The 144,179-nt window shown below is 40.2% G+C and overlaps 1 protein-coding gene across 1 annotated transcript; it reads right to left on the reverse strand.

Moving 5' to 3' along the window:
• Positions 1-14,860: 14,860 nt before the first annotated feature.
• On the reverse strand, positions 14,861-115,399 carry suclg2 (succinate-CoA ligase GDP-forming subunit beta). The gene is made up of 11 exons (XM_069147696.1): positions 115,296-115,399; positions 95,117-95,258; positions 71,802-71,901; positions 70,665-70,755; positions 68,869-69,021; positions 67,806-67,895; positions 66,622-66,718; positions 61,642-61,803; positions 60,174-60,316; positions 23,851-23,971; positions 14,861-16,682 (listed from the first exon to the last, which is right to left on the reverse strand). The coding sequence occupies exons 1-11, from the start codon at positions 115,377-115,379 to the stop codon at positions 16,570-16,572; spliced, it is 1,296 nt and encodes a 431-aa protein (XP_069003797.1). The 5' UTR covers positions 115,380-115,399; the 3' UTR covers positions 14,861-16,569.
• Between the last annotated feature and the right edge of the window lie 28,780 nt (positions 115,400-144,179).

The raw sequence follows: 144,179 nt of genomic DNA on the forward strand, positions 1-144,179 counted from the left end.
TTGTTTGTTTAACCAAACTGAGTTTTTCCAAGTCAGTATTAACTAACAGTCAAAAGCTAAACCTGCAGTGTTTACCCACAGAGGAATTTATGTATCCCTCAAGGAGAAATGGATGAAATTGTCCATGTTTTGAGGTTGTTTTTCCCTCTGAAACTGCTGCCTTCTTCATCCCACCTGTTATACAACCACAGGGATTATTTAAAGCCACATTCAAACATGACCCAGAACTCTTCAGTCGGGAAGTTTGTGGGAACTTACACTTCCTTGAGCGTATCAAAATTGTTCCATATGTTTTGGAAAACTATCTACAGTTATTTGTTCGTCCATTGATGTTGATGTTATTCATAAATGACTCGCGTGGAGTTTTGAGCGGTCTAGTCAGTCAGTGCCAAAGTATTACTGCAACAATGATCAAAACATGTTATCATCAGATGATGCCTTCAAATGGGGTCATGTTTTTTGTATTCATGTTGTGAATATAATATAAACTTGAATATAAACTTGATATGAATGTCTGCCTCTTGTGACATTCACAATTTCGGACCTCCGAATTTTCTGAAAGCTCAGAATTCACGAGCTGTGACATGTTTTCTGATGTTTACAGAAGTGGCGGAGGCAATGTACAACCTAAGTTACTTTGCATTCCCAGCATTACGGTGTCTGCCTGCCAGCAAGCTAAATTGTTTGCCTCTGTGGCTTTAAGGCATCGTCCATTTTGCTGTTGCCGAGCAACGGGTTCTCACAACTTGAACGCCAAACGCATCGTGCACACGACTTCCCATGTCAAAACCTTGAACTCACTTCACTCACTTGAAGGCAGCAATGGGCGTATTCATGCAGTTAAACAATGAGCCTCTTATGCTGCAGCTGTGCCATGCATTCATGAAGATACAGCTCGGGAGCTTTGGTTGATGTTTACATCAATCATAAGATCGTCGAAATAATGATGGGATCTCAGTGAGTTTGTCCGAGCCAGAATTGTTGATGTCAGATGGGATAATTTGAGTATTTTTGAAACTGCCAATCTCCTGAGATTTTCAACACAACAGTCTCTGAGGTGGTATGAAAAACAAAAAACACAAATTCAGATGCTTGTCGATGAGTAGATACACAGCTTTCCTTGAGTCAGGCTGGCCTTGGCGCCACCGGCGGTTGCCACGGATATCCAAGGGCGTAAAGATATGATCAACTGAGCCTCCAGACAGGAGGGAGTTGAATTGTCATAACATTATAACTGTTGTCAGGGAAAGGTGTAAACATGACTTCATGTTTCTAGTTTTTTTTTAAATTCCATCCTGCAAGTAGGGTAACTTTCAGGAGTGGGTGTGGCATTCAGTGGTTGGTGGTGTTGCAAATTCTCCATGATATCAAGTTTCAATAAATGCTTCTGCTTATAACATTGAGGTCCTCTTCAATCACATATTAAACAAGATTTCCATCACAGTCAGAGCTGACAGAAAGGCAACACTAACTAAAATAAACATTCTTTACAACTGTGCTGAGCAAAAGAACTGCTCTGAGAGCAAAACATGTCGAACCAAAGCAGAGGATCACTTTGACTTCTACTCATGACAGCCAAGAGCAGAATCTGAAGCTTCAGAGGGTCAAAAAATCAGGATAGCTGATGACTGCGACAATGCAACCTGTTCTCCTGAATCAGTTTTTGCTGAGGCGTGCAGGTGGCTGGTCCAGAATTTTGGTGTCAACAGCATGAATCCATGGACATAACCTGCCTTGTGTCAACAGTCCAGGCGGGTGGCGATGGTATAGCGTGCGTGTTCTTGAAAACCTTAACCAACACTACCAACCAGTCACTGTTTGAATGCCAAAGCCTGCCTGAGTATTGCTTGCTGACCACGTGTGTCCCTTTATGACCACAGTGTGCCATCTTCTAACAGCTACTTTCACAAGGATCCTGCACCATGTCACAAAAGCAAAAGCTGTCTCAAACTGGTGTGTCATGAACATAATGATGAGTTCAGTGGCCTCCACAGTCACCAAATCTGAATCCAACAGGACTTTGAGATGTGATAGAGGTGGAGACCAGCTGTATGAATGTGTAGCAGACAAATCTGCAGAAATGCTGTGAGGGCGTCATGTCAACATGGAGCAGAAAGGTTTCCATGAGAAATCCATGAAATGGAGAATTGAGGCTTTCCCAGAATTAGCACAGTGTTTTCTAATAAAGTGCTCTGTGGTTGTAAATGTGAAGAGACTTATAAAGTTCTTTAACTGGGACATTTTGCCTGGAGATATCTAAGGAGGCTTAGATAATGACTCTCTGCTGGAATGATATGTAAGTTGATTTTATCATTAAATAAATCTACATAAACCCTCTCTCTTCCAGAGAGATGCTCTCCCTTTTTCTGTTTGTCTTTCACACAAACTCCTACCTCTCCCTGAGCGACCGCCTGAGCAGCTGCTGCGGCGTGGGGCTCATCGGGATTGTTGCCTACATTATCGAACTCCACCTTGGAGTTTGTCAGGTGTCCTTGAAAATGTGCCTGAAGGGCGACGGATCCAGGTGGAGGAAGACGGGAGGGATCTCCCGGCTCGCTGCCACAGCTTTGTAGCTCCACCAAGACGGCAAATTGACAGCTGTTACACTGCTTGAGAGGGCCGATTTGAAATTCCTATTTTCCTACTTTCTCTGTTGCACCACAGTGAAGTGACTCAAGAAGAACAGTGGGTGATGCAGACATGTATATCTATTGCTGTGTGGTCTGGATGTCTCCTTTATCTACTGCCTTGGTATGAATGAACGTTCGGCGACTCTTGCCATAATGCTTCAGGTTTTGGTGGCTTGTAAAATGCCAAGTATCCTAATATTCAATATCTGGCTTTACTCTCAGAAGATAACATGACAATGACGATGGTAAGGGCTTGTTAAGATAAAAATAAAAATATTAGAATTTTACTTTCGCTCCAACATCAAAATCTACTGAGGACAAATAGTATGACTAGAACTTTGAAACCTAAATTCGTTTACTTCCTAACAAAACAAAGTCCATTATTTAAAAGAATTACGAAAAATTTCAAAGAATAAGTCAAGATGCTACCATCATCGCCGTGGCATCAGATGCTCTATATGCTCTATCTATGATCAAAAGACAAACCAACCAGTCTCTATCTCAAATGCTGATGTCGAATCAAAACCATCTATATGTATTTGATCAGTATTTGAACTATAACTGAATAACAAATCTCTGATGTGCAACTCATTACATGACAAATAAATTCAAATTCTTTTCTTTACATCTTAATTTACACCTTTCATACTCTCTCCATCTCTGCATCTTTAGTTTCTACCTCTTTTCTCTCACCTCTCTTTTCAATCAGTCTCTGGCAAGATAAGAAGCAATGACAGTGCACAGACATGTACTGTGCTAAATGTTTAAAAAAAAAAAATCATCCACATTGTCCCTTATCAACGTTAGGGATAGGCTGTAATTTTCTAATATTCAAATAGTCGTTGAATTATAAGAAAAGTAAAAGTTTATCGTCTTCCTTTGCTTTCACTGATGCCTGCTAGTAAGGCACTACTACAACCAGAAGGTGAACGTTATGCATCGAATTGCCTTTCGCCATTTATCACCAAAGTAAAAAGAAGGACACGTTACTACCAGGCTCCGGTAAAACGTGTGGTTCCGGGTAGATTAGATGCAATAGGACAAACAGGAGAAACATGCAAAGACAACGACAGCTGTCAAAATGATCTGTGTGGAACTCCTATAAATCAATTAAAATGAGGTGCTGTGAAAACTCAGGTAAACTCTGTCAGGTAAAAGTAGCACATCAGAAGTCTACCACAGCTGTGCACAGTCATTTGAGAGAATAGCACCGTGCAGATGGTCCATCCACAGATCAACCAACAATGGTTAACTTTGTCACCAGACAAAGTAAATATGACGTTAGACATGCAGAGCAAACAACAGTAGACCCAAATTTCCTGCATGAATATATGGGTCTGGTAACGCACCATAAGGAATCGTTTGAGTTGTTCCAGCCTACTGGACGTAGACCTCGGGTAATTTGAACCAATCAGCATGTGCTGAACTGGCCAACACTCACCGTGTCCACCAGACCATTTTTCCCTGAGTACAACATGTTTTTAAATGTTTTTTTTTTTTTTTAATTGGAACGCTGCATTTTTTTTTTCAAACGTCAGCAGCATGAGGAGGCGATGAGCGTTTATTCTGAGCTGAGCACTGAATGTTTGGCATTTTTTTGCGGTCTCCAAGAGTTGAACATTTTTCAACTTTGGGTAAAACGCTGTGCGATTCCCTATCATGTTTTACCCCACCGTTCAATCACAGTAAAGGAGGGTTCGGGACCAACACGCTTAACCAAGACAGCGGTCGCTGATTGGTCCGCCCTTCAGAGTGGCTGAGTGAATGCTAAAATGAACAGCGTATCCAGACTACACTCAGACTACACTCACTGAAGCTGTGAGTAATACCCTTGTGGAGCACGGCTAAAACAGCCCTCATCTCAATGATTACAGCTAAAGACATGCTTCCCATCAGATTGACAAGAGTGTTTATGGTGTGAATAGGTGATGGTGGTGGTGCTCTTTGAATAGTTGTCAAAAAGTTCCCAGCAAATGGTATTTTGCCTGAAAGAAGTTTTTTACAGACATTTCAGGTCCTTATTTTTAGCCTTATTGTTGTTGGAATGCCATGTTTTTCAATCTGAATGAGTAGAACATTATTATAACTATCAAATGACAGTCATCAATTCCACCGCTGTCACTGTTAATCTAATCTGGAAATAGCCTCATCAGGACATAATACCTGTATAAATACACTCATGCACATAATTCTCTCGAATATTAACTCCCATCAGAGATGTGTACTGGTCAATGTGCATGCTCAGGGTGTCATCTGATTCAGTGTGAAATACTAATCCCCAGCATCGATACAGGTGAGATCATTGATGGCAGCAGAGCAGATTAATATGTATACTTTTTTTTTTTATGAAGGCATACCCTGAGGCTGCAGTATGAGCCACCAACACAGAGCAGGTAACTGAAGCCTCGGCTAGAGGAAACTACAGTTAAGATAGAGAAATGTGTACGTGGGGATGGATGAGTTTCTGTTTTTACCGACCTTGGTAGCTTTGTGGCCTCATGTGCTTCCATACACACACACAAATACACATCTAAAGATGGAGAAATGATCCAGTGCAAACACAGAGAGTCTGCACACACAAAAACAAAATAATATTTCAGTGTGTCTGTGCCATATGACCTTGTCAGCTTACCAGAGCTCATTACAGAGGAAAGCAGCAGTGGAATCAGTGGCAATGAAAAGCAAATATGACCCTCACATTGCTGGAGCTAACATGAAAGAACGCAGCCATCAGGAAAAGAGAGGGGGAGAGAGGAAGGGGGTGGGAATGTAAGAATGAGCAAACGGAGCTGTCCACAAACTCGAATGGGAACTATACTGGTTTGCATAATATAAGGTTAATGAGGAAACAACAGCAGATGAAATCTCCCTCATTTTATCCCGCTTGGCTTTGCTCTGCCGGGGCGCTTTTCATTAAAAAGGCATCAGAAGCAGTGCTTTAATGATCTGTGAACTCATCAAAGTTTTACCTCATTTAATATTACATCACGTACATGAGTGTGAGAGTGTATTTCCTTTTTCAAAGAAACCTCAGTCTCATTTAGCTGTGGTACATCAGCGGAGCAAATATGCGGTAGCTTCTCCATCCTTTTCCACCCAGTACTCTAACGTTGCCGTCCACTAATGCTCACCTATGGCAAGCTATAGATTTCCACTAATTTATTGATGACAGTGGATAAATATTAAAGAGTGCTCTTAATTGTCTTTGCAAGAAATGCTAAACTTTAATAGGAGAACACCCGGTAGTCATTTTTACAGTTTAAATTCAACTTAACACATAAACTAATGATGCAAAATGTCCAGTACAGCATAAAATCACCATGCACATTAGTGGTAACTCACCAAATATCAAAAATGCGCTAAGTGTGTGTACATGCATGCATTTTGTGCCAAAATACACACAACCTTGGCACCTAATGAGCGTTTCGAAGGCAGAGGCAGCCTTTGGCCCTCTATCTCTCTGTTATCCTTACAGAGGTAATTGAACAGGGGGACACATCGTTCTCCTCTCCCACAGCCACGTCCAGCCCCCCTCATGTGCCTAATCACACCTCCATTTGCATGGAGAGCACTGAGAATCAGCCTCAATAACGGCGCACTGCCTTGAAAGATGAGTTTTTAATCTGGGAGAGGAGATGAGTTTCTGACCCGCACCTGTTTGTTTCCGTAGTTTCTCTTTCCTGTCGTACAAAAGTGACCTGCGGGTAAATTTGCAGAGGCAGGATAGCTGCTCGGCTCCCTAAGTACTGTCATTGTGCATTTATTAATATCCCAATATCTGACATGGCAGAGAAAATGGTTCTTGGCGATAAAGGGCACTTGTCGTGGTGGGTGAGACTGCCTAACAGGCAATCAGATAGGCTGACAGCGAGTGTCAGCCGGTGTGTGTGTGTGTGTGTGTTTGTGTGTGGCAATGAAGAGGGCTGCAGTCTTTGGGAGAGGGTGGGTATTTATTCTTCTCTCATTGCCCTCTATTGACCCATGTAATGGAGAATTTTACAAGGGGAAGTGTTTGAAAAATCCTTTGGATGTAGGTAATGTGTTCATTTGGAAAGCGGGCCCTGCTTTCTTGCTTTACTCTCTCTTTCTCTCACACACATTGTTGGGCACAGTTGTATGCGTATACGTATACCGCCAGCAATATCTTTGTCATTTTATTTGACATTTTGATTGGTTGACTGATGATTGTGTTCAAGTAGAAAGTTGTCAGGCATGGTCTTCATTTTTACAGTTTGTATGTAAATATAAATGACTACAATGTGCTCAGTTTTGATGCTGGTTGGGTTTAAAGAAAATATTATGTGAGGTGTCTGAATGCAACTACTAAGGCAATACAGGGACATTTAACTTGTAAATAAGATGTACTATATGTTCTAACTAGTTTGTGGAATGGGAAAATGTATGCATCATTTTTTATAATCTTTTTCAGCAGTTTTTGATTGCAAGGAATAAATCAGCAAAAAAAAAACAATCGAACTCTTCTAACACCGCACAATTTACATTAAAACTAAATTAACTAAAAGTGGTGTCATAAATAAACAAGTTAATATGAATATGGACTGAAACCTTAATTATATATACAGTAGTATTACACGGGGGTCAAAGGGATACAGCAGCATGTTAGAGATCATGTGAATTTCACAGATTCTGTATTATTCAACACTGCAGCAATAAATATGTTTTTGACATGAGCAACCAAACAAAGCTGTTAGGAAATGATCCCTCACCAGCTTCCCAACAGTAAACACGACTAACGCTGTATTCAGGCAGACAACAGCACTGAGTAAAAAAACAGATCCTTCTCATTCATTACAATGAGGCTGATAAACAGACCTCTAAAACAAGGCAGGGTCACGAAGCCAACTGCACGTAGTCCAACTTTTGCATGTGCAAATGCACAATCCTTGTTGATTGTTTCTGTAATATGAGAATGAGATTTTTACTATTTGATAATTGTCCAGAGTTGTAAAATCCACAGTCTCTATAAACCTACACGTTTGTTTTCTAATAAACCTGCAAACCTGTGGACTCAGAGGGAAAGCTGGCCTTTCTGTAAAGTATCATTGTCTGACTACGCAGCACCTGCACATCCCTAGTAAACACTGTCTTGACTGACTACTATTAATGTGCTCACAAGCAAGGCTTTTAACCCCAAACTGCTCCAGTGAGTCTGCCGGGAGAAAAAGAGGAAGGCTGCCATTTACAGTGAAAGCTCCCTCTAATGAATGTGTGCTGCAGTGTAAACACACCGAGCCTGTGTGTGTGCTCAGCAAAGCTACATAAGGTAAACAAAGGTAAGACAAAGTTTACAATTAGTCAACTGATTCAGCTCACGCAAATTGTTGCCATATGATTTGAATATTTCAGGCGAAGATGTGCTAAACTGGCATGAGTTTACCTTTATGAGAAAAGCAATTCACTTGCAACCTCGAACACAAACATACCTTCAAGCGTATTTCACTACACAAACAGCTCATCACATTTTCCTACAAAGAATAAATACAAAACACACACGGCCACAAATATGCATGTTTGATGTTCATATGGATTTTGACACACATTCACATCACACAAGTTAAACTAAACACGAACACGCCTGCTCTGATTACCCAGAGGTCCTGCATCTTCCACAAGGTATATCTTTACGTGCATGCTAAACTTCACCACCTTGTTTATTGTGTCTGTGTGAAAGTATTTCAGCGAGGCAGCAGCCTTCATTTTGCCGTTACTGCTCTGCTTTATATTGTTGCTGAAATCACAGGTGACAGGCCACTTATCCCTGGCGCTCGGCACAAACCCTGCTCTCAGCGCGCGCTGCAGCCAGAGCCATTTGATGGCGATAGTGTCCGACACACACAGGTTTCATATATTCAACCTGAGACGACAGAGGCAGAAAGGAAGGCAGTGGAAAGGTACCGTTATCGCTATTAACTGTCAAAGTCACCTTCACCCCGAGGCACAGCCCGGACGGCTCACACAAGACAAACACACACGTTCATGTTGCAACCAGCATGATCCGTGAAGCTGGTGGATCAAGTTGTCGGGAGTCAATGTATGCTGTTTTAAAAACACTCTGATGAAAACCAGACGAGCACACGTCGGCGTTCACTAGGGTAACACACCTTTAGCTGTTTGAGGAAAAGTAAGATGAAGTGTAAGAGAGGTAAAACGTGACACTGTCAGCCAATCAGAATTGCACAGCACCTTTATTTTTTACTCTGGAGACAGCCTCAGAGCACAGCATTTTGGGACAACAGAGTGTCTGAGTGTGTCAGCTGAACACCTGCTGAGTACTCCACCAGGATAACTTGGGAGCCTAATTATCAAGCAATTTGAAACAGCATTCTGTTGCCTCTGCCGCTATTTTAATTAGGGGCGTTGGTTTTCAGAGGTCACACCGAATGAGCTTTTAACTACTCTCGTTCCAGAAGTAGATTTCTTTTCCACAATGAAGGACGCCCTTCTGATGATGCTTTGTAAACAACAGGATTGTGGGCAGTTTGCCAGAAGTGACAATGCAGTAAGGAGTGAGTTTATCAGGCAGATGGGAACGAAGAAATATATTAAAAAAAAAAATTGTAGGGTGTATTTAGCCTCACTGGTTTGTGCTTTTTTAATTATCGAATAAAGGCAGGAAGGCCGCAAGAACAGAAGGAAGAACGACAAAGTCCTCCAAACAAAACAACCATATTTTAGTTTGCTATTTTAGTTGCTTCAAATACAACCCACAGGAGTGTTTTCAAAATTAGTGTCTGTGGTTAAGTTTAGGCTCAAAAAATGTTTAAATGATGACTTGAACTGTGTTGTGTGTTAACATTATTATTATTATTATTTTTTTTAGAGTGATAAAAGCTTTGTCTTCATGGTAACAGCAAACATGGTTCTAAAAAAATTGTCTAGATGTAGGTAGGTAGGTAGGTAGGTAGTTACTTTATTAATCCCCAAGGGGAATTTTTTTTTCGGTACAGCAGCATTTATAGATACAGGAAAGCAATAAAATAACAGTAACAAATATTAAATATAATAGTAATAAAAGATGTGGTTAATTTGGTACTAATTTTAACATTTCAGAAGCAAATTTTGTACTTTCTACATAACTGCATTTATTTTACATTTTTAGTTATCCTTACGATGAGGATTTGACACAACAGATTAGATGAATTAGATTTTTAAACTGAAAACAGATTTGAGTATCACAACTTAGTTTTTTCTTCTTTCCTCTCCCAGGAATCAACCCATGATCCCCTTTATATTTTTTGTCCCTGTATAAAAAAACTGCATGTACGGTAGTTCAAAGTAGCTCCACCTCCAGTGCAGCTTACACACTGATGCTTTAGTATTAATAATCTATCATATGTAATAATATTCAGTCAGAGGGACCAAACCAGGGCTGTTGCTTTAATACTTTAACTACATTTTACTGTTATTACTTATGACATTTTTCATGCAGGACATTTAGTGGTACTGGAGTACTTTTATATTGTAATATTAATAGTTTTACCTAAAGGTTTTTAAAAACGTCCACCATTGTGACTGCTAGAATGCATAAAACATAACTGTGGGTTGTAACAAGCTGCTTGCACAAAAGACCTATGGGATTGTTTTTGGACTAAACTATAACTAAAGTATGAAATTCATTATTATAAAAAGGGTAAAAAAAAAGAAGAGGTTAATTAAATGTGAAAAGGAGAAGAGTATGGAAAGATGGAAGTGAGAAAGAGAGGAAGAGGTGTGTAAAGAAGGATGACAGAGGGAGGGAAGGAGGGAAAGTAGTAAACACAAAAAGCAAGTAGTAAGAAATGTGGAGGAAAGGATGAAAGAAAGAATGACGCACGAGGAAAATAAGGAAGTATGACTGGAATGGGTGGTGTTAAGAGAAAGCAAAGCAACAACAACAAAAAAAGGATGATGGCAAGAATGGAAGGGGGGCAGGATAAAAGGATTCAATGATGGATGCTAGAATATAGGAAAAAGGAAGACAGTGACAACGTGAACAAATACAGAAAATGGAGAGGAAGAAAGTAGAAAAGGAAAGATGCTAGATACAAAACCAGAATTACTGACTCACTGTGGAATGCTTCCGCCAACCAGTCAAGTTTTAGGTTATGCACATATCTGTCCAGATTCATGTATGTAATGAAGGAAGGAACTCTGTGTTCATATGCTTGATCAACAAGACTGATTGACAGCGGAGTATGCTTCATATATAAATGTTGCAGAAAATAAAGCTGCACAGTCTAAAATGTCAATCCTAACACATATAAACCCGACAGCACAGAAGATCTATACAAACAGCAGTTTCAAGGTGGACACCTAAGATTAGTGTCACCAGTTCAGTATCTGACTTAATGTGAAATATGGTCACAATCGTTCTTTCTTTTTCTGAGTTATGGCATTGAATTACAGCAAGAAATATGTTTTTGGAGAACTTGTCACAGTGAAGTTGACCTTTGACCTTCATAACTTTCCCCATTTTATCCTATTAGACATTTGTGTGAAATTTTGTTATAATTGGCGTAATGCATTCTTGAGTTACGGCAATAAATGTGTTTTACGAGGTCACTGTAATCTTTGACCACTAAAATTGAATCAGTTCATCATTTGACGAAATTCCCTCAAGGCGTCCCTGAGATATTGAATTCATGAGCATGGGACAGATAGACAACCCAAAAACATAATTGCTCCGGCCACAGCTGTCTCCAGCAGAGAGGCCTAAAAAAAAAGGAAAAGGAAAAAGGGTGATGGTAATGCTCAACTCCAACTCTATTGGAAACATCCCGGAAAATGTCTCGGGCCAAACTCGTGCCGTGTGTTCAAACTTTGCACTGGAAACTAAAAGAGATGCTCAAATTTCATTGATTGTGGGAGTTGCTGGGAGACGGGCTGAAAACAAGAGATTGTCATGGAAAAAGGAAGATTCAGGAGTGTGTTGCTTATTGCAACTTTTTAAATCTGCCTCTTCTTCGCTCAATTTCTCCAGACAGCCAAGGTAATTTAAATCGATTCCAAGTCCTTCAATTACAGACACACTGACAACAGTTTGGAGAGAGGGAAATGGATTTTTCTGCTTATCTGCGAGCCAAGGCCAAAACTCAGAATCTCAACAGCAGTGCTGCTCCTTCACTTCTGATGTTTTTACTCGCCTCCTCACTGTGTTGCTTTTCCTCCATAAAACCTGTCAACAGCTATTTTTTATGATTTCAGGGTGGTGGTAAGACAATAATGGCCGTGAAGAGGTGAAGCCGGACCTTCTTTCTCACTTGATATTTCTGTGAATTAGAAAAAGAAAACAACGTTTCCGTGTTTGTATGATTCAATTTGTGTTTAGTTAGAATTTATACATCATACTGCTTATAAAGATGGATACATCCAACACACTGAGACACACACACACACACACACACACACACACACACACACAGGTCGACAGATGCACAAGCAGATAATTGTAAATATTGAGCAACCCATTATCCCTGAAAGATGAAGCACAATAGCTGGAGGCAATTCATACTGCTTTTTTTTATGAACTAATATGTTCATAGTTGTTGCTTCCAAATTACTCAATAAATATCCAATACTTCCTTAGAGACAGCCTTGACCCTGTTGTCTGACAGAACGCCGTTCACAAGCACCGGTTCTCCCAACAAGCTTAAACAGTGAGAGCAGCTTCATAAAGTGGCAATTACCGCTCTGACATCAATTCAGAGCCACATTAAAAAAAAACTGCCGCGTTTTGAGTAGAGCAAAATGAACAATTACAGAGACAAATAAAGTGAGCCACCAAGAGTGAAAAATAAAACTCCAGCAGCATAATAATTCAGCTTAATTAAAGGAGCAGCCCATCCAAAGGGTCATTGGAAACAACACCCCCATTCTCTCACCTCCGGAGGTATTAAGCCAAGTTAAAAGCAGCGGGCTACATGATAGAAGTCTTCAGGCTGACCTCCAAATCTTCTTCCCCTCTCATCTATATTTATATGAAGGAGCGGCACTAATTTTGCCCAGTAAATCAGTGTGCACATTTCGTTGTGACCTCCAGCTTGACACTGAATTAAACAATATCAGGGCCCGAGAAGCCCGCTTTAACAAGCCTTAAATTCCTCCGTCCAATCCATCAGCGGGGATATTTCTGACACACGGAGGGAAGAGCATGAAATAAGGCAATTATTGAACCCTACAGCCCATTTTTACGGCTTGGCTGGCTGGCACGGTGCAGCACAGAGCCACACACCTCCGAGTATGTGTCTTGAGATGACTGTTATTGATAGGGATGCTGAGAACTAATACACAGCAAGTACATTTTAGTAGTTAGCCAACTATTTCCCTTCATATCATAGTATTAATACACAGCATGTCTCTTCTACTTTATGAAAACCAAAGATGTGTAGCATCTGCGAAAATGACTAGTGGGCCCTTTTGGAGTACTCTTGACTTCGTCCGGTAAAAAATAACCAAGTGTTTGAGAGACGAACTCCAGTTTGAGTCAGCGAGAGTGTTCCTCTCTGGTGCACACAGGAGGGAAAAAAAGTGCTTTGTGTGTGCGCGTGTCTTTCACGGAGGTGGCAGTCGATCCTGTGAGTCTGGGCGTCCTCTCAGATTGCCTGACAGATAATCCATCACACAGTCGGTGTGTCTGACAGGAAGAGGTCTCAGTCAACTCTCTGCCTCTGTGTGCGGCTCACACAGGGCCTATGAAGGACAACCGCTCCTTTCAAGTCTCTCTTGGGACGACACACACTTGAGTTTCATTAGAAGACTGAAGGTGGGTGATTTGAGGGGTTTAGGTGTGTGTGTGTGTGTGTGCACTGATTTGCAGATGAAAAGCCAGTCAGAAAGCAGACTTGTAGAAAAAGGAAAATAGTTTTCAATATGTAATATGCGGTACATTTTGTGCTGTCTGGCATTGTTTGCATACTGCATACACGAGAGTAAAAACCCTGGCTCGTTGGCAAACTGTTTTAAACATTGCACAAAATTTCAATCCAAATCAATAAAATAAAAATTACATTAAATGTAAATAATGAGAAAGATTTATATCTGGAAGAATTTGGCGTCATTTTGTCCTTCGATTAAAAAGTTTTTAGGTCAGCAAAGACAATAAATGTTTTGTACAGGACAGTTCAACACAAAATCCTACAACTACAAATCCTTGTTTTTCATCTACAAGACCAAACACTAACTAATAAATAAATAAATAAATGTAAAATACCTTTTGCTCATTTCAATCGTGACACTTGAACAGTGTTTTTATAGTTCTCTGCAATAAGTAGAAATCTTGAGAGGATGATGTGTCGTATTGACTATCTCCTTTAAAATGTTTCAGAATTGGAGTTGCTCTTTATTCCACCATGTCACCAAAAAAAATAATTGACACAATTCTTTGAATTATTATTTAGCTACTATTGTAGCTGACTAACCCCCCCCCCCCCCCCCCCCAAAAAAAAAGACATTTTATAACATATTCTGTTCTGTGACGGATTTTCTCTAAGTTATGGTAATAAATCAATAAATAACTATCTATACATTGTATACTATTGTAAGCTGCAGCCCCTGAGATATCCAAGATAGGTGGAATATGGTGGTATATTGTATTACCAGAGCAATAGTTTTGACAGTGGAGGACCAATCAAAAACAAAAATGAACTTATATTAAATGTTCAAAATTTTGGGTCTGATATGGGTCCAAACTTAGTTTGAAATAGAGCTTTGAAATAGTCAATAAAAGAAACATTTTCTGCGACTACTTTGATATTTGATCAAAGGTTTTAGATTTTTTTTGGGGGGGCAAAAACGTCAAATATTTGTGAATTTCAGGGTTTTTTATTTAGCTTTATGATAGTAAACATAATATTTTGGGTTTTTGAATAAAACATTAGTTGATCTAAGGAAAAACCTGCTGATCTAAAACTAAACTTTCAGAATGCAAAGATGACTTGAATTGTTTGGAAAACGCACCTCGTGTATATGCAAAAGTTGTCTCAAGGTTGAACTGTGTTTGCTCTTGGCTCAAAGGTACACAGCTGTACAAACTGCTGAGGGTCTGCTTTCCCCACTGACGTCACATTTATTCAGCAAATATACTTTTCCACCTAAAAAGCCAGTAGAATCAGTATAATTTGAATTTCCATGTCCTTTCTCAGTTTCCATCTGCTGCCAGTTTTCCCCCAGGGTACTCCAATGTGAGGTGAAGAAATAAAAGTCATTTTGAAACATTTTTTTAATTTTTCAAATTATATAAACAGTTTTCACACCGTAATCTAGATATTCTGTCAAAATACATTCATGATTATTAAAAAAAAAAGACAAGTACAATTGTGTACATTTGATTTGTTTTGCCAACATTCTGTAAGAAACTATTGCTGGAAATTAAAGAGTTGCCGAGATTGTTTACAAAACCCTTTAGTCTTCAGGCAGATAATAGACTGTCTATCATAGTAGCGCTTCATAAATAAGACAGGATGTACAAATTCACAGGGAGGGTATTTCACCTACCTCATCTGGGACACATAAGGTTTTGTAACTAACTTGAACAATGACGTAAACAGACTGATTGATTCGTTGTTCCATTCGTTTTAGTTACAAAAAGTCCCGCTGAATGATTTCACAGCTTATGAATGGCTGCCTTGCAGTCATACTGTGCCTTGAATGTATCGTGCACCAAGGCTGGATGTGAAAATGTCTTTCCTAGTTATTTTTATACTTAAATGCCACAATACGCAGAGAGAAAGCTGTGTTTTGCCTTGAAAAATGGAATGCAAAGTGTTGAGTCTCCATCCAATCGCTGACAGAGAGCCTTTTGATGTTCTATGAAGGGATTATGCTGACTCTCATAAAGTGAAATTATAACAAGCCTGAAAGTATGAGTGATTTTTCCCAATCAATTTACATTCCATGGAAAACAGATAAAAAAATTAAAAGCACATAATTTGCACAGCACAGATAAAAAAATAGTAAAAGTTGTATTCTGGAAGGTGTTGCGGTTTTTCAGCACTTCAGAAACTCTGATATGCTCAGTTGGCAATGAAAGTAAGACATTTCTGTAAGTAGGCCAATGAGAGCAAAGGTTGGAGGTTCTGGAGGTCTGCATGTGTGTGTTTATATGTACCCAAGTATCCCAGTTATGAAGCTTATCTCCGTTTTGATCATATTCGGGATATCTTATGGAGCAAAGAGTTGGTTATTCATATTCTCGTGTATATGATAAATAGCGGTATCCTAGTTACTGATTACTGTATGCCATTTGTGCAGTTGCATATGTTGTTTACAACAAAAAGCAGCGATTTTGACACTTTAAATCGTATTTGACTCTGGCTATTGAAAATGAGGCTACAGAAGCTAAGCACTAATGCAAACATTGCGTTGTGAATTTGGCTTAGCCACGTTATTTTTTCCAATATGAGAAAAGAACAACAGGAAAATATTAAAAGACGTCTTCCAATTTGACTGGTGTCACCACCACCGCGCAGGACAGGGGAGCAGTGGATGGTGTCCTTATTGTAGCCTGTGTAATACAGACTTGAATAGGTTAGCATTTCAAAACTTCTCCCATCTAAACTTCCAAGTACATTTATTTCATTCAATACCAAAAGAAAAAACTGCAAATCTACATCGCTTAAGAAGTGTGTGTTTGTGTTCTGTCACTCGACTGAAGTTTCTCCAGCGCAGGTAGTCACAAACCATCATAAGATGTATACATACAACTTCTTCCTGGTTTCATGCGGACTACTGCGGCTAGCATAATCGTGTTTCGCAAAACCATGATAATGGCTTACTGAGGTTTCTGAAATCAGTATATGATGTTTACATATGCAAACAGAAAACTGGATACTTGAAACTCCCTATCATAACCGGGATACTCAAGAAAAGGCTGATGTGATCTGAGGCTGTGATGAATGTTGGTGATTGGTGGACAGATTGTCCCGAGGTCACACCGAGTTTTCTATTTCCTGATGGCGGCCACCGCTTTCTTTGCAGCGTCATCCAGGTTTTCTGCTGCTGTGATGGGCAGGCCGCTGTCAGTCAGAATCCTCTTAGCCTCGTGGACGTTGGTCCCTGACAAAAGGAAAACACAACAGGCAGTGACAAAAATGACAAAAATGGCTTAACAAGGTTGAACCTGATCTGCCATCTGCACCGATGTTAAAAACTGCGCTGTGTGAAAGACGAAGAGCTCCTCTGGAGGAATCAATCCACATAGACAGATGGATGGAGTTATGGGTGAACGGTGGCACATTCAACTGCTGATCCGGAAGCAGCTTTGACTGTGAACAACGGGAAAAAGGGCAATTTGTGTAGGAGCATGCTCCCCTGGCTGCAGCGAGGTCAGGGGTAGCAGGTGCTGGATGATATGGTGGCGCTCATGGCCCTGGTAGACCGACAACTGAGCAGAGACAGAGACAGAGAGAGAGAGAGAGACAGGGAGAGAGAGAGAGAGAGAGAGAGACAGACAGAGAGAGAGAGAGAGAGAGACAGAGAGACACCCGAAAGACATTCTGCACAGCCCCGAGGCTCAACACACTGAACTGGTCGCATCCTGGTGCAGCACGCTGTTCAGCCAAATACAGGTCTGACAAGCCTGTCACAACACAGGGCAGGGGCCGCCGCAGTGGGCGGAAGGAGGACGAGGGGGGAGAGGAAGAGTGTGGAGGGAGGGAGTGCATGAGAGGGAGCGAGAGGGCAACAGAGCAAAAGGTCAAATGAAGCACAATCACCCCCTCACTGCTAAAACAACAAAAGCCAGCTGTTTCTTAGGCATTTACTGATTTCACACATGAATATGAAGAAAAAAAAAAGAAAAAAAAAGAAAGGGTATTTTTGGTATTTGTCTGATCAAGAATCAACAATTCTCTACTCTGTTTGATATGGAAATACTACCTATATTTTTAATTACCTCCCTTTATTTACTCAAACATTTTAATCTAAATTCTTATTTTTTTTTAATTCACATTCTTTTTAACATCTTATGTGAAATATATGGAACAACTCTCCCCTCCGCATCAGATCGTCACCAGTGTTCAAATCTCAACTGAAAACACATCCAGTCTATTCATCTATAGATTAGACCCATTTAGTTATATATCCTGTTGTTTTGCCTTAATATTGTTTGAACTTTCATGAATTTAATTTATGTTGCTTAATTTGTTTTAATGCCGTAATTGCTTCAAGTCTATCTGAATTGTTTTAACTGTTTGATATTGTGCAGCACTTTGGTTTAAGTTATGTTGCAATAAAAATGCTTAATATACAGACTTATTTATTTCTTCTTTTTCAGTATTCATCATCACTTGCTTCTCCGTCGTCATTCTGCTGCAACACCTGCATTTCCCCCCGCGAGGAACAATAGAGGCTTATCTTATCTTTTTTCAAATAGTTACAGTCATATACCACTGAAAAACTCAAAACAAAGTGTGTCATCTGATCTGGTCAGACATTTACAAAAGTCACCAAGGGCTCTGAAAAGGTGCGATGAGCTTTTCTTTACTGTTTCTTGACACTTTATAGAGTCATTTTATAAAAACATTATGATTTACTGTGCACTTTACTGTATGTGTACAGAAGGTGTGATGATTGAAACCTCTCTGCATTCACTCTGACCAAATCTGTAATGTGATACGAGTGGAGGTGCACGAGTGGTGTTTGTGCATGCTCAGATGCTTACAGGTTGACCTCAGCTCTTGTGGCTGGCGTGTTATTAAGACTGCATGATATGTGAATTCCCCGGAGGCCAGGCCGCCCTAATCAATAGACCTTTCATGAGGAATTTTATTACCAGCGCCACTTAACGCCTAATATTTCATCTCTTTTGTCCAGCCATATAATAAGTCATTCCAAACACATTTCTGCGGGATCACACTCCAAACAATCAATTCTGCGATGTAATTAATTAGAATAAGAGCAGGAAGAGACCTTGTCCTGGCACATAAACAGGGGATTGGGTGTCTCGAGTCATTTTCTGATCAAATAGCATATATTATGTGTGTGTGTCTGTGTGTCTCATTTTGATAATAATGGTGCAGCCTTGTATATTCACATTCAACAAGCTGACCCATTAACTTCACTGGGATTGGTGGATCCATACTATAACACTTCCAGATGATTAAAATAAAGCTGCAGCACGACAAACTTGAAACAGCAATAGATAAAACTCACAGAAGGGGAATCAGCCATATGGCCCCACAGCAAATACATAATGCAAGACCTGTTCTAAGGAGACAAATATGCCTATGGAAAGTGTATACAGGACCAAAATAAAGTAAACAACACATGCGGGGGTTTTTTCTGCAATTTTCTTTTTTTGTTACATAAATATTGATGAGCAACATGTGCAGCATTGTTTAGACGATGCTGCATCTGTGTTAGCTGTGACTCATGTGTGAGGGGGAGAATCACACATCTGTGGGAGTGAGAAAGAAGAAGTGACATGCGTTTATGCAGGTCTCCTTTTGCATACGTGAGAGCGTGAGACACAACTGCAGTTCCATTGTGAGCAGTAGGGAGCACTGATAGCTCGCAGCTGCAGCAAGGACTGAGCCCAGCTGGATACAGCAGCACGAGATGTGTGTGTGTGTGTGTGTGTGTGTGTGTGTGTGGGTGTGTGTGTGTGTGTGTGTGTGTGGGCGGGCGTGTGTGTGTGCGCGTGTGTGTGTGTGTGTGTATAAAGTATGCTAACCAGAGTGTGTGGGTTCACCTGCAGCCACTAGGTGCTGCCAGAGACCTACTCACAGTCTGGATAGAACAGGATGCATGCACACATATAGGGCTCATGTTTTAAAAATAAATTTTATGTAATTACCTGTAAAATAATGTACACTATTTCAAGGGTTTAATCATTGGCCCCACTGACATTTTATTTACTGGAACATGTGAAATGTCTGTATTTTTAAACCAGCTGGTCTGAACTTCTATAACAAGCATCTGTTGGACTTTCAATCCAACAGATATACACCATCATTGGTCAATACTTTAAATCCCATCCAAACTGCTGAACGATGGATCAACTGAGAAGCCTCAGACGACAGCCCAGCTGAAAACCAACAAAGCAACAAAAGACCAAGCAGCACAAACCATTTTGCTATGTGATATATTACCACCTCCCAACACATTTCCGTTGGATCTCCGCTCCAATTAGCCAGCTACTTGAGACAATTATTAGAATATTATTTTCTGTAAGACAATTACAGATCACTATATTTCAACAGGATAATACGGTTTGGGTCTGCGCCAAAGACTCGTGCTGGAGGAGCTCTGTCAATGCTGCAGATCCTAACATTGTGAGTAATTCTCTCCTCTAACAAGCTGTTTAGTGAAGCTATCATTTGAGGAAAAAAAAGGCAACATTCTGCTGTAGTGTCAGACATACAAAGAAAATGCATAAATGTAACATATTTATGTCAAGGACTTGACAAAGAATGACGTGTGAGGTAAAGAAAAGATCTGTTCTGTTCGGTTGTTGGCAGCACAGAAACCTGCACCTCGTACACGTCAGTGGGCCACCTTACCATTTCAATTCATCTATTCTCAACCCAGCTGACTAAATCAACAAGTATTGATTGACCTGCCACGTAAACAGGGGATAGATTGCATACTACGTAATACGTAATGTAAAATAATGGCTCCGTCTAAGATGAAAATAAACTCATCAAAAGACAACAGTAAACTAAGTATGCCTTAACAGTTGTGTGTAATGCGTGTTCTAGTGTACAATCTTAAAATATACACTATTGTACAATACAATATAATGTTCAATAACAGACAACTTTGGTGTTATTATGGAAAATCACCATTTAGTGTAAATGTCTGCAAATGAGCTCACTGTACACTCGAATTGATGTCTTTGGTGAAAGAAAAAAAAATCCTATTATCTTGTAAACTGGCTGATATTCAGTTCGATAGATATGAGATATCTGGCCACAAGTAAAACATTACCCTTTTTAAAAAATGCAGTATTGTGTACTTTCTAACGAGCTCTTTGTATGACGACAAACATTTAACTTACTATCAGTACAGTGTTGCATCTTGTGTAGTTAGTTAGTAAAGCCAGTTTAAAACGGATGAAGGACAACCTTCAGGTATCTGAAATGTTTGCTGAGGCTTTGTGGCCATTGTTCATTAATTCAGGTTTACACACCATACAAACATGATACAACTTACATTGTACAATATTTTACAGGCAGCTGAAATATGAAAAGACAGTTGAGGAGACAGACTGTACCATTTAACAGAAGCAATACAGCAGTTCAGTCTTGCTACCTCAATGACCTCAAATTAGTGATATAAAAACATGTTCCTTCATCACTGCATACTTGTTCTGACTCTGATCGTTAATCCTTATAATAATCAGCACTATGCAGAGGGTTGTTTTCCTTTCCAGCCAAAAATGGATGAGCCCTACTCCTGTGTGTCAAACATCAAATGCTTCTCATTTGAACGCAGAGCGGGATACTCCTCGACGGTGCAGATGATTTTTCCTTTGATGTGCTAGCCAGTCATTAATCAAAGTTTTCACGTTTCTCGTTTGTCTAGACTGTTGTTTAAGAAACACATAAGTATATCATATTTAAAACACGAGACTGCTAGAGTAGACATGGATGAAAACTTAATCGATGAGATTAAACTGTCAAAGTATTTTATGAACAAACAACATAACTGTATTCAGTATTTGTGTATATGTGGCATTTGTACAGCATTCATTTGTAAAGAGTTAAGTGAAAAAAAATTCAGAGTAAGACTAAGATTCATTATATATGAAAGTAAGTTGATAGCTAATTTATCAGGTAAAAAAATAATAAAACAAAAACTGTTATTGAATTATATTTACCATGCAGTAAATATTTGATTTAAAGGAATGCAATATCAGTGTAAAAGCCAGCTGGTGTGTGTGTCTATTTATACATCTGCCCATATGTGCATAAACATGCATATCACTTTCAGTTAATGGCTGCAGCACATGGCTATTTAAGCTATAATCATGCTGTCAGGACTGAGGGAGCCATCTTAACCTTACTATAGGACCTTGCATCTTTCTTTTTTTTTTTTTTTTTACTAAATGGGAGGACAAATTTAAGGAGAAAGCAGCCTCTACTCTTTGACAGGCAGTTGGAGAATGGCTCGGCAAATCAATAGGCTGGGGAACAGAGTTAATCGAATGCAGTCACCTTTTTCCTTGGACCCTGAAGACTATTTAAGGTGAAGTTTTCCATAGTGGCAGACAGCATCTTCACAATGCAATACAATCCGTTTGCGTTCACACTGTAGCCAAAGAGGGCAGTACAGCACTTCCTCAGGTATCTCCTCCTATCTATACCCTAAATATCTGTGTGCATAAGTGTGTCTTTATGTCTGAATGGTTGAGCATAAGCGGTAACGAAGAGTCTGTGTTTTAGTCAGACTCTCTGTCAGCCCACATTAAAACACTTCGTACATCCCCTATCAACTAAGATAACCCTATCAGCATCTAGACCACATGGCCCCTCTCCTCCACATTTGGGAATACATAACTCTCCGCCAATGCAATCAACTCCGGCCTTTTAAAAGAGCCTTTCCAATTAAAAGTGTGCTTGTTAATCCATTCTGATCCTGTTGAAGAGCGCTGGGCCGTTCTCACTGGCCTGCAGTCAGCCTCGCAAGCTGAGCTGATTGATTCTGAACCAATCCTCTCCACAAGACTGCAGCCTAGGATGTAATGGCCCACAACTAAAGCTTGGATTAGGCCCAGGCCAGGGAAACATGGTTGGACCAGCCACCAGTAGTGACCTTCTGGACTGTTTGTGAGTCAGGCTGAATGAAAAATGTGTGGTGACTAATAAAGGATCTATTGTGATTGCCAATCTAGTTGCTTCTGTGGCAACAAATCTCATATCCAAATACTCTCTTTTCAGCCACATGACAATTTTATTATATAAACTGTACGGTTAGGTGTATGCTAAGTCATTACCATAAAAAAAAAACACTTTCACCTTTAATACTCAAACTGGCACCAATGCTTCTTTTTCTTCTTTTTTTAAACTTTGTGTGCAGTGGTCATTTGTAGAATTTAAATTTAAGCCACACATCTGTCATTAGTCTTCCCTCTCTTGGTTCAAATTCACTATCAATTGGAGGGAATATTACACTCCTGCAAGACATCTTTCTTTTTCTTTAAGGGGGAAGTTGTGAAATCGAAATGTTTCCCACTCTATTGTGCTCTGTTAAGGCAGGTCCAAACTCTGTTGCAGTATCTCTACACACAGTTCGCTTCAAGAAACTGCTTACATGCCCTGACCTACAAACCATATTAGCAGAGTTTGTGCAGACATACAGCACAAAGTGTTAAGGGCTAACACACACACACACACACACACACACACACACACACACACACACACACACACACAGTATGCTCCCCCTGCCTGCTCTCTGCTCTGGACACACCACTCAGCAAGATCTTGACAATTACGCTAACCACCAACTGGCCCCATGCCTCGGTGAGTCACCGCTACCATCCCACACACATGCACGAGAACAGGTTTTATTAGCATATACAGGTGAAAGGTGAGCCAATCAGTGGCAATTCTACTGTTAGTCTGGCTGCCGCTAATGACAGGTGTGGCAAAGTGTGACATGTATGAGAAATGCACTGCTGTTCTTACTAGGACACTGGGCCACAATGAAGATGGATGGGCTTCTGAGAGTACAGTGGCCATAAAACAATGGCTCCCAAGTTTCGAACAAGGTGGGGAAAGAGCTTATTTGTACCTTTCAAACTGTAAATCAATATAGTCATAAAATAACACAGCGAGCTGTTTATCAGTCATTATCAGCCTGTGCTCGTATGCTGGATAAGCACCATTTGTGGTACATAGAGCTAGTAGCCATCAGGGTGGTGGCTATGGAGCTAGAAGGTCTAGAAAAAGCATTAAAATGCATATTAAAAAAACAGTTTGTTATGTATGCCATTTCCAGGCAAACATGAGTGACAAGTGACAGAGGTGTGAACGTGGTTGCATATTGTAGCTTTAAGGCCAGTATCATTATCCAATATGATGAAATGCTTGTTAAGGTCAAGTGCTTTCATTCCAGGCTAGATGGAGATCGATGGTCTGGTTTCTGATGAGGGGGTGATGCACAGTGTGTATTGTGCTGATGGGAATATCCGCGGGGATCGGCTGACGAAGAGGGTTGGAGAGGTAAAACAGATTTATTTGTGTGTGTCTGTGTGTGCGCGTATGAAGTGCCGTTTTACCTTCAAGCCTCACCACCAGCGGAACCTTCAGCTCCAGCTCTCGACAGGCTTTGGTGATGCCGTTGGCAATGATGGCACAATTAACGATGCCCCCAAAAATGTTGACCAGGATGGCTTCAACCTGTGAGAGAGGAGGTTGGGAAATTATTAAACCAAGTGGTGGAGACACGCTTGTGAATATCAAGCAAACAAAACAACAATGACATGATTATAGTCCATATAAGGATGCCACGGTATCAGATTTTCTCTCGATAATTATTGTGGCCAAAATAATTCATGATAATGATGCTATAGTGGTTTCTATTAAAAACGTAAATAAAATAATAGCAATGCTATCAGGACAGTTGTCACATTATAGCTGCATTAATTATAGGTGACAGTATTGCTCCTTCATACTGATTACAGCTCACTTGTACATAAGAGCACATGGTGGGAAGGTGGTATATCTACTTATGTAGATTAAATTATTTTAAATGTTTAAGTGGACAAATCAACCAGAAAAATTTAAAACGCAGCTAAATTGTTTATTTTCTCTAAAAAAAAAAAACTAACATCACTGGACCATTGATTATATTAAACCCTATTCTGCTAAGTCTATCTCATTGGTAGCTACATGTATATGGGGAGTGACAATCAGCCCAAAGGAGCAATCCTGCCACCTTCTGTGTCGGAGTGTAAACCAGCTAGATACTGGTGCTGGACTGTCCACGATATTATTACATGTGCTTATTTAACATGATATCAATACTTCATTTTTTTTTTTTTAAATATCACAGTTATTGTCAATACTGGTAATAGCAGGTAGTAGCAATACAAAGTGAGAGAATCAAATTATAATTGAGCCCTGAAATTTGTGTAGATGGTGATGTAAAGTCCAACATGTAATCTGATTACAATCATTGACTGATCCTTTGCAACACTTACACGTCCCATACTGCTGTAAACACGCTCAGTAAAAAAATGTACTGTTGCCAGTTTAAAATATTTTTACTAAGAAAAAAGTACAGAAGTCTCTGCCAACTTGGTGTACAGTAGGTCATACAGAGGTTATGCAGTAGAGCTTGACCGATATATTGGTCTGTCAATATTATTGGCCGATGTCACACAAATCAGAATTTTTTTTTTCTATAGTGTTTTTTGTTATCTATAAGTATTAAATTCCAAGTGAAGTTTACCGTTTTAGTGCACTGATATCAGTGTGGGCAATAAACTGTAATATATCCTGCCGCCATTACATGTTTGTCAGAAAGTGTTTAAAGTGGTTAAATAACCACATATCAGGGATATATAAACATTCACATTTGTTTTACTCCCTGATATAGGTATCGGCCCCCAAAATCCAGCATTAGTGAGGCTCTACAATGCACCCGAGGAGACACAACTGTATCACTATGGAGGCAGAATTAAGTGAGATGGTATAATGTTAAAAGTTAAAAGGGCAGAAGCAGGCGAGTGATGAAACAAGTAGGCCAAATTCCAAAGCAATATTTCAATGGGAACTGTTAACATTACAAACAACAGAAGGTGACTGGTTTTCCTTTCACCTTTAAAACTCATAAGTTATACATACCTCGCACATGTAATTCAAAGAAAATAATAAAATACACTCGAGCACACACAGTGGTCAGCAAATCAACAGGTTAAATTCCACCATGCTAGTGACTTTTAGTTCAATTGTATTATACATATATAATGTTGAGATGTCCCTTGTTCTGCAAATTCCGTATCTACAGAACAACTATCCAGGACAAACTGAGTTGTGAACATTGAGTTCTGCCAACCCATCTCATCATTTGCACTGTTTACTTTAGCTGTCTCCCAGTTTCTTCGAGGATATCTTCAACTTTCTTACAAAATGAGCACGAAACTGATATCACTAAGTAGAGAAGCAAAGCAGCTAGTGTGTGTGTGTGTGTGTGTGTGTGTGTGTGTGCGATTACACTAACAATCTAGCACTTGGTAATTACCCTGGCTAGCTCAGTGGAAAAGTAGACTGAGAGCACACAGGATTAATCCTCCATGTTTGTTTATAATCACTGCTAATCTGTTAGCGCCGATTTGGATGAGCAGCTTGTGGGAGTGTGGTGCGGATGTATGTGTGTGTGTGTGTGTGTGTGTGTGCCTGTTGTGCATGTGTATGTTGTCAGTGCGTGGTAATGATGTTTACAGTGAGAGCAGATCAAGGACTTGGATAGCTACCAGAGCAACAGCCGAAGCATTGCGAACAGCAGAGAATGACACAAGACCAGAAGAGGTGTCAGACAAAACACAGATGTAGGCAGTGCCATAAAGACTGTTGCAATGCAACAAAACTGAGCAAACAGTTAGGTCCACAAAGAGAACGGTTTCATGCTAATTAAATATCTTGCGAAGGGATGTGACCAGGAATGCATAAAAAAAAACAAGGTGAAAAGGAAAACAGCAGCATGAAACTAATACGGAATCAAATTAAACTGACCTCCAGTTTACATAAGTAATAATACATAATGAGGTTTTTCTAGTATGTCAAATTAATGGATGAGTTGGAGGCAAAGAAATTAAAAACTAAAAATGTACTCTCCTTTTCCTGGTAAATGCACACAGCTTTCAAACTCCAACGGCCAACGTTTGAAATAAATGTTTTCTTTTCTGGTCAAAACCTTGATCAAGGTTATTTGTTTAGACCTCAGATCCACATATTGACGAGATGTTGTTTTCACAGACGGGAGTACCACTCCTCAACACATTTAAATGATCTTTGTGTGTAAAATGAACACAGTTTATATTTAATGTGCTTTACTGAATACTTTACTATACAGTGATGTATGTGACCCGTGTATGTGTTAAACAACAGTCTTCTGGTACATAGCCAAATACTCAATGTACAAACTAACTGTGCAGCTTTCGAATGAATGAATGAGTAGTTCAAAATTCCCACACTTTTTATGATGACTATCAGCGTATATTTGCGATATAGTCTACTCAATAACCAGCATTAGTGTGTAAAGAGTAACAGACAGTGAAAAGTCGGCATGAGAGAGAAACACTAACACATTGGTTGTCAAGGCTCAGATGTTTTTCCGACAGCCGGATAGGTGCGATCTGTAGTTTCTCAAAGTGTATATGTGTCTATATCCGATGACTTAGCCTGCTATACATGTCATATCCTGCGCCTTAAGGTACATGTGTGAGCATGTGTTATGCACTTTGGACCCACAGCTGGGGCAACACCATAATTTGTAGGCAGCCAGAATTAGAAAAATGAAGCAGCGATGCATTTTAGAGGCTGAATATAATTCAACCTCTAAAATGCAACTTTTAAGAACAACTTTTAGCCTGACCACCAGTGATCATTAGGATTGCTTTCACACCTACCTTTTACTGTCCAGACCCAAAAAGCAGGCGTGAAAGGTGTCTTGGACCACGGACCGGGCGAAAGGGCCAAAATTTTATCTGACCAAATGGTCTCGGTCTGAATCAAACTGAACCATGGTTCGGTTGGTTTGCAGTGTGAAAATTATTTTTGAATGGTTCACACTGTCAGAGCAATTAGGGGAAGTTGAGTCAAACTATCTTCACCCATTAAAGAATAGAAGAAGAAAAAGAAGCAGGGGAGATGTAAAAATGAGCTGCTTTAGCACATGGGGAGAGGAGACAATGTTTTGAAGTTTTGAGCTGGAAAAGAAATTCATAAAAACTGAAACTGAAGCTTACAAATTATTTTCTGACATGAAAATAAATGCTCATAATAATGCCATGAGAAGGATAGTATAGTGGCAACAAAAACAATCTATCTCATGCAAAGTTCTTTAGTGCGCTCGCAACATTGCATTGTGAAACCAAAACTAACTGGATCAAGAATACAATGCAACAAACGCATGAACTTTGGTTGGTACCTTAGTCTAGATTTTCAGGTGTGAAAACACCCTTAAACTGCTTCAATCTGCCGAACATCCACCGTTTTATACTATTTTATAAGATCCTTTGTGGTAAACACACTTTAATGAAACTGCCGGAGGTATAGAGGGATTATGGCATTAACAAGGATCAAACTAAGTCCTTTTTTTTTTTATTTTTTTTATTGCAAACATCAGTTGTCAAGTCAAACTCATGGAAACTGCAATGCATTAACAATGAAATGTTTCTAATATGACTGTGATGTCAGAGTTCTGCTCATGACACAGCAAACACAAAGTAACAGGAATATGGGACACCACTCTGTGATATGCGTGCATTTACAAAAAGAAGACTATGTAACATTGGGTTTTGGGTGGGTCAAACATCACATTGTGTCACAGTTGTTTGATGTCAGACGCACATATGTACGCACACGCACAGCATTATCTGGTGGCCCACTGGGGGGCAGCAGAGATTTAGACGCCTTTTGCAGCCTCACTGGAGAAGGCTCTATTCTTACCCTATCTACAGCCCATTTTTCAACTCTGTCTCCATTGGGAAGGACCATATTTCTTCCATTCATGCGTCTCCTATTGACATCCATGTATATTAATGATACACAAGACATGATTTATATGGCTTGGCAGAGGTAAATGCAGTTTATAGAAATATGGATGTGGCGAGAACAGAGTTGCACTTTGGTGCAAGTTTGTTTTATTTTTCTTCTCTGGTTTTGGTTTACAAGACAGTCAGTCAACAACCTAGAGAACATTATTCTTGCTGTACAAAGAAGACAACGAAAAATAAGCAGACATTTGGTTTAATGTTCTCCATTTTTGCCCATTTAAAGCAGAGATCACAGATCTGGAGCTTTAACAACTGACACAAACCTTACTATCATTTTAAAAGAGATACAGTGATATTAAATGCAGAACCATGTGCCCAGAGGGAACACAGCCTTAAACTAATAAACATTCAGAAAAATAGAGTTAGAAGATCAAAGCAGGGCAAAATGTGAGCATCTTGTTCATTTTTCTAATCCTGTTGTCTCCTCGAACAGCTCATTCAGTTCCAAAATGCAAGATATAATGTGGTCAAGCATTTTGTCCCCATGTGGTACACTGCACAATGAACAGTATATATAAAGTACATTACTTTAAAAAAAAAAATATTTATAGCAGGGTAGTGGTCTGCATGGGGTTAAAATGACAAAATAATGAACTGGCAGAAAGAACGGGTGCCAAATTTAGGGTCAATTCTCTTGGTTTGATGGCCTCTCCAATCAAAAGTCTGACTCTTCTCTGCTCCATTCAGGCTCTTGGCATCTCGGAAATCTAGCTTCAAGGTATGAAATAGCAGTGCACAATTCAATCCACCTAAAATTTTTAACATCACACTCTGTAGCATTTTACCTCCTGTTACAGATGAACAGTCTCTTTCCTTAAAGGCATTCATTTCAGGTGAGCTAAGTTGGCAGCGGGATGGATTTCTTTCATCAGAGCTCAGCATAAAGGCATCAAGTATAATGTGCCAGCTCGCTCTTTTTAGGGGATCTTTCTGTGTTCTTTCAAGCAGAGTTACAGCATGAGCAGGTGCCTTCTACCTGGGTGCCGGTGAAATGATTCAGATTTTGGAAAATAGGATCATTGCTGCCGGCATTCCGATACCCTGCCAAGGCTTTCTTTTGAGTCAAAGTCAAAACAGGGCCTTCACAGGAGAAACAGGCTTTTCTGCCTGCTATTATACGCCCCACTAACTGCATTTAGGACAAGAAAGAAATATAACCCAGACAATTTGACATACCCACGTGGGCCTTTATAGTACTTCTCCTAGCGAAGTTTTCCTAAACCCTGCCTTGGATACACATTTGACAAAATATGTGAGTATTATTATTATTACGGACACAGGCTTGTCTTATAATACTATCATATTATACATATTTGGCCATCTGTATTCACTGAAATATGAGGACAACATTTGAAAGCAACATCACATGTTTAGAAAGTCTTCATTCTCACTTCCTCAGACTTATAAGTAGCAAACAAACAAGATGTACTTTTCTCCTCCAAATTTCAACCCAGGGGGGGAATAAAGGCATTGTATTCCTTCTCATTCTGCAAGGCTCCTTGTAACGCGTCGTGCGTGCGTTGCTGAATTATCACTCAAATACACATTTTCATGCCCATACCCCAGTAAAGCGCCACTAATCTCTCTGCAGGAAAGAAAAGGGAAAGAATCTTGTTTCCTTTGTTACCAGCAAGCAGATAGGAGTAGAAAAAGGCAGGGCTGGAGATGGGTGTGTGTCTCTCTGTGGCCTATTAAGGGCTATTGTTCTGTCTTATCTACTGGAGACAGCCTGTACTGTCACCGCCTGCTCTGGCAGGCCTTGTTTATTTGTTTTCGATCTGCTGGGGGCCCAGTGCTCGGCCCTGGGGCCACAGGTTAACATGCACAGCTTCCAAATCAAGGCAGTCCTGCTGGCTCTAATGACACATCTTGGAATGATGAAACTGCAGTTAGGAAAGAAGGATTTTTCAGTTTTGTGTCCATGTTTGAAGTAAGACAGGAGTAACTTGCCTTAGGTGATCAATGTTGTTTAGGATTTCTCAACATAATCTCAGATTCTACATGTCAAGTTGCATCCAAACCAGAAAATACTGAGTTTAGTTACCCACAGGAGGTCTTTTTTTTTGTTTTTTAACCAGTGACCATCAAACTGTGTAACTCCTTCTTCCATAAGAAGGATGGCTGAACCATTGGATACTGAGAGCAATAGTGTTAATATCATGTGCAATGGTACTTTTCAACATTAAATGCAACATAACATGTGGAGCAACTAATGGGAATTGTAAGGTGCCTTAACTAAATTCTCATATTGGACAAACATCTCTCTTTCCAGGGGATCAACATGTAGAACTCCTTACCTACAGAAATCAAACTGGATCCAAGGTTAGTTAATTTTAAAATCAAACCGAAACAGCTTTGAAGAGGGATCAGTTATGTACTCATGAATGATCTGGTGCTCCTGTTTTATGCTGCGTCCTACATTGTATATATGTGTATTTCTTTTGTTGAGTTTTGAATGTATATACTTAGTGATTAAGTTTATGATCTGTACCGTATTCTGTTGTGATGTGAGTTGTCGAGTTTTAGGCATCTTAAAGGCCCATCATGGGATGGGAATTGCAAATTAGCTCAAGCTATAAATGCCGTGGTGTTTTGTATTGGTTTATGCTACATACTTGTCCCTATGTAAATAAACATTAAATAAATAAATGTTACTTTTCAACATCATTTACAATATTACTTTTCTATTTTAGTATACTTATTTGACCAAATCTATCTTAATTTAATGGTGTTTTATTCTGATGTTGTACCTTTTTGAGCAATCTCTGGAGCAAGACTTTCCTTTAGGATTAAAAAAAATAACTATATTTTATATTATGTTGCCCAACATCCAAAAGGGAGGTGAGAACTAGAACCATCAGGGCCTGTGACAAACTGATGGCATTGCTGAATAGAGAACATTTTCCCCCAAAGAAAGCAACAGTTGTGGTGGTGTCAAATTTTCAATGCAGGACACACATACATGTTTGAATATAAATGACAAAAATGAAAAATAAAACCTTGTTTGTCTACCCAAACAAGCAATTGCCTTGTTGCAAAAGATAAAGGCAAACACACTTCAGTAACAACACTGCTTTCTAACTTTAGACAGAGCCAACCGTTTCCCAGAATCATTTTATTCCTTGAAATTGCTCCAACTGTGGACTAGTGCTTCATGTCAGCAGCAAGATAAGGCTGTGTGGAAGAGCAAGATGTGTTGTTTTTTGTCATATGTGTAGGATAAGCAACGTAAATCATCGTCATATGGTAATCTTTTATGGAATGTGTACTACTTTGAGCATCAGTTCTGTCAAACCGAGGATCTATTTCGCCTGTGCAAATCTATTCTTAGAGAGGTTACAGAACAAGCAAGAGAGAATGACATAAAGACACACTGAGGGAAAAGAAGGTCTTGAAGTCAGAGAGTGAGGTGAAGTGAAACAGATGGAAGAAGAGAGATGGAGAAGAAAAAGAGACAAAGAGAAGTGATGGGAAGTGGTGCGGGCCCTAGCTTCTATTGAAGGCTAGGATTGGCCCTGGCAAGGAGGGATAAGAGAGAAATAATTATCCGGCCTGCTGAAGCATGACAGCCCCTTCTTGGGACTGCAAAGTGACAGACTGAGCATTATGTCAAAGATTGGCCATGTCACTGGCAGAGACATCTTTTGACAGACAGTGGTGTCTGAAGTTTTGCTTGACGGTAAAAATCCTACTGCAACAGGCAGCTGGATACCCGTCTGATCAATGGACAGTGTGCACCAGGTTTCATCTGGAGGATGTACAGACTCACCACACTCAGTCTACGTTCTACATATAATTATGTCAGTCCCTGTTTTTTGTGCCAGTGGAATTTTAAAGCCTTTGCAGCCTAATTTAATGTTTTAAAAGGGACTAAAATATGTTATCCAACTCTTTTAAATTCTTATGGTTTTCGGCATGCTTTCCAAATTCTGTTTTCAGACACCAAACTAGGCAGATCATAACACCAGCCTGAACCATACTCTGTGTCAATATATCTTCCTCGCATTCATCCACATCCCTAAGTCTCCTCACATCTGCCCTGGTCAAGAGTGCTTTATGAGCACCGAGCCACCTTCAACCTTCAGCACCCTGGGATTCCATTTTTCTCTGCAGGCAAAAGAATAGAAACCAATCAAGAAAAGGCAAGAATGGCTTTTCTTTCCAGTCAAAGGAGGTTTGTAGGAAGGTATGGGTGGGTAGGAACAAGGCAAGGAAAATGAGAAAAGGTGAGGTCTGGCAAAAATCCATGTGACCAGAGAACAGATCCTGTAGATGGCCTTTGCTTTGCCATGTCTTGTGAGTGAGCAGCGGGGTCATGGGCTGTGACAGTTTCCTCAGGGCTGAGTGTAACCAACCATTCTGACCTTATCCTCCGTCACAGAAATAAGGCAGTATTTTTGCACTGCTTTTCAATCACTCATTGCACACTGGGATTCTGCAGAAGTCAAGTGAAGCTTATTTATGTTGGCTGCGTTACAATGGCTGAATGGGCTTTACAGGCTTACAAAGGCAGGGGATCATCACATTCACAGACATGTACAAGATGACAGGTGGGTGGGTGGAGAAGGGTGGAGAAAACTAAATCTCTGGCTGCAGACAAATACAACAAAAAAATTAGGGGGTGAATACACAATACAATTTCTGGGCCACTAATAGTTATGATATGGGAATAGTGATGGAACAAGTGGGATCAAGTCTGTTCCGGTCTGGGCCAGTTGGTGTTGACAGTCGGGAGATAAAATCATACAGCATGTGGCATTTAATGATTGTAATCATTTACCTTCTGAACCACTCACTGCCAGGCATTCCCATTAAGATTATTCTAAACATGTTTGACAGGTGTGAGAGGCACAAATAATACTAAATCAACAAAAACAGTCTAATATGGCCAGCAAACACAAAACAGTGCAATGTGTCGTGACTGGGTGATTAATTTATAGTTCATCCCTTCCTCTTTTTGTCCCTTCAAAGAATTGTCTATGATTTCTCTCTGAAAACGCAGGCTAAATGAGTAAAGGAAACTGATGGATCTCATTTTCTGTTTTATGCTGCTGCCTTGCAACAGTTTCTATTCTAGTGAGAATTGGGGGGGTGGGGGTGCCCAATGACACGCGTCTGTTTATCCCTCCGTTCACTGTCATTCAATATGTGATTTTTTTTTGTGACTGTTGAGACTAAAATCAATCTGAGAAAGTTGCTGGAAATACGTTATCATGTGTAAGGTGACATTACAAAAACTTGAATACTGCTGCTAGTTGTATGTGGACCAATGTGAATTACATGGAAATAGTCTGACTGAAGACAGATGATTGCAGGTGTCTTTCTCCATTTGTCCGTGAGAGAAAGCTTACTGTTGTTTATGTTTTACACAATTGCAGATTGAGATATTTTTGGCAGAAAACTCACATAGCAAACATCCTTTTGCATCCAATTACAAAATCGCTCTCCTAAATTGCTATTTGGGGGCTGCAAAACCTAAAATAAAGCCTATTTCCACAGGCCTAGAATACCATCCTTCAGTCATGCCATAGCCAGGCTATGATGATATCCATAGAGAGACTACAGTGACTACACAGGGACAAGGTGTGATGTACCGGAATATTGTGTCTAGCTGGCATCAGGGCCAAACGGTGACAGCCCCCCGCCCTAAGCGGTTCGGCTTAATATGTGTGACGGGTTAGAGGGAACCATTGCTATGTTTAAGATTGGAGTACTTTTGCATCTCCAGTGTAATTCATAATCTCTGTGCTTTGGAGTTTTGTTCCACCTCTATGTTCCTGTGCTTATTATCATCAAACAAATAGCCTCTCACTGTTAGTTAACAGAACCAAAGGCCAAAGCAAGGCTTTTATTGTGAAGCAGCTACAGAAAAGTATAATGGTATTTACCACTTTAGTAAAATCAAACAACAACTGAACTAGTTAGATGAACGAGGTTTCTGTATATTCTGGAGGTTGATGATGATGATGTACCAACTCAATTTTAAGCTAAGTGTGTTCAAGTGAAATGGCACCAATTAAACATTACTCATTCCACAACAGTAAAACCACTCTGAAACCAAGCCTGATGCTGTTCAACGTGCCATGAGCAGGACCCAAGGTTAGCTCTGTTCGCATTTCCATCCTTATTTTGTGCTCATGAAGCTTTGTCCTTATCCATAGCAATTAGAAATCAATGTTCAATTTCCATAAGGACATTTGTGTGGTGTTTTTGGTGATCTTCACATTGTGCCAAATTTCACATTCAAGCGAGACTCAACTAATCAATAGCAACTAATCAGACACGACATGGCTAGGAGTTCAAAAAAAGTGTAAACACTGTGACTCATACTGGGAAGAAACACTCATCATTTACATTATTATGATTCACACAAAAAACAACCTTTCATCTTGACAGTTTGAATTGAAGACAAATCTTTTGGTGCCTCAGGCTAAACAGAATATGTTTGCGAAGAAGTGCTTGATAAAGTAGTTAATCTTACCCATACTGCTGTCTTACGGTCTCAATTGTAGCATTTTGTTATAATATTTGAGTAAAACAAAGCGTTGAAAGTTAAGAGCAATTCTGACCAAAACTGCAATAGCTTTATTAATAGTAATAATGTACATATTTCAAACATAACATCAATTTTTCTCGGTGTATGTGTGTATATGTGTGGGCTATATATGTTTGCACTTGTTGTTCCTGAAAGCCTGGAAGGTGCCTCTGAAGGTTAGCATTACAACATATACTTTGCTACGCTGCACATTTCCCTCTGTCATTGAGATGTCAGGGTGTGCATGGTGTTAGCTTTGATGCACAGTAGACGGATCGCTTTGTTGTTGAAGGGTACATACTTGCAAAGCATTGGCTAGTTAAAATGAAGCAAATACTGAGTATGCTTTGAGTGTGCTACTTACTGCTTGTGTCCAAAAAATGTTATGGTACCAACAAATCCCTTAAAAAAATCAGAGTGGTGTGTAAAACTTTAAAGCAGTATCATAACGCGAAATCTTAATAATACATCAATCTAAGGGTGTAGGTTTGATTTAAGAACTGAGAGGGCACAGTGAGGTCTGAGATCTTTAAATAATACACCATGATGAAATTGACTAGTTGCCTCTGATAAGAAAGAGGCACAATGGTGAAATTTCACAATTGTAAAAAGGTAAAAAAAAAAAGCGCATAAACAGAGAACACAGGCGGCAGCCAACCACACTCCAGGTTCTTTATGACATCTATAAGGTTGAACTTCTCATCTGAAATGAAATAGGAAGTAAAAAGGACAAGGCATTACCTTTTCTCTGAGATTATTAATAAAAACAATAATAATGAACAGACCATATTATTGTTGTTGACACACTGACCAACACATGATCAGCATCAGTTCCTTCTGAATTGTTATCCCAGTTATGCAGTGACTTTAAATCTTTTTTCTGAGAATAAAGCAAAACTCAGGCATTGATCATGCCGCCTGCGCCTCTGCGTATGACTACTCTAGTTAATTTGGCACTTTTTCATCCCCTAGATTATGCCACCTTGACATAAATAGTTCACTACCTCAGGCCAACTACCTGCTGCCTTGACACTCTGCTTACAAGCTTCTTAAAATATGTTTTTAATGGCATAGCATCAAATGAACTACAGATAGACGGTAGTTCTCTTCGTCATGCATTTTTCCAAAGGGCCCTGAAGAAGACAGTTATTAAACCTCATTTGACAAACCCTCATCTACATGGCTCTAATAAATAACTATAGCCCCATATTAAACCTACATTTTTAAGGAAATATCATTGAAAAGGCTGTTTTACAGCACCTTAATGCTTTCTTGGTGTAAAACAATTTCTTAATCTTTTTCAGTCTGTATTTTGACCCCACCACAAGCACTAAGACTACACTTGTTCAAGTAAAAGTTAAAGTTTTGTTTTTGGTGTTACTGGATTTACGTGGTTATTTGGACAGCGATAATATAATGCTTGACAGACTGGAAAAGTATTTGGGAATTTCCCTTGGTATCAAAGGGTAGTGTTTACAATCAAATTACTTATCTCTTAAGCACTAAATGCTCAAAATGTCCATTATGAAGAATCCTGACACCTCAGGTCATCTAAGACTGGTTTACTCAGTGTTCCCAGGTCAAAAACCAAGCAAGGTAGTGTTTATGCTCCCCACCTGTGCAGTATATACTTGAATACTTGGGGTTCTGCTAAAGCTGTCAGCTAATTAAAAATCAGAGCTTAAAGCTATACAAAAAACTTTGAATTACAATTTTAACTTCTTCTGAATATATAATTTTCTATGTATTTCTATGCCTGAGTAAAGACATTTCTATACAAATTACTCACCATACCTACAGTAGTTCCATTGGTATAAACTGCCTGTAGGTAAGAAGAGTTCTGTCTTTTACTGCCATTTTTAATTGGTGGTAAATTGTAATGCCGTTTTAGGATAAATATAAATCCAGATTTAGATTCCTCTTGTTAAGCCTCAACAACCTCCAACAAGCAGAGGTTAGAGCAGCCTAAAAGGTGACCCCAAAGAGAACTAACGTCTACAGTGCATTCACTGCTGGTCCTAAAGCTTATTACTGTGACCACATGGTCAGTCAAGTGAAGGCAATCAGGATGAGTATATCATTTTGAACAATTCTGAGGCTGGCTCATCTGGGTTATGGCTCTAACACTTGTTAGAGATATTTTAGTACGTCAAACTTAAACGGTAAAAGTAAAGGGGACAAAATAACCATTTGAAAACTGTTGGAGACGTGAGGTTGCCATTTGATAAAAGTAGTAAAAAAAAAAAAAAAAAGGGGTTGGAAAGAATTAGCTAACCATGTAGATTAATTAAGCAATTGCTACAATGACTGAATAAATCCTTGCGCACTGTTCTGCTGTTTTAATCCATTTCTATTTTAAGGTTCTATTGAAATTATTTTCCATGATGAATGCAGATACCATAGAAAATGCAGACACAATAATTCTAGGCTTTGGATTTCAGGACATCTGTCCTGACTTTCATCTTGCATGACAACTTTTAATTCTAGTTTTGGCTTATGGTGCTTAAAAAAAACATTTTCATGTGTGCATATTGAAGGTTACATACAAAAGGAAAGTGTAGAGGTACAAGGCAACAGAGAGATGCCACGCTTGACGCAGAGTGAGGAGGAGAGAGACCAACCTCTGTGGCGAGAGGGAGGTTTGTCAGATGTCAGTGAGGGATGTAGAACTTGTCTCCCGCTGCTCACCTCAGGATATCAGAATGCCCCTGAACCCACACACACTTACTGTGTACACACACACATACACACACACAGACAGACACACAGTAAATGTAACATATCAGCAAGAACACACACCAACATGCACACACAAACCATTTTGCTGTGAATTGGACTCAACAATTGGAGCCAGTGTAGGGCAGGGATATTATTCATCCCCGGAGGGAGTCGTGTCACAGCTGACAGGCAGACATAAATATTCCTCCACCCCTTCACCAAGGGTTAATGGCTGTCCATCAGGCAGCAATGACACATACAGGGCTGCATGGACCGGGTGTAGACACACAGAGTATGGGCACTTTCATTGGAATAGCAAGGTCACTTATGGAGATTGAAAAAACCTGGAAAGACAAGTAACCACATACCCCATACCACTCTGCATCAGAATGATTGCATGAGCAAAAACACATGGATTAATATATACACCACCCACCTATACATCTAAAACAAACATACAAATATGCATTTTAATGCCCCCACACAGATTTGTGTGGATGCTTTTGTGCCGAGTCAGACTGATGCTTTACTTAAAAAGTTGAGAAAGGTTCTGTGTCTAGCTGTGTTGTGCTCAATGCTCCACTCTGCTCAGAGCAAGAATTATTTTATTAAGCTGAAGAAATGCATAATAGTTGGGGAATGGCATACATAATCACCTCAGAGACTGGGTACAACAAACCAGCAGCTGAATATAAAAGAGCCAACATTTCCCACTTTGTTCCTAATGCAGCAAGGCCAATCAAAATTAATTTATTCTAATCTATGCACACAGAAGGTCAATTATCCAAATGATTCCAGTTCAGATTGCACCTGATCTTGGGAGCCAATGAGCCATCGAAAGGGCAGATGGGTGTGCTTTGCAAGGCAAATCATCGCCCCAACCCTCTTTTTTTTGTCACCTCCCCAACATTTACATGTCTAAATGTGCAGGCCATCCGCTCACCTTTAGTGAAGTGCATTCTACTAATGGATAAACAACTTAACATTTAACTTGTGCAGAAGGAGTTGGGCCACAGAGCAGGATCGTATATATGCAAACAGTGGTGTGAAACAGTGGCTATCTGAAGCTTGTTTGACCAAAACGGTTCAAAGGTTACCTTGTAATTCTATTTAAATGAGCACAAAGTCATTGTTTAAAAGTTGGAAGAAGCAAGTCAAGTACAGAGCCATGATGATAAGAATTATATTGATTAAAAGTTATTTTTAATTCAGGTTGAATCTGGTAGAATGTCAGTTTAATATTCAAGAATATGCTCAGCATATACACAGTTTAGACATGAGGATACTATCCTTGTACAAGCGCACTAATTGCTTTTTGGCAAGGTGAAAGAAATGAATCAGACTGTTTACAGAATTTCTTTAGTATTAGGTCTGAACCTATTCCCCCTCTCCCTCACAATAAGTGGAACTAACGTTGCAATTTTCACCATAGTGCCTTCCGTGAGAACATGTCACAGCATCCAAGTAAGAAAGGCGCATATGACTATAGTGCAAGGTGAGATTTCCCCTCATGGAATCAACTACATATAGGATTGGCATACAGTACATACCTTAAGGCCAGTAACACAGAAAATAACATACACACTTTAAAGGATATAAATTGTATATGCACTGAAATCAAAGGTAGACCACTAGTTGCCAGAATAAATACCAAAAACAAAGGGAGAGAGCGAGAGAGGGTAATGAAAGACAAGCCTCTAAAAACCTCTCCTTTCTACAAACTCACTGATTCCTTTTCCATTCTGGTCAATGACTAAATCATGTTCTTTTATTGAATGCCATTGATCGTTTCTTGACGCCACACAATGAGTAATTTAGAAACAGATAGAATAGACACAATTCACTCTCTATTCCAGCTTTTTCTCCCTTGTGTTCACCCCCTGTGGGTCCAATGAAGTCTGGGTAAGCGGGTGCTAAATTGCCAGAAACACCTAAACCTGGTCAAAACAGATGGGCACAATCAGGGATTAATTTTCCAAAAACCAGACACGGATACGTACACTGATTGGGTATGTTAGTACCCCCACCCCATACTTCCTTGCCGCAGTGAGAGATGTAAAATGAAAATTTCCTATGTCCTCAAGTCTCATCAAAAAAAGGAGTGGTCTGCTCTCACATGCAAATGAAAGAGATTTTTAGTTGTCTAAGAGGGGAGGGGGCAACCAATGCAACCAATGGCTGACATTTTGCCCTGCAGACTTTTGATGGAGCTCAGGAGAACAGAGCAGCATATCAATTAGCCATTAAGGGTTTGCTCAGGTATTACAGGGATCAGAGAAACCAATAAAACCCTCAGGAGAAAAAGAAGAGGCTGAGTGGATTCTAGATCGATGGAGATCTCGTCTAAGGGCTTGCTCCATGTCAGGAGGGCTGTATAAGAGGGACAAATAATGTCACCTTTGAACTTCAAGTGCGAGCAGATGCCATTATCCTAATGAAGACCTCAGATCTTCAGTAATTTAACCTTTCCCTTTTTTCCAGATGTCTGGTAACAGTAGATTTCACATAACCTGATACACAGCAGGTTAGTCCCAGAGAAATAAATTATCTATCTTTCCGTTTTTGAGTGGCTTATCCTCGATAAAGGTTGGATAAGACAACACGGTAAAATCATTTTCTTAACATAGCAAAACTATTCACTGTTTGGAACGGAAAGTAAAGTTGACTTTTCACATACCATTTTCTAGTGGTGATTGCTAACTGAAATAATATCCTATTACAGCTTGACCTGTTGACAACACTGAAGGATGGAGCAAACAGATATTATAATGGTATATGGTAACATACAGTGCATCCGGAAAGTATTCACAGCGCTTCACTTTTTCCACATTTTATTGTTACAGCCTTATTCCAAAATTGATTAAATTCATTTTTTCCTCAAAATTCTACACGCAATATCCCATAATGACAAAGTGAAAATAGTTTGTTTAAAATTTTTGCAAATCTATTAAAAATAAAGAACGAAAATAGAACGCGTACATAAGTATTCACAGTCTTTGCTCAATACTTTGTTGAAGCACCTTTGGCAGAAATTACAGCTTCAAGTCTTTTTGAGTATGATGCTATAAGCTTGGCACACCTATTCTTGGGCAGTTTCTCCCGTTCTTCTTTGCAGGACCTCTCAAGCTCCATCAGGTTGGATGGGGAGCATCGGTGCACAGCCATTTTCAGATCTCTCCAGACATGTTCAAATCGGGTTCAAGTCTGGGCTCTGGCTGGGCCTCTCAAAGACATTCACAGAGTTGTCCCGAAGCCACTCCTTTGTTATCTTGGCTGTGTGCTTCGGGTCGTTGTCCTGTTGGAAGATGAACCTTCGCCCCAGTCTGGGGTCCAGAGCGCTCTGGAGAAGGTTTTCATCAAGGATGTCTCTGTACATTGCTGCATTCATCTTTCCCTCCATCCTGACTAGTCTCCCAGTTCCTGCCGCTGAAAAACATCCCCACAGCATGATGCTGCCATCACCATGCTTCACTGTAGAGATGGTATTGGCCAGGTGATGAGCGGTGCCTGGTTTTCTCCAAACATGACGCTTGGCATTCAGGCCAAAGAGTTCAATCTTTGTTTCATCAGACCAGAGAATTTAGTTTCTCATGGTCTGACAGTCCTTCAGGTGCCTTTTGGTAAACTCCAGGTGGGCTGTCATGTGCCTTTTACTGAGGAGTGGCTTCCGTCTGGCCATTCTACCATACAGGCCTGCTTGGTGGAGTGCTGCAGAGATGGTTGTCCTTCTGGAAGGTTCTCCTCTCTTCACAGAGCAACGTTGGAGCTCTGTCAGTGACCATCGGGTTCTTGGTCACCTCCCTGACTAAGGCCCTTCTCCCCCGATCGCTCATTTTGGCCGGGCGGCCAACTCTAGGAAGAGTCCTGGTGGTTCCAAACTTCTTCCATTTACGGATGATGGAGGCCACTGTGCTCATTGGGACCTTCAATGCTGCAGACATTTTTCTGTACCCTTCCCCAGATCTGTGCCTCGATACAATCCTGTTTCGGAGGTCTACAGACAATTCTTTGGACTTCATGTCTTGGTTTGTGCTCTGACATGCACTGTCAACTGTGGGACCTTATATAGACGGTGTGTGTCTTTCCAAATCATGTCCAATCAACTGAATTTACCACAGGTGGATTCCAATCAAGTTGTAGAAACATCTCAAGGATGATCAGTGGAAACAGGATGCACCTGAGCTCAATTTTGAGTGTAATGGCAAAGGCTGTGAATACTTATGTACATGTGATTTTTTTTTTTTTTTTTTTTTTTGATTTTTAATAGATTTGCAAAAATTTCAAAAAAAAAGTATTTCACGTCATTATGGGGTATTGTGTGTAGAATTTTGAGGGAAAACATGAATTTAATCCATTTTGGAATAAGGTTGTAACATAAAATGTGGAAAAAATGAAGCGCAGTGAATACTTTCCATATGCACTGTATATGATTCTGTGAAGCTAGATTTTAAAATATTTAGACTGTTTTGTGATTATACCACTGGAAATTCATGTTGCAGACATTTTACCATGATTTGATTATTTACATGAATTGTAAATAAGCCAAATATAAGAAGCACTGATACACATCACAAATATTACCATAATCATTCATATTACAAGTATTACCGTACTGCCCAAAATACATTATAAAAAAAAAATGTCTGGTTCACTGAATGCAATTATTCTCTCTTACATTTGTATGTCTAAAAAAACAGAGGAGCGGTGAAGTCTGCACAATAATGTAAGAATAAACTGCTGATATACTGTACAAACATAAGACTGAACACAGTGAATACATTTCTTTGAGGAAACACAGTCATCAACTTATCTTAGTTGTCAGTTTTTATTCACAACTACAAAGAAAAGCTGAGAAAAAGTACGAAAATCTGCAAAAATAGTTGTAAAAGCTACGCATTTTCACTGCAGTTGTGTCTGTCTAACTGAATTGCAAAAAGTATGTGGTGGATATTAGGGGTTAGTCACTGCTCACTGGCCGCAAGTATCCCACATGGTCCATTTTAAACGTGAATTAGACTGGCAGTCCAAGCAATCGTGTCAATTCACTCCAACTGCACACACGAGCACTGAAAGAGTCAAAGTAAGGTTGGTAATGGGGGTTGCGGTCTTCAGTCCCAGATCTCATTCGTTCTACCACCCACTGTAGTAAAACTCCATTTAATTCATTTTTTTCCACTCCATAAATCCTACTCCCGGCACCTTTAAAATCACCAGAGTGTTCGCTGTACTCCTGCCTTCAGTTAACCAGTGAGTGAGGTGCCCCGCTCGCCTCCTGCCCCCACCTATGCAGATAAAGTCTTTCAGTTTCTTAAGAATAAACAGGAGCACTCCCATCTTACCACTCTATCAACCCACTGTCCCATACACCAGTCAAGCACGGACGGCTCCTACTGGCTTGTTTGTGTGTGCGTGTGTTTGTGTGCATGTGTGGCAAAAAGGCGAATGGAAGTCGTCTTCAGCAAGATGAGCTCCAGTGATTACAGGCTGAGACAGTTTTCTAATTATTCTGTCAAACATCAATCCCATGGGCTGATGCAGGCCGTCCTGTGGTCTGATGGACAATGTAATCACTGCTAGAGCACCCCTCCCACCCCCACCCATTTTACCGCTCTCCACACCCATTCCCTCTCTCTCCCCTCACCCTCTGCACTCTCATTTTCCTTTCTTTATTGCTCTTTACCACACAACTCTCACTTACTCTTCCTCTGCCAGCACTCCTTTACTCATCTTCCCTCTCCACACGCTGTTTCACCCAACCAACCCAATGCTTGCTAGTGGTTAAGATATTGTATGGGAAGGAGAAAAAAGAAAAATGATGAGTGTCATGGGGCTCTTAAAAATGATACGGTACTAAAGTATGGTGAAAAAAAATCAGGCAGGAAAGAGAGTGAAGGAACAATTTTCTTTTCATAAGATCATACGAGTCTTAAACCATTTTTAAGCATTCATGATAACTACCTTAATAGTCTATCAGCTTAATTCTGCAACCTGTTAAAAATAGTTAAATATACAGTGAAGGAGCAGAGTAGAGTCTTCTAAAGAGTTTGGGTAAAGGATAAATGCATGATTTTTTTTTATTTTTTATAATCAAATCAAAGACTGTATTTGTATCTGGGCAGAATTTATAATTAAAAAAAGCTGTCATTTTAATTGACTCAAGTAAATCCGGGCTGCTGGTTAAAATGCGCTCTGCATGCCAGTTTCTCTACTATTTACAATTGGTCAAAGGTGGTATTGTTGAAGAAAAACAGAAAGGAGTGGACTTATCTTCTTCCTGTTCATAAAATCATAAAACCATCTAGATAATAGCTTGAAGTCATTTTACAGACAGCTAGTGAACAGCTGATAGAATCAGTGAAAACGTATAAGCAAATTGTATAATTGTATTTAACTTATCGATTAAAAAGCTCTGTGTCAGTACAATACAGGTCAAAATATAATGATCATCTAAAGATAAAGTAAATTACCTTCATATTTTTCTTGCATGTCAAGGTCTGGGATATACAGTATTAGACAGTAAGGAAATATCTGGTTCTCCTTGTCAGCGCGTTGGATGTGAGGAAATTGGGCAGCTGTAAAGACTTTTTGGCCAGATGACCGGTTGAGAACATTTTGTGCAACAGTTTTTCTAGTGAGATGCGCCCAATCAGCAGGGGTGAGCTGACCGGTTGCATCCCACTAGGGGCCAAAAGGAGGAAGGAACCATGAACTGGTGACAGGGTGATGTCCTGGAACAAGTCTGATCCCTGGTGGCTCCAACTTGCAATTTAGAGGAAGGATCTGTTACTAATGTCTTGGTACCACAAACCCCAGGGTACCTTTAAGAATCCTGAAGACTCCTAACCTTATTGAGTTGGAGCTGTTTTGGTGGTACGCAAAGGATCAACAGCATTTTAGGCAGGAGTGGTGGCCATGCTTTAGCTCATATGTGTGTCGTTAAATGTAATGAAGATAATGATGATACAATTTGCAAATGCATGATTATTAAGCAATAGTGGAATTAGATTTTTATTTTTTTCAACATTTCAAATTATCCTGTGTTTAGCTGTTAAAGAAAATTCAAATGAGTTTTCATGAGATTTGAATAACTGAGAATGAGAACCATCATACAGCTTGTAAACAATTTCTGATGACATTTGTAGATTTAAATATTTTATTTAGTTTGAAATCTATCACTACACACCATTTTAGTACTATTTATAGACGTAACATTATCAATCGGTGGACTGTGCTCTGAAAACAGCCATCCTTGAACGACTGCATAATGTCAGAGAATGTCAATATCAAGGTTTTAGTGATAATACCAACTTAACGTGTGCTATAAAATTAACATACTAACATGCTGTAGTATTGATACTTTGCAATTATTTGACATCTCTTGTATCAACACTATTTCTTCCATATCCATAACTATAAGGACTAATTCGTGCAGTCAGGCTGTGTGGATAATTCTTTCAAACACAATAGCTTGCCTGTATACATCTTTGAAATTAATTTATAAAACACCCGTGTTAGCGTAGCCAGAGAACCAATGTTACAAGATAACCAGATGTTTTCATATTAAAGCTGCTGTGTCTTCAACAAAAAGTGTACTGCGGAATTTTAATTAAATCAAACAGTATCAAAGGGAACAGAGAGCAGTAGATGTTACAAAATAAGAATGGAGTGGGAACCAAGATGAGGACTTGGACTTCTTTATCTAAAGTATTTTTCAGCATCCATTAAGAATCCATTCAGGTGAGAGAACATTTTTACAGTTGGTGCACTTGTCAACATTTTGATTTTCATAATTCTCAGGCTGCTATTTACCTTTGTTAAGTACTTTCTGATAATTCAGAGTACTGATATTCTGTGTTATAGTGATTAAAATAAATCTGAAAGAAAACAGCCCCAGACATTGTTGTCTTGGGAACCAAGCCTCTATGAAGCAAGTATTATAGCATAAAAAGGACATCATTTTGACAGGTATATGAGGGAAATGTAGAGCAATAATTAATTATTAATGCTGTGTTGTTTATATTACACATCACAAAGAGAAAGAAAGGTTCATCAATATCTTTCTCTTAAGAATTCTAAGGCAACAATATAATTTCCTATTGACTGAAACTAGACAGTTTTTATTGTGCGGGTAAATTAGGATTTCGCAAATGTGACAACTACCTCTGCTACATATCAGTCTTTTCCCACCTACTCAGTTTTCCCAGAGCAAATTTCTTGTCCATCTGTATCTTCCTCTGGCAGTAGCAGATAGTGACTGAGATAATAGTGCAGGAGAGCCATGTTCTACATTGCTTCTGCTGTTGGTGAACAAGGCAGACTGCTGCTGCAGCAGCAGACAGTCATGTCAGCTTGGACAGAGTACTGGGGATTGAACTGGATCATACAATCTGATAGCAAATTCTTCCCACCAGCTGTCACTTATCAGGAATGCAGTGGACAATAATATTTGGATGAGGGAAATGTTATTTAATGGCTAAACAGAGGTAATGCAAAATATGAACTCCTGGTAAATGAATAGATGAATGTTTAAATGCATAGACTGTTAGATATAGAGTGTTAATAGAAAGTCTATAGTGTTTGTTTTTTCCTTGTGTCTTCTGTGAGTGTTGTGCCTTTACACAGATAAACTTCCATCAAATCCTGACCCGGAGCAGGGAAACAAAACGCAAGAGGCGATTTCTCTGGAGATATGATGAGGCGAATGTTTTATGTGAGCCTCATCGTCTTTCCATTACATTCAATAATAAAGAAGTGTGTGGATCAGACAAGAGGCTCGTATCAAATCAGGCCTGGAAAAGCCAATTACAGTGACAATAATCTCTCGCTGTACTGCTGCCGGCATGTCTCACCATACAAAGCAACAAATACCTGAGACATGACGAGTGAGGAGGAGGGGCACTGAAGAGGCATTTAAACAAATTGTGTATTCAGAAATGGTTGCTCGTGAGGCTTCACAGTTGGTAGAAAGATTACATCTTTTAAGAGCAATTACCTTTGGGATTTTAGGAATTTTGGTATTTGCTGGCTCCATATTATGCATGACGTGTGAAATAAAGTGAAAAATACATTTTAATAAGACATGGCATGGAGCTACAGCTGCCCTTCTAAGTGCCACACACCGAGGGTGTTACAGAGTTGCATTGAACAAAGGAACTGGTGGAGAGGAGCCGGTGTCTCAACCAATGACCCTGCCCAAAACCCAGGGGGCTTCAACAAGAGAGAGGGCAAGAGGGCTGCTGGATTTGAGAGCTGAGTCTGACTAAAATCAGAAGGTTAATGTGAGTTGTTAAAAGCCTAAGGCCTTTTTAGGAAAACACAAGCTTCATAAGGCAACACATAATAATATAATCTACAGGAAGGACAAAGCAAACAACTGGGTGGATACTCAGATACTGTACAAAGTGGTGCAGATTAAATGTGCTCACATACACAACAACAACAAAAAGATCCCGCCTATTATAAAAAGACAATATATATCCATAGGGCTGTTTGGAAAATAACATCAATGCTCTTTTTGACCGAGTAATCTCAAAGATTTTCAATTAAATAAATGTCACTATCTATTGCCAAATGGGTTAACACAATGGTGATTGAGCCTGTGGCGCACTGATGAAAGCCCTTGCATTTGAAGTATCACAAACTAAATTAGCTGGGTGTCTGTGGCAACTTTCCCAGGAAAAATCACAAGCAGTGTACAGTTAGCGACACGTTTTCTATCACCCAGCAGTGGTTGTTCCACCAGAGAAGATAGGCAGAGATAGGACAACAGGCTCGCTATTCAACTGCCAACCGACTGACATCACACAGGTGACACCGTTTGGATGGCTGGGTGGTACAAAAGCTGCAATTACCACTTATCACCATTGGTGCCACCATAGAGAGTGAACGAGATTGTGGCTGTAATATCAATATTAGACTGAGCTTTGACATTTTTGTCAATCTCAGTCAGATTTCCAAGTTTGAGTATAATAAAGCTAGACCTCTGCAGTCCTATGAAAGTGAGAAAACTCTGAGCTGTCTTATTTATCAATCTTTTTAAATTTTTTTATTTATCCTTCCCATCTTCTGTGCAAAAAACAACAACTTTAGGAGCTTTCTAAAACCACAGAAAGATTTGCATTATTGGAAGTGTAGAATCAAGTACTTTTGTTTGACCTAGCTTGATCGGTACTGGACAATAAAGGTCAGGATTTATTTGTTCCTAATGTGTTTATTTTTATAATTATACATTTAAGATGCAGAAAACTTGAATTATTGGAAAACATGTTTACAATGCCGTTTACAGTGGTGTCAATCTGTATTTCAATCGTTAACAGCGAATATGATGTAGAGGTACATCTGAGCTACAGTGTGAACCATATACAGAATCGTATAATGTGTGAGCTTGACACCTGAGCTGCTAATTACAGAGTCAATTTAACTAAGAATCTGCTAACATATGGTGGGACTACGGCTAGTACTATTCTATATGTATCTCCTGTGAATGTGCCTTACTACACGCTGCAGTTAATATGAGGTGGACTTTGATCACCTTCGGCTTGTTAGTTCATCTGCTATCATTTTTTTTACTCTATAACATTCAACAGCTGTCACTGCAATTAACCTTTGTCTCAATGAAGAACAAGTAACTCTAAAAATATCACCCATATTATTAGCCTCAGAGTTCATGAAAGGGGGCAGTGTTTGTGGTGTCAGTACATGGCTCAGAGAGCATGAATGATCTCATCAATTGGGCATTTGAGTGGCCTCACACAATTCCCCAGTGTGCACCCATGAGTGCCAGGGGAGCATGAAGTGAGGGAGTGTTGAACAGCCACACTTCTGCTGTAATGTCTCTCAACCCTGTATAGGGCTATCTATAATGGTCATACTTCCTCAAGTCTTGGAACATGGACAGATGGAGGGATGGGAAACTGGAATGGTGGCAAAGGGTGGAGCAACGGCAGCAGATGGTTTGGATGGAAGTAATCTCCATTTATAATACTGAGAGAAGGAGAAAAAGCAGTTTGTCAGGAAAACTGGCTAGCAACGGCATGCCACATTTAATATAAGGCATTATCGTGGGTGACTGATTCATGACGATATTGAAACCATGTGTGAAGTGTAAACACAGCAGAACTGCTGATCTCATGGCATGATTTTTATAGCCAGATACATTTGTCGGTTAGTTAAATTGCCAAGACTACAGTTTAAGTTTATTTTAATTTATTCTCTGGATGTCTCGTGGTTGATAGTGGGATGTAAAATACATGCAAATAGATGCAATGACCATTATGCAGCTCTACCAGGGAATAGCAACTCAAAAAGTTTGAAGAGTATCATGAAACCAAAAGTGATACTCACTGCTGTAATAATTCTGCTTTCTAAAACTGTGCAGTAGATCAGGTAAAGAGGAGGAAACATCAAACAGCTCCTATAGAAGCACACGAGAATAAATGAAGCTCTTCCCAGCAATGCCCTTCCTCTAAGAGCTTGACTTCACAAGGTTGCTCAATCACATGCAGCTCCCCTCCCTGTGGCATCCAAAGGCCCTATCTGATCGCTGGCTGGCTCCCCCTGGCCCCATGGTGTGAACCAGGTGCTGTGATGACAAAATGCTCCTGGCAGCAATAAGAGAACAGAGAGCAGAGCTCAATTAGCCTGAGCTCCAATCCTAGATCCTCTATTGATTTCTCATGGATGAGGAATGGCAGACAGGAGAAAGCTCAATCAGACATACCCATGGGACCTGTCTCTTTCTGTGTGTGTGTGTGTGTGTGTGTGTGTGTGTGTGTGTGTGTGTGTGTGTGTGTGTGTGTGTGTCTGCGCGCATGTGTGCGTGAATCAACAGGGAAGGAATTGGTGCCATGGCAAGGTGCTGAGAGGAGGTGAATACATTAACAATCCATGATCTTTATGCATACATGATGGTTAAGTAATAGTATTGTCTATTGATGGCGTAGCGGAAAAATGACACGGGTCTTTAAAAGCATGCTGCGCTGTTCTAACCCAGATCAAATGGAGAAGACGACAGACGAGGCATTAGTTCTGTGAAGGGCAAATCAATCTGACAAGTCATCAGGTCCATGGTACATCTCTGGACAATTCCTTCACTTCCTCAAATTAACCTTCAGCAATGAGAGCGAGAATGTCTGACAGCCCTGTTTGTCCTTCACTTATTGAGTACGCCTTCCTCTGCAGGTGAAAAACATATATTCTTGCCTAAATTCTTTATATGTGCATGAGTTTATATGTACCACAAATTTAAGCAGCATGCAAGGTATTTATACTTGTCAGTTGGATCCTCAAAATGTAATTACTGTCAGACCCATGTTTAATGCGGATCTGCATCACTAAGGGTTGTACCCGTGTCCAACCTGTATTGGACTCATTCATGAAATCGCTGTTACTACTTCTCACTGATAGCCATAGACTTTAAATAGTGAAAAGTGAAGCCGATGCAGAAGTGCAGTTTAACTGCAATTCCACTGAGGGCACTAGGGGCTGGGTCCTAAAAACCTCTGGCTCCAATAGACTCCCCTTCAAAGAGCATCAACTCCTCTCATGATATGCAAAGTCTAGACATTTTTCCACAAGTCATTATAGTGTCATCGGCTAAATTCACTCCTTCTGATCAGTGTTCCGGTGGTCCTTCTGAAAAGAATTTCATAATTAATTATATATTAGGCCTCAAAGAGAGATATGTTTGGGTGCCTGCCTGGTTTGATTGACATGCCTGGCTTGCAGTCAGATTTCCGCTATAGGTGAGCGGGCATAGTGTCCTGGGATATCATGTCACATTCACTGCTGGTTGATTTTGCCTCCAAAAAACAAGATGATGATGTCCAAATGCCAATACTGAGCGCTGAGGTGCCGCCTCCACCAACGTCGGGAGAAAGAAAACATACTACTTTAACATGTAAAACATAGATTAATTGTATAATAATACTTTACTGGTAAAATGCACCTGGTAGTCTGTCAGCGCCTGGGAGCATTCAATAAAAAACTGTTTACAAATTGTATTTAGTTCATTTCTGTGTATATGCATCTACTTCCTGGTGCAGTAAATGCAAGTCCTTCGACTTTTGGCAACCACGGGACCTTCGGCGGCTCTTCAATTGGTTGTTTCAGATTTTCCAGATCCACCCTCTTTAACTGGCAGCGAATTGGTATTGTTTTGTGTGTTTCTATCTAATGTGATCGGACAACACTCTACGCCGTCTTTGAGGTTTACCTCACATCTGCCATTACCTAACTACACGGCTAATCCTGCTTCATTGCTCTGAGACCGGCAGGGGAACGGCAACTTAAAGTGGAACTGCGGAAAATTGAAAATAACAGGAATGAGACGAGTACTTGGCTGAAACGAGTATCTGGTACGGATAATGTACTTTTGAGGAGCATGAGTATCATCCAAGTAAATGTGACAATATCTGTGTTGATGAAGGCTTCGAATAGACACTAGGCGTGTGCACACATCGGGCAGCTTCACGAAGAGCCCCGTCTCCTCATTTGACACAGCATACAGTCTATACTTAAGGCACACTGGCCATGCTGTCAATGTTAAAGATGCTGTAAAGCAAATTCCATAATTTGCTTCTCAGTGCATTATACACGTGTGAAATGAGTTGCTGAAAGCATGTGCAAAGCTAGAAAACTTTGTCGCACTGAAATGTGGAGTTAGACAGTTAAACAGTTTCTCACCCGTTTTCAGCTCAGGTTTTTTTTAGGCGGGGCTAAAACCTAACCTATCTACCTCACAACAACCTATCTACGTCAGATCACAGACGGTTTATATAACCTTCTGCATGGCTCCTCCTCTCACACGGTGAAATGCTATAAAAGCCTGGAGCTCATTTGCATAAGAGGTCATCCCACTCGACTTCAGTTCTACTCCTGCCGTAGTCAGATTGTTATTGTACATCAGCTGGCTGCTACAGGATGTCTCCCTCCACTCGCAAGTGCATCTTTCCTGGATGCAAGAACCTCACAACTAACGCTGCATCGCTATTTAAATTTCCTACTGAGGAAGAAAGGAAAAAGAGGTGGATTGATTTTGTCAAAAGCCACACTGATGGAGAGCTTCGCATCAACAACAACAGCCGCCTGTGCAGTGACCATTTCACGGCGGATTGTTTCACCAACTTCCACCGGAGACGGACAGAGTTCACGGACACACCGCTCCTCCTGCAGCGTGGAGCCGAGCCGAGCTTCACCAGTGAAAGAGAAAGACTGTCGGCTCGACCTGAGCAGGTTCAAAGTTTGAATTGACGTGATGTAATGAATTGACATGTGACGTAATGAATTGACATGTGATGTAATGAATTGACGTGATGTAATTAATTGACATGTGATGTAATGCAGCGTTGTGCAAGTTGCAGAACTAAGGCAACTCCTCTGCTCTTATTATCTCCACTATTGTAATGCAGGTGTGTTAGAAGTAGTTGGAAAGCTCGCTGTCTGCTGTCTCTGGTGTCCAGTTTTACTCCTGTGTTACTGCTCAGGGGGACAAGCTTCATTTATGTGCATCTGTATGTTTCACTCATCGGACAAATAAATTCTGATTCTGTTGTGTTTTCACAAAGCAGGCTTCTCCATCCACCAGAGAGACAGAGTGCCAGTGTGACATCATCCATAAAGTCACCGAGAGGTTGGATGTCAGACGGATCGCTTAGTGGGGAAAAGAACTGCAGCCACAGGACTGTCATACAGAGCACTGAACACCTTCCAGCGAGGGGGTGGAGCTTCAGAGGCTTCAGGCGACACGCCCCCCCAGTCTCAGAGCAGAGAAGACTGAGGATTTTCTCACTATTTCAAAGCCTAATTTAACATACTTGTCTGTGTTTTTTTTCCCATTCAAATTTGGATGTATGAACAACCCATACTTCTGTGGTGTGATGAACTTAAAACTAATTTTCATTTCTACTTTACGGCATCTTTAACCATAGAGTCATTTGTCAGATTTGCAGGCCAGCAGGAGAGGAGGGCAAAATGTATGTTCAAGTAGTGCTACTGGCTAATGTTTAGGCAACATTAGGGTGTTGTGTTGTTTTTGGACACACTGCGCCGCCCCAAAAAATATTTATCACCAGCCGCCACTGGTTCACACCCCAATGAGGGACGTCAAGGTAGACCGCCACTTGCTGATAACAGAGACAATAGACTGTACTGCTATACACTTTAGTGACAATCAAAGAATTATACTGAGTTACTTCAAATAATTGCCTGATAGACGTCTAAGTTTCACTTCGCTCTCAGCACAATGCTCCCTTTCCTTTGCAGAAACTCAGCTGGGCTTTTCCTGGTGGCATGGCATGGTTATGAGGTATATATCAATAGATTTGTGTCACCACTGTGATTCTGGTTAAAATCAGGAACTCTATTGCAACCTGAATCAAAAAAGTTGTGTGTGGTGGCGAGTGCTTCACAAGCTAAATGTGGATATCATTAGTATGTCGAGAAAGTAAGACATGCAGATCTGTATCAGTTAAGCAAAAGTGTGTTGATAAACAACAATGAAGAATGCAAAAGGATTAGAGAACAGAGCAATTAAGTTAAATCAAGCAGTGAGAAAGCATCTTTATATCCCCTGCATCCTCTCTATACCGAGAACAGATATTAGATATCATCTGCGATTCCGTCATGATACATTAACAGTGCAGAAGCATATGATATATGTTAAGCTAAATGGCAAATCCATACATACTTGCTGTAACATGAAACAGAAGTCTGCCAACACTGATGGTACATTTTGTGTACCATAATTGTGCTTCTACAATACATGACAAAAAAAAAGAGAAATGTGGTTAACACATCCACTGTAAATCTAAAACCTTTGTTCCCTGTCAACTGACGTCGCATTGAAACTTTATAACGCTGGTCAGAGGTCAACTCAACAGTGTACGTTGCTTAGAAATGGTTTATCTGATGTAATCTGACTGTATGTATGAGATACAGGTGTTTCGCAGTTCACAGAGCAAAGGGGATATCTCATCAAGTGAGTTCACCCATGCTGCATCAGTTTGTAAATGTGTGTTTCACTGAGACTGCACAATTGGATTTTGAACTTTTGCCCTATAGCATGGTAGCTTAGAATGGAAAACCTTGAAAAATACACACACACACACACACACACACACACACACACACACAGAGAGACAGAAAGAGAAAACGGAACACATTTCAAGGACTAATACAGGGTCGGTGCACTCTGGCTTTAGCCTAGAACATAAGCTTCCCACATTACTGCAGTAGATTTAAATGTACTTGAGGTCCCATGACACACAAAAACCCAACCCTATATGTGCCACTTTAGGACTTTAATGCATTGCAAGCAAATCTGCTGGACAAAAAAAACACATTACATGACACAGAACCTTTCTCAAATAATGGCAAACCAAAACACTGACCTACACAGCCCCTAACAACAACAAAAAAAAAATACATCAACCAGAGAGCAACTGCTCCCTCAGAGGGCACAAACTGTCTGCCTGTCACAAGCAATGTTTACTCTTCCTGTGGCCTGGCCTCAATACGGCAGCTCCAGTGTGCCGGCTGGACTAAGTATGTGTCCCTCCATGGCTGGCCACCCTATTTAGTACTTGTGTAATACTTTGCGCCCTGGGAATGAACTCCATTACTGGGGTAGCTTGCTTTCTTCTTTCTCTCCTTTTCTCACCGGCTTGCATTGCTTGTGTTTATAACACAGGGGACCAGCATCTCCCGCAGGCCTTCGGCTACAGGCGGGGAGGTGATTTCTTTACCTCTGAAATAACACAGCGTGGGTCCGCTCACATCACAGGTCACTCTTGTGATTAAAAGTTGCTGGGGTCCTTGGAGGGCTGCGTGTGCGTGCAGATGTGTGTATGATACGGGTGCCACAATACAAGCATGTATTTGCACCTATTTGCATTTCTTTACAGAGAAAGAAAGAGCTGTGTGATTTCCATCCCAATCATGTGTTGTAACACCCGAAAGAAAAAGCCCTCTAACAGAGCTCCATTCCTTCTTTCCTCTGAGGACGCGATGACGTCGTTATCATAACGCATTTCTCTGGCTCACCTGGCTTGGACCGGAACCACAGCCTTTATGTGACTCTATACATGTTGAAGCACATCAGACATGGGTTCAGATATCTCCATATAAGAATGAGAAAGGCAGTGCCTGGGCTCCGGCAGGATTTAACTAGCAGGCATGACACCGAGAGGAGCTCCTCACATTGACTTCAACAGGATTTAGCGAGATGAAAGGCTACAGGGAAGAAAAGAGAGGCGCATGGAAGGAGGAAGATTCAGAGAAAGAACAAGGAGGAATAGAAGCAAAGGAAGCAACACAAGAGGACATTGTGAGAGGACAGACTGGTGGAAAGACACAAAGGGGTGTCACTAGAAATGCCCAGGTATGTCTTACTAAAATGTAATGGTGAATAATATCGATAGAGGACTCTCAGAAAAACAAAAGACAGTGTTTAAAAATGTAGAAATAGTGGTGTGTTCCCTGTAGAGGAAGAGATGGGACTTTAAACTGGCAGTGCTCAGGAGTGTCACTGCAACAAGGAGGAAAGTGGTTAAAGAGAGACCACAGGTGAGCTAAAGCAGAGTCACTGAGCTGGAAAGAAGTAAAATTGTATGTAGTTTGCTTTGAGGGCAATGGGGGCTGGAGCCCTAGCACGCACGCACACAAACAGAGGGAGAGGATGACATGCGCGCACACACGCACACGCACACACACACACACACAGGTGAGCCTTCCAAACTCAGATCAGACACACATGGCAGTGGGAGCTAAAAGATGTTTCATGATGAGCAGCAGCAAATTATGCAACAACATTAACAAAAGCACATGAACACACCTCCGTACTTGCCTGGGAGGTGTGCTAGGTAGCTGAACTAATGCTAATGTGCCAATAGTGCCTTTTTCACCTCAGAGCAAAGCCTCCTCACTTTGCATGACTAACTTCACCTTTAACAACGGAATATGCAACAAGCCTGCAGGTAACGACCCAGCAATCAAACGCATAGCCGTACTTAGAAGCTAAATAACATAAAACTACATACTATGAGGGTGAGCACTGATTATTTATGCCACAATAAAAAACATTGTTTTATCATATCTGAAAAGTAAGTATTGTGTTACTTTCTGGCTCTGATGATATGAGGAAAAGGTAAATGGACACAGAGTTGTCACTTTCCTTAAACGTGCTTTCTTTTTATTTGCCTTTTTTTTTTTATACTCCAAAGTTTTGTTTTAATTATTATTATTATTTTGTTCGTTCCTCTCCTCATTTTTTTTTTTTTTTGCAAACACAGAAGAACTGAGTGGGAGGCAGAACATTCACAACTCAACAACAGAAATGTGACTGGCTCTCCTGCCAACATCAGTAGAACAAAATGTTATTCTGAAAGGGAAAGACTTTATCCACCCTCAAAAACACTGCAAACTTGAGTTACCATACTTTGGATTTAGCAAAAGGAATGGAGTTGATTTCTTGGACTGATGGCCAAAAAAAACAGAACTAACATCATAATTCATCTCGGTTACCACCCTGCAACTCTGCAACACACACAAGTTTGTATTGCGTTTAGATGATCCAGATATAAGACTATTTTGTTAACACCCAAGTTCCTTTTCACAATTCGCATTAACATGCGACTCCACAGGTGTCTGGAGTGTGAACTCGTGATCGGATCTCACTTCCTTGGTTTATATGCAAATAAACACCTACATCACAAAAATAACCAAGTAAATAAACAATCACAGACATGTGAGGAAAGAGGATTCAAAGCAAAGTGTTTTTAGCTGCTTTACAGCCACAAGTTCAGTTTACAAGTAAATCTCTCCTACAATCTCTACAATTCAGTTGAACTCTGAAGAAATCAGCTGTTTATTATATCTATTAGATATTTTTCCGAAGTCAGCTGAGCAGGGAGTCCTTCAGTGGGGCCAAGGACGCAATCATATACACACTGCCAAATGAATGAGGCTAAAGATGTCCAAGACCTCCAAATAAATTCTTAACATTCAGATCAGAATGAAGATGAAGTTAGCATGGATGACCACACATGCATTACCCTCAACTATGAAGTCTATTTACCAGCAGACTGCACGAATGTAGATATTTTCTAAGATTTAAAATCGATGTGAAGACATTGCAAATGTTGGTAAAAAAAAAAATCGTTTCTTGAAAAAAATAAATACGTATGCATTTGAAGCAAAGAGTATTAATGCAGCAATGAAAGGTTAAAGCATAATAAAAGATGGGTTGAACAGAATATTAATTATGTAATAGTGATATCGGCTCATCATGACATAATAAATTACAAAATAAATTGACATGACAATTAGTAGTTGTATATAGTGGTGGTCTTAATAGAGAAATACAGCAACAACATGAGTGTGCTTTAGAGAAATGTCATCATTTACTCTGGCCCATAAAAATTACAGAAAACAGCCTTAAGCCCTCAGAGCAAAATAGATGTGGAGTTGGACAAAACATCCATCTGTCACTTTCTTTACGGCGCAGGCACAAGGCAATAACGAGGTTATTTGGCTGTTGGTATTTGCTGCCTTCTCCTGCTTTGTGCCTACAGGTGATGTGAGGGAAACCTCAATAAATTCAGCCATTCTGTCAACAAACTGTTCTTTACGTGGATATGAAGAAAGTGGAGCTATTTATTTTAGCATGGAAAATAAATATGTCCCCCGCTTAAAAAGCCGGGGGCCTAAATTCAAACAAAGCTGAATGGTGTAGTAGACCCAGCTGAGCTACATAACATCTCACATATTCAACACACTGGGATACACACTGCCTTCTGATACTTTTCTTTTATCCTATTCATTTATATATATATATATTTTTTTTTTCTCTTTTTTTTCTCGGATTTGTTCCCACTTCACACACAGTATCCCAATTTCATCTGTATTATCTTCAGAAAATAATGTTTAAGGTAATGAATGCTTTAAGGGTAGATACTGGAGAAGTGAGCAAACAAGAAAAAAGGAGGCTTTGTCATCCCCCGCTGCATCTCTGCCATATAGTGCCTGCAGTACACTCGCATCACTTCCACTTCTCTCCGCACAATGAGCCCGAGACATCAAAGCGGAGACTGAAAAGGAGGGAGCAAGAGAGACGAGGGAGGGAGACAAAAAGCATAAAAGCGACTGAGGAAGAAAGACTGAGAGAAAAGACAGACACCAAAATACCTGTTTTTTAGTGGAAATGAATGGTGTCATTAGAGAGAGATATTTTCTGCCGCACTGCCAGCCTGACTTCTATCTTTTCAGTTGGACATAAACCATTTAAATCTTAGCACTCAAAAGTAACAGTGGTCTCTAATAAAAAGCACATATTCAAGCATACAGCAGAACATTCATGGCCTTCCCTACAGTGGCTATATAACTAATTTCATTCAGTACCAGTGGAAATATGCATCCTCATATGGCACACAATCAGCAATATCAGCCAAAAGAAGAAATGCTGTCGTTTAAAAAGCAGTAGAACAATAATGATGTAAAATGCAAGTAAACTAGCCCATCTAAAACTTTAAACAGTAAATAAATAGTCAACAAATGGTTGCAACTCTGGTGAACAGAAGGAGAACAGAACTTATTGCCACTTTGCCTTCACAGGCACCTAACTGGTGTTATTTTAATATTATTTTCTGCTCATATTTTTTAGCTTGGCTGAGGTAATTTGTGGGAAATAAAAAAGAAAAGAAAAAACATGAAATGCAAATGAGCAGCTCATTCTTATTGTAAAATGATTAACATTCCCTCCACAGATCAGAGCAGGTTTCTCAGCTCCCCTGGTTGAAATGCTAATGGTGCTTCCAACACAGTTTAATGTCAATCCTATTCTACTTTTTTCACTGTTAGGGAGGAGCTCCCTGTCTCTATTTCCATACAGAGCAGCAGGAGGGACAGGCAGCAGGCTTACTCCCCCATCTGGATTTGGGGAATCAGCCCAGGACAAAAAGAGGATGAGAAATAGGAGGAGGTCCTCTTGTCCATGTGGGAGTGTTTTTGTTTTGTTTGTTATTGTTGTTGTTATTTTTTTGTTGTGGGTGTGGGGTGTGGTAATGAATGCAGACTTTAAAACTTGATTTTGCCTCTGCAGATATCCAACTTGTTTTAAAAGGGCATAAAAATAAAGATGGCTCCATACCAGCAGAGAGTGACGAAGCTCCCCTGTTGATTGCATTTATTTTTTATCCGTCACATTATTTTTATTTCCCTCCACACTCTGCTGGGTTGAATTCACGAGACCACATCGATCACACAGTGGATATTTGAGCAAGGCAATGTATCACCTGCTGGGGTTTTAAGGTTAGTAGGTTTTTAGCATTCATCTACAAAGGTGTGCAACACTGGTCTCTTCATTGCACTGTTTAAAAATGCCACCATGAAAAATTCTGCATTACAGTTTGAGGTATTAGGCTTAAATTGAGTTTTCTGGTTGTGAAATATTGACAAAATATATATTTTAAGAATTGACTGTGTATCACGTTCCATACGGGGTGTATATATGTGTGTGTGTGTGTATGAGAATAAAGAAAGAATATATATATTCACAGCATTTAAATTGTATCTGGATGCTTTCTTTATTATCGTTAGAGAAGCAGGCGTGTAAAACTAAAGCAAAGTCATGATCAACCAATTAATAACTCCAGTCAATCAGTAACCAGTGCTGGAAGACTATTATTAAAAAACAGATCCAAGTATGTAGTTATGTTTTTTTTTTAAATAAGTGTGAAATACATTCTTGAAAGCATTTACTGTTAAGACAAATCAGCACATGTTAAAAGAAGTTTTAAAAGTTGGGTTGGGGGGAATTTCTTTTTAATTGACTCTGTATCACATGCAGAGTGAGCAATTAATTGTTGCTCGAGATGCTAACACAGAGGCATCAAGAGATCAGTCCAGGGATGTAGAAGTGACAGCAGTGGGGGAATTAGCGTTGTGATGACTGTCAACACACAATCAGCACTGTGGTATCGTTACAAGGCTCACGTTGTTTAGTTTGGAGTTATTAGCTTTCTGAACATTGAGCAGAGTCGCTTGTAAAACACCCCAAGCTGCCATTCACTCGAAACTGCAAGACTTTCAGAGGCATGCTTTTGATTTAAAATTTTATATGTGCGTTCTTTCTGAGGTACACATGAGCCTGTGTTGTGTGTTAATATGAGTGTGTGGCAGCACATCATAACAAGTCTTTAAAAGCCCAGTTTTATTGCAGAGTACAGAGCACCGATTTATCATGCGACAGCAACTGAAATGATGGCATATAATCACACACCCTCAGTGAAACATGGACATATATGCCAAGGTCCCTGATCTAATGAGCGCTGTTGTCTCAGTGACAAAGCGCTAACCAGACAGACAGAGCTTTATGAGTCTGCTGTGAGAAGATACATGACTGCAATATCAAAGACAATTCAACAGGTGCTGAAACTGCTTTGTTTTCATCTGACTTTTTCTTTGAAGCTGTGCTTTAAAATATGGAACCAATTTGGCTTGCGTGCTCAATTGTTAAAGTCAAGCTGTGCAAGACAAAGGCAGACAATCCCTTTTTTTAACAGTTTGTTCCTACCTTCGGGTCAGCGGTGAGCAGCTTAAACGCCTCATACACCTGCCTCTCTTTGACTCCGCCCCCCAAGTCCAGGAAGTTAGCTGGCTTTCCTCCATGCAAGTCAATGATGTCACATGTGGCCATGGCCAAACCGGCTCCATTCACTGTATAAAAAAAAAAAAAAAAAAAAAAAAAAAATCATGTCAGTTGACTAAAAACAGTTTTATATTTGAAAATTAAGGACAAATAAACAGCAAATAACTTGAGCCATATATGGAGTTGCTAAACAAGAAGACTTGTGATATCAGTAATAATCATTTATATACACTTTCAGAAGTACTGTAATGGTACAGAACTACAGCCTAATATTGACCTAAAGTATGATGCATTTAAATAGTATAATGGGGCTAAATTTGCCAATTAAGTACAGGCTAAAGTCCAGAAATTGAAATGAAAGGCCCTGAGAGTAAAGTCTGAAGCCAGCAGACACGAGTTAATTAAAATAACATTACCGGTACTGAAGAAAAGATGGCATGTACTGTAAGAACACCCACAAAGGAATCAAGCACTAAATTATTCACTAAATAAGAGCAAATAGCCGAAAAAATGTCATACTTAAAAAGTGAATCGGTTGGAAATCTTCTAATCAGGAACATTCAAATCAAGCAACACAGAGAAAATTTGATTACAACTCAGCTCCTGACTTCAGAGAAAAGAGAGTTGATTAAAAGAGGTTCTGCTACGCTTTTTTGTGGACTGTGTCATCATTTAGCCGACTGCCAGCACTGCTACCCTGCTGGGTTGTGCGGGAGCCAAGTGCACAAAAATGTCTTACCTCATTTGGTTTAGCCAAGCTGAACTTGTGTCCTGGCAAGCTCCCCGACCGAGGTCTCAATAAAAGGGAAATTCGCTTTAACAGCTGTCACTTTGGTGGCTTACAGAGCTCTCAAGGAAGCTGCAGGGCCTTAAAAGCTGTTGTTGCTTTAAGAGAGTCTGGGAACTGGGGATGCTGAGTGTGTGAGTGTGCGAGTGTGAGTGCGTGTGTGTGTGTGAGAACGGGGAGAAAGCGCTAACAGACATCTAATGTGTTTATGAGGCTATGGGGTAAGAAGCGAGAGCACCTGTTAGTGCTGCTGTACACTGTAAAAGCTTTGATTTATTACAAGAGAGGGGGCCTTTAATGAGAATGCTAACAATCTGGCTCACTGGAGACTTTCTGGGTGGATTATAGCTAATTAGAACGCATTGGTTACGGCAGCGTTCCTTCTGGAGTCCTCAGAAAGCTGCTTGTAATGTGGACTGGAGGAGAGCCCAGGCTGCCTTTAGTTTGACTAAGTTTTAACTGTGGCCGAGCTTTTCACTTATGTGACTTTAGAGACACATTAAAGCCACATCCCAGAAAGGGGTTCACTTATGGGAGAATTCATTTATTGGTTGGTGTATGTGTGTGCAGGTGCATAGTTTCCATTACAGGATTTTGTATCCATACCAAAGCAGGCAATGCTTCCGTCCAGTCCAATATATTTGAGGTCCCACTTGGCTGCCTCCATCTCTGTGGGGTCGCTCTCAGTCATGTCGTCCATCGCAAACACAGCTTTCTGACGGAACTCAGCGTTGTCGTCAAAGTTGATCTTAGCATCAAAGCAGACCACTGGGATAAAGACGTAGACGAATGGGGAGATGACAAAGACAGAGTTAGGAATGACGACAGCAACAAGAAAAAGGACAAGAGTGACAAAAATGAAGATGGCAGACAAGGGAAAAGGAAAGAGAAGGAGGAATTCAGATATAAAAAGCTAGCTAATTACAATATCTAAAACCTGACAATGAGCTGAAGAGTGTCCCCTCGGCCTACTGGTCTTAATTATTTCAGAGGTTGGCTCACTAAGGTATGTGCTTTTGACACTGCCTCTAAGGGAAAGCCTATTATAATGAATGGACATTTTCTTTACACTTCAAAGAGAGTGAATTTCAAAGACACCACACTCAAGGCGCTAGCTGGAAAAATAGCAGACAAAAAAATGTAACAAATTAGTCAAACAGCTTACACTTAAACAATGACTGTAACTTAAAGGAATACGAGAAATGCACTTATTTGTTTTAATGGTGAGACTTGAATGAGACAAGTGGGACTACGGTCATGTCTATATTGTAAATATGTAGCAAGAGCCAGCAGGAAACAGTGAGCCTGTGTGGCTTGGCAAACCAAGGTAACAAAATCAGCCTGCCAGTATAAAACAACACATCACATCATATCTACTGTAATTTGTACACTTTAGCATAACTCACTGTAGTTTTACAGGGGTTAAAATGCAACATGGTTTAAGATAGTCCGGCACATAACCCCACATAAAACTGAAACTTTATTCCCGCAGCTGCTTGCCCTAGCTACATATTTACCTTTTAAATGGTAAATATCAATATAAATATCAATATATAAACAAGTACATTTTCCAAAATGTAGAACTATTTCTCTAAAGCAGTAATTCCAGAACTGTGGTACGTGTACCACCTGCTGAAAGGCCAAACGATTGTTATCTAATTCCCCAAAAATTGTCATTTGATTTAATTGTATTACAAACAACCATTATTACACAAACACATTCGTTAACAGTTATGTAAAAATTCGATGTTGATCATTTTAAAATTTCAAAAATAAAATTTGCCTGTGCCAAGCCACTTGCTTCATATCATATCACATCTGACGACGAACTACATTCGTTTACGCAGTCAGAATTGCATTCCCTCTGCTGTTGATTTTAGAAAACGGAATGAGTGGAATTTTTTTTTACCTATATGAGGTCCAAAAAAAGCGGAAGGACTGGCTGGTCAGATGAACCTCGATTATTAGGAGTTATTTAGCCAAACTTAGTTGCCTTTCTGAGGCTATTGCAGCGAAAATCAGTGCATTTTATTTCATGAAAATAAATGTTGGTATCTGCAGTGGGATGTGGGACTTGGTGAATTTGGTTTGGTACATAGTGGTAGATGACCTGAAAAATTTGAGAACCCAGACTGTAAACTTTGAACTATTAAAAATACAGCTAGTATGGTTTTAGGATAAACTATGTTTATGTCTATTAAACCTTTACAATTATAAAACGACATAGAACACATACACAGGTAGGAAAAGTATCATAATATGTTAATAAGTTTTGAAAGTGAAATATAGACAAAAACAAAAGTTAAAACAACACACATCGACACAGTACATGCAGCACACACTCTCCTGGGACGGGGGAGAAGACATACTGTGCCCTCCAGGTAAAGTAGCTCCCCCATGACACAATTTCTTTTATTTTGTTTTGACAAATCTATTATTGCAGTCTATTTACAAAATGTATTCAGCCATTACCAAACGAGACAAAAAAAAAAAAAAAAAATGTTCACCCCTGAGAAATTTTCCTTTCTGATACACGTCTGTTGAATGCCTGCCGGAAAATAGCTACGCTCCCTTGCGACATGTCAACAAATCGAACGAAAGAATGAGGTGATGTTAATGTGAAGCCTGCTTCGATCACAGCCACTGCGTCTTTCTGCTCGTAGTAAAGGAAACTCGTACCTCTCGGTATAAATTTTGTCAGTGTTTGGTAAAGCATACTTTGAACAAGAAGCTGCTTTTGAGGAGACTAAATAACATCAAAGACGTGATGCATCTTCAGCATGTTGTAAGACGTCTCAGTAGAAAACATCAGCCAATCTGTGTTAAGCAGCGCAGACAAGACAATCACTGTTATTTCTTTAGGGGGGGAAAACGCAAGTTCAGCAGAAGTTCAATGAAATCAGCATCACAAGAGCTCGAATAATGCTTTGTGACTATGCATTGTGTCTCTCTCCTCTGAATGATGAGCCCTTGAAATGTTAACCTGCAAACCTCGGCTTGACAGCAGGGAGACTGAAATCCACATATCTCTGTTTTTCTTTTTGAATTCAACTGTTTTCTCTCATGAGGGAGCACTTAATAAAGCAGAAACACAAACACTACAGAAATTGGACGTAAGCAGGCTTTGAGCCAATGAAATTGAACCTGGGCCCAGAGCTTTGGTAAATAGTGAACTATTTCACCATGTAAACCGGGGTCTCCAACCTTTTCCCTCCGAGAACTACTTTGACAAAATGAAAGTGTCGGAGACCTACTCATGTCTTATAATATTTATTTATATAGCTGAGCTCCACCCTAACCAGCTGAATATGCTTATTTTATGTGAATGATAACAAATTGATACTCAACACATTTTGTATCACAACAGCTTAAATTCAACAACATGTGCGCGCTTTTTTCTGAATGCATTTCTTCACTATTTTAATGGGAGGCGTTGGGAGCGGGGTATTTTCTGTATCTACAATTAGAGATGTTCCCTAAATGCCTACTGAAGTGCACGCAAAACTTGTGTGGCCAAGCAGTTTTGAAAAGTGTCAAATAAAGCATTCTAATATAAGATTTAACAAGTAAAATCCAGTTTCCTCTTTAATTAGGAGCCCCTTCCCGTCCTGATAGAAACGCAAGTCAAAACCTGGTATACGGCTGGACCCTGTGTAAAACTGGAGAGCTTTTAATTTGATAAGTCACGGCGTTCACCTTACCTGCGGTGTAACTTTGATCTCTCACTCACTCAGTGACAGACATTCGCTTGTTGGAGTTCAGCCAAAAATATTGTATTTTAGTTATTCACCTGATTCATGAGGACCAGTTTCTTTCCAGCTTAGTGTGAGAGTCTCTGTTACATTTTGCAGTGGTTACAGTCCCGTGTGCCTCACTCAGTCCAACGTTTGTTGAACTGATATGGTGCGGCGCAAAGAGGTGAAGCAATGGGAGATTTTTAATTGATTCATAATCGAATGCATTGATAGTGTCGCTCTCTCGGACAAGTTCAAAAATAAATAGATTAAAACCGCTAAAATGGATCGCCAAATATACTTGGGCAGCTGTCAATATACCCGGGTGACCCACCCAAATAGGTCTATTTATGGAGAACACGCATATCTTTTAAACCTTCAGCGAGTTACTCAAGAGCAGGTTATGAACTACTGATAGCTGACCGGTTGGAGACCCCTGATGTAAACAATTACTGGACACAAAAGTGGTACAAATTGCAGACTACTTTTTTAAGAGAATACATGCAATAAAAGGTCACACTGCTCTTGGGCAATTTCAATTGCAGTTAGAAATGACAGTTGCACTAAAACTATTTTACTTCTGGAGATATGAATGTCAATTATTCCTTTAAAATACATTTTAAGATCAAATCTAACAAATCCACAAACAGCTCATTTGTGAGTTTCCAATGAAAGTCGATAGGAGAAGAAGCATTAGGAGTTTGATTTTTTTTTTTTTATATGGAAGAAGTGAGAGAGACTGCCACTTGTTGAGAAAGGCCAACTGCTAATTTACAGCTCCATTAATCTAACATTAGTGCTGCTTTTTCACACAGCCTTAACAGCATAACAGTGATGAGCCAAAGGTCTGAGTGTAGACTTGTCTTACAATTTATACTTAAAGTACAAAGACTTGACTGACAATAGAGACAGTATTTATTGCTCTACTGCACAACACATTTATCCTGACTCTAATTACTGAAAGTTAATTTAATAGGCAAGGCTGTAAAGACAGTGAATTGAGGATGATAATCTCTAAACCTTTTAATTTGTTAACGTCTCCCTTTCATCCACTGAAAGACACTTACACAAGTATTCAAGGTTGGCGTAGCTTAATGCTTTTGGTTTAGCACATTCTTATGTATTAGGATAAAGGGAGATTTACAGCTCGAATATTTCTAGAAATTAATTTGTTTGGGACATAGTGAAGTAAATAAATACTATGATCAATTTTAAATCAACAGGTCATTAGGGTCAAGTACTAAGACGTTTTGATTCTTAGATGTGCAGTCATCAAACTAGTTCTGATTTTTATGAGATTTTGGCTCTTGAAGATATCAAATAACTCCAAAAAGGAAACAAAAAAAAAAATCATACATATAAATTATAGAAAACAAAAAACAAATTTAAAACATTTTAATGACTTTTAAGGTCTGATGGTAAAGGAAATAAGAGATGTCTGTAAGCTGCTGCTGTAATTTGTAGCTCCTCATTACTTGTTGATGACACGCTATATGGCTTCAGTTAATCATCAACAACTAGGAAACATCAACAAACATCAACATGCTGTGAATATGGAAAGCTATGCTCCCTGAAGCCATTTGGATTTTGATACAGACAAAGTCATGCTGACAAGAAGCTGATGTCAATGTGTTGCAATGACAGTACACTTCTCGTTCTTAAAAGTAATGGATGGTTGTATCCTCATGCTGAAATTTTGAGTTCTGTATTTAAAATTTCGAAATTTTTCACACAATTTATGGACAGTTAATAAGAGGAAAACACACATGGAGAGATAAAACCCACAAAATGAAATCTGGTCAACACACACAGACACACACGAAGACAAGCATTTTTCTATGATACAAGGTACCTTGTCCTTCGGGAGTCTCTCCGAGAGGATTGACTTCGACTTGAGTGGCGTCGACTTTCAGGAACAGATCATAGAGCCTCTTAATCTGATCTGCTGCCTGCGAAGTCCACAGAGGACAGTAATTACCTGATGGTTTCGGCTGTGAGCATTCAGCCCCGCCAAGGCCACTCAGCCTCCCGCACAAGTCACATAAAACATGGCAAATCACCTTCAACACCGGGCTGTCTGAGTTGGTTTTTGCATGAATGCATATGTCTGTGTATAAAAGTGAAAATTGTATTTACTGTTTTCAAAAGATGCGGCAACTAGCAAACAGGAAAGCACTGGAACGTATGTCAGAGAACTTCAATTCAACTCTACAGCAACGTTGAAATGCCAGAACACTTACATCTTCATCAAAATGGTATTTTTTAAAAGGGATCTCAAATTATATCTTTATTGCTTCAACTTTTTTTTTAGGCAGTGAAGACAGCATGACATTACTTTGCTATGTCCAAACACATTTTTCACATATCTCACTTACTTTTTTCTGTCACAAACAAAAACAAGCACAGGCATGCGAATACACCATCTGCATAAAGCTCCTATCATTTCACAGCTTATTCAAGACAGTAAAGGTATTTCAAAAGAGCTGCAATTATCTCTGAATTAAACCATCTATTAGCTGACTCACAACTACAAAAAAGCAAAAACAACAATGCTGACACTTAACCAGCTATTTTCTACTTCTCCTGTTGCCCGTTTAAAATCAATGCTCTTTCAGTAGCCTGTTAAAAAAAAAAAAAAAAAAAAAAAAAAAAAAAAAAAGTTTGTTTTACTGTTCTAAGGATCATAGCTTGCCCACTGAGATGGGTTGTATTGCTTACTGCATGACTCCCTCAAAAAAAAAAAAAAAAAAAAAAAAAAAAAAAAATCAATGTGCAGCATGTTCTATCAAATAATGGTATTATTAGTGATGTCAGCTCCCCCAGCATGGCGCTGTGTTTCACTGCCAGAATAGACCACCTGGTAGGCCAAGTGTAGCCTAGTGTGATAACACTTCACAACTCTCCTCTGGAAAAGTAATAATAGCTAAATTTGCTCTGTTTGTGAGTGGACATGCATCTTACATCTAAATGAGAATCATGGATCCTTCTGCCTCTTCTTTGCATTGTGACTTTAAAGCCTTCAGTGTGCCCAATTACCTGTCTCTGCAGAGGTCCTTTGAAACCCAAATTAGCTGCCATGCGGAGTGCCTGGTCGTCTTGCACACCTTCAAAGATATCTATGACTTCCTGTGAGGGAAAGAGAGACAAACAAATGAGGACAAGGAGTGAGGAAAGGAGAAAGCCAATGTAAATAAAAAACTGCATCATAATTAAGTATAGGCAACCTGCCTAGGAAAAAAGGAGATAGGACTGAAATGTTGGATTTATGACTGTCAAACTCTTGTAATGTTACTTTTCAGATAGGATGAAGTTCGCTCATACATTTTTTTTTGTAGGATTTTAGGTCCCACTGTGGTGGTATAAATCTGCTACTGTCGTTTCCTAGTATGGACCGAGTCTGTATCAACCACATCCAAAATATCTCAATAATTCGAGTGTGAGTATGGTTACAGTGTTAGTCCCAGTGTGAGTGTTAGTATGGGTCATAATCCCTGCCCCATCCTTGTAAGAGGATGGAATGTGAGCAAGTGGCAAACCACCGTGACATCACCCATTGGAGTGTGAGCTGACACTTTGAAGGCTCGAGTCTGACCTTTATTTTTTTGAGCCAGACGTGACCATATTTGGACGAGAGGGTTGACACTGAGGAGGAGCGATGGAAGGCTCTGACCCAGAGGCAGGCTGTCTCAAAATCGTGCACTGAAGTACTTACACATGCTATTTTAAGTGCATACTCACTGTAAAATATGGAAACATCTAATTCATACCAATATAAAACAGAGAGCTTCTTTATGCGTGTCTGTTTGATATGTTTATGTTAAGCTCCGATGTGTTTCTGTATGTGAGCTGTGCATTAATCCAATACAATACATTTAATTATTAGCAGAAACACAAACAGATCATCTATTCACAAAAAAATAAGTTATAAAGATATTTAGGTATAGATGGTGAAGTGTTTGAACTTTATATAGAATTCAATTGTGCTACATGAGACAAATAAACTTTACGATAAAACATGTTTGAAGTAATTACAATTTGAGACTTATCAAGACTGTTATCAAGCTCTTCTTATTGCTTTTATTAGTAGTTTTATTAGCACCTTAAAGATGAGTTCTGGGGTGCTGGCAGCCACCTCCTCGATATCCATTCCTCCCTGTGGGCTTCCAACCATAACAGGACCATTACAGGAGCGGTCCATAAGGATGGCAAAATAGGTCTCCCTGGTAATGTCCAGGGCCTCAGCAACCATCACCTGGACATGACACAGTGGAAGAAAGAGGGGCTTGATGGCGGAGGGAGGCAATGATACAAGCTCGACTTCTTGCTCAAAGATACGGTACTTGCTGTTTCCTTAGCAAAAACAAATTCATTTGATTTACCTTGATTTTCCTCTTGTGTTAACAAACCTTTGCAATTTTTTTTTTTTTTTTTTTTTTTTTTTTTAAGTTACCAAACATGTATGGCCAGATTGAATACACTAATAAAAAACAGGGTCCATAGATTGACAGAATCTATGAGGAACAGCTCTGTGGAATATTTGTATGCTGTGAATAAAGCAAAGGAAGGCAAATACAGAGGAACTGTATGCTTAGCCAGACAGAGAGCAGAAAGAGGAAGCAAGCAAGAGGCTCATTTGGAATAGAAAATAAAAACAACTTTACAGGAAGCGATCAGTTCTGTGGTGGTTAATGGGCTGCAGGTTTTCTAGATGGGGTGTTTGTTTTTAACATGCACTGCTCTTGTGTTCTGTTTCCAACCTATCACTCAGTGAATGAGGATGGATTGCCTTCTCTATGCTCTATGTTAACAGACAGCTCTCCTATCTTCTTGTCCAAATGTTGTTTACCCCAGTCACTCAAACATTATCTTAAGTTGCCTGTTGTTTGACTTGTAACCTGTTTCCCAAACTAAACATGTTCTATTCCCACAGTCTTGTTCTTTTCTTTTTATCAATCAAACCATTTTTTGTCTCCTACAGCCGTCTTCCTTGACCATCGTCTACACCCTGTCTCATCTTTCCCCATCTTCTGTCCTCATCCCTCTATCAGTGGCATGGCAGCAGAATCATGTTGATACAGAAGTGCTGCCCCTTTTCTGTGTTGTTCCCTGCTCTGTGGTGCTCTATGAGTTTCGGCTTGACGTGGGCTCCATTGGCAACTTGACAGCTAAGCTCTGGCTGTCATTTGAAACACTGGGTTCTGACTTCACTGTTACTGTACTCGGTCCTTCAGGTCATTCAACGGCTGCTCTTGCCAAGTCTGATTTCTGCGCCATAGGCGATGTTCTTGGTAGGACAATTACTGTAGATATCCTATTGACGGTCATGTCAATCAATCCCTCATATCTAATTTAGGTTTTGACCAATTTGACACTTGATTGATTCCACCAAAACTCTGCAGTAGAATCAGGTGCAGGGGTTGGATGGAAGTTAAGGGGTGCAGCAGGGGTAGACAGAGATAAGGAGAGACAAAGAATTACAGCAGAAGTAAGACCCACAACACATGCCACAGACTGAGAAGGCTTCATCACCTGGAAATGTCTGCTTTGAGGACGTACTGCATGCAGCATGCGAGAAGAGAAAATGATATTCCTGCTTGTTAGTGGCAGATAGAAACAGTTGTTTACCAAACACTGTAAATTCACAGAGGGCCTGCTTCAATTTATGCAATGAGCCATAACACCAGCCAGCGCATACCAGCAGTAAACAACAGTGGACAGCTACTATTTAAAAAAGAAAAGAAAAAGAAAAACAGCCACAGAATTCCTTCTCAGACATTAATTTTACAGAACTGAATTACTGGACTCAAAATACCTTGAAATGAGGTCATAAAAAAGAAGAAAAAAAAACATCAAGAAAGAGGAAATGTTTCTCCCTCAGTCCGTGCAGTGGCTCACCGTTTTCACTTTAACTCCATCTTTAGGTGTCTGCTTTGTCGTCAGGTTGAAACCAAGCATCTTATTGGCCAGCTCACCAACCACTGCAGGACTGAAGGGCAGATGTCAAAGGTAAAAGAATTAATAAAAATGTCTAAACAAATCTTAAAAAAACAACAATGGAAAAACTAAGTAAAGCAGGTAGGTCTACAGGTTTTTCTTCCCCTCTCAATAGATTTGTTTATCTGAAATATGGCTCAGCACTTTCTGGGAATTAATGTAACAGATTCTGACAAAGCAGAGCTTTTGCAGGCACTTTGGTATATCTGCACATCACTGTAAATGAACCTCGACTTATTCTCTCTATTTAGAAGCAGCCCACATGCTGGGGCTGCTTCTGTAAGCCTGCTCTGGTTTTGTAAGTGAATACAAATGAAGCTAGGGGTTGTACTCATCCTTTGATAGATGAGAGGAAGGTGAACTGTGCACTCATGTCACTGTCTGGGGACGATGAACTTCAGTGTATCTCACTTTGAAAAAGTTTCCGGCCGTTCCAAACCCTGAAGTAGGGTGATGGTGATACATGTCTGGGACAATTGTCATAAATCACCTTTTTGCCTTTAAGGCGGCAGCAAGTGGTAGGTACACCTTTACTAAAAAGACAGCACTATTTTAGACAAGGGAAGTTGGTGGAGGGAAACACAGTGCCTGAGCAAAGAAAAGCTCTTTCAAGTTGTTGTTTAGCCTTCTGAAAAATGCAGAAGATTTCAGAGTGAGTCCTCATTGGAGGAATACATCCATCACACTTTGTAACTTTGAGCTAGAACAAAATAAACCTCAGCAGTGGCACCAAACCCAATCAACCTGAGAAAGAAAAACTGTGTGGAGTGCAGAACGCTTCAGACGACCTTAAAATCCCTTTTTCAACATTTAATTGAGAGTAGTTGTTCGAAAACAAGAAACTGGAAGACAGAAAAAAACAAAAAAAACGTTTATTTGCAGCACAAGTAATCCCGACTGTGTCTTCTATCCTAGAGGGAGCATCTTCAGAGAGCTCTTTGAGCCCCCTCACCGTAAACGTCGCTGTCGTTGGAGAAAATAACATGAATTTATCTCCTATAGTAACTCACAATGTGAAATACACAGCGGCATACTTACTCCTTCGTTAAGTGCACTCCACCTTTAAGGCCACTGTCGAACACACCTTTGCCTCTGCCACCCGCCAGAATCTGAGCTTTTAGCACGATCTCCTTTGCATCTGAAAGAGAGAGACACAAAAGGAGGGAAAGAGACAGAAACATTTAGACAGAGACTCTGCACCTTGAATTTCCCTTTGCATCTGCCACTTATTTGTCCATCTGACTAAAGGAAGGACGGAAGAGGAAATCAGAGGGGTGAGTGTGATATGTGGAAAGAACAGCGATTACGACAGAAAAAAAGAGTACAACTGTGACTGGAGCAAAATGTTAAAAGTGCATAATGACATGCTCACACGGACAACACTAACATTCTGAGTTTTAGCAGATGTAGTGTTTACCATGCTCACTATCTTAGTTTAGTATGTCAGCATGCTAATGTTAACTAAATAGCAGTAAAATCTAAATACAACTCATGTTTTGCATGTTTTGTCCCAAAAACAAGAAGCAAAATTTAAAAATCTGGCCTGATGATGGCGCAAGATCAAAGGTCAGAGAATTACCAAATGTATCAATATCAACCTGAGGGTGACATGTTCAAAGTTTAATGGCAATCCATTCAACAGTTGTTGCGATATCTAACACAAAATCATAAATGTCTGAAACCATTATTTCCTTTGCTGAACTTTGTAACTTTGTGCCTGTACATTTAGTAGATATAGAGATATGTTTCCAAATTAGTGATGACTTTGCTGGGATGTGCTGGTGGATAAGTGGGGGATATTTAAGGAAGTAGTAACTTTCACATAAACAATGGTTCAGGTCATCTTTCCTAAACCCAAGAACAATATCTGTCAAGAAGCAACTGCTCCACTCTTGGAAACTTTCACATGACCTTGCCCCAATTATATAACCACCATGCATCCCCTTTGCTGTCACTGCCATCTTGGAAGAACACACACATCAGGAGGAGGGCCCTCAGCGGTCTATTCAGTATCCTGTCCACAATCTCCCTCTATTCAAATGGAGTGAGGACACTTGATGAAAGATGGTCTCTGGCTAGGTTATTATTATCTAGGTGGGGGAGTACAACCGTTGACAGGTGGCTGCCATCAGGTTGGGAAGTGGGTGGTTGGGAGAGTGGAAGGGGATGATTCGTGAGGGCTAAAAAAGACACATTGACCTTGGGGCTGGGGACAAGCTCCTCCTTTGAAAATGTGAAAAAACAACAAAAAAAACAACAACTGTATGGGCAGGCTGGTGATCGTGTATGAGCTGGCAAGCTGAGAGAGCCTAAAAATGCTGTTTCTCTGCTGCTATACTAAGAAAAGGGCAGACAGACAATAGCCGCTGACAAGGGTGGCAGGGATTAAACTAACACTGCATTAGTGAGGTCTGTTCTATGTGGAGAGTTAAGGGCTGAGAGGGGTGAATGGGAGAGAGAATAAGAGAATAAAGGTGTGCTCATATGCAAAGGGCTTTGAGAGAAGTTATAAATGAATAAATATGTTAATAAAAAACTGCTACTGCGCAAAATTAAAAAGAGTTCAAAGCAAGATGAGAAAGAGTGTCCTGCGGGCATGTGCAGCAGAGGGGGACAGCACAGAGGAAATGGCTTTTGCTTTAAAAGGAGAAAAAAAAAAAAAGAAACAAGTGGGAGAACAAAGATGGGGCCCAACAGGGGATTGCATTGTTGAGGTGCGAATAAAGGCAGGAGAATTGACTAACTGATAAAGACCTTAAAAAAAGCCAGATAAGTTTTTAAAGCAAAGACGTATTAAATATATTAAAAGGCATGTAATGTGTTAAGGCAGTTAATGGGGTGAGAACAAGGCAGGTGTTCATTCCTGCTGCACTAGTAACTGATAGAAAACCTGCTTATTATGTGGACCACAATATATTGTGAGCAATATCAGCAATTATAAATGGGTGCTGAACTAGCAATGTGCTGATAATGTAAGAAAACTTTATTAAAGAAAAAAACAAAACAAGAAGAGCAGCATAAATAATAAGGTGATAAAATGTGGGTATTGCAAATAAAACATGATGAAAAAAGTACACATTTCTCAAACACACACAATTTCAGTAGAATCCAAACAACTTCTCTGGTTAACATTAAAACAGCACTCTCAGTAGAAATACATGGAGAAGATAATGATGTCCTCAAAGATCACACTGAACATGGTGCACGGTAAAGAGCAGGGCGACCATTACCGCGTGGTATGACAGACATGAGATGGCCTCTAACACACAGACGAAAGGTTGGTCCATAATGAGTGTGGAGCAGAGTGAGGATAGGATGGAGAAGTAGGAGTGGTATGTAAAAATCAGAGGCAAGTCATGCTTTTATGTTCGACCCAGACATTGCGATGAACAAGGGAAAAGAAGGGCACATGCCTGAAGTTAATCAGAAAAAACACCAGCGAGCATCGTTGGAGAGTCGGAGCTGAAGGTGTTCATACAGTGGAAAAATGCAATATTAAATCTGTAAACTGAGGGGTCATGCTAATGAAGGGTGACATATGTGTGCTCAATAAATTGCATATTCTGTCCGAAATACTTCCTTGAATGTATGTTTTCATTACCGAGTGTGCAATACACAGAGCATTTATTGATGGAAGAGATTAATTAATCATTTCTTTACTTGCTGCAGCCACAATAATTTGAAATACGTCCTACAGAAATTGGTTTGGTTATTAGTTTCAACGAGAATGGGGGGAGGAACGTCGTTGCATAATCAGATCTCCACTTCCATTTGTATCACACTGTGAAGATGTGGAGCAAGATTTTCATCTCCATTTATTTCTTATATCTCGGGGACACAGGGGAGGAGATTAACATTGCACAACATCTCCAATCACATCACATGCTATCTGAGTAATGCGGTCATCATCCTCAGGCCTTACTCATTTCCCAGTAATGAGTGCAAATCTACTCCCAGTATGCTTGCCAGTGACAGCAGCTGGCAAAGAGGATGCTACTTCTATAATCAGTGTCTCTTTCACCCCTTTCCTTTTTGCGCACCTTTGAAAGGCCTACCCCCACCAACCCCCCACCCCCACCACTCCCTCCACCCATTCCTTTTCCATGTGGCCCATGAGCGGCCAGCAGCACAGTTAGCTTTGGTCTGATATTTAATTAAACCTTCGAGGCTGTGCCATGAGGGGGATTCCTGGCTGGTAAGGGACATATGCAGACTGTGTGCCAATCCAAAAAGAGTAAGATAAGGCTACCATCTGCAAGGAGAGAGAGAAAAAGATCAGGGTGGCCCTCCCCAGCATCCATGTGTGCTGTAATGAACGTAATGTGGCGGCTAAATGGGGAAAACTAATCAAACTCTTGGGAGAGAAGAGAAAACAAAAACGACCGCATACAGCCACAATCAAACACAGAGTGAGTCTGAGCCTTCCTATGGATAAATGCCGTTAACTCCATGGGGGGGGAGGAAGAAAAAGGAATAAAAAAACATCTTTCAACCTTCAGCATCTGCTAATCATGATAGTACACCTCCTACTTATGATGCAGGAGAGTGTTGATTGATGTTAAACAAGCAGTAATTAGTCTTTAGAAAAAAAGACAGGGTGGAAATGTCCCCTACAAGACAAATAAAACTAGTTATAATTTCTCTGTACGTTTTTGGATTCAGGGGTATGACAGTACAACTATAAGAAGAAAAACAACAATCTGTGCTTCCATTTGTTTCCATCTAGTGGCACATGGCATGTCTTTAAATAACGTTGTTGTCAACTCTATACTAAAGCTACAGAAAACTGTTGGAGCAATTCTAACTTCTGACTCACTTTGCCATCGGGCTTTTTGCTGTGTCACATGCATTGCTCACTGATATTGGGAAAAGGGAAAAGAGTTACTGTCCAACAAGCTTTACTAAGTGCACAAGAAGAAAACTGAATATGTGCACCCTGTATTCTATTTCATGTGTATTAAAAGGTGAAATTAGGCCAACACACAATGTACAGCGTTCAGTGTAATACTCTTGCCAACACAATCATGCTTTAATAACACTTAAGCACTGTCAGAGTCAGTACACTGAACAGGTCATGTTTAACGTGTGATGATTGCATTTAACCACAGCAGTGAAGCCGATATCATCTTGGACAACTTCAGCTTTTCATTTACTTTTACCATTTCCAATTCTACCAGACTGTGAAAAGGTCACACAGAAAATGGTTCCCTATTCATGCAGTGATGGCAGGAGAATAAAAAGGAAAGACAGGAAAAGAAATGTTTTGCATCTCCCTTGACATATAGTGGCCTTGAAATTCTTAAAGCCAAATATGTTGCCTGTTCAGTTAAGGTTGAAAAGTTAACTAAGATTGTTAAATCCTAACCGCACTATGCATAGCCCTCTCCCACTACTGGCATGTCAGTCAGACTGAATGTATCTTGCTATATATAATGCAAGAAATCTGTCTGTATGCAAGTTTTTTTTGTTTTTGTTTTGTCCTCCCATATTTCAACAACTGTTTGTTCCATCTGCTGAGGATGTGCACTACTGAATTTGGTGTGATTTGGACAAGCAGCACCTTTAACATGAATAAACTTTGATAATAAGGCGACCGTCACTCCGTTCAACATCAGGGGCAGAGTCTCGTCGCACAGCCACAGTTCCAGAAAGTATTGTAGCGGACAGAGTCAGGCATGTCTTCACTTACTTCTGCAGTGAGATTTTCTCAAGAAAGATGGTTTTCCCTACGACTAGAACACAGGCCCAGCGCCTAAGTGCTTTGTCACAGCCCCTAAGATGAACGAAGACTAAAATCTGCATGCATGGCAAGTGAGAGAATGAGAGGATCAACCCCTCTTTTATAGAGTCTATGGCAAGTGAGGGAGCCTCAGGGGAGAGACCATAGACCAGGGGTCGCCAACCTTTTTTCCTCTGAGCTACTTTGAAAAAATGAAAGTGAAAGCTACTCATGTTTAGTAAGATGTATTCACATAGCTGACCTCCACCCAAACCAGCTAAATAATAGCATTTTATGCGAACGATAACAAATTGAAATTCCACACACATTTTGTATCATAACAGCTTAAATTCAGCATGTGCACGCTTTTATCTGAATGCATTTCTTTACGTTTTCGGTGTGGGTGTGGGAGGGGGGTATTTTCTGTATGTACAATTATACAGATGGTGTTTAAATGCCTACTGAAGTGCACGGCACACTTGTGTGGCCAAATATGTTTGAAAAGTGTCAAATAAAGATAATATAAGAGTTTACCCATCATTTCGGACCCCTGTCTTTCCAGAAAGAAAAACATGTCTAAATCAAAACCTAGTTTATGACTGGACCTTGTGTGAAACTGGAGGGCTTTTAATCTGAAAAGTCACAGCATTCAGATTACCTGTGGTGTAACTTTGGGCTCTGACCCACTCAGTGACAGACACTGGCTTCATAGATCTGGCCCCACTGTGGCGGTCCATTACATTATTACATTACATTTCATTTAGCTGATGCTTTTATCCAAAGTGACTTACAATAAGTGCATTTCAACCATGAGGGTACAAAACCCAGAACAACAGGAATCAAGAAAATACAATTTCTTCAAGAAAGCCAAACTACAAAGTGCTATCAGTAAGTGTCATTTTAAGTGCTACTAAAGTTCTGCTGTTCAAGGTAAAGTCAGAAGAGGTGTGTTTTTAGTTTGCGGCAGAAGATGTACAGAGTTTCCGCTGTCCTGATGTCGTTGGGGAGCTCATTCCACCATTTAGGAGCCAAGACAGAAAACAGTCGTGATTTTGTAGAGTGTTTAGCTCGCAGTGAGGGAGCAACAAGCCGATTGGTCGAAGCAGAGCGGAGGGAGCGGGCTGGGATGTAGGGTTGGACCATGTCCTGGATGTACACTGGACCCGATCTGTTCGCAGCACGGTACACAAGTACCAATGTTTTGAAACGGATGCAGCTAAGGTCCAGCCAAAAACATTGTATTTATGTTATTTACCTAATTTATTAGGAATTGACGTTTGCTTCTGTCCTCTGATCTCTGTGTTTCACAAAGGGCGTTCAACACACCTGACTTGGTGCAGAGCAGACATAGGGAAAGGACAGCGAGGGGGTATTGTCAACTCCTTAATCGACTGCATTTATAGCATTGTTCTCTTGGACAGGTTAAAAAAAACAAATAAATGCAAAAAGCTGAAATTGATCGCCAAATATACTTTGGTCATCATCAATATACCTGGGCAGCCAGCTCAAGAAATAGTATTTATGGAAAACACTGCACATTGTTCAAACCTTCTGTGAGCTACTCAGAAACAGGAAACGAGCTACTGCTAGCTCACGAGCAACAGGTTGGAGACCCCTGCCATAGACTGTACAGTGACTGATAATGATGACTAATGTGTGTTCTCCATTCTGTCCAAACTTCACTCTGTATTTTGATGTCAGAAATATTAGTGAAATATTATTGGAGTTTATAGTGACTTTTCTGTTGGATACATTTCTGTTGCTGCTGTAAAAACAATATTTTGTCACATTTATTATGTACATACAGTATTCTAAGAAGAACCAATATAAGTGAATAAGATAAAATTAAAAAAAAATACCCATCCTTACTGCTGCCTGCTCCAAAGTCCAATGGAAATTCATAGTTTTTCTTTAAATCCAGGAAACTATGGAGAAGTCTGTACACACCAAGACCACAAGCAAAAAATTAATCCTGCCAAAGAGGCTTTTCTGAACAGGCACTGCACTAGTGGGTATAACAAGAGACTAACACATTTTTGAAACACAAAAATAAGACAACAACAAATACACCTCTTTGTTCGCCACAACTAAATATATCATTACCATCAAACTGACTTGTCTAGTTAGGCCCACTGTCCCTGTGTCTGTTTCTGCATCTAATGATGGCATCTCAGTGCAACTCAATGGAGGAGACTATCAGTGTCCCAGACTGACAGTGGCTCTGTGTGACATCTCCTCCAGTCATTGGGTGCATGACAGCTGAATCCTCATTAGAAGACAAGTCCACCTGGCTTTCAGACAAAGACAGCACCTCTAACGACAACCTGAGATGGCCTTGGTCTCCTTTCTGTGACGGAGGGGTGCAGTTCAAACCCTTGGCTGAGAGTTTTTCAATGCCATGCAACCAGAGAGGTGACAGTAATGATAATGGTGCTGTGGAACGATGGGTGCTAAATGACCACGGGTGTATCCGTAGGAAGAATCATTTGTCCCCAAACAAAGACACTTACCTTCTATCATGCCGCATCATGAGACAGTCAAAAACACCATCTCTGGTTGTACACAAGAGATCTCTTAAAAAATGTCCACAACAATGTTTTCAGTAAGTGACCAAGAGTCTGCACAAAATTAGCTGCTCAGTTCTCATTATTGGCTGAACAGTTTCCAACAGTTCAGCATAAACAATAGCAGAAAAAACAATATCCTAAAAGCTACCAACATCTGCTGCTAATGCATTAGTGGGCAGGAGGACTACTCACAATGCCATTTCCATTGCTAAAGCAATGAAATGTGCCTAATGATTGTAGCTCCCTACAACAAAGCACAGTGGCATTTGTAAATTTCACTTTCTATGTCTAACCAAACTTTACTCATAACTCCACGTCAAACCCACCATGACTGGGGCGTACCCAGTATTAATGCACTGTAGCCTGACAACAAAACAATAGGCAACATGTTCACTTCTACTGGTGCATTAGTATCATCACTAATACTATAGAGGGGATGTGTGAGAAATAATTCCATGTCTCACCCACAATATGAATAGGTGAGGGTGCGTAATGAGGAGGTGGAAACAGTAAGCTGCTTACAGAAATCAGCTCTTTGAGAGACAGGCTGCTTTACCCTGCAAAGCCTATTTACAGCTGTTAAGACAATTTCAGATGCTTTGCTTTTTCTTACCAACGAAAGACCTAAGAGCTAATGTAAGGGGATAACAACAGGTCCTGGGAGAGACCGGTGTGATTTGTGTCTGCACAGGCATGCTTGACAACGTGTACTCTCTCATATTGTATTTGTAAATAATATTTATTTACAGATATACTTTTTTGTGTGTATGCAGGTATTACATAGCCTATGAGGCATTTCAGCTTTGGCTATGTGTGGGTGGGTCGCAGTGCCTGAGTTGATAACCTTTGATTTCACACCAGCCCCTCCCCTCTTCTCTCCTCATTGCGTGCCATGCGTGTTATCTTGCGAGGTGGTGGAGACGGAAAAACTGCAGGCTAACATCTGTCTTCCTGTGTGACAGGCCAGCCCTGTGACGGGACATGGCCTGTTCCGTCCATCAGCTGGAGAGCCCTGCAGGGTATGGGGTGTTGGAGAAGAGATACCTGCAGCTCATACAAGCTACCACCAAGCACTTGTGTGTATACCCCCTATAGAGCGATCAAAGTGGCAAATGAGTACTACGTTGGTTTTACAGGAGGGATGAAACTAAGTTTAGGGGCAATACAGACACAGGGGGATCTACAAAGTGGATTAATAGGAGAAAGCAACAATAGACTCATGTAAAGCAAGAGTGAAAGAGAGAGCGGAAGATTGAACTAATAGCAGTCAGCAAGACATGAGGGGACAAGAAAGAGTGGGACTAAAGCCAAAGAGTAAGGAAAGATCATAATGTGTGGGTAAAATGCATAAGAAAGAGCAATGTTGTTTTGACCTGACATTACCAGTTAATAGCTATGTAAATAAACCTCAACCCATTTAAGTGGAAGTTATTAAAATAATACGTGCCCAAAACTCTGGCCATGTAAACAGCAGCAACATAGTTAATGGTTGTACATTTGTCAAGAGAATTTATATTATTGTTGTGCCCATACTAGATCAGTCTTTTATGTATATGTAAGCCCCAAAAACTGCAGTCAGATATTCCATACAAACAAACAAGGTGCAGCAAACTCAGTTCAAACAATCATTTATTCTACAATTATGGAAATTTGGAAAACTGCACCTTTACAGTGTGCAGACAACACAATATCAGAGTAGGGAGTATGTGCTGAATATGAAGAAGTCAAACACAAAATGGCCAAAAGTTAGTGATGTAAATGATCATGTCATCTCAGTGTGAGTGGAAGCCAAAGGTTCAAGACATGAACCAGTCATATCTGAAAGCTTGTGTGCCGAGTCAATGTTTTTAAAACCTGTAGTTTTTATATCTCTGAACTGGCGACAGCTTTGGCCGGAGGCATCGTGTACACACACATACATCCCTCCTAGGCTTGTGGTTGTGATATCTCAAAAACATCTTGAGGGAATTTCTTCAGATTTGGTACAGAAGCTAACTCGGTCCCAAAGATGAACTGATTAGACTGAGGGGGTCAATCGTTCAGGTCACAGTGACCTGACATCATCCCATTTTGTGAACACAATATCTCGGGGTCCCCTGGAGAGAACTTCTTCAAATTTGGCACAGGCCTTTGTTTGGACTCAAGGATGGACTAATACAGTGGTGGCAGTCAAATGTCAAGGTCACCAAACTCAAATTTGAAACAGACCTTTTCCCATCACTGATGCCAATACAGCCAAGCAGCAACAGGGTTTACACTGGAAACAGTAAAGGTAGCGAGAGTAACCTACTGCTAATGGATATGGTAGCAACAAGAGCAGAAAGATGGCAGCAATGGAAGAGCAATATCCCATAAGACTAAGGCTGCATATTCCTTTGAAGTTCAAGAACCCTTTGTAAGATCAGATGCCTGGATAGATGAGCAGCTGCTTCAGTGTCCTCTGTCCAACAGTCCAACGAGAAGAGAACACGACATGGCTCCAGCTGGTGTACATATGCACACAAACAAACTTCTGAGAGGGTCGTCTTATCTCTCACCATTTCAGACAAAGGGAGAAGTGAAAGGACTCTACTAACTGCTACTGTCAGCGCTTTTCACAAGAGACTCTGCCTCATTTTCTGAAGGGGGAAGATGAAAGTGGTCTTAAAAGGCGCATGAAATGTTGAAGAGCATGAGGCAGCTCCAGTGGTGTACAGTGCGAATGAGAAGGGAGGGGATGCACAGCGAGGAGAGGCCTGGCCCTGTTCCATGTTTTAACCATGTTTGACAGCAAGATATAATGTTCTGTCCCTTGCTGAAAAAGAAGTGGGCCCCATGTGCACATAATTTGTACTATTGTACTGCTGTGAATTTTTGTTTTCTTTCAATACACCATTGCAGTGCTAGATCTGTCTAAAACGTTGTTATTGGTGAGACGGGATAGGTATAGCAAACACAAAGCTGAGTATAGTAGAATTTGATGCCAGATGGACCAAGGTCTTACGCAACACTGTTATCCATATCCAGGTAGATACAATTTGGAACAGAACTAGAGTGAATACAGAGAAAAGACAAAGAGGCAAAATAATGGGGAGAAAATACCACTGCACTGCTTCTTACAAATTCACTACTCAATGAAGCATGGTATCGCCTTAATAAAACATGCAATTTAGGGCCAGTATTATCCAGATAATGGCTCTATCATTGGGCAAGTGTTGGGACACAATGACATAAGAGCTGAAGAGAACTGAAGGATGAGCAATGCTAATGTGCATAGTAGCATAGCAATACTCAACGCACATGACAAGGCTTCAAAATCTTTTTTGATTTGTGAAATCCTATTACACTGCACATCTTATACCCAAGGACATCAACAACCATTTTGAATAGCACCATTTTATTCAATTTGTTTTTTTTGTTTTTTTTATCAACCGGTTATTGTCTCATGCATGTTAGGTTTAGTAGCTTCTGCAAAAGCTTCCTTGAAGTCAATGAGTATGAACGCAATCACTGGAGAAATAAATGAAATACAAGTTTGATTGACACTCGTATCCTTCCGCACAATGTATCATGAAATGAATTAAAACTCATTTGAATGCAGTCTATGTAGCCTAAATGATGTACACTTATGTCGCGCTTTATCACCCTTGCAGTCTCAAAGTACTTTACAGTTTGCCTCCTATTCACACATACATCCTGCCATCAGGAGCAACTTGGGGTTCAGTGTCTTGCGCAAGGACACTTTAGACAGGAGGACTTGGGGATCGAAAAATCGACCTCGTGATTAGCTACAGCCGCTAGTATGTTGAGGGTTAAGCTATGTAGAGTTGATCCTGCTCTGTTCCCTCTGTGATCTCCACTAATCCAATTCAGTGACGAGCAAACATGATGTTAGATTCCTAGTTCTGGTAATATAACTGCAAGACAGTTGTGTGTTTTATTCACAACATTTCCATATGAAATGATTCAAAAATTTTCCCACGCAACTTTATGGAATGATTATCAGTTCAGGCCTGGTCTTCTCTCATCTGACTTCATTTGCATTCAGAGTTTTCTGATCTTTAGAGGAATCTAGTCATCCCTCTGCCTGTGCAGTGTTTCCTGTGCCACTGGTTGCTACGCAAACATCCAAAGCAGAGCATTTCTACTCCCATGTATAATAGTTGGTCGTCTTTTGCTCAAAAGCTGCTCAGTTTTCTATCCCTCCAAACAATTGTTCCTGAAGACCTCAGTTTTAACTTCATCCGTCTGCAGTTCTTGTTTACAAATGTTGTTTTGCATACTTCCTATGTTGACTTCTGAGGTCACTGGTAGGGTTTCTTTCTGATGACTCTACCTGTTGCACTATCACTGCTGTGTCAGCTAAATCGTCCTGCAGCTGCTTTGTATGTATACAGGGGTTTTGCTTTGTACTCTTCTTCACAGCACAAATTTAGTTTTCATCTAAAACTTTTCTTGGTCTTCCAGATCTTGTCTTGACTTCCACAATTCTCCTAAACTGCCAATTCTTAATGACACATTTCAGACAGTGGAAATTGCAAGCTTCAAGCACTTTGACATCTTTTGACAGCCTTCCTCAACTTTCTGGGGATCCATTAGCCTCAATTTTAGATTTACAGTCAGTTCTCCACATCTGTTGAGGTTTGAAAAGCCAGACAATTTACCAGCTCTGAAAGTTTCATCAGCTGGCAATTTCCGATGAAAATTCTTGACCTGGCTTACAAGTCCTAACGAGTCAGTTAATAATGAGTTAATGAAGTTCAGAGACTAAAAGTATGAAGGTGGATAAAAAAATTCAAAGACTGCTACTTTTGCACGTGAATGGTGTGCAGCATCGTAACTTGCAAGTTGCATGAAGCTAGAACCACTGAGTAAGTGTTCCAAAATTTGTGTGAATATTTTGGGGAACTGACAAGAGTGGCAGAGAGTCAAATCCTTTCAGTCAGGGTGGTGGGGAGTGACAAATGTGTTTTTGCATGTGACACATCTGCCTGTTTTCAAGCGCTGTGAGCGTGCTCACTGTCAAGTTGGAGAACGAAAGCATCATTGCGCCACAGTTCAGGTCATTTCCATCTAATGTTTTCCTTCAGATGCCTCAGCACATCACAGTAGAACTCAGTGATGACAGTTCGACCCTGGGTAATTAATTTATGGTGCACAACCCCCCGAATGTCAAAGAAAGCCAACCCACTGGCGCTTCTGACCTGATGCGGCATTCTAGGGCATTCTAACAGCTATAATTATTTATTTTTTTTAAACTTTTTTTAAAGAGCAAATTAAAACAAAAGGCAATGCAACAAATAAACTGAGAAAGCACAGTATCTGCCCTGGTACATAGGCCAGTCAGGGGGAGAGGGGAGAATGAGGAGTCTAGTGAGATGCTTCACGGATGGATAAGGAAGTCCACAAAACGGCTTGTGGTGATGCCCATGGTGGGGAAGTGCATTTTTGTGACAGATGGTACAGGCCAGGCAGAGTGCTGGGTTGGTGGAAAAGCATATGGTACTCTCTCGATGATCTCATACAGCAGCGCCAGGCTCAGTCGGCGGTGTAAATGCTTCTTTGCACCCTGCCAGAGAAAGCGGAACCGTTGATATCACCAGCAAAAATGTGGAGGCACACTAAGTGTGCATGTGTGTTATGCCATATCTTATGTGACGTTAGCATTTTATTCCAGACCACTACTAATTAGCCATTCTGCTGTATCAGCACCATAGAGAACATCACCTTTTTTTTTTTATAAATCGACTACCTTTGTGGATATAGTTCTTTAATTGTTTCTTACAGACATATACTAAATTAAAAACTCAATGGTAACACTTTCCTCTACACAGTCACACTCATTCACCTTGACATGTGCTTTTCATGCATGTAATTTAATACATCTACTCTTTTTTCACATACATCTTCATAACTGCACTGGCATTTAATGCAATGAACACGATAAATTTGATCATCAGTTTGGTCAGTGGATTATCTCTATGCAGTTGGATGCAAAAGTTTGGGCAAATTTCCACATTTTGTTGATTTTTGAAGTGGACATGAATATAAAGGTGAATATAAAATAACCACTACAGCAAGCAGACATTCAAAATGTACCTTTCTTTAAATGTTAATACAATGTTTCTTTAACATTATTTTTTAGAAAGAACAACAACCAAAAAAAATCTAATTGTGTAATCTGCAAAAGTTTGGCCACTTGTAATCTCAGAACATCAATTCTCACTTAATTAACTCCTCTGGACATAGGCACATCAATAATTGTTGTTAGGAATTTGCTGAGTCTTCAAATCTTGTGGTAACACTCAACAGCTACTGGCTTTTTTTAGTCAATTGACTGAGATTTTCAAATTTAAGCTTAGTGATGCCTCTTAAAGCAGATGAAGGCTGTCAAAAGAGACTTAAGGACTTCCAGCTTGTAATTTCAACTGTTCGAAATACCGTTAAAAGATGTGAGTTCAGACAAGTTCTGTAAAACAAGATAAAACTGAATGTCGGTTCTGCAGGAAGGCAAGGAAAAGATTGCACATGACTGCAATGAAGCTGCAGAATGGTTTTACATATAGCTTTATCAGTGATTAAAATAAAACAAGAAATGCAGTACCTACCAAAATACATGCTCTAGCTGTAGTAAAGAAGGAATTAGAAAAATAAAAACCACACACTCAAAAAAAGTGAAAATGCAATGATTTACAGCCTGGGAACTTATTGTTCATCTTATCACTGTAACAGCTGCTTTGGTAAGCGACAGCACACCACTGTGTCCTTCTAACATACCCTTGGCTGGTATACCCCACACTCTTAGTCATTGGGAAAAGCAGTGGATGTGTCTGGGAGTCCATCCAGAAAAGGCTGCTGAGCAGGGAATCACCTCAATGGGAAACCCAAGTCATGACTTGAAATGATAAAAAGAGAGCCCACCAATCCTTGATTTGCTGCAGCATTTCCTTTCCTCCTCACATGTTTTGCTGCAGGTTGAATGGTGCATCACATCTTGATAATTCAATTTATGTGAAACAAACAATGATATTCTTTAATGCACTATATCTGATACTCACCTGTAACGCTAAAGGTTCCCTGTGAAGACTGGCCAAAACACTGAAACAAACAGGACCCAAAACACTTTAAGGCAGTTTTGTGATTCTACCTCCTGGTTTACAAAGAGATCTCTCCAAATTTGCAGTTTACAGGCCAGAACAATAGAGGGTGTCTGAGCTGCCACAGATAGCTCAATGTCTGTGAAGAGTCTCAATCATCCAGGTCATGATTTTCTCAAGCAAATACAGTTGTGTTCAGATAATACTTAGATCAGACAACTACATGAGCAGATTGAAAATGATCACTTGAAGATTGGCTAATAATAGTGTTCTTGGTTTTGAGTCACTATTATTTACACATCAGCTGAAGCACATGAGCCCTTATTGACTTAACTATAAGGGCTCTTGAAGATTCACAGTAACCAAACAACGAGCCTCTTTCCTTATGTATAAATAAAACAAACCACTATATGTAGAAAAGCCAATAAAATGTTTCATGTTTTCGAGGCAGGAACTGATGTTTACATCAACCGACAATATATGGGTGCTTTCAAGCATGCCAACTTAAGACAGCAATGCGTGGTAGATTGAAACTGATGGGAGACAAGTTTGTGAGGTGAGCAGATCCTATAGATCTCTCTCTCTTTCCCTCTCTATCACACATCAGAAAAATCTCCAGCATTACCAAATCTGCATACCTGCACACACAAACACACACCTGCCTCATCAAAGAGTTGGCTAATGTCAAGGTAGCTTGCTATTATTCAGTAAGCCAACATATCATATTAACTATCCCTCTAATAAGCACACACGAGATTTGACAGTCATGCAAAAAACTGTTTACACTGAATATTCATAGCAGAATGAAATAAATTAAAATGTTTCCGTCCTCTGTTAATTCTCATTCTGCCAGCGAGGCTGTGCTCAGCACAAAGAGGCGAAAGGGAGCAGCAGAAGCAGAATGAGGTGAACGAGGACTGAGAAAAATTAAGGTAATCTTAAAAAGTGAAAACAAGATAGGACAAAAATAAATAAATACAGAAAATGTGATCGCAGCACAATTTGTCAAAGAAAAGTAAGGGAGATGACAAAAGAACAACATTTTCTCCATCTCATCTGATATGAGGTGTACATATACACAAGTATGTGTTGTTCCCATTCATCACAAAGGCTCAGTATGCGGTTAAGATAAGAATCCAAAGCGATGTTTTCTTCCATCACCTCTTTGTCAATGAATGAATTTGGTGGGAGGCAGGAGATATGGCAGACATAAGGGGCTGTCGTAGCAAGGAAAGGGAGGGAAAATGTGGTTTTGATTTAGAATTCAGACTGAAAATCCATCAAGATTTGCTCAACAGATGCATCTGTCAAGCGGGTGGCGACACACAAAGTGGACTGCATAATCATATTCTCTTTGGCTGTAGCAGGGCACAGGTATGTGTGCATGGCTGTGCAAATGTGCTTCGAAGGCAAGCACAACATTTATATTCATTACTGTATTGCTCTGATATCTCAAAACTGCTAGACAGCAACAAGGCCTTTGTGAAAAACCCATATATGTGAAAATGTTAGGCACTGTAAGAGAAGAATGGATGATTTCAAAAATAGTATTACGATTTACTTTTTATTTATTTAATTAACCTTAAAAAAAAAAAAAAAAAAAAAAAAAAAAGACCGCCTCCGAATTCTTGACAGTTCTTTGTTGTTCTTGTCGACTGTATTAGTGTGTAAATTTATTGAAAGAAACAAAAACAGAGTCACGTGTTTGTATGTGTTCACATGCTTGGCCAGTAAAGCTGATTGACAGTAGCTGCTTCAAATATGGATGTGGCTGCAAAGAAGCTACAAATTATAAAACAGGGATGCTTCACACATATCGTCAACTCGACAGTACAGAAGATCTATACAATTAGCACAGTTTGAAGGAGGACACCCAAGGGTAGTGGCACCAATTCAGTATCTGACCAAATGTGAGATATGGTCACAATCTCCTCAGTTATGGCATTGAATAATGGTAACAATTTTTGCACAACATTTTGATGTCACATTGGTGTTGACCTTTGACCTTATGGATATCAAATTTTATCACTTAATTTTATCCTTTTAGAAATTTGTGTGAAAGTTATGGACACAAACATGTTTGGTAAGGTCAGAGGCCTTGTTCAGAGCGCCAGCCCAAAAGTTTTTTTGTCATATCCAGATTGTATCTTAATAGATTTTGTACGTCTGGACAGCAAAAAAAAACAAAACAAAAAAAAAAAACGTGAAATGCGATTTTTGCAAATGAAATCAAAACCCCTATTGGAAGTTGTATGAAATGCGATTTCAATCAGATTTCTGCAGCTACGTCTCAGTATGGACGCTCTGGATTTTGGATCAGGTTTCTTGCACCACCCAAAACATGACACACAATGCAGAATGACAGAGTAAGCAGAATCTATGCTACCACTAGCAAAGCACTATCAGAGTTTAGATTTTGGCGATATGGAGGACGAAAACAGCAGTCCGTGGATAGACACCAAAATAAACTCAGCTGGCACTTTGCTTCACGTTGATATGTCGTGTCACCAATGTAGCTTGGCGTACGTCATCACCACAGCAACCAATGCAGATAAGTTGATGGACACAGCAAGTCACATCCGCTCACTTGCAAATAACAGTGTGGACAGTCTGTCCTAGAGATCTGATTTGAGAAAGAAATTGGATTTGCCTGCAGTCTTGGCAAAACAACAGTTACCTGGGACATTGACCACAAACATCTCATCAGTTCATCCTTGAGTCTCTGTGGACGTTGGTGCCAGATGTAATGACTTCAGGCATTCCTGATATACAGCTCTGGAAAAAATTAAGAGACCACTCCAAATGTGTCTTAAATCAGCATCTCTACATGTACAGCAGCCATTCCATTGCAGTGTCTGTTGAATTCCAATACAGGCACACCTGATTCTACTTAATGAGGTACTGATTAGGTGATCACCTGAACCAAATATTATTTAATGAAGAAAAGTATAAAAAAAAAAAAAAAAAAAAAACAGTGCTGTGGTCATCACTATCCTCTTGCAATAGGACCAGCTGGATGGCAGAAACAGTGCTCGTAGTACCTCAAAAGTAATTGGAATACAAAAAGTGACTATTGACCATGCCGAAAGAGTTAAAAAGAAAAGTTTTGAGTAAGGAAAAGAAGGGTTCAATTCTGGTTTTACTGGCAGAGGGATACAGTGTGCATCAGGTTGCTTCCATCCTTAAAATCTCAAAGACAGCAGTTCATAAGAACAAGGTCAAGCAGCAGACATTAGGGACAACAAAGCTACAGACCGGCAGAGGATCAAAACGACTCTCCACTCACTGGGATGACTGCCAACTTATTTGAATGTCACTTAACAGCTGTAGGATGACATCAAGTGACCTCCAAACAGAATGGCAAATGGCAGCTGGGGTGAAGTGCACGGCGAGAATGGTTAGAAACAGGCTCCTAGGGGCAGGGCTGAAGCCCTTCATCAACGAGAAGCGAAGAAGAGCCAGGCTGAGGTTTGCAAAAGACCATAAGGATTGGACCATAGAGGACTGGAGTCCAATTTTCAGCTTGGCCCAACACCTGGTCGTCTAATGGTTAGACGGAGACCCGGAGAGCCCAACAAGCCACAGTGTCTCGCACCTACTGTGAAATTTGGTAGAGGATCGGTGATGATCTGGGGGTGCTTCAGCAAGACTGGAATCAGTCAGATTTGTCTCTGTGAAGGACGCATGAATTTACAGACTCTCGGATGGAAATGCAAAAAAAGTGATACCTCCATCATCTACAGCTGTCGCCGATACGAAGGCATATAGAAACCAATCAATATTCGGTCTAAACACACTTTGCTTTTCAGCCAATACCCATTTTTCAAAATGTATTTGCGCAGTTTTTCAAGGTACTTGGCAGATGGGTTGTTCCAGACATCTTGCACAATTTGCCACAATTTATGCGTGAATTTAGGTTGTCTCAATTGCTTCTGTCTCCTCATGTAGTCCCAGACTACAGACTCCATAATGTTGAGGTCAAGCCTTTGTGGGGCCATACCACCTGTTACAAGACTCTCTGCTGTTTAACATACATGATTTGGGCTATCTAGCTAAGGATGTGCCAAAGAAGACACTTGCTTCCAAATCTGATGTATGACCCACAAGTATTTCTGAGATGGGGTTATGGAATAGTGTTACTAAGTACTAATGGTGTACTGGAAAAAGTTTCCCTGTCAGAATTTCTCAAAAGGTTTGAAATGACAATGCATCTTTATGTAAACTAAACGTTCTTATGGACCTAGTTGTCCATCCGAGGACATTTTCTTCTGAATATAAATATGAGCACTATTATTAAAAAGTGTCCTTGTTTAGTTCATCAGCCTGTTGAAGCACAGATGGCATCACACTAACATAGCATTCTTGATCGTACACATATTAATCAAGTGTTGGGATACTACCACAGAAATGGGATGTTTAATTTGTCTGACTTTAAGGTCACAATTTAGAAAGTATAGAAATAGTCCGCTGAAACAGTGATGCTGAAATTTGAGTCCTGCATCACATTGCACACATTGATTATTAATTTTGCTGTATTTTCCCCATTTACTGTTACAGAGTATAGCACATTTAGCAAAATGAATGAGTCCTATCAAAAATGTGTAACCAAAGGAGCAAAAGGACAGTAAATATTCACAAATTGGACAATCTGACAAAAAAAAAAAGAATTTTTAACATTCTCCATCAAAACATTTGATATTGAAATAATCACACCTCTGAGGTCATATTTCAGAAGACTACAGCTTGGTGCACACACACACACACACACACACACCACCAAAACTAAAAGCTTGGGTATGAGAGTGGTGGCTGGGGGTCATTGGTTTTGGACAGACAGCTGCAGTTAGTGTGTGACTCTCTCAGTGTCCCAGTGGAGCACATATTACAAAAGCTTTGGACTTTCTGATAACTCCCTGCTGGACTCGCCCAGTATGGTGCCGCAGAAATCAAACCCTACTTTCCATGGGCCATTTGGCTGGTTATGAATCATCCATCTGCCACGATGTAAATTCCCCCCTAAGAGTTGTCAGAAAGTTAAAGGGAATCAATGGTCCATGTTGGATATGTATTTTATGTTTTGATAGAAAAGTAGAAAGATTATAAGCCTCAGTCCTCAGCGGTAATAGAACAAATCAATCCGTGTCCACTTTAGGAGAGTTGGACCACTCCACACTACATGAGAAGTGAGAAGAGTTTCTTTATTCTATAGCTTTGATTGAACTGTCAACTGAAACACTTCACGGTTAAGTGAGAGTAACAAAGAGGAAAATAGTGGTTGAAGTGCATGTGTTTTTTTCTGTGCTTATATGGGCACGCTTACCCTACGAATGTTATTTGTCTGTGCTTCAGTGCTTAACTAGTCCATTTTAGGATATCAACACCACACAGAAATCAATTTAAGTTGCTCACAGTCAACTTAGATGCCCCAACCAGCCACATCCCCATTACAAGACCCTACCGTGTGTCCTCTACAGTGGAAACCATGAAACAGAGATTTATCCGGTGCTGGCTCTGTACCCAGCCTTCCCCTCGACCCCATGGGAGTCAGAGCTTGGCAGTCTCAGTTTAGATATCAGCGCGACAGATCTTAAAGAAAGAGGTTATTAATCTCCCTCTTTCTTTCGCACTCCATCATGTATGTATGAGTTAACATGGCCCAAGAGAAAGCCATTTACAGACACGGTGTGTATCTGAAGAAATGAAGCGTCTGTGTATGCTCACTTGCATGCTTTATTAGTCAGTAGTAGTCACAGGACACAAGTGTGAGACAGACACACACACACACACACACACACACACACACACACACACACACACACAGAGAGAGAGAGAGAGAGAGAGAGAGAGAGAGAGAGAGAGAGAGAGAGAGAGAGAGAGAGAGAGAGAGAGAGAGAGAGAGAGAGAGAGAGAGAGAGAGAGAGAGAGAGAGAGAGAGAGAGAGAGAGAAATACACAGATACAAAGCAGCTCTGAAGTATGCCGTAAAAACCGAGGGGTTGATTTACTAAGCTGACCGCAAATTACAGCAAAAATTTACGTTGGCACATGTTTTCGATTTGGCTGGGGATTTACTAACACTCATGACATGTCACAGCCATAGCAGCATTCATTTGAATGCACTGCTGCTAATTAAGAGCTGATGTTGAGCTATATAACGCGTTTCGTCTATTTCTGGAGAGTAATGGTGCACGTAGGAAAGTGTAAGTTCTCTGCTACTAAGCTTGAAATATTGGTTAAAGAAACGAATAAAAATGTTTCTGAACTGCAGTCATGCATTTGCCTCGACTGCGGTCCATAGACTGCAATGATAAATTACTTTTAGCCACCGTTTGTAAAAAGCAGATTTTATAGAAAACCAGACATGCAATTTTTAGTCGTGCCACTTCAATACAGCCCCATAACTATGGACAACTATCTGACTTGCTAGCATCTAATAAAGCATGGGAAATCCTATATTATAACTACATCACCCCTCGAGTCTGGCCTAGCTTCTATTAAGCTGTCTGTTCCCTCTCGACTCCTCTGCTCCACGCTTTCTGTCTCCCCAATTCATCCTCTACCAAGCAATATAGGTACTGTCATGAGAATATATACCCTCTTCCCGCTATTCAGTTTATCTTTGTCTGCATCGTAACCAGGGCCACTGAAAGCAGTGCCCCAGTCACTCGAGCCCGAAGACGGCGTTAAGAGTGGCACCTCGCTGGCTGACAACCAACCTGGATGTGCTATCAGACTGCCGCTGCTGTAGTTAGAGAGGACACTGAATAAAATATAAATCTGAGGCTGGAAACATACACTGTATGTGTAGGGCAGTTTGATGTCAGTGTGTGTGTGTGTGTGTGTGTGTGTGTGTGTGTGTGTGGAATGAAAGTAGAGCAGGGAGGCATGGGCAGTGAAGACAGCTGTGTGGGTGCATACAAATATCAGATAAACCATCTTTGTTCTTACATATGCAATGTAATATTTGTACTACAATGTAAAATTAGAGTTTCAGTGACTTCCTTACAAGGCTTTGTGCGTGTGTATGTGGGGTAAGGGTGGGAGGCAATGGACTAGATTATGGCCAAGCATTGAAAATAAATGAATTAAAACAAAACAAGAAAAGAACTGACCAAAAAACAAAAACAAATGGAAAGTGTGAGAAATTCAGTACGAGAGGTTGTGAAACAAATTAGCGCGGATGAGTGCCGTGATGAAAAACAGAGCAGGCACAACCACTAAGCTCAACGAACACAGGCTCCCACACATAAGCAAACAGCATAAAGACGCGATTAAACTTGATAAAACCTCAACCCTTATTAACCACAGCCATTTGCACAATCTGTAGCAGGGCCAGAGAGCCACGCAACACAAATAGGACTCTTAAGGTTTAATTGTGTACATACAATTACTCTACATCCAGCATGAAACTAACTCATTATCAAGGCTAAAGTAATAAGGAGACTTTGAGTCTCACTACAGCTGTCGCGCAAATGCAATACACTGAAGTGCAGGTACTAAATCTATACAACGTGACCATACTGTAGTTCTGCAGTGAAGATTGATGTCTCTACATGTCAGTGTACTTTGAGATAATAATAATGCTCACGGGCCCAAAACAAACCACTAAAACACAGACTCACCACTATTTGTCACACAACAAATCTTAAATCCACTTGGCTGGAACACAGCTCAAAAAATAGAAGCACCCAAAATTAATATGGAATGTTTTGTCAGCTCTTGTTTACTTAATTCTTTGATCAGACATTTCTTCCTCGAAGTTATAACTATGCCACCTGCACAGTATCGGATTTTAGTCAAATCCTCGTAGGCAGCTGTTTGGTTCATTGTGTACACCAATCAATCCAAAAAGTTTTTTTTCCTCCTCTCAGGCCTTCACTCTCCTCAGCAATACTACCGAGCTCCCTACCTCAACCCACGTCCGCCCACCACGCAACGCACACAGATGTGTTTTCATAGACACACTGTATGAGATACTTTGGACCCAACTGTTCGACAAGACTGTTCAACATGTAGTACAATACAGCATTTATTATTACTTAACTCGTATATTTTAATACGATAACTTGTATGCATATTTCTATTTTATTGTAAATAAAAATGTCTTCCTCTTCTCTCACTTTTACTTAACCTTAGTGTGCTCTTGTGTGTTTTTATAGTCTTTTGTTGCACTGTGTTGTATCACCAAGCCAAATTCATGTGTACTTGTACATTTGGCGACTAAAGTGATTCTGAAAATTTTTTAAATATACATTTTCCTCAAAATATTCCATGAAAGGTGTGATTTCAGCGTCAGTACTAGGGATCGACCGATTGTTGGCCTGGCCGATATTTAGCATTTTTACGATTATTGGTATCTGTATTTTTTTTTTTTTAATTCAATCGCCGATAACATGAATTAATTAAAAATGCGCTGCTTTGGCTCTGATGTAGCGCCTCTCTCAGCCTGCAGTCACCACTTTGTGGTGTTGAGCAAAGTCCCGCCCACAGCTTTATCTGACTGGTTACATCTCATGAGTAATGGCCAATTAACGCAGAGAGCTTCTCTGCCACAGAAGAATGAACAAACCCCAAACACATTTTAAAATCATGTATCAAACTTTCTGCTGGTGCTTCAATAAAGGATTTCTTTGTTTTTTACAATAAATACCCCACATTGCAGTGTACCTTCCTAATACAATTACATAGTGGCAGCATTTGTCCATTTAGAGTCATTTGAATTAAGTTTTGCGTTCAAATTTGTTATTCCAAATTTTCACACAAAGATTATTATTTTTACTGCAACTGTATATCAGTTCCAAATATCGGTTTATAGGTCTCCTTGATTACCAATAATCGGTATGGGCCCTAAAAAGCAATATCGGTCGATCCCTTATCAGTACCTTATCTAAGATATCTGAAGACCAGCACTGAGCAATCATCAAGGAATGCTGCTCCGGACATACAGCAGGTGAACCGCGTGTCTCTTTGTGAATTTGTATCTTCTACTCACCAAGTCTCTTTGCAGCCTCCAGGGCCTCAGAAGCTGTATCAGCTACGTAGAAGCGTTGAACAGCCACACCGCTCTCTTGCATCAGCTTCTTGCTCTGGTACTCTTGTAGGTTCAGCCATCTCTTGGGACTCGACCAGGTGCACTGGAGAAAAGGAGCAGGGTAAAAGAAATGAGAGTGTAAGTGAAATACAGTTAACACGATGCGATAAGGTATCCATTTTAAGACTTCTATTGTGGCTCATGATAACAATTCAGCTCAACAAGCCTGTGCACTCTCTGCTGAGGTGTTTTACATTATACAGCACGAAAACATGTCGAACACTTGCCTTGGAGTGTACAGGCTACATTCTCTACACCTCTTCTCTCCCTTCCTACCATTTTCCTTTTTCTTTTTCCTGTAATGAGGCAGGCAGCCAGGCCTAAGCTGCAGGACAGCTCAGGAGCTGTTTGCTCCATCAGCAAACACTGGCCCTGTCAGCTCCAGCTGTTGTTGCTATTAAAAAGAAATTGGCTTTTTAATGTGACGGAGAGACACAGGCTGTGTTCGAGTTGGAATCCCTCCCCACAAGCACACACTCCTGTGTGAATAGGTGTGTGAATAGGTGTGTGGGTAAGTGCACGGGTGGGCATGCGTGCATGCGTGTGTGCAAATGTTTTCACAGAAAATGTCTTCAGGGAGTCATTGAGAAGAGAAAAGACATTAAAGTAAAGAGAAAACAAGGATTGTGAGGTCAATTATGGTTCAGCATGGAAATAATGCTTCAGTGTGTGCATTTCGTTACCCAGTAAAGATTAAACTCGCATGATAATAACGACAGCATTGCACCACAATACATTACACTGCCAAAAGTCAAGTTTAAATTGACCTACGCTGCTATTCACTTGCATCTGTTCAGGCTACACAACCCAACACACCTGCAGGAACATAAGGGGCACAAACACACACAATGATGCAGAAGATGATGACACCTTCTGACACTGCAATGATGTTAATGGATAGTATTTTGCACATACCACTAATATTGTGTACAAGCAGAATATTGTTTATAATAAACTGTCAAAACCTCAATACAGCAACTAGTGATGGGTTATTAATATTCAAAAAGTCATTGAAATATATAAACAAATCAGATCCCAAAAAAAGCCTTTTTGCCTGGTTGTAATGCTTTACTTCCGTCAGAAGATGGCGGTAATGGACATGAAAGCTGTTTGTCCATTACCGCCATCTTAGCCAGCTTTGCCAGGTAAAACTGTGGGGTGCTGCGAGATTAGATGCAATGCAGCAAACAGAAGAAACATGCAACGACAACTACAGCTGACAAAACGTTCGGTGTAGAACTCCTTTGAGGAGAAAAAAAAAAAAAAAAAAAAAGATGCGCTGCAGTGCAAAATTGACAGGAAGAGCTAGCATTTAAATCTGCCACAGCATGCAGTCATTAGAGTGAAGCTCTGGACAAACAGTCCATCAACAGATCAATAAGTCAAATAATAGTCTATGAATTCTGTAGGGTTATCGATTAGTATTTTTGCTTGAAAAGGCCCATCCCTAACAGCGACTTGAAATACTACATTGCACCAACTGTCCTTAACTCAGCCTTGTCAACATTCAGCTCTTAACAACACCAGCTGGTTTTATAAGTAACCAGTTGCTCCAGGTTAGTTCTGTGCTTGACATTTCTTTAAAGGCCTACCTAAACCTAAAGGGTTACAAACGCATCAAGCCGTGCATTATACCTTCAAACTCAATCTGCATCCTTCCACACCGACGTACAAAAACAGAACCACGCTGAGTGATGCTCTTTTTAGATGTAGTTTAAGTTTTAGTGTCACAAAGCCTTTTTACAGCACAAACAGGATAAAACTGAATTTTTACTTCGAAAACAAAAGGCTGAGAACAAGAAACTGGCCACAAAATGTAATTTTCTTACCAAGCCAGCAGGCAAGAAACCATGGTTTCAATTTTAGAGCTCATAGCGTATGTTACTAAATCTGCTTTTCATCATCACTTACAAAAAATACCTTAGGTGACATTTTCTGTAATTCTCTTTAAGAGAAGGACTAATGGTAAGAATACATTATAATATAATGTTGTTGTTTTTTAAAGATTGAAGTACTAAGGCTTAATTGAAGTGTTTGCTCCAACAAATATGTATACAACACACCAAAACCTTTTGTTGGGTCCCTTAAAAAAGTGACAAAGCTGTGCAGCAAAATAAATTCATATAAAAATATTCAGACACCTCCAGATTATGCCAGTGTGAATACAAAAAATATAAACACGCTTGCATGTGTGCAATCATGCCACAGTTTGAAACCACAGCGCAATAAATGAGTAATGAAGGATAAATTCAAGAGCAACAAATATAGATGAGCAGATCTCATCATAGAGTCGGAACCAAAAGAGAGACTGTCACAACCAACGCTGTTTTTGTGCACATTGATGCATGCACACACACTATGATTTTAGGTTGCAATTTGATTCAGTGGTGCATGGGGTGTGACAAGGCCACTCAGTGCCTTTCAAAGTCGTCAGTCTCTCCATCATTTACAAAGGGGAAAGAATAGGAACACAAGAGTGAGGGTATTGGAATGAAGAGTATGCATTCAGCATCTCTAAACCATTAAGTGATGAAGGGAGTGAAATGTAACCCCGACTAACCCCAAATGGTTATTAGTGATTAAAGGATAATGAGCTTGACATGGTCCCTTAAATTGGCAGCAGCCCACTCAAACCTTTTTAATTCCAGAACTAATCACGATCACCAATGGGCCTCGACTGAAAGCAAACCCACATGACCAGTAAGCGACAGTTCATGCCAAAACCAACCCTCCCTGTGCCACAGCACACTTTATTAGCATGCTCTCTTCATCCCAACTCTCGGGAGAGCCTGTCAGGAGACTTCATTAGAGACAAAATGGGTTGTTTTCTAGAGGAAAAGTACACCGATATATAGTGGCATCTTCTTTTGAATAACTGAATACAATAATGAGGGCATCTGCAAGTCATTTCTGCAGTCTTGACTGCAATACAATACTATTCATATGTTTCAGTTATTGCATCTTGCATGTGTTTATGTAGACCTCTGCAAGTCTACCTCCCATAGCACTCTAACAGCGCATACTGATGATGTGACTCTTGTGCAGCAGTGTGGACGGGGAGGAGCTGAAAACAGAGCAAGACATGAACTGCAGAATCACATAGAGAGGTGTGTACTAATATTAACAACAAAATAAATGTGGAAAACAGCAACACATTTTGTGAACAATTTGAAATAAATTTGGCTAAAAGGGATCTGTCTGTATGTGGCTGGTGTATGACTTTAAGGATTCACTCGCATTTCTGCCTGTCACTCATGTCCACCTTAGCAGAACATATTCACACAGCCTTAACCAGATGAGCTGAAAAACAGGTTTTCTCTGTTTTGTGCACTAATTTGACTGCTGCCAGGTATCTGCAGGGCCTCCTCTCTTTAAACATCCACTTCCCTTGCCATCCAACTGTTTGCCCTAGGAGGATCACCTCTGCTGCCTGGATGCATGTCTCCATCTGTCAGTCTCTCGGTTTATATTAGGCTTAAAAGGAAACGGCAAATGAGAGCCTGTCGTAGCACCGGGTTAAGCGTCTTTTTAACAGGACGTATCATCAGATCACACCGAGACATGCAGTATTAATCACTCCGATTAAATTTTTGATCCTTGTGACACATCACAGTATGGTTAAACTCTCTGCGATCGGATGTTGGCAAAGTTTGCAGACTTGTGATCCTTATGATACACTGATGGTTAAACAGCAGCGTCACTCTGCACAGTCAAGCTGAACTCCACTGGCACAAGTTTGTGCCTGTAAAACTAAGAGAACAATTTAGGTTATTTGTTATTTTCACTAATGGCTTTCCCATCACAGACACAAAAAAAGGTCCCAAATAACATTAGCAGCATCAAACCTCCTGTTGGCTGCAGCTCCAGTAATTCATGTAGGGCTGCAACTAACAATTATTTTGATTATCAATTAACATGACGATCTTTTTCTTCTTCAAATTTGTATTATTCATTTTGTCTGTAAAATGAGAGTAAATAGGGAATTCTCATTATAAATTTGCACAGAACAAAACTACATGTTCAAATGCCTCTGTGATTTGTTTGACCAGCAGTCTCAAATCTAAAGATAATCAGTTAATCATGTGTAATAAAGAAAAGTCTTCAGCTCTGAGCAGCTAGACGAAGCAAATATGACCCAATAATTGTTCGATTATTGCGATGGTAGCAAATTGATTTTCTGTTAGATAATCTATTAAAGGACTATTTCTAGATATCAATATCTATTATATAATTCCAGCTCTTACTGTAGGCATTGCTAACTTTATCCAGCAATTAATTAAAATACTGTTTGGGAAAAATAATGTGATCTAAACATGGAGTTGAAATAAAACTCTAAATGGTCTAAAGGTCTGGATCATGTGATCATAATATCCACTCCAGAGAGAAGTAAAACAGATGATAATACTGTGACCTCAAAGCAGCTGCCATAACCTGAAAAGGAAACAAAAGTCTTTAACCTCAATTTCTGTCAAAATTAGGACACACCACTGTAGAGAAAGCGTCAGCTACCAAGTACATCTGCTATTAGCCTTCACCTGACAACTAACTAGGAATATCAAACCAGTATATCCACCAAGATGGCCTCTCTGTGAAATAAAGAAAGTTAAAATGAAAAAGTGATGTAGATTTCCCAAAATGACAATGGCTGCTTACTGGAGAGGCCCGGTGAGGCTGGAGGTGGCCCTCTGAGCAGTGACAGTTACCTTGGGGAAAACACCAGAGAATGAAAAGGAACCTTGGGCTCTTTTTACTGGGTACCAGACCCATAGAGACAGCTTGGTTAAAAGACAGGCTCTTACCAACTCTAATAACAATAAACCTTCACATGTGGCCTGCCTGGAACTCATCCAGTAATGTAGATTTATTTCACAACTGTCAGAACTTCCCTTATTTTCTCTACAACGTTGCCCATTAGTGTTTGTAATTATTGGTACAATATAATAATAAACTTTATCTGAATAGCACTTTTCTAAATAGTTATAAAATGGTTTTCAGTAAAAACAAACAGAAATTATGTTTCTTGTCTTCATCTCCAACAAATTAGAACATTAGTACATGTTTGATTGACAGGCCTGCGGTGCAGTCAGGTTTCTGCTATAGGTGGATAAGCAGGAGAGATTGCCCACTGATCGCAGCTGAAGTCATCTCGGACAGATAAATTAAAAATTCTAAAACGGGACGCCATATATTTGAGAGCGACCTGCCCTAATACATTTGTGACAAATGCTGAGTGAAGCTTCACACACCTCATGTATAATAAGACATTATCCCTGTCTTACACGTATTAACATTTCCATGTTTTCATTTTATACATAACTAGGCTCCCAAACTAACTAAAACAGGCTATACTGCCTGGCAGGGATACAGGTTGGAAAGGGAATGTGCTGGTCTCCAGCAGGAGAAAAACTACTCAGTAATTGCAATTTTTTACTTGATGATTTTAATAAGCCGAGATGAATCTGAAATCAATATTTTCATTTAGCATATTCGAGGCATGTAATTATTTTATTTTTTCTATGTTTAAACCATAAAATACCACTTACTAAAATGACAGACTGACTTCCTTTGTTTGTAAGCATGCAGATCATATTACCAGATCAACAGCAAAGAAAGTGGATGGTAATAATAATGCAAGAGGGATAGTCAGAAATGATGAATTATGAAGTTAATATGAAGTTACTAAACTGTCTTTATTCTGTCACTGTTGACTGACAGAGATTTAAAAGGATTATGCTGTGTGTGGGTTAATATATAGTGGTGAAATCTGCCATTTAAGTAATGCTGTAATACACCAAAACTAGCAAGCACATCTGACTCAACCTTCAATTCACCAACTTCCGTTCGTGTACTTTCATGTTCGTACATTTACTGGTGTCGTACTTGAACAGTGTTGAATCAAAATTGCACAGTCGTTCTGCAGTTACCAGATGTAATTGTAGCATCAGAATGAATCACCTGCAAAAATATCCTTCGGCATCTTTTGATTATTTTACGTAAAAATTAACATGTTTTCATGCTCTTTGTTTCACATACACAATAAACATACTGATAGCTTATATCCAACAACACTATGGTAGTATTTAGTAAAAAATAAACACTTTTGTGTCGACATATAGAACTTATAGTTCAGCTGCAGCTTCCTCGGCCGCCACAGTTTGAAAATAGGTCATTGGTCCCTTTCTGCTGTGTTGCTGTAACGGCGACTGTTCAGGGTGACAAGTGTCCAGTGTTTCATGCTGAGTTTGTGGACCAGTATGAGTACACTGTCCGTGTACTTCACTGTGAGTACACATGTACGTAAATTGAGACGCAGCTCTGGAAGTATCAGAAGCAAAGTTGAAATAAAATAAAATTGCTGAAACGTGAACCTTTAGTAGAGCTGCAACAATTATTTTCATTGTCAAACAATCCAACTTACTTTCCTCATTAAACAAATCGTTATTTGGTCTCTAAAACATGATAAAATAGAGCAAATTATAATTTAAACTTCCCAGTGTCCAAATAGTCAACCAGTTAAAAAAAGATTTGTTGTTTGACCAGCAGTCCAAATGCTAGTATTAAGATACAAAGTAAATATGCTTGAAAAGTGAATTATTGAATATATACAAATACGTGTCTATTGTCTGTCAATTAATCAAATTTTATTTGCAGCTCGGTGATGGACACATGTATTTCAGAGATGAGGAACTCTGTACTTACAGAATTGTCATGCAGATATACTTGCCACCAAAATAATAGATGCATCATAGAAAAAGTAGAACAATCTACTTTAAAGTCCAATTCAGACTAATCATCACCACAGTTATGCTTTAGGTTACTTCTAACACTTGGATAGGAAAATCATGATGCTGCTGAGGTCTCGACAGGAGAGGAATAATCTGAGTGCTACATGTCTGCCCTGGAAGAAAACAGTAAGTGGTGGACGACAGTATGTCAGCAAGGCAGGGAGGCGAGCAGGCAGCTGGACTTCAGTCCCCTGAGATCCTCTCTCTACAGTAATTATCATCAGCAGCCCACTAGAGACAGTCCTACCCAGTCCTTCTACCTCACTATTGCTCTACTTACTCCTAATACACACACACAAAGAAGACCAGAGCAGATGCACACAAGATGTGTTGTGCACACCGGTGAAGAGACCCTCACACAAACAGAGTTGTATACTATGGGTCCAAGATGGGATAAAGTATCAACAGCAAAGTCTTCTACACACAAAAGCACTCAAGAACCTTTTCATGAATGCATCCAAGAGAAGAAAAGTGGGACACAGAGGTGGGTCAACGGTGAAGCACAGGGCATGCTAATCAATCGCACTCTATATTAACAAGTTATCAAAAAGGAGCCAAAAAACACATTTAAGGAACATGTCTTGTTCATTTTGTCAACAAAAGTAGACAGGATTTTGCAGTCGCACTTATACACTTATACAGTGCACACACACAAAGGAACAAAAGAATGAAAATGCAAGAGTTCATTAGAGACCATGCTTTCTAAATTACTAAGCAAAGCTGCCTCCTTTCTCCTTGCAGCCATCCTGTCAGAAGAACCTGGCTCCCTGACAAAACATCGAGGCAGATTCCAAAAAGCCTCCCACCCCCTCTACAGGAATACACACATTTCCTGGAGGTTAGAATACACCACAACCAACCACTAAGTCATGAAGTACTCTAATAACAACCTGTTGTTGACTTCCTTTACACCTTGCATTTGGCTTTTGATGCAAAAGTGCAGAAAAAATAAAACGTCACCACAAAATTCAAATTAGGCTGAGGAAAAAGAACCTCAAGTCATCTTGAGGAGGCACTTATTCCAAGAAAGAATTCTGCTTTCAGCAGGCTTGCAGCAAGACTCTTGACATTCAGCGAGTGATCACAAAATGTCACGGCAATACACTGTAGCAGGGGTAGATACTAACATTTATTTTTTTCTCTTATCAAATGTCTTTTTATTTGAAGCTGAAAACAAATGTCCTTTCAGTAATATAGCAATGGAGCATTTGATCAAAGTTTTGATCAAAGTTTCTAATTTTGAGACCAATTGCAGAGAAGTGGAGTGTTTCAATACAAGTCCATCAAAATAAACATGTGTGTATCTGAGGCTACTTCTCATAAACCGCGGACATTTGACAAATAAAGAATTATAAAGTCAAAAGGATATGTGCGGACAATTTGAATTTTGATGGCTTTGCATTTGATTGATGGTTCAAAATAAAATTGAGCCATCAATCTAAAAAAAAAAATATATAAAAAAAAGGCTTAATTCTCTAAATCATAAAAATGTGCTGTAATTAGCTCAACGCTTACTGTACTATCAGTCAGAGAGGCCATCACAATCAAATGAATAAATACAATTATTTCAGTGATACTTATGCAACATGCAATAATAAAAGCTTTATATATAAAATACTGACATGTACTGGCCTGAATTGGGTCTTTAAAAACACCTTGTCTCAGCCTGCCAAATATGTAAGTAAAATACTTAAGTTGGTCTCTATACTTATACGATTATCAATGTTTACATGGGCCTTTGTAAAGCATATTTGTAAAAATATCTAACACCAGCATCAAAAATAATTCATATTAAACATGTTAAAGCTGTTAAGATAAATGCAAAATTTGAGATAAAAAGTAGATCGAAAAACTTAAAAGAAAACAACTCAAAGAAATTTCCAAACACTAAATTGTGTTGAAATGTACAAGTAAAATTTTTTTTTTAAAAAGCAATTGTTGGAACATTGAAATATGCTGAATAAAATATGTCACCGTGCAGCTGCTCTCCTCACAGAGCAGTCAGGGTGGTTGTGCCCTCACAAAGACACAAACAGGACAGGCCATGCAATGGCAGCAGATGCCATCAGATTGCCAAGTCCTTGTCGCAGCTGTACTGATCCACGAGTGGCGGTGAAGGACAAAATCCTGGTATACGATGCAACGTACTCCCCAAACACTTCTTTGGCTGGACCATATGGCATTCAGCACAGCATCGTGCAACATCAGAACTTCTCTTCCTCCTGAGAGGCAAGAAATTGTGCAGTCTCATGTTTGGTTGAGAGCAGGATGCACAATGTCAAACCACACTTGTTGTGAGAAGTGTCATCACAGTGAGGGGATGTCTGATCTTGGCACTTTGCAAAGTCATTTCAAGACATGCCACTACTTTGGCGTTTGCCCTTCTGTTAAACTTAAGGAGTCAATATCCTAGGGCTAATTCAAAGCAGTTGTCTTTATCACTATGAGAGAGTGGAACAATGTCAAAAAGTCACCACCTGACAGAGTAGTTCTGGCTCCCGTGAAAATTTATTAGAGCCATGAGCCTTAATTTACAGCGGAAGGTTACAAAGCAGGCAATCACCCCTGATCAGGCCCATAAACAGCAGTCAGTCAATGCTGCACTGCTCGTCAATCTGCCACTCAGAAATTCAAAAGGGTGACACCGCAGGTCAAAAAACGCATTTGTGTCTTGGAAGTGAAGCCAGACAGTCAGTGAGTGAAGATGTGATTGTGCCCTGGCAGTTGGTTACACTAAGGTAGCGCAATCTCTCAACACAGGCTATTTATCTAACCAGGGACCCAAACACAAATACAGCTACTCATCACACCGAGGATGTCAAATAACATAACTTAATGATTGATTCAACTGAATCGTGGAGCAAATCCTTGAAATGCTGTTGTGATCTTAATTTACCCTGTAATCCAGTCTGTGGTGGACACAATATGAAATAAAATGATAAGGCAAAATACCTACTGACACAAATCTTTTAATAGTGATTTCAATTATCGTTTGAGTACTTTTTTAAATAAAAACATGGCAAGAAATACACTGGTTCCAAAACTCTCAACTGGGAATTTATTCCTTATTCCTCTATAAAAGTTAGCACACTATTTTTGGAAATTGGACTGTGCTCTGAGTAGGACTGCCCCTAAATAGTCAACTAAGCGTTTTTTTCAATGAGAAAAGCCTTAGTTGACCAAGTTTTAATTTGCGGCAGGACGGGGAAAAAAAAACGAAACTGCGCCTTAACAGAGACATTGTAAACTTACAGAAACATTTGTTACAGTCCGAGCCTTCCGCTTTAGGAGGGTAAAATTTAGGGCAACCTGGTGATGACATATGTCCAGTGGGAAGTACCATTAACTGCATGCAGAAGGTTGCAATCACTGTAAAGTGGACGCCAACAACGGGAATTAATTTGCTGTAATCAGCCTTAAAGAGTCCAGATAAACCAACATTTTTACTATAACAGCTTTTCAAATGTTGTGCAGTGTTCGCTGCCCCTGGAGAGAAAAAAAAAAGTTCAGCTCATGCAACGGTACGACGGTGTCTCTGCCCATCCTTATCAATGCAGAGTTGATCCAAATAGTGCAGGCCAGTGACCAGCATTGAGCCGAGCTGGAGTAAAAACACCACCACGGTTCGAATCTGGAAAGGTAACAACGCGTGCGATAGGCTCAGTGTTACAGGCTTCCTGAATTGCGTGCACCATCCACACACACACCCCCCCCCCCCCCCCCCCCCACACACACACACACACACACACACACACACACACACTCTGTTCAAGTACACTCACTAAGTGATCAGTCTCCTTTGCTGGTTGTTCCATCACATTCAGAATATTTAGTTGAGGTCAGCCCTAGTCATTTTTTTTTTAAAGAATAAGTTGGAAGAAAAACACTGGTTTCAGATTATGAACTGTCTATATTATTTCCTTAGACCCTGTAAAATTAAACACAATATAATTGTGGCATTTGAACTGATGCTCTGACTATACAAGACATTTAAATATATCACCACGAGATGTAGGAATTTTTGAAGTCTTCGCTGCAAACAATAATTTGATTCACAGTTGAATAATTGTTTGTAATGAATAAAATCATTAGTTTCACCCCTGCTAGCATGTATGCAAGCAGTGCAAAACCTATGTGGCCATTGTATTTAGATTATTTATTTTCTACACAGAAAAATTGTTATTCAACTCAGTTTTTCTTGGGAATTGTTCTTTGCACAACGATGTGAGCAGTATGAGAACCTATGATACGCAGTGTTCAGCCAGTGATAAAGTGAAGCAGCACACATGTTTAAAAGATTGCTCTGATTGATGATGCAGAAGAAACATGTAAAGTGATTTCCGCAGCATGACCCAATCAATATATTATTGGACCACTTTATTCATCACTCACCACATTTTAGAAGTCAATAAAAAAGTAACACATTACCTGATGGAGGTTTTTTTTTTTCCCCTAAAGGTTTATACATGATGAATATAGATGCTTTTATATGCACCATGAGGAGCTGCATTTAGGTAGTAAAGAGCAGTACTGACTCCGAATGTACTTTTAGTACAAGACACCATCCAACTTACAAAGAAGCTATCATCATTAAAAAGTCTTGATTGCCGGATAAATCGTGGCTCCAATTTTAATACGTCAATCCCGGATTGAATCCTAGGAGTCTATGCAAAAATAAATAAAAGCTATAGGTGTTCCAGCACTATTAAAGCTAAGGCACATTTCAGGCATGCATATTCATGAGCACGAAATCTGTATTGATTCGGCCTGCATGACATTGCTTTAAGAACTGAAGAGAGGTTTACACAAGTCCAATCAGGGGTGTTGCAAAAGGCCTTCCGAGATCATTTCAGGACTATGAATGCCTTCTGGTGACAATCTTTCTGATGATTGCAGAGTATTCCCGGCGTATCAAAATCTGAGATGACCTGCCTTACTGGATTTTTTTCCACGACTGACAGAAAAAAGATTAACCTTACACAGGCTGTTCTTATTCACGGTAGCAGCCTGGTTCTACAGAAAGCAACGTCAGTCAGTCTGAAATTGAAATATCTCAACTACTGGATGGACTGCTATAAGATCTAGTAAAAGATCTAGCAAGAACCAGCAAAGTTTAAGTAAAGACATGCATGGTTCCAAAATGATGAAGCTATATAACTCATTTTTCAAGTATCACCACCATTAGTTTGATATTTGTGGTTGATGCTTAATTAAGACAGGGAACAAGGTAAATGTTTTGCCTGCTAAACAGCATGTTAGAGTTCTCTTTGTGAACATTCACTGTGGCCACTTTAACTGTCGTTTAATTTTGCTGCGCCTCAGTACAGTCTCAGAGCACCAAGCATGGCTGCAGAGCAGAGCGTTGCATGTTGTGATGTTGTGTCACTGAAATGAGCTTAATTAGGTTTTATTCTTTCTTCGGGTGTAAAAATTACACTTGGATCTTTCAGTTTTTGTAAAGCTGTGCCCAACTTTGGTCGGAAAAAAAATCAGATTTGGCTCTTCAACACAAAGAGATACTGCTCGTCCTCCGCCACTCCCCTCGTAGTTTCCCCAGGTGTGCGGCATCTGCCACCACTTTGGCCTTGTTGCCATTGTATGCAGAAACAGACTTCCCCAGGTGGAGGCTGTGGCCGACGGAGACAGGTGGTTGCCCTTGCAAGAAGGATATCACGGTCAAAAAGACGCGTGACTGTGGGCCTTGCTCCCATCCGGTTCACCCCGTGTCCCCTCCACCTCCATCAAATCCACGCAAACCCAGCAGCCAAGCGTCAGCTAAGTGAAATGTAATGTAATGTAACTGGGAGGGCTGATGGACTTGACGTTAGAATGCAATGCGGAGGCCGGTGCGTCCGACACTGAAGCTTAACCAGGTCGCCTTACGTGCTCCTCTGGTACCATTTATCTTTTGTTTTTGGTGGATTTATTGTCTGAATAAAAACTGTTCAGTGTTGTTTACATTTTCAGCAAAAAGTAAGCCTTTGTAGACACAACTACTTTTTTGTAGAGAAGTATGGTCCTAAAGTCACATTTTTTCCTGCACAAAACAAATCCCAAACCTCTAACCTCTACAGAGCTGCGCACTTTGATCTAAATTGCTAACCATAGCCGGTGGACAGCTGGAATTTCCAGAGGCACTGAATATCACATCTTATGAAGCGGTGGTATCCCCAGATGTCTGGTGTGGTTAAAATCCTCATTACTTGTCATGGCCAGAACCTAACCCTTTGAAATGACACTGCCTAATTAGTGACGACAAATGACTGCAGAGTTAATTAAGCAGAATGCTCCTTAAGGGGCATTATCAAATGTTTAAGAAATTAACAGATTGCCACTTCACCAATTCTATGTAATTGATTTGTTCCCATTCAGGTTATGAACTCGTCCCTTTTCCCCATCCATTTAGCTAACCATGCGGGAAGAATTTAAAAGCGAGCTTTACAGTGTCCACTTCCATGAGCACAGTCTGAATCACAGAGAGCAGTCCTCTGAGCGACTATGAGAATCATTGCTGTACTGAATGCAGTAGAAGGTTTCTCTGCTAATGAGGTGAACCTTGGCTACTTTGCTGCAACTCATAAATACAGACTCTCCTGCAATTAGACAAGCACTGCATAGCAAGTTGTGATGGAGGTGACAAACAATAAAAGAAATGGACGAGGCAGAAAAGCAGTTTTTTCATAAACATGCCAGTGTCAATCACAGCCATATTTCCATTTAAACCCAGCTATGTAGCAGGACCATGCCTCATGAAGCATTAGGGGGCTAATTCAGCAAGCCTGGTCTCCTCTAATTAATGAAATACTTGAGCGTTGATGGCAGGACTTCCTCTCTGTATCCTCAGCCTTGGCACAGCCACCTTAGATTTGGATGAAAGGCAATGGCGTGCAATACTGGTAAAACCTAAGGCCAACTGGCCATTTGGTTTAACAAAAGCACAATTACTTGTCCCCACAGAAGTAACACTGCAGGTTAATCAGCTGCATTTAAACAGTTAGGGCACATGAAGGAGTTCTGATTGATCAGCCAGTACTTTCTGTTTCAGCTGTGACAAAATGGTGTTTTAAAATCCAGGACAATTCTTCGTGAATCTCACCATGTCTGGGCCGCTTTTTGAAGATATGAGAAAAAAAAAAAAAAAAAAGAAATCAGGAAAACCATTCAGCTATAAAGCAAAAAAAAAAAAAAGACAAATCATATATGGCAATGTGATTTTGGCTGTCATTACGGCTGCTACCCACTTGTAGCTTTTTATGTCCTTGCCTCTTAAAAGCTAAGGTCGTGCCAAGACCATTTGAGTATGGAGCGAGAAATGACATCCGCCTGTTAGAGAACTGAGGATAGAACAAGAGCAGAGATAGAGGCAGGAGCACCAGAGCATGGCTCCAGGATTTAGATCAGCGAGATTTGCATCATCGGGAGGTCTTTAGGCAGGGCAGGTCTAATCTCCTACAGACAGGCTTAAGAAAGGAAAACCTGACTGTTGTGTCCCTACAGATAGGGATTTCAGTAATTAGCATAATTAATAAGAGGAGGGCGTAACGAGTCATATTCAAAGGTGTCAGGTCTAAAGGGAAGATAATGCAGTAATAGAAAGAAGAACACAAGTGTGCACAACTATGTCAAAGTTCAGTCCCATATAACTTGGCCACATGCATCATCACATGAATTTCTAAGTGATGGTAATCCACTAACGAAATCTAATAAAACAAGCTGAATGTCAAGTGTTTTCGCCACTTTAACAATTATCATTGGCATCTATGCCAAGGATAAACAAGTTGACAAAGAGCAAGTCAAATTTAAAAATCTAGCCAAAAGTTCTGGGGCTGTATAAGTGGAGTGCATCTGTGCATTTGTCACATTTAGGTTAGCTTTTTTTGATATTTTATTTTTTACAAGTGGTAGGAGTTGTTTTGCTCTGTAGCACAATGTTTACACTCACCCAATAATACTGCAGTAGGGTATTAGGTAATGCTTGATATAAACATGTGGTATCCAATGACAAGATTTGTATCAACAGTAGCTAGTAATGAGGCAATGTGGCCGGTACCAAAAAAGTATCCAAGTTCGTTACCCAATCTTGGCAGTTTGCCTTCAGTAAAAACTAACAAAACGTATCTCTCCGTTTTTGTTTGTTTCTAAAGAACAACAGTAACAGAAACTATTTTGCTAAATAACGGTACAATATAATCACAAATTAAAATATTGAGATTATAATTGTTTTTAATCAAATGGTAAACGGTCTGAATTTATTTGCATATACAGCTTTGTCAATTTAGTAGTCTCAAAGTGCTTTACACTGTTTACCAGTGACACACACATTTACAAATCAGAGGTGGCAGAGCTCCATAAGGAGTGACTTAGGGTTCAGAGTCTTGACCATTGACTGTATATAAAAGTGGACGTAGCTTACAGGTCTGAAAAATGAGGCCGAAGCAGAAGTGCCTTAAGCTGCAATACCACCGAGTGCCACTAGAGGATGGCTCCAAAAAGCAGACTCCATTCAACTGGTCTCATAAAATTCTGTCAATAAATTTGTTCCACGTGTTTATTCGGTTTTGCTAGCTAAATTCACTCCTACTTATTCGTTTTCTGGCAGTGTATCTAAAATAATATTGTCATCAATTACAAAATAAGCTTCAAAAGGACGTGTTTTTGGGGCGTGTCTGTTTGATTGACAGGCCTGTGGTGTAGTCAGGTTACAGCTATCAGTGGGCAGGACAGCATCATCGGGGTGCCAATCAGATTGAGTCCACCGCTTGCTCCCCTCTAGCTCGTCCAAATATGGTCACTTCCATGTCCAAACCACTCTGAACTAGCGAGATGCCACTGGCCAAAATCCAAACTCGAGGCTTCATAACAGCTGTTCAGAAATCAATGGGCAAGTTGCCGCTTGGTCTTGACCAAGGACACTTCAGCGTGTAGACAAGGGGACCCAGGAATCAAACAAAATGAAAACGTTGAACCGCGTTGATTCAAAGTCTGACCCCTGACCCTGTATAAAAGTTTGATATTATGATACACAATAACTGACATTACGAGCTTTATCGGACAGACGTCATAAAAATCAAACGGGAATTGTTTTACATTGATGAGGGCAAATCAGATCCCCTTCACTTGCCTAGGGGCGGCAGAAAGTGGCCCCAGGCTAACTTACTTCTGAAATAAAAATCACGTTTTCAATGTGTTTGACCGAGAGGCGAAACACAATGTTCAATATACAGCACTTGTTAACAGCTAACAGCTGTCAGCGATCACTGACATTGTTTTCTCCATTTTTTTTTTTTTAGCAATACTCCCATTTCCCCCTCATTATCAACACCCGAACAACAGCAGAAGCACAGCTGATTGGAGCGCTCTCACTCATTGCATTCCCCATTTCAGAGGCTGGCAACATTTCCTAATGACTGCAGCCCTTCTAAATTATTGAAAAAGTCTAAGCACCTCACCAGCTACAGAAATGGCTATTAACCTTGGTGAGCGATATTCAAATCCAGTTAGAGCTAACTTCGTCCTCCAGTATCCCTTGCGGGGAGGAAATGTAAATGTGTTCTTGCTGAGACAGATGGGGAAGCCTCCCGTCGTTTGAAGTTCCAGCAAAAGAAGTCTTTGCTAGCAGAGGGCTCTCCACCCCCCTCTGTAAAATATTCAGAACTGAGTCTCATTGAGCCACCTTTCTTCACAGTGTACCCCTTCAACCCATGCTGGGCTTCCACACTGTTGGGTTATCACTAAGCACAAGCACCTCACAAAAAAAAAGAAAAACTTAGCAAACGTTTACAAATTCACCACTGTGCAGCGACAGTGAAAAACAGCCTGAGGATTATCTCACTGCACAGACAAGAATTCAGGAGATTTGATTTATGAGCGAGTGAGAGAGTGAGTGAGTGAGTGAGTGAGTGAGTGAGTGAGTGAGAGACAGGGAAAGAAAGAAAGAAAGAAAGAAAGAAAGAAAGAAAGAAAGAAAGAAAGAAAGAAAGAAAGAAAGAAAGAAAGAAAGAGAAAAAAAAACATCCCATTCCTCCTTAAAGAGCATCCTGGAGCGTACCCCTCTAAATATTGTGATGTCCTCTACATTTTTGTTGACAAATCACAGCAAATTGAAATCCTACGCTCAGCTGACATACTGACGAAGCTGATTTGATTCTATTGTAGGGATAGCTGGCTGTCAATCAGTTCAGGCTCTGATACTGTGCTGCAGACCAGAGACAATCCCTGATCATTACTCTCTCTCTCTGGCCCGAGAGAGAGAGACACAGACAGACAATGAGAGAGAGAGAGGACAAGCATAAGAAGTGGAAGACAAGCAGGGAGGAGAGTCTACCTTTAAATCCATGCAACTGCACTGAGTAAACAAAATAAATATTGGTTTTTTTTTTTTAAACTGCCAGATATCCAGACTGTTGCAGATTGAATTGCGTGTGGCATGTATGCAGATGACGTATAAACAACATGCAGGCTGTGGGGTAGGCAAGCAGAGCAAAAACTGTCAATCCTGTATGTCTCCGGCAGCTAAAAGGAGATGCTCAACATCATTTCAAACATTAAAGTCAGAAATCATTGATTAATCAATTAATAATCAGAAGGAGCTCTTGGCTGCAACATATAAACTTGTTTAAACCAGACTGATTACCACTGGTGAACTCTATTTTCTCAAGTACTTTACTGAAAGTAAAAATTCGAGGGAATTTTAATTCACTTGAGTGTTTCCATTTTATGCAACTTTATACTTACACTCCACTACATCACAGAGGCAAAACTTTCCATTCCAATAAATTTGTCTGACTGCTTTAGTTCCATCTATGATTATAATTATTCACACCGTGCTCTGTTCTGATACATTTAATGATTAAGCAACTGCTTAAGATAAATAAACTATTTAAAACTTCCTTGGATTATCTGGAAAAGGCATCGTTAGAAAGCTGAAAACAGGACTGTTTTAATGAGGTTGTTGACTTTTTAGAGACAGTGACACCACAAAGATATAATAATATTGTAGAATATGTTGCATTACTGTGGATTAAATTTACTAAAGTAGTTGAAATTAGCAGAATTAAAAACAGCAATAACATTAATAAAAAAAATTATCATAGTTAAGTATTGCCTGGGGTCATTTTTCTGCAGAATGGTTACTTTTCCTTTAAATACTTTAAGTACGTTTTGCTGATTATACAAGTAATTTTTGGAGTGCAGGACTTTTACTTGTAATGGAGTATTTTCACAGGCAAGCAAAGGATCTGAAAATCTTTTCTACTAGTATTTACTACTAAAGACATACCAAGCTAGCCTGGATAATCAGGGTCAAGATATGGTATTTACTGGTTTGCTCCAAAAAAAAAAAGCACAATACATTTTCAGTTATGTGTTCAATGCAATTTTGCTTCAGGCCCAAAGCAACTACAAAGCACGCTATTCGACTTCGTATAAAGGCTCCATCAGTAACAAAGTCCATCAGGCAGCACACCAAAAGTCAATATAAAAAGGTAAATATAACGAGACCGCTAAAGTCCAACTGTAGTGCTAACACAGTGGCAAACAGAGGGTGCCTACTTGGCTGGACTAATGTTTACAGTATCAACAGGTTACTGCTTTGCCCTTGCAGTACAAACATCCTGTAATGCTGTTACAAACATTTAAGCAGACACACTTAAAGACCAGAGGCCTGTACTATGAAGCAGGATCAACATACCCAAGATATCGTTCCATTTTCTGTCTTAATAAAAACCTAAACAACGAGATAAAGCTAAGCGATCACACAAAGCTGGTTAACAAATCAGTACATCAACCCAGGGTTTCCCTATTAAACCCACAAGCACGCTCACATAAAAGAGGAGGTGTTGCAGCCTATGACCGATCACAAAGATGGACAAGTGTACTGGTGGCGTGCAGCATAGTTTACAAACGAGGAGGAAACTATACTCTAAGAAAAACATATAAATGCAGCACAGCTGCGAAATACAGGAAGGCAAAAGAATTGACTAATGTGAATGCGTACCCTGAGTTTAAAGGCTTATAATATCACCTCACCATCACTAACGCATGGGAAGATCTGGCTTTAATTACACTGCACGTGTGTATCCCCTTAAATTGATGTGTTTCTGTATATTCTCAGGATGCCCACGACATTTGCAGCCTTACACTCTCACCTGCAGTTCCACAGGTGTCAGACAAGCTTCAGAACAAATAATAAATACATGATTCAAAGAGATATGTCGGTCTCTGAACACTGCCCTCTGCAGAGGACTGCCTCACTCCACAGGATGTTCTACAAGTTTTGATGACATTTTTCCAAGCGAATTGATAGGTCAGGCGGTGTTTTTGTACATTTTGATCTATTACCTCAAACATAATCCGCTCTGGAGCAGGTTAACTCTTTAAGAAGTGAACCACCTTCAAAGTACTGAAAACCCAGAGTTAAACATGAAGTTAACCTCAATAACCTCAAACAAAACCTGAACAATATCCCAACTGCTTCCAGCAGAGCATGCCGACATATTCATGTACTCTTCTTAACGCTTTGAAATTTATAACAAAAAAAACATCACTTTGCTCCTTTCTACTCTGCAAGACTTCGTTTGTTTGTAAGTCAATAAAAGGCTGGTTGTGGCTTTGGCAGCATCCATTCAATTCTGTTTGTAATCATTTGGCCAAATGCTTTGTTTGATACACAAATGACGATGCAGTTGTAATCATTCACCATTGTGTACACAGACAAACATAATCGGATGAATGCTGTGAGATAGGAGAGGATCAAAGAGCAGAGCTGAACCTTTTCACTGTGTTCTTATCTGAAATGTGGTCGGAATCACAAACGTCGAGCTGTGACCTTGTGTGTCTCCTTCAGTTGTTCAGGTGTGTGCTGTTAATAATGAACCAAGTGCTGACGAAGCACTGTAAGTACTAAACTGAGTGCTAAACAAGCACAATATCGTTGATTGAAACAAACAATTCCGTGTTTTTCCACCGAATTAAAACGAGCATGTACACAAGAAGAGTGACGAGTTTGGTGAAGTTTGCCTCGTGTCAAACAGCTGTTCATTTTTAAGAACAGCGCTGATTTACACGACATGCGTGGCAACACTTATTACAGGACTTGAAGGTTGCAGTGGAGAGAGCGGCGTCACATCACCGGTGGACCGTCACGCTGCTCAACTCTGATCCGTCCAACCTCTCTCTGCTCACACATGCTAACCTGCTAGCAAAGACAGCTACGCTAACAGCTCCCTGAGACGAGGACAACAAACACACGTGCGGGGAGAGCACCGCTGTCACGGCGACACGCGCTGTAACGCTACCTTGAGTTTGTCGAGAAGCACGCGCTTTGACGTCGCTGTCCTCAGTCCTCTCGCGGCAGCCTGGGATGCCATGGATGCCGCCATGTTGACATGCTAAACGAAAGGGAGACGACGTGAGGAGCATGTGCGCGTTAACACGGAGCCGTTCATAGGTCAACAGGCTGAGGTGGGCGGGGCTTCTGACAGACACGCGCGCACACACGCACGCGCGCACACACACACACACACATGCATATTCATGTACTGTAAACTTAGTTAGAGCTGTGCTGTGCAGTTAAAGTGTACAGAGGTAGAGTTTGAAACACCAAGTTATTTAATCCAGTGGTCTAGTCTACATAAAACGCAGCCTGCACTACAATGTCAATATATGAAACCTTTGTTAATCCAAAAATGTAATTAGGCCTAAATTACAAAAATACGGACTTATACTTCTTAAATTTGCATCTACAAATTAAGCATATCTACTCGGATTCATGATATTCAGCTCTAATGTTCTTAAAGGTTCTATTATTGTATATATATTTAAATGCACAATACGTAACTTCTGCCATTATGGGTCTTTAAATCAAAAAGAGTATGTTTGAGTGAGACAAATGTGCATCGCATTACCAATGCTGAGAGGTAGCATTGATGTGTCTGTCCAACTTCCTAAATAAACACACAAAATAGACTATGTGGGTTACAGGTAGGCTTTTAGTATGTGAAGGACTAAACAAATATTTTATTTGACTGCAACTTTTGGAACTCCCATGCTCAGTAAACAAATACAGTTTCACAGTAAATGGTTTTAGGCAGCGCTAGCGTACAAACACAGTCTGCTGAACTGTATGATTGGGAGTTCTGCACAGTGTGGTAAATGCAAGTTATTTTAGCCACTGTTTCCTTATCTTTGGGTTTTAGCACATGTGTGTTTGAGCCACACATTTCTTGTGAGACTTGCATGTACTGAGTACTGAGTGTGAAATTAAAACATAACTGGTTGAATTTTTTTTTGTTGTTTTTTTTTTTTTTTAAAAGCCCTCTATCGGTTTCACCCAGTAGTATTTAGTTTACAGTTGTTTCCGTAGCTACATTTTTGTTTTGTGGTAGTTTCCATAATATTCTGTAAAAATCTTCAAAATGTTGATTTTTTTTTTTTTTTTTTAGTGACCTGAAATTTTCCCCATTGGGAAGCAAAGATGGTGACAGACTAAACTGCATTTACACAGTTTGATTGACATCAAACACAGCCCCATGATAACAGTCTTCCCTTTCTTCACAGCCTTTGGACAAAAGCCACATCTTTGGAAAAGTGTCTGTCCTGCAGTGTTTACGCTTAAAAACAAGAGCCAAATAAAAATCATTTCCACTTCCTCCCAGTTAACATCTTACCCAACCAGCATCGGTGTGTATAATAACACACAGTATTAAAAAGGCAGTAAGAGTGCCTTTCACAAAGGATGTTCAATGCAAAACCATTTTTTTTCTCAAACAAATGTTTTGTTTCTGGTCTTTACCGTGGGTTCCAGAAAGGTATAGCATGTGCAAGTGGTAAAAGTAACATGATGTCATTGACAGGCAACCTAATGAAGTTGACTGTTACCCTGATTATAATTATATATTTATCCTGGTTTGAATATTGTTGGAAACATTTGGGATGGTATAAGCAGATGACTTCACAAAATATATACCATGAAGCTGGTTGATTTTAGACATTTTGTTGCGGAGGACATCGAGGTTCTCTACTCAGTATTGTTTCTGGGAATTCTTGTGTTTTTTTACCCCCGAGAAGAGTGTGCATTATGCCATTAAACTCATGTTTTAGATGTTTTAGGCACTAAAGGAAAAGTGAGGGTGGTTTTAATAAAAATGGCATGATCACAAAAGGAATCAATATATGATGTGACGACACTTTGCGTTTGAAACAGCTCCAATTCTTTACTTATGTAAACTTTTTACGATACTTGGCAGCTAGATTTTTCCCAGCGTCTTGGAGAACTTTGTGTCCCTTAATGGAATACCAGACTGACGAATTTTAAGATGAAGGCTAATCAAATTGTTTAATCTAATTTAATGGTTAAATTAATGATGAGATGAAAAATTACATTTAAAAAATGGGACAATGATGTGTTGCCCACAAGACAACAGTCCTGAGCTGTAAAATTAAGGATGTGTGTATGTATTTTTTCACATCTCATTGCTGGAGAATTTTTGTGGAATTTATCTAAGTTATCTGCTTGTGTCTTTAAACATTCATGAGGCCACTGTGTTTTTACAAGATTTTAATTTAAACAACAATAATTTCAATTCAATGCTGATTAATATGCGTGAATAATCCCGTAAAAGATGGTTCAAGTTCAGGGTGCCTCGAGCACGCATATATTTATGCATTTCCATTTTTGACAAAGTACACAAAGTGTACAGTCTTAGTTTAAAATTCAGTTCAGAAAGTTGTCTAAATACGTTTTAAATTCAGGCAGCTAGGAATTTAATGTGAATACTATTTATATATCATGAATAATATGCTGGTGTGTTGTCAAATGTAAGCAGATTGGTGTACATACAGTGCAGCAATTTTGCTGAAGGGTATGTCCTAATAACTCCACGAGGAATGTGTCATGTGAGTAACTAGACATAAAAATGAAACTACCTATTTATTCATGACAGTGATCTCTGTGGAAATATGTTTCTTTATTCTTTGCATTTGGAGAAACTGACCCTTTACATTTTCTTTGCAGCTATTTAACCCTGTAGAATATTCTGTACGTCTTTATGTTTGTCAATGGAGTTGAATTTAAAATTAAAATTGCTCACGTCTAATCTTTCAATCAATTTACATGAAGTGAGTATAGACACGAAAAGGCTCTTCATGGATGTTGAATATCGGAGCAGCTCTGGCTCCATCCAGCGTGTGACCTTGTGAGCAGGACAAACAATCACTGTACTCAGCTGAAAGGTATTGGTAGGGAGTCGAGTTAGAGAGCGTGGGATGTGTGAGCTGATCTTGTCTGAATAGCTAAATAGCCCACTCACATAGTCCTCCAGAGCCCTCATTACATGCCACATCTTGAAAGGGCAGAGAGGGCAAACCGATCATAAAGAGCAGTGATTATGACAGAGGGAGTGAGAGAGGGATGAGATACTCACTTAGAAACCATCAGTGTCAGCAGGCTAGAGGGGACAAGACAGAGGGGAGGAGATGATGATGAACAGCTACAACCAAGAGATCTTTTTCAAAGCCCTGTTATGGTCAGACAACCAAGTCTACATGATAAAACCTTGAAAAACTTTCAACATGTGCAAATGTGGACCAGTTTAATGTCAACTGGGAGAGAATTTGCCTCATGTTTATTTGATATTTTTGCTCTTAACCCCCTTCTTATGGGTGACAGCTTTTGATAGTCAGTGATCCATATTCCACACAGTAAAATATTCGTTGCTTGCCAGCCTTTTTAACGTAACCACAGTAAGCACACAAATGAAGTGAAAAGTGCTGCACTGGCATAATATCTCAGTATGTCAACAAATCCTGCTGAATGTATAAAACGCCTTCCCTGTGTCTTTGCGTCAGTGAAGAGTAGCATGCTCAACTTAAGTCTGAAAAATCACTGAGAGCTAAAGCCAAGCAGTATGACTAAAAGATGATTCACTTGAGCATTTTCAAGCTTTTGTTGCTTCTTTTTTTCTTTGTTTCACCAGGGACATTTTCTCCTCTCAGGGGAATTGATATTCAGGAAGGACTGTCAGAATGTCAAAGGCCCTAACTAATGCAATTCAACTTTTCACATTTGGAATGTTGTCCCATCTCTCAGAGCAAAAAACTGCATTTTTTTTTTTTGTCTGCGGTGATAGCAAACATGTCATTATTCTCCAAGAATACAAAGCAACTACTGCTGCCTTTTCTTGTTCACAAACCATCCTAAATTTATGACAAAATTTGAATTTTGACTTCAATGGACACTTCACAAAGAAGCTACAGTAACATATCTGATACCCTTATTTCATCTCGTTCAACAATTCATTTTTGCTTCAACAGATGTATGCAGACTTTCAGAATTTGTAAAATGTGGGAAAAACACTATCAAGTCCATAAAGTAAAACACATTACTGGGAAAGCTGGGTATTTAAAAGCTTTTATAGGAATGAAGGATAAAACAAACACATGTAACCCCAGACTTACATCTTAAATATTTTAGCCGAGAATGTATCAGACATTGTCAGCCATAGATGGGCTGTTAAATAATAAAGTTTCCCTTGTATGTTATGAACATGCGTTACATTTTCATCGTATATATCCCCATTAATGTCTTGAAGTCAGGTGAGGTATTCCTTAGCATTACTTAAAAAATAAATTAAAAAAAATACTGCAGAATTGAAATAATTAAAATAATGTATCAAGAATTTTATTTAATGCAATTGAAAATATGAATAACAGTAAATAATGAAGATATCTTTATTAACACTGTATGTAATGAAGCTGGAATGCAGTGTAGTACAACATATGAGACTAAACCTAAAAAGACATACTGCATGTGTGGGTAGTTATCATTATACTGTACGCTGTAACTGTGAAAATTAAGATATTTACACATGTGAAGTTAGAATTCCCATCAAACTCGTTGCTTATTTTCTCTGTTGAAACCATTCTTCGTGGCCCTGTGGGTAATCATGATGTTGCATATTTCATTCTTCCTTGTCCCATCTTTTCCTTCCGCTGTTTATCTCCCCAGAGGAGAGGGAATGTGAATGTGGAGGCAGAGCAACTAATCTGCGGTTTCCCTCAATAATCTACTGTCAATTTCCCACTCAGGGAGATGCAAGCCATCAGTATACCAGCTATGAAGAGCCACAGTTCCCAACAGGCTGTGCGGTTAGGTACGACTCCTCCCTCACACCTCAATAGAAGCATGGTGCTTGGCTAAAAAAAAACCCACAGTGCTCCCAGTTAAGCCGACACCCTTAGCTTGCCCGAGTCTGGACCACACAGTCGATTTAAGTCCAACTACATCCCTCTTTCTTTTTTAATTTAGTCTATGGTCTCTTTCTCTGTTTCCACTCACTATGTTGCTTCAACTCTTTGCCTGCCCTCGGTTGTTCTCCCAGTGTGTCTTTGTTTCTACTCTTTCTGCCCCTTCCTCCATGTGTGTCTTCTTTTCTCTGACCTGCCTGTTAACCACACTTCCCAGATGTGGGCTGAAAAGAGAATTCTGCACTGCACCCCTGACTGCAGGACACTCTTCAAACGTCAATGAGACCATGACAGTAAGGCTTCGCCCATCTCATTAATGTGACTGGCTGGGTAGCAAAGGAGATCACCAGAGAGAGAAAGAAGAATCCACAAGAATCCAAAAGGTTTGCTCCTCTGTCGGTCTGTCTCGCACTCACAGAGAACCTGGGCAGTTTAATGACCCTTCCTCTGGCTGAATGCAGATCAGCTCATTTAATTTCATTCAACCTGCAGTCACACTTCAGCCTTTAAGTAAAGCAGAGATGGCCAAGCACCAACTTACTCGGTTTGACCTCCGTGAATATATGTATACGATGCACTGAGGCCAAAAGTACAGGCAGTGCATACAAGAAGAAGGGCTCATCCATGCATACAAGTTACAGAAGCAGGTACTCAGATTTGTAACAAAGCCATGATCCTACCCAAATCTAGAGTTTTATTATATGTTTGGACAACGATTTATGGGGCTTTAGCTTGCCAGAAAAGAGTTTTGTTTTCTATCCAAGAGAATACAAAATGAGTGAGAGAGATGGGAGATTAATGCACTTAACTGCTGAGTCAACAAGGAAGAAATCTTGCAGCTTAGTCACACAGACAGTGAGCAGACTGCTTGACAGGGAAATTAAAATAGGCAAGACAGTTACTAAAACCGCGAAGAGTGACAGAGATCGGACAAAGGGAGAAGTGAAGGGTGGTGGCAGGGGGGTGGGGTCATTGCCATCCTGTGCTCAGCACATCTTTTGATATGACAGACGGCAAACATAATTAGTCATCATTTTCTATGCTAACCCTCTGAGTTCACAATGTCACAACTATGCATATGTATGAGTCTAAGCCCTTCCTTTTATCCTCCCAGTTGAGTTTGGATGAATTATGACACAGTAAACATATTTTTCTCCAGAATAAGAGCAGGTCAGACTTCCCTCCAGTGTTGACTGCTATACCTCAGCATAACCTACAAGAACTTTCACTTTTCCACCGCAAAATCCATGAGAGCCCACGAACATATGATTGCCAAAGCTTGGCTTGTGTCTGCTCTGAATGTCAGTGCTGGAGAGTGAATCAATACAGCGACAGGAGCTGCCACATCTTAGCTATCTCTCTCCCCCAGATGTCTGTCAGCCACACTCAGCTGGAGGCCCTCCATTAATGTGCTGTGGAATAACATAGTCCCATGCTTGGAGACAGATGCATCAAACAGAGCTTGTGAAGTATTGGGTGTATCAATGTGTGATGTTACAGCAGGTTTAGCAGCAGTTCCCTGGATGGAAATAAGAAGCGTGGATCAAAGCAGGAGAGCCATTATATTATGATGTCACATCAGAGAAGCACTCATGGAGGTGATTGATCTGTTCATCATGTATGCATAGAAGTAAAAGCATGTGCCTCTGTGGGCCTCTAGGAACATCTATACAGCAGTGATACCATGCAGATCTGGTGCATTAAGGGGCTTTGCTCTGCAGCAGCGGGAGCAGGTTCTATAGGCTTGTATTCCCATGAAGAAAAACTAATGCTGGCAAACTCAATTTCAACAGCATGAGGAGAGGTGACATATGAAATGCTGGCTTCAATAGATGGCCCTGTTTTATTTCAGGCTTCAGTATCACACACAGCATGGCTCACTGCACTGGGGAGCACAGAATTCATAACCCAAACAAAACCACCCCCCCCCCCCCCCCCCACATCACCACCACACACACACAAACAAACACAAACAGTCAGAAACACAGTGGCAAGGCCAGTCGAGGCTGGCAAACGCTTAGATGTGCATATGAGTGTAAGAGGAGCCAGATTTCTTCACAAGCCTCTCAGCACATGCTGTGCCACCTTCATCACCAAAGAAGGACTGGGTCATGCTTTAAAACTTTTAGCTGCTCCTCTCCAGCCTTTCATTCCCCTTATGAACCACCACCATATCAGCACCCTCCCTGCCTGTGACCTCGCAGTTGGAGCAGGATGCCTCTCATCCGTTCCCCTCTGAAGACGATATCTTCACATGGACAAGAAGATTTGCAGGCAGACAGACAGGGCTATATTGGCCAGCCTCTAAACCCATAAAACATAAAGTAAACATGACTGTTGCATATGATGCTCCAGGCATGTTATGACAGATAAGGTGTCTTTTTTGAGTGTCTTTATGACTACCATCTGTGGATGCATGCTCGACATTCCAGGACAAGCATGAAAAATGCATGCGGTTGGAATGGTGGGAAATGTCAATAGAGAAATCAAAGCAATCAGGATGGTGCTGAAGGGGATATTGGTGTGATAAATCATGTTCTTCGTGACGAAGGTCACAGAGGTGGGAGGAGGAGGGTGGGACAGGGAAGGTGGGAAGATGGGGCATGCATTGCAAGGTGTAGTGTGCTCAAGCAAATGCCTCAGGGAATGGCTTGAAGACACACTTTATTCAAGGGTGTGATTCAGAGTGTGATTTTTGATGCAAAGTCATTTGTGACACAATGACCTTTGAGGGGCCCCATTCTCTGTGTGTGTTATTTCTTTGATTTAAGCCTTGTGTTACTGCCTCGCTCTCTCTTGGGAAATGATGACAGATACACCCATGGGCTTTAGATTAGCTCAATAGGACATTATTGCCTACATCAGAAAAGCAGCTACGCTGCAAGATCATTGATGGATGTTGGTTCCTAAAATGGTTTTGTGGGCAGAATGATATCCCAATGCATTTTTCAGTAGTGAAAATGTTTTCTGTTGTTGCTGTTTCTGCACACCGACACATGATGATTAAACTTCTTGGTTTTCAGCACATAATATTGCTGGAAATAGCAATTGCTTGTTTACCCTACTGCTGCCAACTGAAAGTATTACTTAAATAACGCGATGACTGCAAGCAGATGCAAATGTCACCTCAACAGCTAATGCCTACAGTTCAGACTCCCAAGGCTAACAGCCCTTCCACCTTAAAGGCAGATGGATAACTAAGGCACAGTAACACACTCCAAGTGGATGCATGTGGATAAGGGAACGAGAAGGAGGGAGTTATCTGAGGCTCCATTAACCTTGTTTGTGTAGAGGCACCTCCACTATCCTAAGCCCACATCGTGTAGGGGACCTCAAGGGACCCTCCACTAATTAACCTTGTGGAGACACCCTCAGTACAGGGAGGCTGGGACCAGAATAATAAGGAGGCCTTTGCCAGGCCATTAGCAGGAAGATTAACACATCCAACTTTCAAGTAGCTTTTTGACACAAAACCAATATTTGTCTGCACTGGCTTGGGCCGTGGTGTGACACAGCTGAATTCTAAGTGACACATGTGTTATAGCCTCTTACAAAGCTCAGCCATCACCCAGCCTTTTTCTGTTCAGGCTTTTTTAGGGAGTGCATTATGTGATGCTTATCTCATCATTCACTCATGAAAACAGGGACAACCCTAGAAAATGATAGTTTAACCTGAGACTTGCAGTAAACTGAGAGTGATATAGTAACTATTAGGCACAATATAGAATATGGCTGTACGGAGCCCAAGAGGAATCACGGCAAACATTTTTTAAGGACTACTCTTGCGTTACCTGAAAATACTATTCCTCTTAAATTCCTTCTGAGCCATGTGAATATTTTCGCTATTTCAGCGGCTTTGGTTCATATGAACAGTTAGTGCATTGGTGCAGTTCAGCTAAAGAAGCCAAGGGATTATGCCTGTTCATTTTAAAAGGCTGATCTGTGATAGTATATTTGCTGGTCGTGAGCATATAGCTGTATCTGCTCTGCCTGGCTGTGATGGGTGAAGCTGTGACAGGGATTGGTTATTGTTTGGACTTTGCTGTGACTCACACCAACACACTCGACAAACTGATTCAGGTTTGTTTGTTGGTTCTTATTTGAATCTCCGGTGCTTCTCTGACAGTATGTGTTGCAACCATCAGAACCGAGTGTGTACCAGCCGTAACCTTAACAACCAAAGTACAGCCATGTCTACAGCCGCAGTGACGGCTGAGCCATCCCAAGGCTGCAGTCAAAGGCACTCTCTGTCTATGTTGTGGCCAGTGAGAGAGCTGGTGATGTTAAAGTATTGCAAGGTAATTCAAAATCGAGTCAGCCTACAATAACTGGTCCGACAGACAGCATTATGCAGATTAGGCTACAGTTTTCTTCTAAAGAGACCTACTGATCTAAGAGTTCCTTTGAGTTTACTTTCATTAATAACATAACCATGTCTATTGAGCATACCATTATACATGAATCTACAGTTCAAAGCAATATTCACTGAGTTGACCTGTACTGGGGCGTTGTGCTGGGAGTAGCTTCTCAAGAAATGGGAGAAGAAAAGTAATGCGAGGTAATGCAAAACATGGCGGAGTAATGCAAAATAGACTGCGAGCTAAAGCAAAAGAAATCCTCCAAAAAAATACTTTCTGTGACCCCTTGGGGGCTCTTTAAGGCTGGTGCTATAAAGAAACCTTTTACCCAAAGAGTGCTTAATTCAGCAGACCAATTTGCACATATTTCAGTCGAGTATTATACAAGATGCATCTTTCAAGTCATGCCATCTACAACCATTTGAGTTGAATCTAAGTTTTGTGGTTGAACACCAGAAAACAACAATTTAGACCTTGTGAGTCATAGTCCACATGGTTCCTCAAGTGTGGATTGTACATTCAACATAAATATGGACCATGAAGAAATGGTTATAGTGAAAAGGGCTCTCGAATCTGACCTTTGGAAAACCTGAGTGATAAAAGTAATGTCTGTGTACATAAAATGCAACAACGACAAGCGATATTGAAAGCTGAATAAAGAAGTGGCATAAATGTGACACGATCCAAGCAATTTTTTTTTCACAGATCAGGGGGTTGCATGAGACGTTCCGGGGCCATATGCACATTAGTCAGTCAAAGGGCATTGCCGTAGCTTGTATTGATTCTCATGTTTGTAAAGTTTTGCAAAAAAAAAAAAAAAAGTATTTATAAATTATTTATCTCTTTCCTTATCATTACAGAGACCATCATCATTTTGTATGATGATATAATGATATGTGCAACCCTCTCATACATATGTCCCTCTAAGCTTCGAAAACTGTCAGCATAAACATGCATGCCTACAAGCAGGAATCTTTGACTGTTTTTTTTTTTTTTATCTCAGATTGTGTGACATGTTGGGATTTCTGCCAGAAGTTGTGTTATGAAAAATGCATACAAAGGTGAATGTGGCTCTGTTTCACCGGGTCTTTATCGGGACGTGCCATCACATAGCTTGTTCTGTGTATGATCTGACTCAGCCTTTATCTTTTCCTTTATTTCCCCTCCCTACTATGTGTTTTATTCTAACTTTATCTGCAAAAACACACCTGCACAATGTTTGGGTGGTTGCCACATCCCTATCTTGTATCTCTTCAGCAAACTTTACAGCAGAATAAGGAAGTTTTTGCACTTCCACCCAAGAGAAAATCCACAGAAATCCGAAAAATCCAAGACAGCACTTTGAGACTTCAAAAGAAAAGGACACAATGCATTTGAATATCTTTTATGACTCCCCCATGCCATTTTTTATTCACACTCTACCCAGAGGGAAAGAGATGTCATATCTGGAAGGTGACTGGCTGTTAGTCACACTTCAATAGGAGCACAGAGGAAGTGGTCAAGGCTGAAAGCTATAAGAATTATCACCTCTTAACCCCTCATTGATTTGGATGTATTTTATTGTGTTACGCAGCATTGTGATTTCCTGGAGAAATGGTGTCAGAGTGACTTTGTATGGCAGAGCTGGGCGACAGCATGGTGCGTGCTCAGAGACCTTCTGGGCTTCATGCATAATGCTCTTTGTGTTTCCAGGGAAGGATGGACGAGTGACAGGGAGGACTGAGTCCCTTCCAGAATCTCAAATGGATTACACTCACTTTCTCCCTCTTCTAAACTGAGCCCCCCTCCCCCTCTTGTATGCTATATTTGCTGGAAACAGCCAACATCATTGATGTGGCCTTTTCCTGCGTGTGGCATGAGAACAAAGGAGTTGTGCTTCCTTAGCATGCTCTTGCCGTCTTTTTCTCCCACTCTTTCTCTGTGTATACCCCCTTTGCTCTCCAATCTATCCTTCTACCTGTCTTTTATCTCTCACTTTTAATGATTTATTTTGCAAAGATGGGTAACCTGTGCTGGAATGGAATCTTAGGAGTCACTTCAAAAGAGAGATTCATGTCAATTATTTCCATTGTAGACAGTAATAAGACAAGACTTTATACTTCATTGTTAAGTTTGGCTGTTGTTTAATGCCCCTTATTTATTTTTTTCAAGTCACCAGATAGGTATATATTCTTGAAGAACTCGTTACCTTGAACACAAAAGGGCTTTCCTTTTATTATAGTATATTTTAGTGAAATGAAATTAACTTGACATGTACAGCCTAACTTCCAAATAAATCAGAAAAGACCTGTTTCTTATAACAAGGGTCATACAATATTCCTAAATTTTATTATGCTCTTTCATTACATAACAGCACATTGCCCATTAGCCCGTTGCACCCACATTTACAACTCCATGAATTATGAATCAGTTTTCTTTCATCACAGCTGGAACGCTCTCCCTGATGTGCAAATTACACTCAGGAAAACAACCACAGCCCAAGCGAACCGAGTCCACTTCAACTCAAACTGCAAACATTCAAACCTTTCTGCACAGACCCCAGATGCACAATGGGGAATATTAAATTCACGTGGCTCACTAACTACAACACTGCATTCCCTGCACTGGAAAAACGTCTTGAATCCCTCTTTATAAAACATATTCAGTTTACAGGAAATAAAGAATTAAGGACACCTGGTTTTAAAATTCTGTGGCAGGCTCTTGCTAATAGATAACTGCAGCCCCTAATGTGCACCTTGAGGTGGCCCTCAGGGCAGAGGACATTAACAATAGATGTATACTCACAGCACTGCCCCATCCACATAATTTCTCAAACCCTGAGATTCCCTGTAGTCCTTTATGATGCTTGCAGATATCCAGGTCAGCCACTTGCTACATTCCCACTCCATGCAAAGCCGTGAGCAGAGGTTAGTGAAACATAAATCAGAAAAGTGAAAGAGGAATGGTTCCCCTGGCGTAATGCAGAGGCGATTATCAACTTGAATGGGCACTCTTTTCAATAAAAAAATTTGAAATATAATCTGGCTACGTGAGAGTTGAAAGACATTTACGAGAACATTAAGACGTTAGACAAGACGTTAGGGCACAGTTACATGACTAGTTCTGATTCAAACTAATACAGTGTCAAGTTCACATTTATAAAAGCACCATTAAAGTGCCATGATAAACCCTGCATCATTCTCTTCCTATGACCCTTTGGAAGAATAAGAAAAGTGATGAAGATTTTTATTTAAAGAGTACTGAATCCAAGCTTTGAAAATATATTAAATTGGTTTTATGTACACTGCTCAAAAAAATAAAGGGAACACTTAAACAACACAATGTAACTCCAAGTCAATCACACTTCTGGGAAATCAACCTGTACAGTTAGGAAGCAACACTGATTGTGAATCAATTTCACCTGCTGTTGTGCAAATGGAACAGACAACAGGTGGAAATGAGGTAATTATCAAGACAACCCTATAAAGGAATGATTCTGCAGGTGGTGACCACAGACCATTTCTCTGTCCTCATCCTTTCTGGCTGATTTTTGGTCACTTTTGCATTTTGCCAGTGCCCTCACCACTAGAGGTAGCATGAGGCGGTGTCTACAACCCACAGAAGTTGCTCAGGTAGTGCAGCTCATCCAGGATGGCACATCAATGCACGCTGTAGCAAGAAGGTTTGCTGTGTCTGTCAGCACAGTGTCAAGAGCACGGAGGAGATACCAGGAGATAGGCCGGTACACCAGGAGACGTGGAGGGGGCCGTAGGAGGACACCAACCCAGCAGCAGCAGGACCGCTATCTGCTCCTTTGTGCAAGGAGGAACAGGAGGAGCACTGCCAGAGCCCTACAAAATGACCTCCAGCAGGCCACTAATGTGCATGTTTCTGCTCAAACTGTCAGAAACAGACTCCATGAGGGTGGTACGAGGGCCCGACGTCCACAAGTGGGGCCTGTGCTTACAGCCCAACACCGTGCAGAGCGATTGGCATTTGCCAGAGAACACCAAGATTGGCAGCTTCTCCGTCGGCACCCTGTGCTCTTCACAGATGAGAGCAGGTTCACACTGAGCACATGTGACAGATGTGACAGAGTCTGGAGACGCCGTGGAGAACATTCTGCTGCCTGCAACATCCTCCAGTGTCACTGGTTTGGCGGTGGGTCAGCGATGGTCTGAGGAGGCATTTCTTTGGAGGGCCGCACAGCCCTCCATGTGCTAGCCATTCATTCCACCCTGACTGCCATTAGGTACCGGGATGAGATCCTCAGACCCATTGTAAGACCATATGCTGGTGCAGTGGGCCCTGGGTTCCTTCTGATGCATGACAATGCTAGGCCTCATGTGGCTGGAGTGTGTCAGCAGTTCCTGCATGATGAAGGCATCGATGCTATGGACCGGCTTGCCCGTTCCCCAGACCTGAATCCAATCCAGCACATCTGGGACATCGTGTCTCGTTCCATCCACCGACGCCACGTCACACCACAGACTGTCCAGGAGTTGACTGATGCTTTGATCCAGGTCTGGGAGGAGATCCCTCAGGAGAACATCCGTCGTCTCATCAGGAGCATGCCCAGGCGTTGTAAGGAGTGCATACAGGCACGTGGAGGCCACACGCACTACTGAGCCTCATTTTGACTTGTCTTGAGGAATTTCCACAGAAGTTGGATCAGCCTGTGATCTGATTTTTCCACTTTTATTTTGAGTATGATTCTGAATCCAGACCTCCATGAGATAATGATTTTGAGTTCCATTGATCATTCTTATGTTATTTTGTTCTCAACACATTCCACTATGTAATGAATAAAGATTTTCAACTGGAATATTTCATTCATTGAGATCTAGGATGTGTTGTTTAAATGTTCCCTTTATTTTTTGAGCAGTGTATTACAGAAGTAGCATCTCTACTTTCCTCAATTGTGTCTATTTGATTGTGGGCTAATACTTGATCCAAGGAATAAGCCTATAGTATGATAATACTGAATTAAGTTTTAGTATCCACTGTAGCCAATACACATAGGCTGCAATAAAAAAAATAAGATGGTAGAAATAGAGATACAGGAGGAGTACATTTATATCATAGACATTATGTGCCATAACAAGCACATGATGGGTCCCCTTCAGAGCCAGATGTATACATGAACAAAGGAGCTTTAGCAGTTCAAAGTACAGATTTGCTCCATTTCAGCCTGAGATTAAAGGAAGCCAGCCTTGTGTCATTATAATGTACAGTATATGAAAATGGACATTGTTTACCTTCCCTCCAGGGTGCCTACAACCAGAGCTTCGCACTCATTTGGTGGAAAAAGTCCTACAGATTACGCATTTTGCTGTTCTGTTGTTTTAACAACAAATTGTACTGTGCTCACCTCAATGCATCCAAAATCAAATCCAACTTTTGACTGTGTTTTCTAATCACTTACAACCCTTGGAGGACCATGGCAGAGGTCAACATTCCAAAGAAGGAAGAAAATGATTTTAATAGTGTAATACTGGAATCAGACATTCAGAGTTACTGATATGAGAAAGAAGATAGTCTGGAGGAAATGTAATGTATGGAGGAGGAAGATGCAGAGAGTCAGGCACACACAGTTAGGAAAACAGGAAATATGAATATGAATGAAAACAGAGTCGAAGATTAAATCATAGTAATAATAAGTAAATAGAAAATGTATCCATAGTTCCCGTTGATGTAACGATTGCAATTTGTGGAGAACTTCTGGAGGTCCCATGTCTCTATGTCATGCCTGAAGTTTGAAGTGTACATTGTAGAGGAAAGGGGACAGGGCAGTCTTCTATGGAGCTCCAGCAATGCTCACTACTGTGTCTGGCACACAGTTCAGAAAGCACACATGGTGAAGACCTCTGGTGACTATAGTCCATGATCTAAAACAATGACACATGACAGCCATCCTCTGCAAGGCAGGCTAAATGGTGTCAAAGGCACTGAAAAATCAAAGGACATTTTGGGAGAACAGAATGTCCTTTTCATGAAAGAAAACTCTCAAACATGTTTCTTTAAACATGTTCAATTAAATAATTGAGGACTGGTCAAAAATTTCACCAAGCTGTCAAAGACATAATTATGAAAAATGCTTTATGAAAATAGGGGGCAATACTAGCTTTGGACACCAAAGGTTTACTATTTCTACAGATGAACATTTCATCTGTTGATATTGCTGTTGAAGAAAGTATTGAAAATGTTAAGTTATTTCAAGAATACCACCTTCATCTATGGGCATTATTTCAAAGAAGATCAAATGTTTGTTTTTCCAAATTAAAAAAAGGAAAGGATTGTTTTTCAAAGTAAAAAAACAACAACAAAAAAACAATTACAAGAGATGTTACAAATGACTATCTAAGATGAACAGTACTAAGGCCCAGGAATATTCTTCTGAGAGAATGCAGTGGCTTTGTACTCCAAAAGGCACAATTCTGTTGTATTTCTTCTCTGACAGTGTACAATCCAATCCCTGAGTCGTATCAATGGACCCTTTGTATTAAACAACTATGTCAGATTTGCTGCCATTCAGAGATTTTCACAGCTAAGCGTACAATCCCTATCTTATCTATGATGCAGGGCAATATGGGTGCTGATATATGCTCACAGAATCTCATCAGACACGCTTTTCCAGCTATGCTCTGTTCATCTCTCATCTTCACCATTGCTCTGATTAGGCCTCTGAATTGGATTCCAGTACACTTCTATCACCTTTATGTTGCTTTGTGTTTGAGCACCCCCTCCTCTACTCCTCCCACTCACGCTCCACCTCTCACTCTTTATTTTGCATCTGCCTACAATTTTCATCTTTTTGTATTCATGCAAACTCAGCTTTTGTTACACTGGAGAGCTGATATTTCAGGAGACTGTGCAATTGTATAACCACACCATTCAGTACAGATGTTGTGACAACAGAAAACATTTTTATACCATTGTAATACAGAGAACATGCTTTCAGTATTTGTTAACTTTGCAATTTAGCCATGAGGTCCTGTGAACCCATTAAGTCCATAATTCTTATCCTACGATGTGAACTTTAACGTACAACACCAAACAATATCTCGTCACTTCATCTGTATAAATCCTACAGTAATTAACTTCAAATGGATCTGAGGCCATACAAAGGCAGTTTAGGAGTAAAACTTTTTAAAGCACATAGGCAGTCCTGTAGTTGAGTATCAAATTAAAAGCAACACATAATAGCCATTATTTTTATTTTGCTATTATAGGCTAGTTGTCTCATAAGCCCAACTAATGCGTTACTTTCAGGGTATCTGGGCATTTATAATCTATAGAAGACAGTGGTTCAATGATTTTATCTAGGGCACAATTCCAATATACAGTATACCATAAAACATTGCGAACCCCTTGGTATACATCACACATCACTGTGAATACTGTCCAAACTATTAGATATATCCATTTGTTCCTTGTTATTATAATCTCAATATTGTCCTTTCTAAAAATAAATGAATTAAAAAATGGGGGAAAAAAAAAAGCATAATCCCTCCTTTAATACACAATGTAGCTATGACTGAAACAATCCCTGCCATGTACACACACCCACACCGACACAAAGCTTCTACAAATCGGAATGTGTCCAAACCTTTGATGGTGCTAAATCTAGCACTTAATGCCTTTATTTTGGCTGTACACACCAACCTTCCCACATACAGATACTGTACTTTATTAAACTTGCATTGTTTTGGGCTGCTGCCAACCCACAGCCCACTGCTTGGAGAGGCAGAGAGAAAGATTTTATTGTTTTTCGATGAGGTAGAGCCTGGAGGTAGGTGATGAGTGGGGTCACCAGCTGAACAAGCCAAGCGTGCTGTCATGTTGCCCTCGCCTCCACCACTCTGCTTCCAGTGCACGTTTCTTCTGATCCAGCACTGGACACACACACACACACACACACACAAACAGGAACACATTATTGGATATACAGTATGGATTCACATGCAGTACACAAACATAAATAAATCTGCTGTGTACACACACCTACAGTATGAGCACATATGCAAGTACATGCAAATGCATGTAACTTTAAATACCAAAACAGTAAAACTACTAACGTGTTCTCTATGTTTATTTTGCAAACTGAACTTAACAAATAGTCAGAAGGTCTTTTGAAGTTTTCAATGTTTGGAACAGTTCTCCAGGGGCAAATCATAAGAGCTATAATAATTTGTCCAAAGAGAAGAAAACAACTTGAAGACTCCCTCCAGAGAAAATGAATTCCATGAAAATTTTTTTAATTTTTAAAAAAAAATGTATTTATTATTATTCAACAGGACACTGCCTTTAGCAAAATAGACAGGTAACACAGTGAAATGCAGCATCAGATTCAAAAACACAGATTCAGACAGCCATGGTTTCTTACATCACATACCCAAGGAAACAAACCCGGCGGAGGCCATCATCTAGCTGCCAGGATGCAGTGGGATGGGTGGAGATAAAGGTGGGGGACTATTTAGATATTCATAGATCCGCTTGTACTAAAGGAAGGCAAAAGTGTAGTTACATCTACGCCCCTCTATGGCATTTGGGGACTTTCTTTCTCAGAAAACAACTCAAAATATGTAATTTTGATAACCCTGGATGGGTTTCTAGGGATTTAATCTTTGCCAGGAGAACAGTTTAAGATTTAGGAAAGTAGTAGTAGATTTAGTCTGGCATCACAAGCTGTTAGAAAGACCTCAGCCAGTACGATGCATCTGCCTGAAAGTTGAGCTGCCAGCTCTGAGGCCCCCTTTGACTGTTTGGACTGCAAGGTTCTTCCAATAATTTTGGGAGAAAAAACTGCCATATGTAGATCTTATGAATGGCAACAAGGCTGCTGAGTCTCCTCATTCTGACCAACATGCTCACAAAAAACATTCAATTCTGTCTGTGTCCTGCTCCCATAATGCAGTTTGATAAATGGTGAAATACAGGAATAAAATCTACATTGCAGCCATTGGCAGCAAAATGATTCTGCTGGTGTGCCTGTTAGCAGGTGAGTCATCAACCTCTGCAGGAAAAAAAAAAAAAAGCTTATTCAGTGTATTAGTTGTATATTTTGGCTGACAACAGTGCACAGAGGACAGATCCTGTTACAGATTAAAGATTCTGTCACTCGCTCTGAAAGTCCCACCTCCTCAGCAGGTGACCATATTTTAGCATTTGGTGGCAACATGTGGCAATCCATCGTAGGTGAACAGAGGGAGAGTTATGACTCATCCTTATCCAGGTGACCCTCCGCGATACCAAAGCCTACTTACCACTGGTATTCTGTTTTACTTTTAATCCCTCCTGCATCTTAAGAAGGAATCAGTTCCAGCAGAAAAAATTATATTGTGGCAAGCATAGCCTCATCCTTGTCTCCTATTGTTAAAACGCAATGTTCTGTGTAAACCCCATCTGACAAAGGCTGAAAAACATACTGCTGTTTGGTGCTATATTTATACCAAGCAGGACTACCTTCTCTTTCGGCTTTTGGTAAATAATTTGGTCAATAACATGGTTTAAATATTTCAACCATTTAAAATGTGTGTAGATCAAGTCCATTTCATGTTTAAAATACACATTAGACATCTTTGGATGCAGTCAAAGATGCAGCTCATTATACATATTGTGATATTGTTTTCAGAAAAGCTGTTGCATAAAAAACATGAGGTTCAACTTGAAACACCCAATAACCTAATGCTCCAAGGTTAGTGGGACATTTGGAATAATGTTTTTAAGGATATTTTCAAATTAGGGATGTTTTAAGCCATTGTTAATGATTGATGCTGATAACTGTTGACACTTAGAAATAAATTATTTTTTTGAATTGAATAATGGAAACTGTGCAAATTATTCCTTTGCCATAGTTCACTTCTTCAGCCTACCCCAGACTTTAAATACATTATCAGAAGATGAAATGTGAAGCAAAGCCAACTCTGTCAAAATATTACAATGATGATAGTATTCCCATCCCCAACACTCCAAATCCACTTAAAGATGGCATTAAAAAAAAAAAAAAAATCAAATCTCATCTTGTAATGCCATATAATGTCTTGTATGTTAGGAAGTGATAGTGAGTCACTGTAGCATCCAAGCATTCTTACCTCAGTTAGGTGTTATTCCAATATCTGTGACCCATCACATATTGTGACTAACAGATTTGGTTAGGTTTAAGCCTAAGGAGTAAGGGTAAGAATATCAGGGCAGGTCACATAATATTATGGGTCACAGATTTCAGTGTTACACCGGCTCTTGAAGTTTAAGCAGCTGGCTTTTCCTATATGATTGCAAGGTTAGACTATATGCAAAATGCATTGGCTAGACAAAAAAAAAAAAGGCAATCACTGTAGTGGCAAAACCAAATATTGCCACCACTTTGAATGTTTTCATTATGGTTTGTCTTGTCATTTCTGTCCCTAAAGATCAGTTTTGAGGTCTAAACAAGGTCTGGTCCGTTTGCTATGATGACTCACTATCCCATCTTGTTGTACAAAGTGTTATTACGGGGAAAAATAGCCTGAGGCTAACTAGTTAGCATGCTAACCTCAATAGACACCTGTGCAACACAGTAGGTACGTGGACGTCTCAGACATAACGTGAACACTATTTCTTCACTTTCTACATTTCTACGTTCTGGTTCATTTTTAAATGTTTTAAACTAAAAATCTTATATATTTACCCTTGAAAGGTCATTACACGTTGAATTCTACGATAGTAGTGCTTACACCGTTGAATTCAGTCTTTAATCTTAAATTTTGTTTATTCACGGTTACTCAGTGCTGCAGAATTTTTGGCAAAGGAATACCTGCCACAAAATAATAATAAAAGCTTTATTTAAATATAATAATAATATTATTATATAATAATAAGCTTTCTGATGAAGAGGCATTGTCTTATGCTGCCTCTTTTCAGGCTTCCATTCATTTCTTCACAGTTCAGCTCAATAGCTGACACACATGGACATGACCAATGTCAGTGGTTGTGAAAAGTGTGCCTTCTTTCTCTCAGAGCACATTTCCTGCCCATGACAGTTTCTCTCAGGGGAGTGACACTCATTCGAGTCGGGTGAAGTGAGAGCACAGTCCAGAATGCACTTCTCACACAGTAGTAAAGCAGACTATACACCAGGGCCAAAAAGACTAGTGCCTCACCTTTACTTGACCTTGTATGGGCTAAGTTTCTCTCAGCAGGCAGGCAGCTTGCTGCTCTAAAAAGAAATAGTCACTGCCACAACACAGCAGCTCCACAGCAGCACGTCAACACTGGACAGTCCTGATGCAGACAATGACACACATATCCTCAGGGTGGCTGAATGACATTACACGCTGGGTTACAGGGATACAGGTGATGGACAGTTATAAATAACTAAATGATTATAATACAGTGGTTGTGTTAATGCTGAATCAGTGCGACATCATAGAAGCAAAGCAATTACGAGTCATTAATCACAGCCAAATATTTAAAACTATCAAAATAATTCAACAATGAATTGACTAAAGATCATAGGTATTTATCCCGTATTTTACAATCAACATGTAATTCTGTTGCAGAGTTTCTTCCTGTCTCATGAATGCCCTTTTTGACTTTCAAAAAAAAGGGCTCTAGGCAAAGGTAATTTATGCCAGAGAAATAAGAAAGGAGCTTTTGTGCAGGCTGAAGTATTCTGTGACTCACAGCCTACTTCCCCTGCTTGTCACATACATAGCCTTTTTTATTTATTTTTTATCCTGGAGCAAAGATCACTCATGTGCAGTTCTATAATTTCTTAATAACTGGCTTGTTTATAATAACCCATTGAATGGTTTGACAATCCATCACAGTCGACAGATTCCCATTCAAAACCACACATGTTAATATATAAATGCAGGGGGAACATGGGATTGCTGCCCACTCAGACCCTGAAAAACTTTGCCTGCTTTCATGAAAATACATACATTATCCTTTGCAGTACACTGATGTGTTGTTGCTTGGTTACATCTTTATATATTTCAAGGCTTTTTATGGAAAGTTGATGTGGAAAATTAGAGCATTCAGTACTGCTACGTATTGTTGAGTAACTACATCAGTTATTGTCATTTGTGTGGATGCTATGAGGTTGCATCTCATTCTTTGAATGGTAGAAAGATTATTTCTGTTATGAGGTAGCAGGTTGCAGACCAAAAAGCAGCCACAGAGGCATAGATAGTGAGAATAAAGTGGAATGTTTTATGGCAGAAGAGTTGTAGATGAAGTGTGAATGTGTACCAGAAGTCCATTCTAAGGAAAGGCTGTGTTGGCTGGGGAAGACCGGAGTTCTCCTGCTGGGGCTGAGTTCAAAACGCACTGGTGGAGCTGCCCAGTGTTCAGACACTGGAGCAGCAGCGAGGCAGAGGCGAGACAGTGGGAGCAGCAGGCTCGACGTCGACGGTGATCTCCGCGGATCGATGCAGGACTTGCAGGTCAGAGTTTACTGGTGACCTTGGTGGGCCGACACAGGATAGCAGGTGAGAGCAAGCGGTGGGATCTCCGTGGATCTCCGCAGGACATCAGGTAAGTCTGAGGCAAGATGAGGGGACAGGTCAGGCAGACTGCAGGCACGCTGGCAGGTTGCTGAGGCAGGCAGACAAAAACAGAGGTCAGAACCAGATGAGGAAAAATGAGGATCAAAACTTACGGCGGCAGTGGGCGGCAGTGGGCGGCACGGTACCAGGTGAGAAGACAGAACGAACTGACAATGCTGGAGTGCAGGACCAGAGTTGATATACTGCCAGGAGGTGATTAACTGGATTAACAGCAGCTGTGCTGGCTGATCAGGGGAGTGGAAGTGGGAGGTGTCTGGAGGCAGGCAGTGGAGAAATCCACACCCTCCAGACACAGACCAAAACATAAAGCACATCGCGGACAACAACAAAAAGAGGAATACTAGAACACAGGAGGAGAGGATGATTGGGGGGAACAAAGGTAAAAACACAGGGTCAGACAGGGATCCTGACACTTTCAGCTTTTGCTTTTAGGTTAAAATCTCCTCCACTTGTGTCTGCGGTGTGGAACAGAGATTTAAAATGTTCAGCGAATGGGATACAGAGAGTCAGGATCCTCTCGGCAGTTGGTAATGTTCTGACCCCAATGTAAATCCATTAGTGCCATTTTGTTAATGAACTGATCTATGATTTACATTGTCAGTGGAGTTCGTTTCCTGCTGCCGCCTCTCTCAAAGTGCTGACAGAGCTTCTCTGTATTTGGCAGACCTTTTGTGTTATTGTGAGTAAGCTGATTTGTGTTATTCATCTTAAATCGGCAATCCAGTCTGTTTGCCAGTAGATAAGGTTGGGTCACTGCATACACAAGGAGAAGAAATACTTTGAGAGGAAAGTTTTATTACATAAAACCAATTAATGGCTTAATGTCTGGTCTGTGGTGTTTGCATATAGATATTGTGCTCACATACATAATTCATCATGCATAATAAAATTTTACTTACGCAGCACATGTTTACAACAATAGTTAAAATGTATGTAAAAGGTTTTTCAAGCCATTACTTTTTTACAGTTTATTGAGTTACCATAAAAGTTAAAGAAATAATATTTCAATTAAAAAAAAAACGTGTCTGTGAATCTATCTCTGAATGAGGAACACAATGGTGATTGAGGCTGTAGCTCACTGATGAAGGCCAATGCACTTGCAGTATTATGAAATGAAACAGCCAGGTGTCTGTGGTAACATGCACTTGATGTGTTTTCCATCATCCAGAAGAGGTTATGGCAGATAGGGTGGGCAGAGTTAATGTGACAGCCTTACTCTTCACTTCACATGTGAGTGAAGCTCTGTGACTGCAAACCGAGTGATGTTACACAGGTGACACTATTTGACTCTCTGAGAAGTAAAGTCCTAAAACAGCTGCATTTACTAGTCAGCACTTTCATAGTGGGCAAAATGGAGAATTTCCAAAATTGTAACTTTAGGGAAAAAAAAAAAAAAAAAAAATGGAATCCACAGATTCTAAAAAATTATTTTTCTCTCTACATCTTTAAATCTATAAACAAAACAAATCCCTCTGAGCTTATTTGCTCAAGTGCTCACAAGGTGTGATGAGAAAAGGTAAGAGCTGCGAAACAACTGTGGCATAAAATGAACATCCTGAGGTTTAATGAGGCATAATGTTGCAGATGTATGTCTCCTGCTTGTGTGCCTACCTCAAAAGAACCTGCCGGGTTTTTGTGAAATGGGATTAACAAGTGGGAATATTTAAAAGGTAAATAAATATTGCAGAAAGCATTCACTAGGTTGTATGTTTCTTTTTTGAGCAAAAGCCTCAGAAACCTTACGATGCAAACACAGTCAACAAATTAAATGAGGGCAACTCCATCTAAAAAATACCAGGCATATATAAGTAACTGGAATAGACATTGCAACATCAATGCAATCTTTATACAAACCCATTTTTATCAAATATGAATCCTCTAACTCTGTCTTGTCAAGTGTCTTCATGCAGAAAGCAAAGCACATTGTCACCATGTTTCTGAAGCGAGTTTGCGAGAGAGTTTGCTCAGACTGTGTTTAGCAATGTAAACTATCTTGCCAGTAAACGTCTGGGTGTGGGAGTGTGTCTGTATGTGGGAGTTTAAATATGTGCGCCCTCTGGTCAAGGCCATGGAGAAATCAACATGTGCATGGACCAGCGCTCACAAAAACGTTCTTAACTTAGGTGCTAATTTTGATCAAGCGATGAAATTTGTAACACTTACTAATTAGGGTTATAGCTTTCCACTGCTCCAGCAGTGCATTGTTTGTGCACAAGATGAGCAGCCTCTCAACTTATTGATCCACTCTTGCCATAAAAAAGGCCAGGTCAAAGTTGAACCAGGAAGTCGGTCTGCAAAATGTGGTGTCTATTTTTAATGGATAACTTTAGCTTGCCTTTGTTTTCTCGACCAAATACGACTGCTATCCTGACTTCTAATGTTTGCCCCTTTTTTTAAAAAAAAAATTTTTTTAGATAATGCTGCATTTTGAGCAGCCTAATGGCTGAACAGTGAGGAGGTTTGTCAGCAGAGAGCATCAAGTGTTGTGGTAGATCTGGAAGAACCTGATGGTCACTCTGACAGAGCTCCAGCGTTGCTCTGTGAAGAGAGGGGAACCTTCCAGAAGGACAACCATCTCTGCACCAAGCAGGCCTGTATGGCAGAGTAGCCAGACGGAAGCCACTCCTCAGTAAAAGGCACATGACAGCCCACCTGGAGTTTGCCAAAAGGCACCTGAAGGACTGTCAGACCATGAGAAACTAAATTCTCTGGTCTGATGAAACAAAGATTGAACTCTTTGGCCTGACTGCCAAGCGTCATGTTTGGAGGAAACCAGGCACCGCTCATCACCTGGCCAATACCATCTCTATGGTGAAGCATGGTGGTGGCAGCATCATGCTGTGGGGATGTTTTTCAGCGGCAGGAACTGGGAGACTAGTCAGGATGGAGGGAAAGATGAATGCAGCAATGTACAGAGACATTCTTGATGAAAACCTTCTCCAGAGCGTTCTGGACCTCAGACTGGGGCGAAGGTTCATCTTCCAACAGGACAACGACCCGAAGCACACAGCCAAAATAACAAAGGAGTGGCTTCGGGACAACTCTGTGAATGTCTTTGAGAGGCCCAGCCAGAGCCCAGACTTGAACCCGATTGAACATCTCTGGAGAGATCTGAAAATGGCTGTGCACCGATGCTCCCCATCCAACCTGATGGAGCTTGAGAGGTCCTGCAAAGAAGAATGGGAGAAACTGCCCAAGAATAGGTGTGCCAAGCTTATAGCATCATACTCAAAAAGACTTGAGGCTGTAATTGCTGCCAAAGGTGCTTCAACAAAGTATTGAGCAAAGACTGAATACTTATGTACGTGTTATATTTTCGTTCTTTATTTTTAATAGATTTGCAAAAAATTTAAACAAACTTTTTTCACTTTGTCATTATGGGGTATTGTGTGTAGAATTTTGAGGAAAAAAAAATAATTTAATCCATTTTGGAATAAGGCTGTAACATAACAAAATGTGGAAAAAGTGAAGCGCTGTGAATAGTTTCCAAATGCACTGTACATTATTCCCCCCGCTTTGTTAACTTATTTATTTTCAAAAATATACTTTCTGAACGACAAGTACAAGCTCAGGGCCGATATCAATAATTCCAATTCTCCACTCTCCCAAGGCAGAGAGAGATTTTTTCGTTTCCATGTGATGTCCTCAGGTCAGATTTCCTGGGGTGTTTTTCATCGATTGTTTAGTTTTCACCCACAGAAACACTGCTAAAAGTTAATGATGTGTGCCTTGACTACCTACAACACAATTAATTATTTTTTGACCGTGGGTGGTGAGGTCACGGTGTGAAATGGCAGCACTCCAGTTTGTTTGAGTGATTTCACTAATAGACTGAGAGCGACGTGAATTGTATTATACATGTATATGATTGCTGTAGCGATTGCATAACTGAGACAGAGGAATCGGTGATGAGGGAGCATGGGAATCCTAACTAAATTTGGAGCTAATAGCAGATGCTCTGCTGTCTGGCAAATGTCTCCAGAGAAACCTGTCTAGGAAGGTAGAGATGCATGCTGTGATGGTGATTCAGCTTCCTATTTTCCCCTTTGCTGAGGCCTGCTGCCCTGTCTCTTCCAGCACCAGTTTACCTCCAGCTGCATCGCCATCATGTCTCCCCTCACACACTCCCAGCCAGACACAGTCAGACACGGCTCCATCTCGCCCGTCAGAGAACCTCAGGGATAAATGGTCCTGAGGGTTGACAATGGCTGTAATTTCATGAAGAGGGAGAGGAGCTGCGTATCTTTATCCGGCTAACCTGATTACAGGCCTTCTCTTTGCCTTTGTGAGCACAGTGTAATCTAAAAGCAACACCTGGGCCACTAGGCGATGCAAAATAGACGACATACCAAAGTACTGGCACACCCCCAAAATGAATTAAGGTGGGCCATTCAGGTCTGTCCTGACCTTGGATAGATGTGCATACCGGTTTGTGCTCTAGGAAAAACAAGCTGGATACAGTCTTTTATTGCAGAGCCACTGTGAAATATGTAATGTATGTTAATCCATCTGGGATTGGGAGGAGAGAGAGTTTCTGAGGGGACAAAATGATGGTGTCAGGAGAGAACGTGAGAGGAAAGACGACAGGGAGAGACAGCAGCAGAAGAAAAGGAAACAGGTTCAAATGGGACACTGAGGCAGACCAGTGGAGGGAGAAAGCGACGTCGAAAAAAATGATAGAAAGGTGACAGAATCAGCCAGGTGGACACGTCCAACAGGGTAAAGATGGAAGGAGCCAGGATAGACAGATGGAAAGACAAGGGCACATTCACACTGCAGCTGAAAAGCACCCAATTCTGATTTTTGTCACATGACACATTTTTAAAAAAATTTGTTGTTGTTGTAGTGTGTGAGTGTGTGCATGGCATTAAGAATATACAGTAGTTAAATAAATATACCTCCATTTACTGTTGCTGTGGCTCCATAGGGGTAAAATAATGTTTGATGGAGCTCAATAAAAACAAAACCTACAGCAGATATTTTTGGTGGGACTCCAGTTATATCTGATTTTTGATACAACTGTATCAAAGCAGAAGACCAGACGAGGCAGAGGCAGGACAAGAAAAAGCTCCAAGCTACGGCTGATATACGAGGAGCAAAACCAAGAGGAACAAGTGATCAACATTTCTGGTATTCCACTTTCCCCCAGCCATGTCTCTGTTCTATCTAAAGGACTCACTTTTGCCCCCACAAACACTACAAGAGAGTTTCAAACAAAGGTGGATCTATTGAAGTTCCATCGTAACCTGCAACTGAAAGTTTGGTATTGTACTAACTCCAATCAAGCAGCCTCCCGCTCCTACGCTCCACAGGACACAAAAAGAACTGCAGACTCTGAATACTTTCTATAAAAAAAGTGACATATGAAGTGGACAAACTCTTTACATCCAAGAGAAAAGGAGATAACAACTTGACTAAAGAGGAGACAGAGGCTTTAAAAAAATGTATGTCAACTAATGAAAACATAATTAAAAGAGCAGTAACAGTGTGGGGTAGAGATCAATACATCAAAGAGGCCATACGACAACTTGATAATCGTGATTATTATGGAACTTAACGAAATGCTCCTAAAGGCAAAATAAGAAGATTGGATTTCACAAAAAGAACATGACTTTTAGTGACTATTGATATAGAATCAATATATACTAACATTGATCATAAGGAGGGACTAAAGGCTTTATCCCATTTCTTGAAAAAGAGACAACCAGAACAGATGCCCTCTGCTGCCTTTATCTTGCAACTTGCAGAATGGACTTTAAATAATAATGCCTTCCTGTTTCAGAATAAATTTTATAAACAGAAAAAAGGTACAGCAATGTTTTGCACCTAATTATTCCAATCTGTTTATGGGTCTTTGGGAAGAATGATTTGTGTATTCAGGCCTAAATGTTTATCTAGATATTATATGGTGGGGCAGATACAAACATGACATTCTTCTACTGTAGTCTGGGTCAGAGGTAGAACTTCTTCAGTCCCACTCATATTTAAACAACACTAATAGCAACTTAAAGCTTAGTCTAGAGTTTTCTTTAACTGAAATACATTTTCTTGATTTAAAAGTTTTCGAAAGATGACAATGGCATCCTACAGTGGTGTGAAAAAGTGTTTGCCCCCTTCCTGATTTCCAATTTTTTTGCATGTCTGTCACACTTAAATGTTTCAGATCATCAAACAAATTTAAATATTAGTCAAAGATAACACAAGTAAACCCAAAATGCAGTTTTTAAATGAAGGTTTTTATTATTAAGGGAGAAAAAAAAAAAATCCAAACCCACATGGCCCTGTGTGAAAAAGTGTTTGCCTCCTCCCTCCACAACTAAACTGTGGTTTATCACACCTGAGTTCCATTTCTCTAGCCACACCCAGGCCTGATTACTGCCACACCTGTTCTCAATCAAGAAATCACTTAAATAGGACCTGCCTGACAAAGTGAAGTAGACCAAAAGATCCTCAAAAGATAGACATCATGCCGAGATCCAAAGAAATTCAGGAACAAATGAGAAAGAAAGTAATTGAGATCTATCAGTCTGGAAAAGGTTATAAAGCCATTTCTAAATCTTTGGGACTCCAGCGAACCACAGTGAGAGCCATTATCCACAAATGGAGAAAACATGGAACAGTGGTGAACCTTCCCAGGAGTGGCCGGCCGACCAAAATTACCCCAAGAGCGCAGCGACGACTCTTCCGAGAGGTCACAAAAGACCCCACAACAACATCCAAAGAACTGCAGGCCTCACTTGCCTCAGTTAAGGTCAGTGTTCATGACTCCACCATAAGAAAGAGACTGGGCAAAAATGGCCTGCATGGCAGAGTTCCAAGACGAAAACCACCGCTGAGCAAAAAGAACATTAAGGCTCGTCTCATTTTTGCCAGAAAACATCTTGATGATCCCCAAGACTTTTGGGAAAATACTCTGTGGACTGACGAGACAAAAGTTGAACTTTTTGGAAGGTGTGTGTCCCGTTACATCTGGCGTAAAAGTAACACCGCATTTCAGAAAAAGAACATCATACCAACAGTAAAATATGGTGGTGGTAGTGTGATGGTC

Source organism: Embiotoca jacksoni, unplaced genomic scaffold (genome assembly GCF_022577435.1).
Source record: "Embiotoca jacksoni isolate LCO1_2020_lvr unplaced genomic scaffold, fEmbJac1.0.p SCAF_1, whole genome shotgun sequence".
Lineage (NCBI taxonomy): Eukaryota > Metazoa > Chordata > Actinopteri > Embiotocidae > Embiotoca > Embiotoca jacksoni.

What these genes read in the sequence shown, in the direction of transcription:
- suclg2 (XM_069147696.1), bottom strand. Translation starts at nt 115,379, where the DNA reads ATGGCGGCATCCATGGCATCCCAGGCTGCCGCGAGAGGACTGAGGACA. An exon ending in ATGGAGTTAAAGTGAAAACG is followed by an intron (nt 69,022 to 70,664) that starts GTGAGCCACTGC and finishes TGTCATGTCCAG; the next exon opens with GTGATGGTTGCTGAGGCCCT. An exon ending in CGGAAGCATTGCCTGCTTTG is followed by an intron (nt 60,317 to 61,641) that starts GTATGGATACAA and finishes TTTTTTATACAG; the next exon opens with TGAATGGAGCCGGTTTGGCC.